The sequence below is a fragment of the Prunus dulcis genome, chromosome 1, assembly GCF_902201215.1.
Source record: "Prunus dulcis chromosome 1, ALMONDv2, whole genome shotgun sequence".
Lineage (NCBI taxonomy): Eukaryota > Viridiplantae > Streptophyta > Magnoliopsida > Rosales > Rosaceae > Prunus > Prunus dulcis.
Window position 1 is genome coordinate 4,230,982 of NC_047650.1, and position 131,140 is coordinate 4,362,121.

Sequence of the window (131,140 nt, forward strand, 5' to 3'; positions counted from 1 at the left end):
TTTTACTTTAGGTCTTACTCATGATGCCGTGTGTGGTTAGAAATTCCGCCGACTTTTATTTAGGATCTTCTGATCCAAGAATTGTAATGGTCGTTAATTTCATTTTTAATAAAATTATGTTCGTTTAAAAAAAGAAATTTGACTAAATTATGTATTCCCGACCGACTGCTGTCTATGTTTATAAAAATAGGTTGATTATAGTTATTGCACTTGAAATTGGACTTCTCTAAAGTCCAACCCAAGTGTATACGGGCCTTTGCCTTTCTATTTATCTATTTCTTCTGGTTGAGGCCAGTGGGACATTTCTAGATTTCTTCATTTCTTTGGGCTTAAGGGAGACAATTGACCTTGATACCATACTCCTTTAACTAATAGGATTGGGTTAGCTTAATCCAATCCCATTATTGTTGCTAAACAATGAATAGGAATATCATAAAAGGTAATCCTAGGTACTTTTTAATGTGCATTTTTGTATTATAACTTTTTATTTTTTATTTTTTAAATTTAGTATAATTGATAGTCTAAACTACAAGAGAATGGGGTTTCTCACACACACTCTCACACAACTAAGATGCCATGGGGGCTTGAACCTGTGACATCTTATTTGCAAATCCAGGCCATTTTCCACTTCGCTAGACCACGTTGGCTTTAGTATCATAACTTAATCCTAGATTTGAATGTGCATTTTTTAAGGATAACTTATACCATATATAGTTAAGGGGGATACATAATCCCACTAACCTAACCGTTAACCTTAGATCCAGACCTAGGAACTGAGACACCAGTGCTAATGAAGGATACTTATTGGCAATGTTTGGTAACTAAGATTTGATTGAATTAGGAAATAGGATTCGATCACCTTTTGGATTGGAAATTATAAGTATCCGTCATTCGCACTAGTGTCATATGTCATGATTCCTGCTCTTGGGTCTTGGGTTCGAGACTAGGGGGTTGGAGTAGTAGGATTAAATATCCCACCTTTTTTATAGGATAAGTTATCATATAAAAATGCACATAATACTTTTTTTATTTTATTCTAGGCAATTGAAAAAACAGAATTGTTGTTCAATTATGGGAATATGGTGGGATTATCTTGTGTCCTATCCATATTCATTTTTTAGCACCAAACATGGCATTGGATTTAGCAAATCCAATCCTACTACTTATCGTACTCACCAAACAATGTCATCATTGTGAATCCAATATAAATCTAACACAATCCAACCCTCCTCACCAAATATGAAGAGCACAAAAATGGCTAATAACATTTCGATTTTGTCCCATAAAAAGTGGTCATCTTCAATCTTGAACGCAGGTTTCCTCCCTATATAGCAAGGACAGTTTGAGTACTAAAGAATTTGTCTCCAAGTTTGGAAAGGCTTACACGATATCATTTCTTGTTTGTGCATCCATATATTTTTTTTGGGATTAAATTGCTGGCGGCCAAAAATTAAAGACTAAAACTGTAATAGGAATAGACACAAACTCTTATTAATCCAAATATTAGGTTCTCAATGATTGGAATCTAATTATCAGTCCTGATCTTTTGAACTACAGGGGTCTAAGAGATTTGTAGTCACTCACTGTTGGTTGTAAATTCAACGGTTCACTCACTCTTGCACTCATTTTAAAAAACTTTTTTGAACCATTGGATTAATATCCAACAGTGGGTGACCACAATATCTTGGACTCCTGTAGTCCAAGAGATCAAGACTGATCTAATTATACCTTTAATTTTATATAAGAAAACGGATAGCCTTTAGATTTCCAGGAGAATTAGGAAATGGCTTATTGATTCCTGCATGGATAAGCCTTATCTAATATACACACACATAGTAAATTGTGTGTTGGGAAACATGACAAAAAAACAAAGAGCCAATAAATAATATATGGCACTCTAAGGATATGACTTTTCCCAGCCTTGTGTAAATAAAATGGGCAAAAATTAACACTCTATCTTCCACTAAGAAAAATAATAGGAATACAATAATAAGGTCACCAAACACCGGTGGCTAAACTCTCTCTTGGTTTTTCTCTCAAGAGGATTTTTCTCTCACACAAGTGAGGCTTTCTTATCTCTCAAAACTGTCTAAGTTTTGGTTTTCTAAGGGATGCATTGAACTAAAAGAAAGGCAACTGCTTTTATAGCCAACATTCCTAACTAATTGGTGGCCTAGCATGAGGGAAAGTTTTTCTCATTTTCTCTTCCATTCGTTTTCTTCAAATTTTACTGTCCTTTCTTTCATTTTATTTTAATATTTATTTTCCTTCTTTTTCTCTCCTCCACTAACAAGGGAAACCCATCATTTTGTACTATAAAATGAACCACAAGGTCCTCTTGAACTTTGTCCTGCTTCAATCAAAAGAATTCCAAAAGAAAAAAAGAACCGTTTTCCTGCAGGAAACAAAAATGAGCCCTCCTATCAGACATGTTGTTATGGCACTGCTAGTTGTGCTTTTAATTACAAGTACCGAGGCCGACGTTCAACTTCCTAGGACCAAAAGAGTCAGAATCACCAACTCGTTGGCAAGTAAAGTTGACATGAAGGTCCACTGTAAATCCGGTGCGCATGACCTAGGGGAGCAGATAGTTCGTCCAACAGAGAGCTATGAGTTCCGTTTCAAAACAAATGTTATGGGAACCACATTGTTCTTCTGCAGCTTTCAGTGGGGGAATGAGTTTCATCATTTCGATGTTTTCAAGAACGGGGACGATTGCAGCAAATGCTTTTGGACTATTGTTGAAAAAGGGCCTTGCTTGTATGGCGTTCAGGGTGTCTGCCATCAGTGGAGCAAAAATTAGGGTCTTAGGAGTATCATGAGAGGACTCATTATTAATTACAGATTTTTAAAAATTGAAGGGTGAATTACAATTTGTGCCGTATGAAATTTGGTCGAATGTTAATAATGTGCCCCGTACTTGTAATGGCATAACTCATCGGCTTGCACGTTTTGCTTTAGGTCTTCCTCATGATGCCATATGTGGTTGGAAATTCCGCCAACTTTAATTTAGGATCTTTTGATCCAAGAATTGTAATGGTAGTTAATTTCATTTTCAATAAAATTCTGTTTGTTTAAAAAAAGAAATTTGAGTAAATTATGTATTCCCTACCGACTGCTGTCTATGTTTATAAAAATAGGTTGATTATAGTTTTTCCCCACCCAGTAGACATTTTGTGTCAATTTAACAGTTCATACTTCAAAAGTTTCAATGCTAGACCCGAACTATCTCATGCTTTCACTGACGTTGATGCCAAATTTGTGCAACGTGGAAAAGAGGAAAAATGAGTTTAATTGTTTATAGATAATTTTAAAAATTAAGAAAACTTATTCCAAAATAAAAGTTAATTAAACAAATTCCCAAGTCCCTGCCCGCGCCCTCCACTCCAAGCACCCCATCTCTTCCCCATGCCTATAATGCCTGCAATGTAGTAATGTAAGATTTACCTTAAGTGAGCTTTGATTGCATCCAGCCATTAGAATGTTGATCTCAGTCATAGTAGTCATCTTGGTACTGACATGCACTAGCCTAAATTTTTTGAATTTGATTGATTACATTACGTATGAGATTACATGTTTGTCAAAGAAACCTAAAAATATTAGCTATACAAAATCAAAAAAATAAAATAATTGCTTATAGCGATAATGATTTTGTATAATTCATTATTTGTTTCTTTTTTAGTTTTTTTTTCATTCAATTAAGGGCATATTTACATATCAGTTATGGGTAGTATGGGAGGAAATGGAATGATTTCCATTCATGACTTCCCCTGCGTTTACTTGCAATCAGGAATGAAAAAATAAGTGGGCTTCACCTCAAAATCTGTAATCACATCCCCTCAAAACTAGGTATAAGATCAATTAGGGGGGGAGTCGTCGATACAATTCCCATTCCTGTTTTCTCTTAATAACTTCCAAAAATACCCTTACCACTTTACCATAATTCCAAAACACCCCAAACCCTTAAAAAAAAATAAAAATTCACGCTTAGAAGTTCCAAGACGCTCCAACTTCTTTTTCACGTTAGCGTTGCAGACACAAACTCCCAGAAGCAGCAGCAACACATTGTGCTATGAAAGTCATTCTATCTATCTATTTATCTTTTTCTATTTCATGTCTTCACATTCATCACAAAACAAAGTACGGTCATGGATAAAGACTTTTGTGGAGATTATATATCTCTTTTTTGGTAGTATGAAGATTATGTATTTAATCGTATGAAGATTGTGTATTTAATCGTATGAAGATTATGCATGTTATTATTATTTGATTGTTTACTAGTTACGTAGGTGAAAGGTATGGAATTTATTTTTTCGTTTGAAATTGGCTCTGGACAAAGGTGTTATTAACATTATCATTGAACTAAGCTCTTGTTGTTCATCTTGTTCAGCATATTAATTCCTCATGTTTACACTGCTTTAATGGTTCATTGCAGGATTAATTTGGTCTCCTTAGCCAATTTGAGATTATATGTGTTGTGGTGAAAATGTGCAAGACATTTTAGTAATCAAATTAAATTAGATTCTGATTCATGCAAATTAGTAAACAATAATAATGAGGATCAACCTCATTCATTTGCTAATTCCATATGTTTAGTAAACAGCTTAATGTGAATGATTTTTCCCATACCGATTTAGTAGTTCCCCGATTTCTAAATACTTTCTCCATTACTAATACGTAAACATTCCCTAAGTGGAATGCTAGATACATTCCCTCTTACCTTCTCCATTCATTTTGTGCCACATGTATTCCACTCACAAATAAATGTATGTTTTTTTCCTTGTAAAGTGAATAATTTTTTTTAATCACATTAAATACATAGATTTTTGTGTTAATGGAATACATGTGGCACAAAATGAATGGAAATGGAAGAAGAGGAAGGTTGCCAGAATTATTCTTCAAGGAATTGCGTCATTATCTAATTAATAGCATTCTATTATTGCTTCTAATTAACAAGACGGTGGAAGCGTATCATATGTGGGTTAGTCCAGTTGGTTAAGGTAGTGAGCTTGCAACCTTGTACCCAAGTTTGAATTCCCCTTCCCAGTAGATTAGATTAATTTTGCTTAGATTATCACTTGTGGAAATAGCATCACTTGTAGATTAGATAAATAAGAGCACTGCTATTTCCACCCCCTTTCCTATTTCCCCACCCACCTTATCTTCAAAATTTTAAAAACAAATTTACCCTTTTGTAAAATTTACCTCAACTTATTACATAACCCACCTATTCTATCATTTGACAAAAAGAAAAAAAGAACAAGAAAGCGTACGACTCCTCAGTTGCTCACTACGCCTTAATACTCAGAACTCAATTCTGAAACTTTTTTCTTCTCTCTTCATTCAATCAAATTGTTTCTAGAGAAGAGAACAACAATTAATTAGTTTTTAAAAGCTACAAGGCATATAATAAAAAACTAAAAGGTGGATAAAATCAAAATATTAGACTAATACAACTTCTCCAATCTCAACTACTAATGGTTAACAAAGAGAATTAGCTTGAATTAATAACTAAAGTATAGGGTGGTGGAAACAGTAGCACTCATTAATAATTAAAGGGTTTTTTAGGAATTATGGTGGGTGGAAAGATAAGATTGTGTTTTTACAAATTTACATGGTGGATGAGAAGATAAGGCGGGCTGGAAATGGGGGCATATGACAAGAGGGATGGAAATAACACCACTATAACTATATATGTACCAAGATGTTAACGTATTGTTTGGATTTTTAGGAAATGAGTAAAATGAGGTTATTCTGGCACTTTTATTGCATGGAAGAATTAGGAGATGACTTATATTCTTTCCAGCTCTGATTACCTGGGAGGGGAAGGGGGGAGGGGGATATGACAGGAGGGGTGGAAATATCAGCACTATAACTATACATGTAACAAGATGTTAACGTATTGTTTGGCTTTTTAGGAAATGAGTGAAACTAGATTATTCTGGCACCTTTATTTCATGGAAGAATAAGGAAATGACTTATATTCTTTCCAGCTCCGATGACCTAATATTTAATTCACACACCAAATTGTGCACTATAAAACAGACATAACTTTGTCTAGTTTCAATAGAAAGAAAAAGAACAAGAAAAAATTGCCCTGCTTGAAAAAATGAGTCCTTCTCAGAGAAATGTTGTTATGCCTTTGCTAGTAATTCTTTTACTAACAACAAGTTCTGTGGGTGGTGCTTTCAACTTTCCTAAGCATACAGCCGTCAGAATCACCAACTTGTTAGAAAGCAACGTGGACTTGACGGTGCACTGTAAATCAAATGACAACGACCTCGGGGAGCACACAATTCGTCCAAGGGAAGAGTATGAGTTTGATTTTAAAACGAATATTTTTGGAACAACACTCTTCTTCTGCGGGTTTAAATGGTCGAATGAATTTCATTGGTTCGATGTTTTCAGAACTAACAGGGATGATTGCAGCAGTTGCTTTTGGTCTATAATTGAAGCTGGCCCTTGCTTGTATGGTGTTGATGGTATCTGCTATCAGTGGAACAAGCATTAGCTTAAATTCCAATGTCAACGTTACAATAAAGAATTCTACTCAATTTTAGCCATGATCCACATCCATTATCTTATGGGAGAGGTTTGTCAGAAGAAAAAGAAAAAAAATTATGTAATCCTCGTTCGTAATGAATAATCTGATTATTGTAATCCTCGTTCGTAATGAACAATGCTTATTGCAAACTGCAATTCTTTCTCTGCACACATACTTTCTTTCTTCTTCTTTTTTGTGAGATTTGCTACCCACCCATAGGAAGTGGGGTATATATATATATATATATACATATATTTTTGTTTACAATTTCATTCTATTGAGGGATCCCACAAAATTACTTGAGGGACACCTTGTATGGTCTGAAACAAATTTTATTTCAACAATTTGAACCATCCATTTTTCAAGTCTTCTTGCATAGATCACCTTTGCATCGGAAACTATTAACACATATAGTTGTCATCCATAAAATAGATGATCTTGATCGATGGTTCTAGAAAATACTAAAACTACAACCATCGATTGAATAATAAAATATTTTTGGATTCAATTCATTTTTGCTGGGAAAATCTTTGAACGAATACCTCAAAAGAGACAGTTTGTATTATGAAAAAACAATATTTATGAGCCCACAAGGTATCCCTAAAATAAGCTTATTTATTGAAGTTCTCTATACTTGCTCATATTCTTTGTTTTTTTTAATGAAAATACCTCATATTTTTTATATTTATCTTCCTTATCTTGTTTTAAGAAGAAAGGAGAAGAGTAATAACCTAATACCAGACGAAAAACATATCTTTTAGATTTTTCAATTTGTACTCCGCTACTCATAAAGGAAAGGCAATAACAAATCATAGGAGAATGAAACGCTCTCAAACCCAAATCCTAGCCTCACTTTAGTGCTGCAACAAGGGGGAAGGTGGTCTCTGCCAATCCTCCCTTCTCCCCTCTCCCCCTCATCTCTTCTCCTCTTCCCCCTTTTCTTTTCTCCACTGCCCTCTTCCCTTTCAACCTCTCTTTCTCTCTCTCCGAATTTATGGGATTTATTTTTGTTTGTTGTTTTTGGTTCTTAGGTTGCAGCAATTTTGGCGGTGTTTACTTTGTCCCCATTATGGCGGCAACGATTGTGGTAGTGGCAGAGGTGGCAGTGGCGGGCGAAACTGCTTTTTTGCTGTTGTTCAGGTTTGCCTTCTTCCTAGCCTTAGTTGTTGTCTCGGGTTGGCTTTGTTTTTGACAGGACCCGATCCCAATTCCACTTTGGAATTCGAGCCGAATCCTGTGCGTGACCGACACCTGGCGAATGTCGGGCACAAATGACCTTTTTACCCTTCCTGTTTAAAATACGTTTAAAACTTCCCTTAGACTCGTTCCGAAAATTCGGCAGAGTCTCCCCTGTAATTTGTCCAAACCCAAAAATTTCCACCTGCTAAACAAGCAAAATAAACTTCACACCAACTGCCAGAATAAATCAAATAAACATTTCTCAACTCTGGTTCTCAGTTTCAACCAGATATCAGAGCAATTACTACAAATTTACAGAACTTTAAGTACTTTACAACAAAATCCTACGTTTTGTGGGTGGCGCGGGAGCTAGGAGTGGGCCGGTGGTGAATTCCTTTGCACTTCTACGGCCTGGGGGCGAAAAGCAATTTGAAAGTGTGAGTGGACAAAAATAACGTTCTCAAAACAATTTATAACATAGTAACCCCCGTCGTAAAAATAAATAGGTATGTAAATCTGAAAGTCGACTGTACTCAAATACAAAGCATTCATGTAAACATAAATATGTATACGTAATGATGCAGATATAAAACATGCACGGATATCAAGAAAACTGGTATATAAAATGATTGAAAGCAATAATTACATAAAAGTACTCAAATTCCTTTAAAACTACCACCTAGGTGTACCCCTGTAAAATCCGTCAACTCCTCTGGCAGGTCTCGGCGACACACAGTCTATCCGAGCGCGCAAACTAGCAGGATTCAGGGGACTATAGTCTGCCTGATCCGCTGGCAGGTCTCGATGACACACAGTCAACTCGAGCTGCTCTGGCAGGATTCAGGGGACCGTAGTCAGCCTGATCCACAATCCTGGCAGGTCTCGGGGACACAAAGTCAGCCGAGCCACAAATTCTGGCAGGTCTCAGGACACTAAGTCAGCCGAGCCGCAAATCCTGGCACTCACGGTCTGAGCGTCCCCGAAACTCATGAGGCAATGTCAAGTGCACTGACAGAACTGTAAATAGACTGGATGTCCGTAGACATCGGTCCAACTGAGGGTAATCACCGAAATCGGGTACATGGTGGTTTAAAATAAACTATTTAGAGAAGTCTGAAAAATAACTGTACTCTAAAACTATGCTGCTATTTTATCTGATGCAAATCCCAACTCTCTTTTCTATCACCTTTTTGCATATGCAACTAAGCAGCATAGAATACAGAAATGTTACTGCACAATTCATGCTCGGAAACATTCAATAAAACTTATTCAAGATCAAAAATATGAAATTCATTCATATAAACTTATTTATAAAAACTCATTTGATAAACTCATTTATATAAAATCATTTATGAAAGAACGTCCATTCACTTCTGGTCCGAGCTAGCTGGACCTCTTGAAGATCCCTCCTGTGGCTCAGTCTAGCCTCTGGTGCCTGATTAATCATGAATATTAAATTAATAAAACTGCTCAATAAAATAATTAAATTAAACACCCTGACCCCCGGCTCCTAGAAATGCGTGCACTCATTTTCAAGTCAATCCTATGCCCACTTCAGCTTTTCAGACAAGTAGAACGGCCTTAAAAGACCTGAAGCTTTACTAAGCGATAAACTGCCAGACCGGCCGATCCGGAACCCCTTGGGGTCCACGATCTCCGATGGCCGATCCGGGATTCTCTAGAGGTTCCTCACAGAGAAAGACCCATATCTTGCGAGTTTGGTCCGACTTGGACGGTCGGATTAGCCAAAATCTCGTTATCGCTTAAGATCCAAACCCTAGCCCCAGGGTTAGCGATTTCAGAGTATCCGGGACTCCGATTCGCAATCCTTTCAATATTTCACGATCCTGAAATCATGTAGAACGGCATATCTGAATTTGGGTGCAATCCAACGGCTCGACGATACAGCACCTAGGACTCGCGCAATATGGAAAATTCGTTCGGGGCTCAAACGGACTCCAAATTGAGATCCGCGAAATCCTACGCTCTCGTGACAGCACGAGGATCGCAAAAATACATAGAGTCACCACTGTACCCTCACCCACGCGCCGCCACACGCGCCGGCAGTTTGGGTGTCCAAAGCGATAACGGTTCGCCAGAAAAACTTCAAACCAAGACTCCAAACTCCTATCCTAGGTAAAACACCCCATTTGGAGTCACTTTTGTTCTTGGACATACCCCAAAAAGTGGCCGAAAATGGACAATCACGGAGGCCCAAGTTCGGCCAATTTTCAATTCAAAAATCGAGTGATCTAAAGCTAAAATCGATCAAAACCTATCCAACCATCAGCTAGAGCACGAAAAATAGGTGAGAATCCATACCTTACTCGAACGATTTGGTTGAGAAACGAAGGAGAACAAGAGACTTGAAAATCGGGTGAAAACCGCCGATTCTCCTCCAGTTTTCGGCGAGCTCCGGTCGTCTCGTGGGCGAAGACTGGTCGTGGCGTGATGGCGGCGGCTAGACGAAGCTGACGGTACCGGTGCCGTCGATCGGGACCAGCTGTAGCGGCGGCTGGCTTGATCGGAAGGGAGGGAGACGCGGCTGCGTCGTGCGGGAGGAAAGAGAGAGAGGAGAGAGAAAGCTGAGGGGAAGAGAGAGAGAGAAGGGATAAAATCTGACTTTTTCTCCAAATTACCATTTTGCCCTTCAGGTATTTTGACCGTATTTTCTTCGTTACAACTCCGATTCGAGTCTACTCCGTGTCTACGGACTTGTTTCGTCGTGCTCTACGCAACGGTGCAAGTGGAATTGCCAAATTCCTTCTCGGTCAAAAAGTCAACTTTTTTCCAATTAAATAATGTGAGGGCAAAATCGTCTTTCTCCTAGAATAAATTAATACTAATTTTAAGATATTTTATTTTGGGTTATTACAGTTTTGGTGTCAGTTTGATGCTTGTTTGTTGTCTTTATGCCATAGAGTCTGCGTTTGGCTCTTCCAGACAGGCTTTTATAACAGACTGTCTTAGGCTTTATGTGGCTTTAAGTGAAGGTAAACTATATGAGTTTGATGTTGCCGATGGATCTCTCAGTTTTTTTTGTAACCCCATTGTGGGATGTGGTTATTCTATTTGTATTAGAGGTATCAAACAGGACGGGCTAGCCCAGCATGACACTAGCCCATGCCGTTTAAATGCGGCATGGCACGACATGAGCACAAATATTAGTGGGCCGTACTTAGCATGGCATGAAAGCTTGGGAGGGGTCGAGATCAAAAAATGAGGTCCCGAGTACGGTCCATATGTCAAATTAAAACTAGAACTATATTCGATCATATGTCAAATTTTGAAAATGTTGGGCTGGTTCTTCGGCCCGAGTACGGCCCAAATACGAGCATGCTCTTTTCAATGTGAACTTGGACTTTGGGTCTGATTGGGATAAATGGTTTTACTAAATGGGCCAGCATGGCACGGCTAGATAAATTAAATGGGTCGGCTTGGCCCGGCACGAAGACGTCAAAGCACGAGTTTAAATGGGCCGGCAAGGCCCGTTTGACACCTCTAATTTGTATTGCCTTCATGGCATAACTTATGAATGCAATCGTTTGACCCCAAAAAAAAAAAAAAAAAAGTCATAAGAGAAAAACAAGGATTTATGGTTGATAGAGGTGATTAAGGCATGATATAAATGAAACGCGAAAGTAAATATAAATAGCTATAAATTTCGGATATTGTCAATAAATGAAATGCGAAAGTAAATATATCAATTTGGGAGAACTATACATACTCCCACCAAGTTTTTGAAATTAGAATAGTAAGCAAATAAGAGCATCTACAATCATGCTCCCTATTTATTAGTTGAAATTTAGTTCAAAACATCCAAAAATATTTTAGGAGCTCTTTATAAAATTTGAACTCCAATCATAGTCCCTAGTTTAAGAGTCTTAAATATTATGATTATTTTTTAATTCAATATAATTGGTCAATATAAAAAAATTAAATTTAAAAAAAAGTTAACATTAATTAAAAGTTTAAAATATGGATAAACACAAAAAAAACAATAAATTATAGGGAGCTACTAGGAATCATTTCCCTCTTCTCAGATTTAGGAGCTCTTAAAGGTCTCCCTATTTTATGAGGTGGATAGGATGCATGGTTGTATTTTTCCATTTCCCCCCCTAACATTTGTCTAAGGAGGTGGTTTAGGGAGCTCATTGCGAATGCTCTAAGAGACAATATAAATGTACCAACAACATTGAAATAAATTTATAGCAATATAAATGGTGAGCTAATTTTCCCACTACCCCTTTTATTTTATAATACTTTTTTTTTCTTTCTCTTTCCTATTATACACTTACCCTAAATTAAGGTTTTGATAATTGAAATTAAGAAAAGTTAACAGAAAATGAACAATAAAAAATAATGAAGTCCCAACAACAGAAAATAATCTCTGTACAAAATTCCAACAAACTAAACCATTTTTAATTTGTGTGTCAATACAGTAGTATTTGCGACAAGTGAAGAAACGGTCAATTCTCTTGTCTTCCTTTTTGCTCCTTCCTCCCTCATTGCCCCTGCTTTCCTCTTGTTCCGTTTGGTTTTTTTTTTTCCTTATTTTTTTGCAGACTTATGTGGGAGCGATTTTCGTCCCACAAGAATATTCACCTAAGATTCCGTAGTCTTCTTCACTTCTCTTTCTCCCTGCAAAACAAATCGGAATATGAGGGCTACAACATGGGGGTGTTGGCCAAAGGCCTTCTGATGCTTTAGTTAGGTCGAGTGTTTGTAGGAAAACAATAGCTAACAATAGGATTGAGATTTCACTATGGGGTGAAAATCAGGCGGCCGGAGCCTTGTGTGAGAGAGAGAAAGAGTATGGCGGCTAGGGTTTGTGAGAGATAATTTATGTAGAGTTTCAGATATGACTTTAGACGTACCTCAACCCTTGTGCATATCCATTTATTTATAGGTGCCTTGGAGGCTAGGGTTTCAAAATAATAATTGCACAAATGGAAATGAATTATTCTTCCCTAATTTAGTGAGATTGGTGTAAGGGCAAGAATCAAATAAATCCCATTTAAATCAAATACCCTCCCAATTAAATTGGGTAACTCCCAATTAGGTCAAATAATTCCCAAATTGATTGGCTTAATTATTTGACCTAGTACCTTAGATAATTTGTTTCCACAACTTAGTTATGGCTGGCTTTGATCCCATCGATTTTCACAGCAATGCCTGTGCTAGAGGGTGGAGGAGAGTTAGAACGAGGAGCTTCATATCTAGGGGTTTATTCCCCATCGGATTTTCGTTATTCTCCCTTTCCTTGGTAGACCATAATGCTCTTATCTCTTCTTGGCACATCTGGTTGTCTCTGTTATGAATCTGGATGGCTTTGGATGTGAATCATTTATAGACTAAAGTGTTGTTGCTCCTTTAGTCGATGTGTGTTTTTAAAGTCCATAAACTTTATGCCAATTAGAGACCAAGTTTTGTCCTTGATGTAAATGACTCGATCTAGGACAACTTAAGACACTAGATAGGGGTTTTTTTAGACAAGTTCTTTGCGATTTACTCTCTCCATATCATTTCATCTCTAGAGCTGACTCTAGTCACTGGTGAAGCTTTAGCCATGTCCGTGGTATTGCTAATCGGGATGGCTCTCTATGTAATTTTTAATTGGTCTAATAAAATACTGTCGCTTGTTTGGCCAAAAAATTGTGTTTCAATTGCTCTCAAATGATTTCCAATCCTCAAGTAAGCTTCGAAACTGGAGAAATTCTAGAATCTCCACAACTGCCCTTAAAATTTACCTTAGATTGTTGGGTTTGATCTCACGATCCTGTAGGTGAAAACGGTTCATGAATTTGACAACTAGAGAGAAAGTTATGATATATTGAAAAATTTTCACCCAATCTGTTTTTAGAAGTTGCAGACTCACACGTAGAGGAAGAATAAAGAAATTAATGCATGGTAAGAGTAGAATAGGAAAGAGAAAGAATAAAAAAGAAGAAAATTAATTAAAAAGTATAAAGCAACAAAAAGGAGTGTTAAGGGGACAAAAGGGGAGTGAAAAGATCAGCTCACTTGAAATATTTTTTTTTTATGATAAGCGATAGAATATTATTGATGTAAAAAAGGTAATACAAGAAGTTTGAACTTTTATCAAGGGCAAAATAAATTCCTTGGTCACGAATTACAATCTTCGTGCAATATATCAGAAATAAAATCAGGAAGTTCCTCGAACCAGTATAAAGAACCCCCAATATGCAAGGCAAAACGAGCTAAACGATGAGCCACACCATTAGCAGTACGACGGATATGGGTAAAACCTTCCCCAGTGATCTGTGTCAGCAAGCTCTCGGTATCCTCCACCACATATCCTATGACAGACCTATCTATGGAGTGATTTCGAAGTGCTGTAACGATCTGGAGAACATCACTTTCAAAGACAACATTTTGATAACCCATTACCATCGCCAATATTATACCTGTTCTTGCAGCCAAGGCCTCTACTTGTGGCGCAGAGAAAACATTAGTCAATTTAATTGCACAACCCGCCACAAATTTGCCTGTGGAGTCTCTCACAACCACACCAACTCCACCCTCTGTGGTCCCTGGCTTCCAAGCACCATTCACATTTATTTTAAGACTGTTCTCATGTGGTGGTTGCCACATTTGTTTTATTTGACCTTGCCTACTTTGAGACCCCAAGCAATTATTAAATACATATTCCTAATAAGTAAATATGCCATAAAAGTATAATTGAAAAAGGGCACAAATGTCTTAATCGAAAAATTAGGCTAAGTAATGATTCAAATTTGATTATGCCTCAATTATAGAGTGCTGCTATTTCTATCCCCTGTCATATTTCTCCACTCATCTTATCTTCAAAATTTTAAAGACAAATTTACACCTTTGTCAAATTTTAAAGACAAATTTGGAATGGGTGTTTGTGAAACAGCCTATGAATATCGCCACAAATTGTCACTCGGCATTATTGATTTTCATGTTTGGTATGAAATGGGGTTTAATAGATAGGGACTGTGTTTCTTATTAGGTTGGATTGGCTAATTTTTATTTTTGTAATAATAAGATGGCTTTTTTAAGAGTGCTACTATTCCCACCCACCTGTCCTATTTTACTTATAAAAATTCAAAGTGACAACAAAAACTCAAATTAGTTTGTAAACAAACCAAACACTAGTTAATGTTCGATAAACTAACACTCTTGCTTCTTTGATCCAATCATTATCATGAATTCAGTTATGTGGAATCATGATTTTAGACCTCTAAAATAAAAGGATTTTTCATAAGGAGTTTGTATCTTTTTTTGGTACATTTTTTAGATTTTTATTTAATTTGTTATGAATTTTTTTTAAGATAAACAACAAAAAAAGTAAGAAAAAGGATAGATGGCATTGTGGTAAGAGGACACGCGTCACCAATACATAAAATGCACCTGAAAGATGCTGCCACTTGTTGATAAATTCAGTTTAATATGAATTTTGTATGATTTCACTCCTAAAAGTCATAATAAATACAATAAAAATCGAAAAAATCCTTTAAAAATTCTATGAAGTCCAAGTGACATTCTCTTTGTCCTAAAGCTTCGAATTTTTTTTTTTATATTTTACTTATAAAAATTCAAAGTGACAACAAAAACTCAACTTAGTTTGTAAACAAACCAAACACTAGTTATTGTTTGATAACCTAACACTCTTGCTTCTTTGATCCAATCATTACCATGAACTCAATTATGTGGAATCATGATTTTTAGACCTCTAAAATCGAAGGATTTATCTTCAGGAGTGCGTAGATTTTTTCGGTGTATTTTACTTATTTTTATTTAATTTTTTATGAATTTTTTATGATAATCATTTCCAACGGTCCCTAATTCTTCTCATAAACAGAAAATTTATTACTGGCGGCCATATGTTGCCTTCGGAAATAGGTTGTGATTTCCGACAAAAGTGAATATGCCCCAGGAAAAAAGCACAACTATTACCGTCGAGTATGAATTTGGTTGTAAATATAACGGCATTACTGAGATGACATAATTCTCCTAGGAAATAGTCAAACAATTCCGACAAAATGAGTAACCCCTCGGAAATAATCATCATATTTCTGAAAAACATATTTTTTGTCATTAAAAAGGTTGGCGCTAAGTTTTCCCGCCAAATAAATTATATTTCTGACGACCACAAAGACTTTTTCCAAGGGTAATTTTTTTGTCAGAAACAAATTTTAGCCCCATGACGTATTTTCAATGGACAACATTTTTTAGTCAGAAAAAACACTTTTACCAAGGGAATTTTAGAGCCCTCGGAAAATGTTGGTCGGTAATGACCCTTTTTTTTTTTTTTAAGTGTCCCCCTCCCAATAGACTAGATTAATTTAGATAATCACTTGTGGAAAATAGCATTACTTGTAGATTAGATTAAAAAGAGCGCTGCTATTTCCACCAATATCTTATTTCCCAACCCGCCTTATCTTCAAAATTTTAAAGACAAATTTACGTCTTTGTAAAATGATTTCTAAGGACTTAGGGAAAAACCTCAACTCACGTAACCCGCCTATACAACCGTTTGACAAAAGAAAAAAAGAGAAGAAAAGCATACGACTCCTCAGTACTCAGAAGCTATAAGGCAGAGAATAAAAAACTAAAAGATCCATAAAATCAAAATATTAGACTAACACATTTATCATTTTCGTCAAACACAACTTCATCATCTCCATATCTCAACTACTAATGATTAGCAAAGAGAATTTGCTTGAATTAATAATTAAAGGGTATTTTAGGAATAATGGCGGATGGAAAGATATGAATGTGTTTTTTCAAATTTACATGGCATGTGTGAAGTTAAGGTGAGTGGGGAAATTATATGACAAGGTGGTGGAAATAGCAGCATTGACCACTAATAATTGAAGGAAAATTTAGGAATAATGGTGGGTGAAAAGATAAGGATTGTATCCTACTGTTTGGCCTTTTAGGAAATGAGTAAAACTAGATTATTTGGGTGCTTTTATTTCATGAAAGAATTAGGAAAGGACTTATATTCTTTCCAGCTCCGATTACCTAATATTTAATGCACACAGCAAATTGTGCAGTATAAAACAGACATAACTTTGTCCAGTTTCAATAGAAAGAAAAAGAAGAAGAAAAATTGTCCTGCTTGAAAAAATGAGTTCTTTGAGAAATGTTGTTATGCCTTTGCTGGTAATTCTTTTCATAACAACTTCTGTGGATGGTGCTCTCCTTGATGCTCCTAAGGACGTAGTCGTCAGAATCACCAACGCGTTACAAAACAACATAAACTTGACGGTGCACTGCAAATCCGGCGACGACGACCTTGGGCTGCAGACACTTCGTATAAATGAAAACTTTGAGTTTAATTTCCAAACAAATATTTTTGGATCTACACTCTTCTTCTGCGGGTTTAAATGGTCGAATGAATTTCGTTGGTTCGATATTTTCACAGATAAGAGGGATGATTGCAGCAGTTGCTATTGGACTATAATTGAACTTGGGCCTTGCTTGTATGGTATTGACGGTCTCTGCTACCAGTGGAACAAGCATTAGCTTAAATTCCAATGTCAACCTTACAATAAAGAATTCTTCTCAATTTTAGCCGCGATCCATTATCTTATGCGAGAGGTTTGTCAGAAGAAAAATATAAAAAATTGTGTAATCCTCGTTCGTAATGAATAATCTGATTATTGTCAATTGCTATTCTTTTCTGCCCATGTACTTTCTTTCTTCTTCTTTTTTTGTTTTGTGGGATACACTAGGTCTCTCATTTATATTTCACCACATGTCTATTTTAGAAAAGAAATTAATTGTTTTATTTGGAAAGACAAGGTAAACGTTTATAGTACTGTAATAAAATAATTAAGTTCTTTTCTAAATTGGGCAAGGGACGAAATTTGAATGAGAGTTTATCATAAGCTAATGTGGTATATCTATACTATTCTAACAACCGTAAGGAGGAAATCAAGGATATGTTGGAGGTGATTAAGGCATGATATATAGGTATATAAAAAGCTGATGGCGGTGATCAAGCTGATGAAGAAAATTGAGGCAATAGTTTATAAGCTTCTCGACTTTAAATTGTTGGCGGTGAAGGCATGCACAAGCTGAAAACCATTCTTTTGCTATAAAATGCAATGTCTCAAAGTGAAAAAATAAAATAAAATAAAATCTGTTTACGCGAATGTTGGAAATGGGAAGAGATCAAAATTCACATGGGAGTTTTGTGCCATGCCTTGTTCACCACCAAATTTGTAGTCCCGCATTGGTTGTGTCTCGAACAGATATACATGTTCCAACATATATCAGTATATCTATTTAAACACCATTAATCCTCATTGCATAAATAATATCGAATTCGCAGGACATAGCACTAAAATATTTGTGTGCATTTTCTGAGAGGTAAACACACATATTTCACCAGAAAAAAAATTTCTGATATGGGCGACATTCTTTTTCAAGGACATTGCAATCCAGCAAGCCTCTCCCTGCACAAAGAGTGAGTGTTTCATTACCGTTTGTTATTTAATTTCATGTTTTTATTTCATTCCTATTGCTAGATTATTTATTTAATTAGTAGAATAAATAATCATTATAAAACTAATTGTTGTTCCGTCAACAATATTATCAGAAAACTATCCACACAATATCAGAAAACTATCCACACGAGATCAAAAGATTTTTCCTTTTTTAACTAATAGATATATAATATATATATATATATATATATATATATTACAAATCGACATTTTAATGTACCGGAATGAGGATCATATACAGGTGCTAAGGGGTTTCGTTTAAAATATTAAATTTGACAAACCCCGATATGGTTCACTATAGTCACCCTAAGAAATGGAGATAATGGATGACGGTGGCTGATGGAAGTGATTAAGGTATGATATAAGAAGGCTGATGAAGTGATTGAATCGTGATTAGAAGGTAATTAACAATACTTAAGCTTATTAAATTTTAAATGTACCCTATCAAATTTCTCAAAAATCATCAGGACTGATGTAGGTGATTAAGGCATGTTGGAAGCTGACGGAGAAAATTGAGGCATAATTGAAAGCCACTCTTTTGATATAAAAGCACACAATTGAACGTTCCGAGCAGTAGACTCTTAATAGAACAAAAAAAGATAAAAATAAATCCGAGTGCTAGAAAAATGAGGGGATCAACAGTTCTGCTGTTGCTTGTCTTAGGGTTTATAGGTCAAAAAAGCAGCTGCATTGATATCTTCCCTGGAAAAAAGCACTTTGTGCGAATCGTGAACCAGCTGGAGAAGGAACAACTCGACTACCATTGTCGATCGGCAGACGATGATCTTGGCCTTCGCAGCCTTCTCCCCAATGGGGAGTGGGAGTTTGGATTTCGCAATGACTTCCTCAAGACACACTGGGACTGTGATTTTTGGTACGCAAATTACAGTGCTCATTTTCGAGCGTTTGACTTGGATGATGATTTTTTGGAAAAATGTGGTGGGGCGCACTGCATATGGGCGGCCAGAGAGGACGGAATATCCTTGTTTAGCATCACAGAGAACGAATGGTATATAGAGTTGGGCTGGACAGAAAACAAACCACACTTTTAAGAAGATATATGATGAGATGTGCCAAACCATATGGTTTTGCTAGTTTTCTGTTTCTTTTCTTTAGTTTTTGTTTTTAAATTCTCCATTACAATTGCTAGTTTTTTTTTTTTTTTTCATCATACGATAAGGAAAAGGTCGGCCATTGGGATCTTATTTTATGTAGTAAGAGGAAATGTTTTTGTTTTCGTTGTTATTTCTTTTTTGCTCGGTCTTCTTTCTCATTCAAGTTTTTACTTTTTTTCTTGGATCATAACTTAATCATGAGCAGAAAATGGGGTATATCGGTAGATATAACGAAATAATAGTTATGATGTTTCTTTTTCTAATTAAACGAGGAGTTCAAATCCTCTGCTGAACTGTAGTCCTTTATGTGTTGAATTAAGTAATTATATATGTCCAAACTACGTTATTTTAAGCGACTATTAAAATGTAATAGAATTATTGCTAATTTTTTAGTACAAAACTTTAAATGCTTGGGGTTTGTGGGTCGTGAATTAAGATATGTAGGGCATGTTTACGTATCAGTAATGGAGAAAGTAAGGAATCAGAGAATTTAAGAATCTGGGAATTACTGAATCGGTATGGGAAGAATCATTCACATTAAACTGTTTACTAAAAATATGGAATTAGCAAAGGAATGAGATTGATTCCCATTGTTATTGTTTACTAATTTGCATGAATCAGAATCCAAATTAATTTTAGAATTATGCGGTAAAGTGGTAAGGGTATCTTTGGAAGTTATTAAGAGAAAACAGGAATGGGAATCTTATCAACTACTCCCCCCTAGTTGATTTGATACCTAGTTTTGAGGTAATGTGATTACGGATTTAAGTGGGGCCCACTTATTTTTTTCATTCCTGGTTGCAAGTAAACGTAGGGGAAGTCAGGAATGGAAATCATCCCCTTCCCTCCCATATCCATTATTGATACGTAAACATGCCCGTAATATGAGATTATTTCTGGGTTTAGGATTCCTCCCAGAATTATTGAGTAATGTGAGGTTGAGGTGAACTTAGAGTCGTGAGGGGCAAGATAGCGGAGTGTGGGGTGTGAGGTTGTTGAGTTATTTATTTATTTTTATTTTTTTCTGCTAGGTGTGTATTTAAGGGTAGTTTGGAAAGATAGTGGAGTTTTTTAAAAAAAAATTGTGAAAATTTGAATTAGAAGTTGGGGTGACGAAGAGAAGTTTGTGGTTAAATAGAAAAACTATGTATTATCCTTCATGAAATAACATGTATATGATTAATTGCTCATTATTTAGTTCAACATGAAATTAGTAATTGTACGCAGTCTAAGCTTGAAACCCAATATATTTTGGAATTCGAAATTTTTTGAATTCGAGATACATTCTAATTCCAATCCAACTTTTTTCATAATTTTCGTATCGAAATTGGATTTTCAATCCAACTTGCAAGTTGCACCTCTAGGCCTATTGGACGTATGTATATAAAATGTATTGGACGTCACACCACATTATTAACTATAATCGGCTGTTGTGAATTATAATGTTTACTTTCTGTCGAAACAATTTTTTCTAGATATTGCATACAACGTGGATAACATCTATATTTCTTTTGTAAGAAAAATATATTATAGATTTCCATTTGTAAAAAAAAAAAAAAAAAAAAAAAAAAAAAGTAGCGACCTGAAGAGCAGGTTTTCTCCTCCATTAGGTAAGCAAAGCAGGAATCTCAGATATCTGATTCGGGAAGGTTACATACCAAAAAAACATTTGCGTCCATATTACATTAAAACATTTCTTTTAAAATGCTTAATTTATATTCCATTGTTACTTAAGATGTTTAAGCTGCATTCCGCTATACTATATATGAAAAGAAAGACAATGGTTTTGTGTGTGAGACTTGGGGAGAGAGTGAAAAATCTTTTTCAAGTACAAGCGAATGAGGGAGGGGAGTTTTACAAAAATATATTTATAAAGGAAAAAAATAAAGAAAAAAATAAAATGGAAAAAGGTTGGCTCGTTGAAACTGGGGAAGAGCTCCTCCTTGCAACCAATGTGGTTTTGACACTAGTCAAATTTTTTTTGTTCTGTTTTGTTGAAACTTTGTCAATGTTGCTTGAATCTGACAAGTGTCAAAACTCCATTTCCTCAATTTTAAAGAGCCAAGCGAAGAGAAAATCAAAGTTCATGGGGGTGATTAAGGGATGAGGGTGGTTGATGAATCTGATGGGCAGAAATAAATAAGGCACATGATTGGATAGCTGATTACGCTTACTATAATTTGAATTATCCAATCAAATTCCTCAGAAATCAAGGGTGATTGAGCATGATTGAATAGCTAATTAAGCTTATTATGATCTTTCGAGTATCCAATCAAATTCCTCAGAAATCATGGCTGATTGAGGTGATTAAAGGAGGTATGATATGTCTGCTGCTTAAATCCAATTCCTCAGAAATCATGGCTGATTGAGGTGATTAATTAAGCTGATTTAGAGAACAGAGGCATAACTGGAAAATAATTAACAGTAGTTTAGCTGTTCATTTTTAGATTATACCCTATAAAAATTCCTCAATAACGACTATTGATGGCAATGATCAAGGCATGACTCTTGAGGCTGATGGAGGTTGATGGAAGTAAAATTCAAGCTAATGGAGAAAACTGAAGCATGATTGAAAAGCATATCCTTCGCTATAAAAAGCACACAGCAAGAGCGCAATGCACAGAGTGGACCAAATTATATGTCAACTACCATTAGAAAAATGATGGGATCAACCCCAAGATGGCAGCTGCACTTTTTTTTGGTCTTGCTTGCCCTAGCCTTTGTTGGTCAAATTAGCTGTTTTAATCCAGATCCAATCCCCGGGAGAAAGCACTTCGTCCGTCTTGTTAACAATCTCCGAAATGGGCAACTTTTGGTTAAGTGTGGATCCGAAACTCCAGATGATCTTCTTGGTGAGCATCTTCTTGGCACCAATGAGGAGTATGAATTTGGATTTCGCATGAACCTCTACCGCACTAAATTTTACCGCTGTGATATGTCCTACTCCAATTACCATAATCGTTTCGAAGCATTTACCGCCACTAAACATTTTCTGGAAAAATGTGGCGGAGTTCATTGCATATGGAGGGCGCAAGAGGATGGGATATCCTTGTACAACATCAAGCATGATCAGTGGTCTCTGATCTACGGTTGGGAAATACAGAGAATTTAATAGATGAAAAAGATGATGAGACCCCAAGCTTAGCGTTCTTTCTGTGTTAATGTACCTAAACAAATAATTTGATATTAATGGTTTTGTTTCCCCCTGTTATCTTGTTAACTACGGATCCAGATCTTTTGCTCTGATTTTCTCTGCCATGATCTGCTTTATTTTTGTTCTCCATGTTTCTCCTCATTAAAATTTAATTTAGGGGATTTAAAAGTTGACACATCATCCTGAAACAAAAACCCAATTTACTCCTAATTAAAAAGGAAAAAAAAAAAAAAAAAAACCCTAACACCCAACTAACGGAATAGTTGACGTCTAAAGATATTTTATTTCTTTTCTCTTGCTTCACACTATGTCCTCTTCTCTTTTTTGCCTTCTTCCTTACATTCTGGTTTTTTTCCCTTTTTCATGTCTCTGCCCCAAAATCTTACCTCTCAGTAAGCTTTCTTTTTCCCAAACCTATGTAATCATAATCCCTTCTCTTTTCGCTATCACAAAAGAAGAAGAAAAAAAACTTATCTTCCCATATCCAAAGGATTTCTTTCTTGTTAATCAACTCAACACTTGGCTGAAATAACTTCCAATTGATGTTGGACAGAATTACAATGGGGTTGAATTTGGCAATGTGTGAGTCTCACATGAGCATTTTAAATGACATGGCAGTACACGTGTTACTCAACAGATGACTAGTCATCTGTTTGGGCTTGGTTGAAATTTGATCAGGTTAGGTCTGAGATGCGACAATTAAACTAATAGTGAGCCCAAGCTATATTTCGGTGGACCTAATCAATAAGGTCGGATAGAAGCCCAAAATCATAAATGTAGCAGAATATCTACATGTGGTGGAATACACCAATTTGGCCGAACACATCAATATGGCCGAGAGCATAAAAGTGGTCGACAGACAAAAAATGGCCGAAAGACTAAAAGCGGCCGAATACGTTAAATTAGCCAAAGCTTAAATACGGAGAGAGATCATCCGTAGGAAGATTTTCTCATATGTAACAATTCAAATATGAAAGGAATTATGCTAGCTTGATAGTCAACTAAAGTTATTGTGGGAGAGCTCAAGATGGAAGGAAAATAAAATAAAATATTATTATTCACATTAAATCACACGCATGAGACAAATGATTGAAGATATTCTGGAGCAATTATGATTGATTTGAAGGCCAATTGATGACCGACCAAATTGAGACGCACCAAAGCCCCTATAAATACCAAGCTTATGGAAGAGAGAATGGACCCCTGACACAACACACAACTTGTCATTTTACATTCTCTTCAATTTCTATCCTAGGAGTAGCATAATGTAGCCATAGCCTAGTTTTATTTTTTCTGCTCTAGTTTCCGTAGATTTCAATTACGCCTTTATATTCTTGTTCTTGTTTTTCAATTCTATTTTAATTACAATAATTTCAATTCACGTTATCTTTACTATTCTTTGTAATCTAGTTTACTTTCAGCCCTTTATTTTACGCACTCGCATTTCAATTCTTTAATTTACGCAATTTACATTACGCACTTGTCTTTACATTCTTTATTTTATGAACTTTAAATTATGCACTCGTCTTTAAATTATTTATTTTACGCACTTTACTTTCTGCACTTGTCTTTCAATTATATTTAAATTCAAGCACCTTTTACTTTACGCACATGTTCTTCATTTCATTACATTCCACTTTCAATCTTCATCTGCACCCACTCCACATCATTTGGTTGCTCACATAAAGCCCTGACTCCGAGGTAGTGAAAGAACCTAGGCAGTGAGGAGGTTCCTTGCTTGGCTGTACAATCGTTTGATTAAAGTCAGATTTCAAACGCATCATCTACTTACATTCCATTCAAGCCTAATTCGTGCCTTGGTGGTGGCACGCCCCGCACTCAACTAGAGAAGGACCAAAAACTCTTTCAATCGGCCTACCTGACCAAAAAGAGGGAAACAATATCCTAATACATTCTAATGTGTGCAATGCATGATTTACCTTTGAGCTGATTTGCATTTAGTCACACTTTGTCTCTGTCATAGTAGGCCTCCAAACTCGTCTAACCTAGACTAATTAAACTTGTGCTTCATGATTTAGAGTAGCAAATACAATGTTTTCCAAAAAAGCCAAAAAAACAAAATAGCTAAAGCTAACCTAATAGAAAGGAAATAATAAATCATAGGATAAGATCAAGGATGCTGGAGGTGATTGAGGCATGATATGTCTCTGTCATAGTAGGCCTCTCCAAACTAGTCTAACCCAGACTATTTAAACTTGAGCTTGATGATTTAAAGTAGCAAATACAATGTTTTCCAAAGAAGCCAAAAACAAAAACAGCTAAAACTAACCTAATAGAAGGGCAATAATAAATCATAGGATAAAATCAAGGATGATGAAGGTGATTAAGTCACGTGAATAGTGACTGCCCTAACAATTGTTTTGATGCATTCCCACTCATTGTCATGGCAACCCAATGACAACCACTATTTACATGAGATATAAGGAGAGGAATTTGTATGGATTTTGGTGTGGGAAGTGAAGAATATGACTAGGTATTATAGAAAAAAATCTGAATTTTTTGGTATTTAAATTGGCTGCTTACGTCACACTGAACTCAGCATGATATCAGCTTGCCCAAGTAGCAACCCAGGCAAGTCTTGCCTTTAGGCTTGCCCAGTTTCATGGACCCACTTCTTTCTATGGCAACTCTCCCTTGGTGACGCTTTCTTGGAGCCTAGGGCCCCCTTTTGCTTGGGTGAAAGTGCGCTAAGGCATAATATATGAAGGGAATAGTTCAGCTTATTATCAAATCTCTCAAAAATCATGACTGATGGAGAAAATTAAGGCATAATTGATTAGGAAATGGTTGACTCTTCTCCACATGCTTGGTATAAATATATGCCCCATATGAATTTGGTGTCCTGCTAAAAGCTTCAAAAAATGGTGAGTGGAAAGAGATGATTTTGTTTTTTTAAATTTACATGGTTAGTGTGAAGATAAGGTGGGTGGAGAAATAGGATAGCTGGTGGAAATAGCAGCACTCTTTAGAGAAAGATATAATAAATCCAAACAAAAAAAGAAAATTATAATTCTCCCTTAAAATGGAAATGAATTAACTAACCAACCAAATAGATATTTGCCTTATAAAAAAAAAAAAACCAAATAAATATTTACGTACATTTGTTCTCTTGCTCTAAGAACAGATGTATATAAATAGCTAGAGTGTACATTGTGGGATCAAATCATATCGAGGATAAGCAAAATGAAAGGAAAAACTATACGGGTGTTGTACTATTTTCTGCTCTTGGCTTCATTAGTCTTCAAGCTGAGTTCCTGCTCCAGTACTATGTCAATTGGGAAAAAGTACTTTGTGCGTATCGTCAACGATCTGGACAACAAACCACTTGACTTCAGTTGTAAATCTGGTGATGATCAAATCAATCGCAGTCTTCCTACTGCTGGATCACAGTTTGAATTTGGATTTCGACTCGGGTTTACGACTCAGTTCAATTGTGACCTGCGGTACTCAACTTACCATGCTATGATTATTGCGTTTAGAGATGAGGAGGCTCTTCTTAATGATTGTGGTGGAGTGCATTGCATATGGAGTGCGAGAGAGGATGGAATATACTTATATAGGATCAAGCATGATGATTATAAAAAGTGGTATGACTGGGAAAACCAAATTCAAACATGAAATTTGTCGGGCCTTGAGTTCTGATATATTTGTACTCAAAATAAATATAATAAAGGGATTTGTTTTAATTTAGATTCCTCTTACTTTTTTATTCAATTTCTATATCTTGGTTTTGTTTTGGAGTCCTAATCTCTCTATCTCTCCTATGCACTTGTAATTCTACTTGTCAGTATGATTATCAATTTCAAGTTTCGTTTTATTGATACTGGATATCAATTTCAAGTTTTATTCTATCATTGCAACTTTCAAGTGTTGGTTTATCTGATTTGGTATGTTTCAAGAGCAATTTTCATGGGGCTTTTTTCTTTTGGGAGTTTCATTATTATGCTTAATATAGGGGCCCAAATTATTATATAAAAAAACTACATGAAATGAACTTTAGAAACACTCCCAAAGCCCATTTACAATATAACAAATTGGCTTTGAACTTCCTATAATTTACAACACTGCCATTGGTTTTCTCAAAACAAGCCCAACCTCAAAAGCTCACAAATAAAGCCAAAACAAAAGGATAAAACCGAAAATTAGTATATTAAGTAAACTAAAAATAGGACAGCTGGCAATAGTAGGGTTTTTGTAGAATTCAGTATTATTATTTGATTTTGAAAGAGTTATTTGGTATTAAAGTTGAGAGAGAGAGCACACCGAAGACGAGAGCCAACCAACTAACACCTTATTGGTATGAAAAAATTATCTTAACAACAAGGAAAAATGTCTGGTTGGCGTGCGTGTGGTATTGAACTAATTAAAAAGATAAAAATAAAAATATATATATGCGAACCTCACCAAATAGAAAATTTACCATATATATCCATATCTAGCCTATTTATGTGACTTGCCAAAAGAATCTGAGAACTATGCATGCATGCTGGGCTGGATGATCAAACTCGAAACAGCTATAGGTTTTAAATTAGGAACAATTTTTTCTTATTCATGTATATGACAATTGTTTCCTACCATCATATTGTTGCAATATATATTCGAGACCAGCATATAATTATATATTTACGAAAATGGTATGTTGTCATAACGTTAGAATGAAAATGTATTTGGTTTTCATGGCAAGGAAAGCATTCGTGAAATCTGATTGGAGCATTTAAGTTTCCTTTGAAATAATTAGGAAATGATTGCCTCATTCTAACTTAGATGAGCATGTCCTTGTGGTAGTAATCTTGGGTTTTTGAACTATAAAGTAGAGGGAGAGAGACGGTCTTCCTCTTTAACTTAATTTGTACTCTCTTTTTTTTGGGGGGGTTAAAAATTTGTTCTCCTACTTGAAAAGAAAACAAAAAACAGAGAGAGAGAGAGAGAGAGAGAAAAAAAAGAGTCCCATTCAGAGAAATGCTCTTCCCTTATGCTGCTGCTAGTTATTCTTAAAAACCACAGTATTGGTGCTGACATTGGCCTTCCCAAGGATGTCACCGTCCGTCTCAACGCATGAGGAGATATCGTAATCATGGCTGGCTAGAGAGAGTGGGGAGGAATAGATTGGGCAGGGGGCTGGGCAACAGTACAGAGGTGGGTGCTTGGGAAAGTAGGGGGGAGGGGGGCATGCGTGTTGAGACCATCTCTAACCTTTGGACTCAAACCCAAAATATCCCCCCAAGCCTCTCTCAACCCAAGAAAATGAAGGACCCAAAATTATAATAAATAACTTCTTTTTCTGGTTTAAAAATTAACAAATAATCCAATTCATACATTTAGAAATTTTTTGAAGTTGAACTTGGAAAAATAGTGATTATAAAATTTAAAATATGGCATTAGATTTTAAAATTTTGTAAAAAAAAAAATGACAGGTAGGGTTCGGTCCCGTCCGGTGCGGTGCCGTGTAAAACTAGAACCGGAATCAGTTTGAACCGGTTTGGTCCGGTTTGTTGACTTTTTTGGTCAACCAGTTTTTTTTCCAGTTTTTTTTCTCCAGTTCGGTTCGGTTTTCGGGTCCCAATGCCCACCCCTACTACCAACCAAACCAGCTGATGATGATGATCAAATTTTTTTTTTAATAATAAAAAGTATAGCTGCCCAGCTATACTCTTTAAATATAATATAATTAAATAGTATAGCCGCTCAACTAGTACAAGATGTTTGGCACTTAAGCTCCTTCTGCGATTCCATCAAGTTTGCACATGTGTTTCGTGAAGCCAACTTCGTGGCAGATTCTCTTGCCAACCTTGGCCATAAGCTTTCCCCTTTGTTCCTTTGGGAAGTTGGGTTGCCGTTACTTGCTGCTTCTGCTTTGCTTTGTAATTTTCCTTTAGACATAAAAAAAAATAAAGAAAAAAGAAAAATGTTTCCTAGCATCATATTGTTGCAATATATATTCAAGACCAGCATTTAATTATGGATGTAAAATGGTAAAATTGTATAAAAGGTTAGAATGAAAATAGTAAAAAGGTGGAACAAATTGTATTTGTGAGCTCCATCTCAATTAAAGAGGGAGTATATAAAATGTGGTAAAAGTATTGATTTGGCAAGAGTACTCTTATTTCACGGAGAGTTAGGTATAACATGGTGACGTGAACATGGACACAATCAGATGAAAAAGCGATATCGATAAGGTGCAAAGTGTATGTTTTAGTCAAATGCAACTATGTTGTGGTGGATTGACTAAAACTCAATGGTTAATATTGTTTTAAATGCATATAAAAGCACGGGTAGATGTCCATATGTAGAATGATATTCCTAAAAATAAAATGTAAATGATCAAAACGTAAGGCATTCTTTTACTATAAAAGCATGCATAGCAAGAAGCCTAGAACGCACTACATACTGAGAGCATGAAACAAATGGAGGGAAAAGCAATGCAGCATTTCTGCTATTCTGTGCTCTTCTTGGCTTTGGCATTTGGCCCAAGTATGATCTGCTCTGGTCTTCCCATCATGACAAAGCGCTTTGTGCGCATTGTTAACTTGCTCGACAACAAGCAACTTGTCTACCATTGCCGTTCACAAGATGATGATCTTGGTGAACGAACTCTCGGTCCAAAGCAGGAGTGGGAATTTGAATTCCATCTGGACTTCGAGAGCTATTTCAATTGTGAGTTTTGGCACTCCAATGACCACCATCAGAAGTTCGATGTGTTTGTTCCCAGTGATAAGTTTGTTCACAGGTGTGGGGGGGCTCATTGCATTTGGCATGTAGAAGAGACCGGATTCTTCTTATATCACATCAAGACTGGATGGTGGGAAAAATCTTATGACTGGCAAATAGGAGGATGAAAAAAGCCATATTTTCTCCACATCCATTGGATTGAGCTCCAATTGTAGTCAAATGAAATATAATAAAGGGAGCTGTTCTGGGTTTAATTTCCTCGTACTTCTTGTTTGATTGTATTTTCATTTCATCAGAATCTTGAGTTTGTTTTGGTTCGTGCTTAGAAGAAAAGAAACACTTATTGCTGATCTTTTCGGAACTAAAAATAGAGTTAATTGCACAATGACCCCAAGAAATTGTATAATAACTTCAGTTTTTTTTTTGAAACGGCAACTTCTATTGATGAACAAAACTAGTTCAGAGTACAAGAATCCTCAAGAAGCAGGTCCTGTAAGGCTTCAACGAGCTAACCGATGAGTCCCAACATTTTGGCTCTCTAAACACACCTGAAGGTTTCAGAATTATTTAACATAATGCCACTACAAGGAAAAATTCATTAACAGAGCTAAATAGATAAAAATGCTAAAACACCCTTGTAGAGTTGTAGTATTGCTTTTGTTCTATTCAATTTTTCTAAAATTTTAAACACTATTTTTTTAATACAAGTGATAGTTTAAACTACAAGGGGATGATAGTTTAAAAATAGAGTTCATTGCACACATTGGCAGCCAGAATTTACATAATACCTTCCGTCTTAAAATTAAACAAACACAGCTTAAGGTTCCAGGGTTATTGGACATCATCCACTACAAGGAAAAAATCATTAGCAGAGTAGATGTATATTGTTTTCTATTCAATTATTCTAAAATGTTAAAACACTATTGCCAAAGATATAGATGAGTAGAAAAGGATCTTGACTTGCATATCAGTTGTCTCATATTCGAATTGCTATGGCACCTTGGTATTGTGTGTGTGAGAAACTCCGCTTCCCCTTAAAGTTTAGATTATTGCTTATTTTTAAAAACAAAAACAAAAACAAAATGTTAAAACACTATTAGGTTGAATACATTTTAGAAATTTTTTTTTTTTTAACAATAAAAATTTGACCACATTAATTGACCATTTAATGTGGAATAACGGGACAATCAAGTGTGTTCAATTAGTGTTATTTTTTGGAAGCATTTTTTCTCACCACTTTAACCTAAGGTGTACCTTCATCATTATTCTCAACACTTGACACATGTCCATAGGCATAGCTATGGTTCCATAAATATAAAGCAAAAGTTAACTATGGTTATGCCTATGAACACGTGTCAAGTGTTGAGAATGGTAGTGAGGATAAACCTTAGGTAAAAGTTGTAAATGTATGGATTTTGTAATTTTCTTTTGGCTTCCCTTGACAAGTTTGTAATAGGACAATCATTGTATTTTCTCAAGCTCAAATTTAGATTAAGAATTTCATCTCTAGGTGTTCTTATCTGGCTACATTATGATGGGCAACATTGTGTTTGACAAGGGTATGTTTTGCATTGCATTAACCTATTCTTAAAGATTATGACTAGTCATCCTTTCTCCGTATGACTAGTCATCCTCCATATGACTAGTCATCCTTCCTCCATATGACTAGTCAACCTTCCTCCATATGGCTAGTCAACCTTTGCATTAGTCCTACCCACTTTTTTGTCCTATTCTGCGAAATCCTCTACTGCCTTGTGCGATTTCAACCTAGGAATTTTTGTGTAAAAACACATGCATTCCTCATTTGGGAGCCGTCACTTTTGTAGGCAAGTTTTGGAATGTTTCTCTGTAAACTTTATCTTCTTCCTCAAGTGTAACCTTCATATTTTTCATCTTTGAGTTTTCCAAAATATTTCTTTTTGAAAACTGCATTTGAAATATGAGAACCTCATCTTGCTAGATCAAACACTCTCTCATATATATCTGGGTCAGATTCAAGATTGATTTCTTCAAGAGTATGGTTTCTTGAAGAAATTGGTCATTCTCCTTTGAATCCAAATTTTGGTTTCTGTCTGAGTTAGAGCTTGCAAGCTAGGAATGAGCTGGAGAAGGAGCTGCCATTGCCATAAGGAACTGAGCTTCAAGCTTTGCTAAGTTGGAGAAGAAGATTGCACAAAGGAGGTATAGCTCATCTTTCTAAATAGATCTAGGTTTTTCTTTAGCTTGCTTGTGTTCCTTTGTAAGAATCTTTTTCTACTTAGTGGATTGCCTGATCGGTTGATGACCCCCAGTTTTTCCCAATAGTGGGTTTCTAGGTGAACAATTTCTGATTTGCATCTCTGTAGTTTTTCTGGGTTTGTGTTCTTGGTGGTTGACTAGTCATCATATGAATTCTGAATTTGTATCCTTGTAGTTGACTAGTCATCATTATCTGATGTTTGGTGTTTGCTTGATTATGTTGTCTTCACACACTTTTACCATAGTTGTTGCTAGCACAGGGAATGCCTAGATTGACGGGTCCTTCTGAGTGCCTAGGTTGTCACTAGTAATTCTCTAGGGTTGCAGGTACATCTTGATATGCTCTGTGTATGTTATTATTTGGTATAATTCATATCTGACAGTTGACTAGTCATAAGAGTATTTGATCAAGGTCTAGAGTGTGTGAAGTTTGTTGCGTTCTTGGTTGAATATCTTTTAAGTTTACCCCTCGTCACCTAAGTACCAATTTCAAAAGTGGTGAGCAAAAAAAAAAATTTATTTATTTATTTATTTATTTTTTTGGATTGACTACAAAAGATCCCCCAAACTATGGGGTTATTTTCAAGTTCAAAATCATTTTGTAAAAGATTTACAACTGTATACACAAACTCGCGGAAAATCTACATTTTACCCACTCGTTAGACAAACTACTAGTATATCTGTTAAATGCTGATGTGGCAAATATAAGCCCTTTTTTTCATGATGTGGACTCCAAGTGGACAAAACAATAAATAAACAATTCTTTATTTTTTCAAATTTTAAAAAAAAAGTTACATAATTTTATTAAATAAATACATTAAAAGTGAAAATTAAAAAATAATAATAATAATTGTATTCATAAATTAGACACAAGGGTCATCAACCACAAGGCGAGAACAAGTACAAATACTCACAAAAGGTTAATACAGATATGTAAGCATAGTAACCACATATGGTTAATCCAAATATATGCAACATAAAACCAAAACGATTTCAACATAAAAGCCGCACACCTGAACAAATCTTCCAATGCAACTACAATCTATAAACTCTCACAAGTGCAAAATACAAGTAGAGAGTAGATTACAATCAAAGACCCAACTCACAAAGAGTTGATGCAATTATTACAAGTCAAGAAAACTGCACACACATAAAAACAGGGCTATTTTCTGTTCCATGTAAAAGTACTAGAAGATGGAACCATGCTCTAGGACTGAAATTGAAAAATGCATGAGATCCCGAGCATTATACCTTAGTCCCTAAACCCGTCGTCGTCTTTGGTGTCGCCTTTTTTGCCGGCACGGATCCCAACAACCCTACCGTTGGAGTTTCTTCTTTCTTTCCTACACCACCGTTGGAAAAACATTTTGGTTTTTCCAGTACTTTTACACAATTGGGTTTGCAACCTAAAAACGTAAAATACAATTTAGTTTATACTTCGCCATTATTCCTAGCATGTGTGGGATTATCTTTCGCCATACATGGGATATTTGTAATTCTTCTTCAAGCAGTAGGTATGGGTACCCTTGTGGAGTGATAGATATGTATTTTGCGATGATGTAGTTAATTTGCGATGTTGTACTTAATTTCATCGCAATTTAGGTGCTTTAAATTGTTCTGGGAAGAAATGAAACGAAGCATACCCTGTGGCTTTTAGGCCAAACAGATAAAAGATGCATATAGCAATAAACGTGAAAAATGAATAACATGAACTTGAAAAGATGAAAGATGTAATACCATCTTGAACAACAAAGTAGATGTTGAATTGAAGCAGGTAGTTTGTTGCCCTCTTGAGTATAGTACTTTAGATGTCATGTTGATGTCTTTGATTGTAATGTTAAATTCTAATAAAGTTTCTCATTGATTAAAAAAAAATATAGAAAGCAAGAAATTGCCCCAAAAAAATGTGTTTTAAGTTTACCAAGCCAAGTGAGGACAGCTCAAATTAATATTTTAGAACAAACATACACGTGGTTAGCGAGTTTTCTCGCTGTCGCTTTGTAAGATAATGGTAAATATTGTATAACGTTAGGTTGGAAATGTATTTGGCTTTCATGGCCATTTCTTCTTCCATGAACTAAACAGGGCCTTAAAGCATTCGTGAATCTGATCTGAGCATTTAAGTTCCCTTCCAACTAATTGATTATGCTAGTAATGTTGGGTTTTGCACTATAAAGTAGAGAGAGAGAGAGAGAGAGAGAGAGAGAGAGAGAGATGTTCACCCTCTTCATGTGTATGACAATTGTTTGCTACCATCATATATATATGTCCGTTGCAAAAAATATCCGACCAGACCAGCATAGTTATTTACGAAAATGGTAATATTGTAGAAATGTTGTGAAAATGTATTTGGCAAGCTTTCACGGCCAAGAAAGCATTCGTGGATTCTGAGCATTTAAGTTCCCTTCGAAATAATTGCCTCATTCCGCCTTGGATGAGCATATCCTTATGCTAGTCATGTTGGCTTTTGCACTATAAATTAGAGAGAGAGAGAGAGAGAGAGACGCTCTCCCTCTTCAACTTAATTCATAGTCCTACTTGAGGAAAAAAAAGTCCCTTTCAGAGAAATGCCCTTCCCCTTATGCTATTGCTACTTGTACTGTTACAAAAGGCATACGCTTAAACTCATTAACCAAAAGTAATGCTTCCTCTCTAGTTTTGGTCTTCCTTTCTATTTTGTGATTGCATATGTTCATACATATGCCTGTGTGCGTTTGTGTGAGAGAGAGAGAGAGTACTTTTTATTCTTATATTTAGTAAAAGATTTAGTCACTTTCAGTTTTTTGTAATTGGGAGAGACACTGACTTGTGTGTTTAACTTGACAGCTTGAATTGGCAGCATTAACAGTGTAAAGACCCTCGTCCAAATCCAGTCATTAAGACTCTTTTCGTTGATCATGTTTGTGAACCACCGGAAAATGTTCCTTTGCCTCAACCAATTGAAAACAATTTGGAAGTAAGACATGTAATGGTGACATAAATTTATTTTTCCTAAGTATTTGTCCTCATTAACCAATGTCCTGCTCGGTGTCTACACTTACTGATTTTTGTCCAAATCCAGTTATTAAAACGCTTTTTATTGATCGTGTTTGTGAATGGCAGGACTGTTTTTCTTTGTCTCTATCGACTGGGAACCGTTTGCAAGTAAGATATGTTCTGGTAAACTGAAATTCTTTTCGTATTGGTCCTCATTAACCAATGTTTCCTGCTCATCAGCCATACAAGCTGATTTTCTTTTTCTATTTTTAAACAAGATTTTGTTTAGTCTTTCTGGTTTCTTCTAAGATTGCTCTAACCTTCTGCATTTAGCCTTCACAAGCAACATCAAATCCACTTCCAACTTCTTCTGCTGAGCCAAAAATTTATCTGTAACACAAGATGCGCTCTCCGGGTGCAGTATCTCTCAATGCTGCAAAGAGCGCAGGTATTTTATTTTAGTTCTTCAAGTGACGTTGTTGGGTACTGGTACCCTCTAATTTATGTTTGAAATGTGTCGTCATTTTACACATTGCATAGTTGTTATTATTAACTTTTGATTAAATTTTTGTGGCTACAGCTATAGAGGTTATTGACTATCCATGCTTGTCCAAAAAAATGTTCTTTCTGATTTTGGATGAGGTAATCTGAATCAATTTTATGTTAAGAATTACATAATTATAGAACTCATGTATCTTGACCTTGGTTTTCTTTCATTTGTTTAGGTAATATCAACTGTCACTGATCCAGGCCAAAGTCACCTGTCCGCGGTTGCCATACCCAATGTTTTGCCCACTACTTTTGCCCTGACGCTAAATGAGGGCTCATCTCCAATGAGCATGGATTTTCATCCCACTTGGCAGACTCTTCTTCTATGTTAAGTAATGAGAAACTATGTTCTTTTTTTCTTCTTTTTTTCTCCCATCGTTTATAAATTTCCTGTCTTTTTAGGATGATCGTGTGCGGTAACCAATTTTGATAGTTCACTCATGAATCCTGCTGATGTGTTTCTTCAGTTGGAACCTGGGGGTGTTGGAGACATAGGACTATGTGATGTTAGTTCAGGAAAAAAGTTGCTTTCAAGAAATTTTAGAGTCTGGAATCTTGATGCAGGCCCGATGGCCTTAAAGGTGCATCTGCTTCTGGATTATGTACTACTCTCTCAACCTGACTGATATGATCTGAAATTTGAACCAATGTCAATTATTTCAGGAAGCTTTGGTCAAGGATTCATATGTATCTGTTAATTGTATCTGACAGAGTCCTGATGGTTCTATATTTGGTGAGACTGTTCTCATACTATGGTATGGAGTTGCTGATTTTCATTTCTTGTAGTTCATATTCACTGCCGTCGTGTTCTTCATTGAACAGGGGTTGCATATGCAAAGCGCATTGTGCAATTATATTCTTATACTGGAGGCAACAACAATTGGAAGTAAGTTATGAAAAAAAACATAGATTCTCAAGGAAACTGCAACTTTTGAGTATGTGACTATAAACCCAACCCATCATTTTTCTTACGTAGATTGATGCTCACTTAGGAAGTGTAAATGATTTTGGCATTCTTTTCCCCTCACGACCAACTTTTGGTCATAACTTGTGCTGATGACAAGACCGTCAAGGTTGGTTTCATTAATGTATGTTGTTAATGTATGCATTTTGGGTTTTTCTTTTGGCTTCCCTTGACAACTTTGTAATAGGATTTCTATGGTTATTTATCAATCTCAAGTTTAGATTGAGAATAGCTTCTCTAGATGTTCTTAACTAACAACTATCATATGGAGGTTCATGCAAATTGACAAAGGTAAATTGTGCATTGCATAACATTGCATTATACTGTTTTCATAAAATGATGACTAGTCATCTGTTTCTTGGATGACTAGTCATCCTTGATTTCCAGCTAGATAACCAACTTTTTTGTCCTATTCTCCTTTCTCTCTCTGCTGCCATGTGTCATTTTGACCTAGGAAACTTTTGTGTGTAAATACCAAAGAATTCTTCTTTAGGCGTCCGTCACTTTTGGGGGACAAGTTTTTGGAAAGTTTCATAGCAAACTTTCGCTTCTTCTTCCTCCTTCATATTTTTCATCTTTGAGTTTTTCAAATTGTTTCTTTTTGAAAACTGCATTTGAAATATGAAAACTTCATCTTGCTAGATCAAACACTCTATCATATACATCTAGGTCAGATTCAAGATTGATTTCTTCAAGAGTATGGTTTCTTGAAGAAATTGGTCATTTTCTCCATGAATCCAAATTTCATTTCTGTCTGAGTTAGAGCTTGCAAGCTAGTGCCATGGGATGAAAGAGCTGGAGAAGGAGCTGTCATTGCCATGAAGAACTGAGCTTCAAGCTTTGCTAAGTTGGAGAAGAAGATTGCACAAAGGAGGTATAGCTCATCTTCCTAAATAGACCTAGGAATTTCTTGAGCTTGCTAGTGTTCTTTGTAATAATCTTTTTTGCTTAGTGGCTTGTCTGGTCGGTTGATGACCCCCAGTTTTTCCCAATGGTGGGTTTCTAGGTAAACAATTTATGGTTTCCATCTCTGTAAATTTTCTGGGTTTGTGTTCTTGATAGTTGACTAGTCATCTGAATTTGTGCGGTTGACTAGTCATCTTTTTCTGCTGTTTGGTGTTTGCTTGATTATGTTGTCTTCACACACTTTCACCATAGTTGTTGCTAGCACAGGGGATGCCTAGATTGATGGGTCCTTCTGAGTGCCTAGGTTGTCACTAGTAATTCTCTAGGCCTGCAGGTACATCTTGGTATGCTCGGTGTATGTTATTGTTTGGTATAATTCATATCTAACAGTTGACTAGTCATAAGAGTATTTGGTCAAGGTCTAGAGTGTGTGAAGGTTGTTGCGTTCTTGATTGAATATCTTTTAAATTTACCCCTCGTCACCTAAGTACCAATTTCATATGTTTAAGGTTTGGGATATATTTTGTAGCCAAAGACTGTTTACTTTTGAAGGTCATGAAGCTCCTGTCTATTCAGTCTGTCCTCATACCAAAGAAAATGTCCATGTAAGGGCCACTTTGGGTATTGATGTTGTGGTTCTGGTGATGTTTTTGTTTTGAATCATCTGATTCACTTTCCGGTTCCTGCAATATATTATCCAACACTTTTTTTCATGCTTCATGTGCAACCCGAAATTGAAAAAGTTTACCTGCAAATTTGAGCTTGAGATTGAGATTCGGAAGCCGAAGCAAGCACAAGTCATGGGAACCCTAAATACAAAATTTGCTGACTTGGTGCCTGTCTTCGGTGGAAGGAAATGATGAAGCTATCCTAACATGGAGTTTCTATGGTCTTGCGAATAACAAGGTTCGGTTTTTAGGCCCCAATCTCAAATTCTGACTATTTATTTCTGGTTTGGTTAAGCAATAGATTGATTGGTTTGGTTCTTCTTGCTTGAAACTTGGTTGTCTTTTCGACATCAGTGGATGGCAAGATCAAAATATGGTTATATGATAGCTTTGAAGGCAGTGCAGTACCAAACTGGCACATAGTGCTGATGTCCAAAGGTTCAACTTATATGGTCTGCGATTCCCATCTTTTTATTTCCTGATTGATATCTTTGGGTGAATATAGTAATTTGATTGAGGTCATGTAGGCTTTTTTTCATGTGGGATCAGCCAAGGAGGGAAACAATCAGAGCCAGGAGCGACCAAGTGTAAAAAGATGTATTTGTTTTTTTGTTTTTGATATTAAGAGAGATTACATGAGCCTCAACTAAACCAACATCTTCCATTGCAAAAATGCGATGAAGTGAACATTGAACTCCTCTCAAAGACTTTTTTTATATTTATTTTGTTCGAACTACACAAATATAAGAAATCCAGGCCTAGATTTCTTCTTTATGTCTTCTTTATGAATTACCATTATTTGACTTGGCCGCTGTTGTTTGTGCAACCAAAAACTTTTCAAACAACAATAAACTTGGAGAAGGTGGTTTCGGATCAGTCTTTAAGGTCGAATACAGTTCTCCCTACGGTTAGCTTGACAGTTTCCACATGTCATTTGGGTCAGGACTAAGGTGGTGTAATTTTTTTTTATTTATTTTTTATTTATTTTTTATTTTCTGTTCCTCGTGGGTTGGTTTTGTGTTCCTATGCAAGAGGAGGAGGAGACAAATCTTTCATTTTTTTTTTTTTTTCCCCTATCAGCAAACAAGAGGGCATGATCAAATGTCAAAATCTATAACAAAAATGCAATATCCAAAGAATGAAAAGCAGTCCAACCAAGAAGAACCATCAATGGATGAATATTGAATGCATAAAGATTTATCAAGTTTCAAGCAAGAAGAACCAAACCAATCAATCTATTGCTTAACCAAACCAGAAATAAATAGTCAGAATTTGAGATTGGGGCCTAAAAACCGAACCTTGTTATTCGCAAGACCATAGAAACTCCATGTTAGGATAGCTTCATCATTTCCTTCCACCGAAGACAGGCACCAAGTCAGCAAATTTTGTATTTAGGGTTCCCATGACTTGTGCTTGCTTCGGCTTCCGAATCTCAATCTCAAGCTCACATTTGCAGGTAAACTTTTTCAATTTCGGGTTGCAGACTTTCAGTCAATCGCAGTGTTCAAAAAATGGGGCTAGGTGGGCGCTAGGTGGCTGGGCGGGCCTCCTAGGCGGGTTGGGTCATTTTCCGGTGCCGAACAAGGAGGACGAAGCAGCCGAAACTTGACTGCGTCTGCAAGCTCCGTCCTATGCGAGTGCAAGCTTTTGTGTTTGTTTCAAATGTATTCAAAGTGTATAGCCCGTTCAGCCATACCCTTAAAATATTCGAATATATTAATATTTAAAGAGTGAAGAGTCATTTTCTTTTATTTTTTATTTAATAAATAGTATCACCGTGCAGCTATACTTCTATTATATTAATGTTTCTCTAATAAAATATACTTAAATAGCACAGTTATAAATTTGACAAAGTATAGCCTCGCGGCTATACTATTTTGGACACATGACAAAGCGGGCGCTAGGCGCCAACGGTGGTCATTTTTTTAATTATAAATAGTATCGCCATGCAGCTATACTCAGCGTTTTTTTAAAAATAAAAAGAGTGCCGCTAATATAGCCGTGCGGCTATAATCGGATTTTTTTAATAATGAAAATATTATAGCCGCACGGCTATACTCTTTACATAAAGCAACCCAATTTGCTGTGGGGCTCTCCAATGGCGAGCTCCATGTACTTGAGCCTCTGGAAGATGAAGATAAATGGGGTATGTTTGCCGTTGGTTTGACTTGACAGCAAGTTGGAGAGCTGCGAGCCTGTGGAATCTGAGGGCATCGTCCTTGGCATGTGATTTCTAGATTATATATATATATATATATATATATATATATATATATACCTAGACATTATAATAACTCATCTCTAGATAATGTATGCTATGTAGTTTAGGCATTTGCGGTAACAAATTTTATAAATGTAAAATCTAAAATCTAAATCCTCAACAAAATAAATTCAGAAGTTTCTTTGAAAATTTGCAGCCATTATTTCTTTTAAGTTTCAACTATTTTTTCTTGTGCACTTGGTTTCTCTCTATGGTGATCTTGACCACATTTCAACAGTCATTTTTGAGCCAAAACTCACCAATCTCTCTTTCATAATTTCATTCTGGCCAAGTCAAAAATTATAGAAGACATAAGAAAAGAGTGGAGACGATTGATCGGGATCACTAGTTATAAGTTTAGGCTCGAGTGAGATTGAATCTCTAAGAGAAATTAAAGATAACACAATACATGATCTGATCTGCAACTAATAAAAAATCAAAGGGCATCCATTATTAATGTCAATCTACAAGCAAGGGAACCCTATGAGGGTTCATGAAATGCATATTTATGTCTTGTTGTTTTGCTGGCGGTTTTTGCGCCTTTTAATGAAGTATTTTAAAACCCCAAAAAAAAAAACAAAACAAAACAAAACATTACAGTCAATTTGATGAGAATTAAATTGCTGGATGTCTCAAAGGAGAATACATCTTCAAGCATCTACCTTTGCTACCGCAAATGCATAACTTACGCTGATGTCCCTCATGGTTTTGCACTGACTCGCCCGCTCATATTGGAGAAAATTGGTCTTTATGCTCGTTGAACAGTCCTTCAGCATCTGAATGCATTGAAATATGATTGAAAGGGATGAAATAATGATCAAAACCAATATTCTAGACGCAGTTAACTGAAGAACTGTGTCGAAGTTATGAGCAATGAAAAAAAAAAAAAAAAACAATTTTGCAGTCTAGGTCAACTAAGTTTAATTCTTCAAAAAATTTCTTCTCCCTCTCATTTTTCCTGTCAACCTGATTTGATGTCTTCAATATGTCAATATGAAATAGAAAAAACAAGGATAGGTTCCTTTCATTATATTTTCTGCTCATTTTGATAACTGCATCCCCCGCATGTTTGTAAGCAAATGCCTGAAATTTGTCTTCACAATCCAGACACAGTAGTGTAATGCTTTTCAGGCCTTTACCCTGTTTCATCCTAGGGTGTCATATTCTCACATTATCACTTCAAAAGCCTCAAGACATGGATTCATACCATTAGCATCTTACCAGCTCTTAATTCATTGATATAGAGAACTGGAAAGTAATCAATTAAAAATTGATACGTAAGTATTTACAAATGCAGTTGCCTCCCCCTTGCTGTTTCCATAGCCTCTGGATCTACAAAATTTAATCAAACCAGTAAACACTACCCAAAGTTTATTCCAAAGCAAGCTTGATCATTTTCACAAGGAAACTCACACTAAATTGCAAACAAGACTGCAAAATAGAGTTATAAATTGACAAACTGGAAAGCACCATCTAAACCTGTTTAGGACCTAAGAAGCTGCCACCGATACCAACAGCAATGACATCCTTCAGGGCTTTTCCTGTGGCACCAACCTACCGGAATTGCCAATTACTTCACAATTCAGGCAATATGGACCCAAAATGGATGCTAAAATAAACTGTGGTGATTACCCAAAATCCACTTCGAAAACTCTCAAAAATGGATCTTGTCCAGAACTTCCCAAACTTCTAGGACCACATTTTTCCCATCACTCTGTATAACTGCATCCCTTGGAGTATGAAGAGCTACATGAAGCACTGATCTATTTTCTGTGCTGTTTATCTGAAGGCACCACCCAGAAAAAGAAAAACAGAATGCAAAAGAATCACATGACAATGGCTTCAGAAATAAGCTGGTCTCATCTTTGCCATAAATCCTATAAAGCTATCAAATATAAGTTTTTGTGATTTCAGACAGTTAAAAGGTCAGAAATTTGGGCATCCTAATTTTAAATAGGAGACACCAACTAGCTATTGTTATACTGGTAGTTCTATCCACATAATACTCGACCAAAGGAAGATGAACTTGAAACGTACGTGCTCTCCACCAAACATTCGGTTAATCTTTTCTTTGAGGGATGCAGCCTGCATTGTGGCATAGACAACATTAATTAGAAAACACTATATTCACCCGATCCCTTCCCCACACAAGACACTAGTTACGAATAGGCCAACCCCACCTTTGCCAATTTCCAAGGTTTCAGGCTTGGCACATTGCCGTGAGTAGTCCAACAGTATCCCGTCAAACTCACTATCAAGTGTTATGTTTGTTTTAGGTGAACCTGGAGATGCTACTAAGGTTGAATTAATCCCGTACTTAAACTCATACATATCCGACTATGGAGATCTAACAAAACATGTTACCATTGAAATTGAATGAAAATATGGAAAAATGGGTACAGCTAGTCAACTAAGGTTGAATTAATCTCCACTCAAACGAGGTAGTTTGTTTGTTCTTGTAAAAAAAAAAAAACAAATCATCCTAGATGTTGTGATGAAGCAAACCCCAAAAGTTTGTCATTGCCTTGATTTATATATTTTGCAGGTTACAAGGAAGCTTGAGGGTCACGCAAAAGAGTCACTAGCCTTGCCTTCTCGAACACTCTGAATGTACTAGTTTCTTCTGGTGCTGATGCATATTGGAAACTACAATTACTTTCAGACATGGCTTCTACTCTAATGTGACTTCTGTTATTTAACGAAGTCATTTTGGCCCTGCAGATTTGTGTGTGGGGTGCTGCCGGGTGGGAAAAACAGAGAAACAAATTGAAAGGGATGAAATAATGATCAAAACCAATATTCTAGATGCAGTTAACTGAAGAGCTGGAGTCAAACTTATGAGCAATGAAAAGGAACCATTTTGCAGTCTAGGTAAACTAAGTTTAATTCTTCAAAAAAATGACCCTCACATTTTTCCTCTCAACCTCATTTGATGTCTCCAATATGTCAATATGAAATAGAAATAACAATCGCTATGTGACGAAGATCTTTTTCCAGATCAGAAAGCAAAATTTCCTTGAGGCCATTGACAAGTGAGAACATTTTTTTGAAGCTTCTTATAATCTATACATAAACAATGTTAAAAAATACCATGTTCTGCATGTTTTTGTTTCATTATTGACAGCAATTGTTGGTACTAAGCAATGAATCCCATCATTTATTTACAATTAAGAATCATACAAGACATCAACTATACATTCAAAACCATATAGAAAAGATGAAATTTTTGACGATCATTCGTGTGCAGCTCAACACATGACCTCTATCAAATACAAGGGCATTATCAATTCTCACAAAAACAAGGACATTCTTCATGCTGTTCTCTGAGTTGTAAGTGACATGTTGCAGGATATTCATTGGAGAAGTGCTGCAGAGAAGGATTCGATCAACTGATATGTCATATGGCACATTCGAATCATGATCCACTGGGGAAACAACAGGCGACTGCTGGAAATGATTACTGTTTAGATGATCATTTCCTTCATTCTCATTGCCTGGAAAGGGCTGTGGTTGTATTTCAGTGCTCTGTCATTTGTGTTGACAGGGAAGCTTGTATTGCAGCCAGCACCAAGCAGGGTGTCTTGCTTCTGTGAAATGTTGCATTGTGCTGTGATATAATCAATCAACTTTTGGTCTTCAAACGCACAAGGGGCCTAAGCCTCTCAGTCAGATTTTGCATAATGATGGCATATCTACAGAAAATTTATTCAATAATGGATATTTCTTTAAAGAACAATCTATCGAATCACATAATATGCAGAAATAATCTTCCAAAAGCCACAAGAGACCTCAATTTCTGAAATTCTTTTTACAATAATTCCTCAAAAGCTCCTTCACCCAGCCAAGTTTCGACCCCGCATTCATAACATTGTAGCAAATTCATAATCAGACCATTCAAACCAACAGGAAGTGAAACTAAAAAGAAAATCATTCCAATTATGGTAGCAAAACTTACAAGACAGAAAATAATCCCCAAGTTACTGATCCTCTACAAATGAATGGTGTTATCAAACTCCGACAGATACTGATTGAACGCATCTGAATTTCCAGTTTCTATTAAATCCATTCCCATCCTGTCCAAAGCCTCAATAGATTTGTGTACAGAAAAGAGAGAGTGAATTGTTAGGAAGAGCTAACCTTTACGTTGTTGATAAACGTGAGTCGCTAAAACCCCAGCTTGATGTATTTGCAGGCACGCCAGACCCGCCAGGAAACAAGAAATCTAAATTTAAAAAACGCCATTCAAGTTTTCCAAAAATGGGCCGCCAAGGCGGGCTAGGCGGGTCCCTTTTTATTTTATTTTTTTTTACGTACAGCCGGGCGGCTATACCTTTTTGACACGTGGCGAAACAGGCGCAAGTCACCGAGAGGTGGTCTTTTTAAAAATTATAAAAAGTATAGCCGAGTGGCTATACTCGGTGTTAGTGCAAAATAAAAATAGTATAGCCGTTCGGCTATACTTGGATTTTTTGACACGTGGCGAAGCAGGCACTAGAAGCCAGGCGGTGGTCTTTTTAAAATTATAAAGTATAGCCGCCCGGCTATACCCAGCGTTCTTTTAAAATAAAAATAGTATATATACTTTTATTTTTTGACACGTGGCAAAGCAGGCGCAAGAAGCCAGCGGTGGTCTTTTTAAAATTATAAATAGTATAGCCGCGCGGCTATACTCGAATTTCCCGAATTTTTTATTATAAAAATAGTATAGCCCCCCGGCTACCTTTATATAAAACTTGATTTTGGGCTGAAATTTATTATACAGCGATCTCTCTCTCCCACTCCCAGTCGTGCCTGCGGAAACGCTATCAGTCCTTCTAGGGTTTTTTCTTTTGACAGAAAGAGCTTGGAACCTGAGAGCTGTAATGGTGCGGTGAGTTCCGTAAAGAGCACCATAACAACGATAAATGTAAAACTCAGACTCTGACGAGCCAGAGAAGAAGAGGCCTCATTTAAACTCACTTTCGCCCACCATGGCTCGTAGCTCCACCACTTCTCCACCCAATAACCATATATATATTTACAGTCTGCTTGGTTACTGATGGAAAAATGCTTTGGATCAAATTTTTTGGTTTAAGAAAAAAAAAGGTGTTTTATTATTTTATTTTTTTAAATTACTGTGATTGATGGGTGATTGGAGTTTGGGCAATTACTGCTTTGGATGTGCTTTTGAGAATGTGAAAAATTGTACTATGCTCTGTTTGGTTGTTGAGGAAGTGTAAGAAAAGGGATATAAGTTACAGAATTGGAATTTTTGGAGTATAGGGTGTAGGTTAGGGGGTTTCTGTTTATTAATTGTGTAATTGGGGCAGTAAAGCATCATTAATCTCTAAGTTGATGAAGTCACTTCTGAAGTTAGTATGCTTAGTATGCTTTTTCATAAAAAAGCATGCATTTAGATGAGTGCACATTGATAGTTCAATGCATTTCAAGTACACTTCAATTTTGATTTGAGATAGGAAGTAGATTGAAATGTATTGGTATTTTGTGTACGTACTATACGTGCCCAGGTCGATGCAGCAGTTCTCCAGTACCAGAACCAGAGACTTCTTCAGCGGCAGTTCTCCAGGAGGAGATGTTTCTTTGTAGACTCCTACAAAGAGATTCTATAGAAGCTAATGGCAACTATGAAATTGCTAAATATGTTGAAGAAGCTCTCACTTTGCGTCATACGTCTACTAGGGAGTTGTTAAAACTCTTGGAACATACCATTTATTCTCATAGGGCAAAAACAGAGAGAATAGTCCACACTTTGGATGGAAAGATATCTTCTGAAGGTCAGAGGTTCAATTGTAAATTCATTGTTGTACAAACTAATTTCGTAAAATAACTTTTTCATTTTTTAACACTTATTTTTTAAGGTGTAAGTGCGTGAGGAATTATGTACTGATTATAGGTTCTTTGTTTTTCTTGTGATTCTTAGATGATATCATCCAGTTACCTAAGATTGATGACTGAGAGGGAGGTTAAAAATCTACGGGAAGCGATTGATATTCTTCACGTGAAGCAGAAAGAGTATGCTGATATAATTCGGACTTGCCTTAGCAGCCAGTCAACAGATCAGTCTGAAATTAGCCGCATTACGGGTTTCTGAGATGGTCATAGTCACAAGCCTTGGTTTTTTATTTGCATATTTAGTAGGAATGTTTAATCCTACACTTGAGTACTGACGGCGCATATGTAATTTTTGTTTTTGTTTTTCATATTTTCGCATTACAAGAAAATTTGAACCTAGGATCTATACTTCAGCCCATCCAACCCATGTCACTTGAGCTAAGGCTCGTAGCAGTACATGTAAAGATTCAGCATCATAATTATAGCCTTTTTCCTATTGCACTTGACAACATTGCTCTTCTACTACGAGATATATTAGTCCGCGCGGCTATACTTTTTAGAAATTCAAATGTGTTTAAAGGGTATAGCCGTGCGGCTATACTGTTAAAATATTGGATAATTTTGCTTTTAGCAATTCTGAATGTACCTTGGAAACATCATTCACAGTATGAGAGCATACAATTGCCAGGTTTGCCATTCGGATGCTCTGTCAGAGCATTTTCAAGAGAGTCTCCAAATTTTACCCAAATTCTAGTTAAAATAGCTAACCACTTAAAAGGTGGTTCCTCCAGCAATGCTCTCTATTCTAGCTAACCTCAAATTTTTATTATTTTAAATTCACTAAAAAATTTAAAAGAAAGAACTCAAAATGAAAAGTAGCCCACTACCGAACCTTTCTTTTTCTTTTCTCTCTCTCTTTCCCCCCCTCTTGCGTAGCTTCCAGCTTTCTCTTCTCTCTCTCTCTCTCCTTCCCTCTCCCTCTCGTGCATAGCTTTCAGATTTGGTGAGCCTTGAATTTCTCTCTCCTTCTTGCTAGATGTAGTGAGCCAAGATGGCGAGATAAGTAGCGAAGCATGGAGAGTTGTTTTTCCTTATTTTTCACTACAATACCAAAATTTCCTCGAGGCCATTGACAAGTGAGAACATGATTTTTTTTTATATGCTTCTTATAATCTATACATAAACAATCTTATAAAAAAAAGAACTAAGTTCTGCATGTTTTTGGTGCATTCTAGACAGCAATTGTCGCTCCAAGGCCTTAGATACCCTCATGAAGGATCTCAAAGTTTTTGCCGAAGCTAATGAGAAGCTGTTCAAAGAAATGCATCAAATGTGTATGGGTTCAATCCAACAGGGATCATAAGGCACTCTCTATGTGTGGAGATATAATGTCTATGATGAAGACTATGATGAAGGAAAATGCTAGATCATTATTCATAATCATATAAATAAGGTACAAAAAGCACCATATATGTATCTCTTCAATATGATTGATATATTTGCTAATGATTCTCGTACAACAACTTGTATAAGAATTGAAGAAATATTATTGCATAACATTCTATAGTACTATTAGCTACTATATTTTCACATCAGAAAAATACTAAGATACAAATTCAAAAAATCATTGGTCTTATCATCGACCAAGAGGGTCTTGCCATCTGTTGGTATAGAAAAGATGAAATTTTTTACGGTCATTCATGTTCAGCTCAACACATGACCTCTATCAAATACAAGGGCATTATCAATTCTCACAAGAACAAGGACATTCTTCATGCTGTTCTCTGAGTTGTAAGTGAACATGTTGCAGGACATTCATTGGAGACGCGCTGCAGAGAAGGATTCGATCAACTGATATGTTGTATGGCACATTCGAATCATGATCCACTGGGGAAACAACAGGCGGCTGCTGGAAATGATTACTGTTTAGATGATCATTTCCTTCATTCTCATTGCCTGGAAAGGGCTGTGGTTGTATTTCAGTGCTCATGTCATTTATGTTGACAGGGAAGCTTGTATTGCAGCCAGCACCAAGCAGGGTGTCTTGCTTCAGTGAAATGTTGCATTGTTGGTCTTCAAACCCAGAAGGGGCCTAAGCCTCTCAGTCAGATTTTGCATAATGATGGCATATCTACAGAGAATTTATTCAATAATGGATATTTCTTTAAAGAACAATCTATCGAATCTCATAATATGCAGAGATAATAATCTTCCAAAAGCCACAAGAGACCTCAATTTCTGAAATTCTTGTTACAATAATTCCTCAAAAGCTCCTTCACCCAGCCAGTCATGGCCAAAACGAAAAGTTCCAGCCATCTGTAGAAACAGAAACCAAAAGGCATAAAAGTAAGACAATTTGTAACAGTCATAAGTGAAAACAATAACCGATTACAGCTAGCCAACGTGCTAATCTAATGATTCCAGAGTAAAAAGTAGAATCCGACCACTTAATTAAACTACCCACATGCAAAACAAGAAGAAAAACAGATTCGGATCAAACACTTTCCTCAAATTACACCAACCAGTAGTGACACAAAAAAACAACAGATTATAATGCAACTGCAAGCCCATTCCCAGAGCTTTAATATTGACTGATATGAAATCCACAATAACTGAGTCAAAATGGTACTCCTTAACGATATGGCATGAAAATTAGAAAATACTATCAAGTAAATGAGCCAAGTTTCGACCCCGCATTCATAACATTGTAGCAAATTCACAATCAGACCATTCAAACCAACAGGAAGAGAAACTAAACAGAAAATAATTCCAATTATGGTAGCAAAACTCACAAGACAGAAAATAATCCCCAAGTCAGCAAATTTTGTATTTAGGGTTCTCATGACTTATGCTTGCTTTGGCTTCCAAATCTCAATCTCAAGCTCAAATTTGCAGGTAAACTTTTTCAATTTCGGGTTTTAGACTTTCACTCAATCGCAGTGTTAAAAAAAATGGGGCTAGGCGGGCGCTAGGCTGCTAGGCAGGCGCTAGGCGGCTGGGCAGGCCTCCTAGGTGGGTTGGGTCATTTTTCGGTGCCGAACAAGGAGGACGAAGCAGCCAAAACTTGACTGGTCTGCAAGCTCCGTCCTATGCGAGTGCAAGTTTCGTGTTTGTTTCAAATGTATTGAAAGAGTATAGCCGAGCGGCTACCCAGCCAAGTTTCGACCCCGCATTCATAACATTGCAGCAAATTCACAATCAGACCATTCAAACCTGTTAACAGTATAAGGAAGAAGATTGAGGCTGAAGGAAGAAGAATTGAGGCTGTAAGGAAGAAGATGAATATTGAAGAAGAACTCAAGAAATAAGCAAGCACAGAGCCATCAAGATATCTAAAGAGGTCGTAGCCCTGTAACACCGACTCAAGCTGATAGCTCCACTTCAGATAGTTGTCATCACTCAAGCGTATGGTTCTGGGATATGCTCAAAAGTATAAGTTAAGAAACCTAGCAACAGCATCAAAAGTTAAGAAACCTAGTAAGGGTTTATAAGGAGTTGGGTTACTCCCTCCATTGCCAATTATTTTGGGATGAACCTCAATTTTCTTCATGGTATCAAAGCGGGTTAGCCTATGTGTGAAAGCCCAATGGTCACACGTGCTCCATGTCACCCAATATGTGTTGTCTACGTGTTAGGCTTGAAAATTCATCACACATGCGGGGGCGTGTGAGAATGTGAAGATAAAGAGTCCCACATTGGAAAGTTAAGAAACCTAGCAAGGGCTTATAAGGAGTTGGGTTACTCCCCCCATTGCCAATTGACACCCCCAGTATAAGTACTGGCATTATTCCAACTGAGGTGACCGTCCGGATCCAGGAATTTTTCAGGGGATGTGCAATATTTTAAAAAGGCTAAAATTTATAAATGACTCAAGCAAGGCATTGGGTTCAAGTCTTAACATCTGTGTAGTGTGTTAAAAAAATAATGCTAAAAATTCAAAAAAAAATTTACACAACCAAATGCCCTTAGAATTTAACCAAAATGTCACTCATAATTAAAACAAATAAGAGTTTTACGTCTACAACTAATTGATTATAGTCTATATGAATATCAATTAATCTAACAAAAGTCAATACCAATTAATCTAACCACAAGCACATGTAAATTGGAGGTCATGAAAATAAAGGTACACATGATTAAAATTTTGGGGTAATTTTCGGTGAATTTTTTGGCACACATGAGTTTTTAATGAATTTTTTAATTCAGGCCAATTACATGTGTCGGCTTGCTATTGGACCATTTAAAAAAGAATCAAAATCGGAAGCGCTGATGCGGAGTCTTCTTCTTCCTTGAACCGTGCCTCTGCAACTTAACTTCGAATCTTCTAGAAAAACTTCGAAAATTCATAACTTTGGTTGTGACAGGGATAACTGTACCAAATGTGTTTTTGGTCTGTACTTCAGGATGGCCCTTGTTTGTATGGTCCTAACCTAGTGTTATAAGTGGAACGAAAAGCTTGGTGCATGAAAGAGGCTGTATTACTACACATTGTTATGTTTATGTAGCCCTTGTTCACACTGAATAAAATTAATCCGTTCATCTAATGTTCTGATTCTTGCTTTACTCATATGTGTGATCCATTCACTCTGATCCAGCTTTGAAGCATCTCCATTTTTCTCCTAACAAGCATTTAGAAATTTGACGTCGGCAGATTGATCATATGAAGCATTGATTTGCAAAGTACTCTTATTTTGTGTCTACTTTTTCCTTTATCTTTCATGATTCACTGAAATCTTTGATTTTATCTTGAAATCAAATCTTCACGCAAAACGAAAAAAAAATAGCATTTATATTTAAAAATGTATATTTTAAAAAAAAATGTTCCATAGTGGGTATTAAATTTAAAAGCTCATTTGATAGGTTTTAAGTAAGCCCATGTGGCCCATATTTTATTGGTGGATTAAGGTTTCCAAGTTAGCTAACCATATAGATACACCATCTTCTCACTATAGTCTGAAATATCGATAATATCGAGGAAATATCGAGGATATTTCGGTGTTTTCGAATCACGGATATTTCGGAACATATCCATGTATATATCGTATAAATATCGACAATATCGACGATAATATCGAAAAATATCGATGTCGATAATTTCGCTCACATTTCAGCAATATTTTGTCAAAATATCGGTGTAATATCGCTAAAATATCGAAAATATCGGAAATATCGATGTGAAGGAAAAAAAAAGTTTTTTTAAAAAAAAAGGGAAAAGGGGGAGAAAAAAGCACAAAGGGGATATGAACCCCTCCCATTTTACTTCTCCAACACCTTAAACACCATATCACTTATGTTTTTGTGATAATATGCTAAAATATTTATATTTATATGGGTGGTATGTTAACAATTACATGCAAAACTATTTTGGGGATTTATCATTTGATGACTACTCTTCACAATACACTTATTCTACACATAGAGATTAGGGATGGCAAAAATCCCCGCGGGGGCGGGTCCCCGTCGGGTCCCCTACCCTAATGGGGGGAGATTTCGGGGCCAAATGGTTATCGGGTATGGGGATCCCCGAACTTAAAAAATCCCCGTCGGGTATGGGGAGGGGATGGTATTGGCGTCCCCATCCCCGAATCCGACCCGAAAATATATATGTTTATATTTAAATAAATAAATATATAATTATAATATTTATGTTTAACCCTAAGTTAACCTCTCTCTCCTAATTCTTCCTAATCTTTTCTAGAATTTCATATTTATGTGATTTTGAATAGTTGAGTTGAACTTTATAGTTAATTTGGATGTGTTGAATGATAATTTAATATGAAACTTAATGTTAAAATATATGATAAATATTTTTTGTGCAAAAAAAATCGGGGATTCGAGGCGGGTATGGGGGATAGTCCCCCAACGGGAACGGGGACGGGGATTCCCCGAAACCTATTAAACGGGGATTGGTTCGGGGATGGAGAGCGGGGACGGGGATGGTATTGTCATACCCGGCCCCTACCCGGCCCGTTGCCATCCCTAATAGAGATGATGAAGATAGTGAAAAATTTGAACCTCGTAGGAACTCTATGCGGTACTAAGTCACTCATGTATCTTACCATGCAATGTATAAAGTGTAAAATATTATAGTAAATCATTATATATAAATGATTACGGTGTATTTAATCTTTTTCATTAATTATTACATATTTTTTACACTCATAGTGTTTGCCCGCTTGCTGTATAATCAACTTAAAATTAGTTAAATCCATCATGCAATGCATTTCCTTCTAATTTTTTGTGATAAACTCATAGATAATTGACTAAATAAACATTCTCCAAAGTTTCAATGAAAATTTCCAAGTTTTTCTTACAATTTCCGTGGTTTTTATTCAATTTTTATCGATATCGATAATATCCCGATATTTCCATCGAAATTTCCATATTTTTGGACTACCGATATTTCCGATATCATCGATATTTTAGACCTTGCTTCTCACTAACTTTCTATAGTGTGCTTCCATATTTGGTAAGAGAGAACTCTCTCTTTTGTTTGGGTAGAGGTCCCTATCTGAGACCATTTGAGAGAGCCATAAATATGTACGGTGAAGGAATTGTGACTCACATCATTTTGTATGTAAATAAATCTTCTCTTTTTGTTATGGATGTGAGTTTGTTTGTTGTAGCATTTGGGAGATAATATATCCTCAGCATTTAACTACTTCAAATTTGATATTCTTCTCTCTTCTATGCCATGTTTGGTTTGCGGAAAAGATTTGATGGGAAATAATTTCTCATGTACCCAAGGGAGGGAGGAGGGTTACATTTCCCTCCCTATTTTCCCATGTACCATGCAACAATTTCCCATGCATGTGGAATTCCGGTCTATGATGTTAAATTTCATAGAGATGGGACAGTGTCCCACTATGAGTAACACCGATATTGTCTCAAACTTAACCACGTACAAAGCCCAGTTGGTGTAGGGTTTTATCACAAAAGTACTCGATGCTATTAGGAGTGGAACCACTTATTATAAGTTGTAATTTATTTAGTCAAGTTTCCAGTGTGGAACTTTATATTCTTCAACATATGAGAGTTAGACACTCTTCTATGATCTCTTTTTGTTATCAGTGAAATTTCCTCACTATCCTTGACCTGAACGCAGAAGTTTATGTAATTTCCTGAAAATTTGGAGTCATGCCAAGTATACTGAACATAGAAGTTTATGTAGCTTTCCTGAAAATTTGGAGTCATGCCTAAGTTGCTGGTCATGTGACTTAGATGAGACCAATCACTCATGATGGATCCAAACTCTTTTTTTTTTTTTTTTTTTAAATTACTTTCCATTTCTTTTGTTAGCATGTATTTGACAACTTTATTTTTTGTGTATTTACATCAGCATACATTATGAGGGAAGGTTAATTTAGGTTGTACGTACCCTATAAAATTCCTCCAAGTACATAGAAAACAATCATATATGAAAACAAAATTAGCGTTCGTTTGCTATAAAAGCATAAAGCTAGAAGCCTAGAATGTTCATACTGAGAGCATGAAACAAATGGAGGTAAAAGCAACGCGGCAGTGGTACTATTTTCTTGTGCTCTTCTTGGCTTTGGCATTTGGCCGAAATATCTGCTCTGGTCTTCCCGTCATGACAAAGCGCTTTGTGCGCATTGTTAACTTGCTCGACAACAAGCAACTTGTCTACCATTACCATTCAAAAGATGATGATCTTGGTCAACGTACTCTTGCTCCCCAGCAGGAGTGGGAATTTAAATTTCATCTCGACTTCTAGACCATTTTTACCTGTGATTTTTGGCACTCAAATAGCCACCATGCTCATTTCGATGTATTTTATCCCAGTAACAAGTTTGTTCACAGGTGTGGCGGGGCCCATTGCATATGGAGAGCAGAAGAGATTGGACTCTCCTTATATCACATCAAGACTGGTATCTGGGAAAAATCTTATGATTGGGAAATATAGAGAAAAACATTATGAGTAAAATCCTAGATTGTACGACCATAGTAAATTATAATAAAAGGGATATACATGTTCTTGTTTTTTTGGTCATCTTCATTTCACATTCCAACATGTCGAAATTTCAAGTCTAATAACTTTTTTTTAAAAAGGGAATTTATTCATAGAATCAAATATGTATAAAGAGCGATATGATACAGTGGCCTCGTTAAAACATTCATAGGACAACCTCATAGGACAAACCTCATGGGAGGAAAGAGTACCGCGCATGTCATGGACTAACAAGAGAGTCTAACACTTGAACAACACACATATTGGATGATGTGTAGAACTTGTAACTTTGATACTATGAAAGAAGTTGAGGCTCCACCTCAAAAACCAATTGACAATCGGAGTTGTAGGTCAATTCTTCCTTGCAAGTTTTCTCAATTTTTCAATGCGGGACATCTTCACATCCTTACAGTTATTCCCATTTAGTGAATAGATTAATCATATAATTAATACTTTGTTAAGTAACCCCTAAGTACTAAGGTACAAAACTAAAAGAAAAGAAAATGGGTTATTTTAGGAATGGAAGGGGTAGAAAAGATGAGAGAGAGATCCAGATCCGGGAGGTTTACATAAGAGTGTCTAACTATGTCAATCTATTCTTTCCTTGACAGATCTATTGTATTTGCCACAAATCTGAATTGGCTTTGGTTGCGACTCATCTTGAGGTTAGTAGTTGAGAGGGAGAAAATCCACTGTTCCCAAACCCCTCTCCCCTCTGTGTCCCTTGCATAATTGAATGACATATGTTCGTTTACTTAACCAACTACATATTAACATTGTTAACTCTGCGAAAACATAATTAAAAGGAAAAGGAAAAATAACACTCCAAGCCCATTTGCACCACCTCCTTGCACCATCGCTCCTTCAGCACACACAAATTATATCCTCCAGGTTATAACATTGTTACCTCCATCACAATCATCTCTTAAATAGCTCTCAACTCACCTAGACTATTAAGAAAGTATTTCCCATAAAGAACTAACACAAACATTCCTAATTCATTTGGGGCTTTTTCGATACGAGATTCTCACCACGAGTAGTGTAGAGGCCATGATTGGATCAATCATAAAAACAAAACAAAAGCCAAAAAAACAAAACCCCGCAATGTGAAGCTAGTGAATTTGACATGAGTTCAACGATATTGAAGACTATAATGAAATTCTCTAAACAAATTTGGGGTAATTATATGTCTCATGTGGTGTTACTTGAATTGAATCGGGGCAATCAAAAAAATTTGCAGCACATATTACCAATTGAGCAAGCTTGAGTCGCACTATATTCCAATGGCATATCAATCATCTCGTTTTAATTCCAAAACCAATTGATTTTCAAAATTTAAGAAGAATGTATTTTCTTTAAAATAATAATATAAAATGTTTCAAAATAGGTTTTTTTTCAATGTTTCAACATAGTTAACGTTGTTAATACTTGGCTAAGTGGAAGTATAGATTTCAACAACAAAAAAATGTGGAAGTACAAATGTCACTCAGTTAAGCACTGAGAGGGAAGACATTTGGGGACAGTGCATCCGCTCCCCTCTTTTAGGTGCTGCGGATGTGTCTCATATTAATGATGACGAGAATGGTATGAGAGAATTATTATTATTTTCTTATATATATTTTGTGGCCGGTGAGGAAATAAATATGAGGCGGAAGTAGTAGCACTTTTTTTTAGTTTTTTTAAGAGCATTTATAATGATGCTCTCTATTTCTTAGCTAAAATTTAGTTAAAAATATAAGAAAGCTATTTTAGGAGCTCTCTAAAAAAAATTCAATTCCAACCATACTCCTAATTTGGAGAGTCATAAATACTATAACTCTTTTTTGATTGGTCCATCTCTATTATAAAATAAAATAAAAAATAGTTAGCATTAAATAAAGGTTTGAAATACTCATTAAATAAAGCATTAAATAATGGGGGAATGCTAGCAACCTTCTCTTTTGGTCCTTCTCCGTTTAACTCATGACATGTGTCACTTTCTTTATACTTAAAACAATGTCATTAATGTATCACATAAACTAATTTTTATTTTTCAAATTTATCCTTATTAAATATATTGAATTTTTTTCCCAACAAATTAGTCTTTTTAAAACTTTATTTCTTATCACCTTTTTTACTTTAAACGTCAGTTTTTGTTTACTGTCCCTTTTTTTCTTCTAGAAAATAGATGTTGCTAATAAACTAGTTTTTTTACTGATATGTTTATTGATATTAATATTTATGTTTTACTGTTATGTTTTTTTCTTCTTATAACTACCTGAAAATAATATCTTTAAAACATCTTTTTCGTCAAATGACTATCTTTAAAATTCATGAAAGTGATATTTTTTTTGTTGTGGAAAAAAAAACGTTCTCATTGAAAAAAAAAAAAAAAAAAGAAGAAGAAGAAGAAGAAGACACTTTTTAAAATAAATAAATATTTTTTTTTCTTATTTATATATATTTTAATAAGGTGGTAATAAAGTTGTGAAAAAACCAATACATTAAATAAGGATAAATTTGGAAAACAAAAATTAGCTTGTATGATGCATTAATTATATTGTTTTAAGTATAAGGTAATGACACATGTCATGAGGAAAATGGAGAAGGTCTAAAGGAGAAGGTTAGAGAGAAGGTTGCTAACATTCCCCAAAAGACAAATATCCATTCAAATTAAGAATAATTAGCACTAATATTGTTTCTAAACGTGCCAAATTGTTAATTGGAAGCATGAATTTCACGATGGTCGACTTTTTTGTGTAGTCAGATTGCCATTAGTTGTCATTCTGAATCAATCCTTTATGCATTTTTCCATAAAAACATGTATAATTTTGCTATAAAAGCATATGCAGGCAGCAGATTGCAAATGCAAGAAGCAAATGAAGGGAAAAGCAATGAAGCAGTTGTTCTATTTTGTGCTCTTCCTTTCTTTGGCATTAGGCCCAAGAAGCTGCTTTGGCTTCTGGCCTGGGAAAAAGCACTTTGTGAGAATTAAGAACGAGCTGAGCACCCAACAACTAAACTACCATTGTGAATCCGATATGGACGATCTTGGCGATCGCATTCTTGCTCCCCATCAGGAGTGGGAATTTAAATTTCGAGCTAGCTTTGACACATATTTTCAATGCTCAATGTGGTACGCGAATTTCATCGTTACGTTTGATGTATTTTATCCAAGTGATGCGTTTATGGACAGGTGTGGGGGAGTTCATTGCATATGGAGAACGCAAGAGAGTGGAATCTACTTATTTCACATCAAGACTGGAGAGTGGGAGAAAATGTATGACTGGGGAACAAGAACATGAAGATGAAGAAGATGATGATGATGATGGGAAAATATTCTTTACTCAGTAGGGTTGTTGTCTGCTGAAACCCCTAGACAATATGCTTTCATTCTGTTCTACCTCAAAAAATTATAATAAAGAGGAAATGTGTTTTCCTTTTTCTCATCATGTTTACTTTTTTTTCCTTGATCTTATTTTCCAATTAGGTTTTTCTTGAACGCAAATCTTCATGGAAGCCAAACAATAAATTTGATATAGATACATAAAAACGGATGCATTCATTAGGAATAATCCAGGCATTTTTTAGGGTCAATTTAGGCCAATTAACGGGATAGTTTTACTTTTTTTAATGCCCATTTACCCTGCCAAGAGAAACGGGAAGCAACAAAAAGTAAGAGGTAATATAAAAAAATAAAAAATAAAAACTTTAATTCCAGTTATTTATTTACCTTATCTATATGAGTGATTTATGTTTCTTCTTTTTTTTGACTTCCAATATTGCAGATTTTTTTTATAAAAAAAATTAGATATAGATTTGGTTTTTGAAGATTTTTAACCTATATTTTGGGATTAGACATATTAAATTGGACAACAATACAACATATTGTGTCTTATACGTCTAATCTAGAGGGGGTGTGACTCGACTCATAAGGACTCACTTGAACTCAACTCCAATCCAATTCAAATCGAACCACCAAATGAGGCCTTAAGGAATAAAGAATATGTAATATAGAACCGTTTGGCCAAAAGTATTGCTAAATCTCAAGACACCCAAATCATCAATATCATGTAACAAAATGGGTAAAACAGAGTGAGCGCCACATACTGCTTTAAGCAGGCATACATATTGAAAGAAAACTAGCTAACTACATTATTTCTAGGGAAAACTTTATTTGCATGCATGTGGTCCTAAACAAAACCGAACAAGTCCACAGTGCAATTTGCCGTGCTGATTTTCAGTGAGGCCATGTAAACTGCAACTCCAACCTCTTATGCGCCTCGATGAAGAGATACAAGCCATCCTGCTTCACACGCCAAGCGCAGAAATTTCTGGAACACCTAGTTGAATCTCTTTTAGCATCAAAGATGTCGAAATGCCCATTTACATTTCCCCAACCCCAACTCATGTCACAAGACAACACAGTGCTAGGGTTGACGTTCCAGGTAAAGTCATGTAAAAATAGAATCGAATGCTGGCTTGGATCCACGCCCGCGGCTTGGCACTGAACATTCAGATTGGTGTTTTTGGCCAAGTCGTTAAAAAGGGTCACTCGAAAATCAGCCATTGAGCTGCATATGGACAGGGACAGTAGAAGGAGAAGCAGAAAACTTAGTGTGTTCATTTTTGTCCTGTTTCAGAACCTTAGAGAAGATGCTTGATCAGATGGTTATTGAAGGGCCCGTATGATAACCATTTCAATTTTAGTTTTTATTTTTTATTTTTTTTTGCTATGTAATAGAGGAAAAAGAGAGTGATAATGGGAGCGAGGATGAGATTGAGAGAGAGGATGAGAAGGAAGGACGGGAGGGAGGAGTAACAAAAGTAAAAACAATTTCAAATAGATTTCATGTTTTAATTTTTGTTTTCACTTTTGTTACTCCTTCCCATCCTTCTTATCTTCTCTATAAATCTCATCTTCACTCTCATTCTCACTTCTCCCTCTTTTTACTCTATACTCTAGCACAAAAAAATAAAAACTAAAAACTAAAATTGAACTAGTTATCAAATGGCCTGAAATGTTATGCTTCTTTAGCTTCAAGCTTCCTTTAAATAGAAGAGCAGTTGTGAAATTTGAAACCAGCAACTTAAGTTTATTGACCAAAAAATACACTAATATGGTAACTGATAATTTAGTGGCTACCCCTATATACCTTTACTATTTCATTGGTGTGACAATAGCCTGAATTAAATTCATTTTATATATATACTTTGGGGGGTAATTCGATAGTTAACCCTTTTTTAAAAGATAAGCTTCGTGAAATTTGAAATCAAAATGATAAAGAAAAAAAAGGCAACCAATATGGTAGAGGTTGCAATGGAAACCTAATTTGAAGGCCAGGGATCAAATTGATATTTATATTTCTAATAACAATATATACAAAAAGCATTTTTCAGAACATGTAAACCAGCTCAGTACCTCACCTGTTAAGCATTGGAACACAACTTTCCAGGACTGAACAGAAATTTGCAGCCTAATCAGTACCAGCCAGGCCAATTAGTTGAGTAACTTCATCTTCCAGGCGAGAAAAGTTAGACAAGAACTTTTCATGAAGTTCATCCGAGCGAGATTGAATTTGCTGCCACTGAGAAATACCATCAACAATGAACTTCATACCACTCTCTACCAATTCCATTCCCTTCCTAATTCCATCCGGAAGTTTCCTTTTCTTATTGGTTTGCTTTTCACCATTAATCTCCCCCGTTTGCTTTTTGCAGTCGATTTCCATGTTTTCACATTCCGTAGTCTCTGGAATGACATTTGATTTCTTTTGAAACATTTTTTTCAGAGTTAGGCCCTCCCTCACAAGCAGACCAAGCTGGTCAGAGCTAGGCGTCATTGCAAGAAGCGCTGTTTCCTTCTCAAGAAATATCTTAAACTGAGACATGAATCTCTCCACGCTTGCCTCATTTGCAGATACTAAATCGTATGAAAGCGCTGCATCTTGCGGAACAAATCTCCAAAGTTCATTGCAACATGTCCGAGCAGAAAAATATCCAAATGCTGCAATGGCCAAATGAATAAATGCCCAATGCCGTTCTCTCAACAACATGTGATACAACTCCCACAGAGCAGAGGTCTTGGCACTTTGATTAGTTTCATTGATTTCCATATGAGCAAGGCCTGCCATGAAAAGAGCCAGATTTGGTTTGCATTCATACAATTGGGTATCAGAAGCTGCAGGTCCTGAGATAAACAGGTTTTCGAGCTCAAAGATTACTTTCTCCATTTCGTCAGAAGCATATAAATGGTTCATTTTTGAGATGATCCCCAATGTTTCACTCAAAAGTTTGGAGTAGTGCTCCTTCATTAGTTTATCTGAGGAAACTCTGTAGTTATGAATGATAGCAACTAAAAACTTCAGGGTCTTCACATCGATATCAGATATGCTGATCGGGCTTCAAGAGAGAAAAACACACTTCATTAAATATAGTGGTTAATAGATTCCATGATGAAAGGTGGAGAAGAAAGTACAAGAAAAAGATTTAACAGTGGTTTTGGAAATGGATGAAGAGGAATTTATGGCATCATGAAAAGAATACAGAAGAAAGTAATTATGAATAGAGTACTGTTAAACTGAAATTCTTCAAGAAACAATGGATAGGCTAAAGAATATTATATCACAATGAAATAATATTGGTTGTGCAGCATATTGTTTGTGAAGTTTGTTTAACCTTAGTAAGTCACAGTTCTCAAAAAAAAATATTAAATAAATAAACTTGTATGGTTGAATAATCATTTAGACTATAACAGTTTACTACCAAGTAACATGCATAAAGGTTTCTAGTCACTTACAGAGACTGCAAAGAAGCAGATAAAGCAAAGACTGGGACCCCAAAAGTACCAGAATGGAAAGATCTCATCGACTTGTCATCAAAATTTTCTACGAAGACATAGTAATCAGTAATGATTCTATGAGTTGCTGTACTTTTCATCTTCTCTGAGAGTAAATTTAATGGAAAGCCTTCCATGAACAAGGCCAAACGCATAACTGACGATAATTGAGCTCCATCATCACTAACAATGGACATGTAAACCTGGTCTACCATAGCTTGTGCACCAAAAGTAAGAAGCATGCTGATCGATCTTGCCAATTTTCTCAGAGCAGAACCAGGTACAAGAACTGATTCAGCAGATGCCACAAACTTTAATAATAAGCAGAGTTTACCAATAATGCCACTCGCCATCCCTGGCTCAGCATAACGCAGCATAAAGCACCAAAGTTCCATCACAATTTCCCAGCAAAGAAAGTGAGGATGAAATATATTCTCAAGAAGGAAAGACTCCAACTCACTCCAAGCAGGACTAGGAGAGACCACAAGCATGAAGATTTCCAATGCATTCAAAAGAAAAGAAAACATAGGCTGCCAGACAACTTCCACAGTTTCTCCAAACCCGTATAACCCAGGAACTTGCAAAAGCAAAATGGAAGCATATACACCTTCATCAATTAATATATCCAAGAACCAACCAAGCTTTCTGGTAATACCAAGTTTTACATCTTCTTCAAGATCAACAGAAAATTTCAAAAAACCAAGAAACAATGAAACACGACCAAGCAACAAGGCTTTTTCTCCAGGAAATGCTTCCCCACATAAAGAAAAGATTTCATCCAATGAACTTATCTTGTTAAATTTACTCAGATCTTCAGAAACAGTATCTCTGTAGCTTCCTTTACTGAACAGAGAGTCTAGAATCTCACCCTTGAACTCCTGCTTCATTTGAGATGAATTAAGTAACGAAATGAGTAAATCCAAGGATGCTTTCTCCAAGAGTTCGGTGAAGACATCAGCGGCAGTTTTTAAGAGCTTTTCATTGCTCAATAAAATTTTAAAGGTTGAGATCATTAGGATGCAATTTGTTATCTCCCCTTGTACCAGATATGCTTGACATGGATACAGGGAAGATATTTTTATTGCATTAATCAGATAAAACTTGACTGGAAGAAATGTCTTTCTAGCTTCTATCACAGAAATGGTTTCCTTCAGAGATGATGACCAAGCCTCAGCTGCACATCTTAACAATTCATTGACCAATGAGATCAAATTTGAAATTATATCTGCTACATTCACCTTTGTTGCAAGTACCCCCTCACCAAGCTGAAGCAAAGTAACTACACCTTTCCACGAAAAATTAAGAACCTTTACCAGACTGCCCCCATTATTAGCAGCAACAATGCCTATCTCACACAATTTTTCTATTGTATACTTCGTTACATTAATAACATGATTCATATTACTGAAACCTTCAACACCCATTCCAGTTTTGTCCCCTGCAAGTTTTTCATCCCAGGACTCCCAATTTACAGCTCGTGCGTATGCTCCACATAGTCTTATTACAGCATCAATGACCTCCAGTGCGACCTTTACTACTGATTCAAAGCACGGAATTCTCTGCATTTAGGTTGTGCAATGTCTCATGTGAGATGTGATCGGTATTCTAAATATATAATAATTAGTGTTCACAAATGGCAAATTGACCAATTGATCAACAAGTGTTCATTTAAATAAAACGGAATATTTTAAAGTTCAATAAAAACATAAATATATACTGGACCATCATGTAACACATATCTCAAAAGTGGCCTACGTATATTTATTTATGCAATCCATCACAGATTCACAGGTATATTTTAGCCTAACTCATAGGAAATAAGATTGGCTCATTCAAATAAACAAGAGTCTCAATACCCAATCAAAATCCCCTGGCATTTCATTGGAACCTTAATGTTAATGTAAGTTTTTTCCTTTGTTAAACAACAGAAATTCATAAGCCCTGACTCACCAAGTATTTAGCAGTACTAGATTTAGCAAAGCATTTCTTAAACTATTACTAAAATGCATTTCGAAAAGAAAATATTTGATAAGTAATATCTATTTCAAAAATATAGAAAAGAAAAAAGTGAAGACATTCTTTTCATTAACAGTTCTGTGGCGTCCCAAAGTTTGTGACCTCTTTCAATATGAATTACTACATAACATATAAGATCCAGAAGCTAAACAAAGTACATTTATTAGAATAAATGATCCATAAATAATATCACAGGAAACACAATGCAATAAGTACCTTAATCTCTGATATTGAATCTTTGATCAAGTTTAACTGTTCCACGAAGAATTTTTCAACAATATCCAATGACAGCTTGTCAACAGAAACAGGGAATCTTGCCAAAAATGAAAAACTAGCACCAGAAAAGCTCAGCAGATTCAGAAGCAGCTGCAAAATGAAGTACATAGTGTCAATGAAAACTGTATTCTACAAGACAGCTAGTTCACGATGCAGCAGACAGATGATGGAAGCAGCTCATGCATATGCTACTTTTTTTATTGAGTATGTATTAACATCTGGCATGGAATGTTATCCAAAATACCAGCAACTAAAGGACTGAAACGTTACAAATGTCCTACATGTCAACGAACTTCAGAAGAAAATCCCTCAAAGAAATAAACAGCATGCAGACCCTCCAATAAAAGGTATAACTTGGTTCAAGAACAAAATACAAGCTGACGGGAACAACATTTAATAGATCTACTTGCACACTTTCCAAGAAAAAAAAATTCAATCATTTTAAACTGCAGAATCTCCAAGTTAAGAAATCTGTCGTGTTAGTATTCAGGTTAAGACAAAGGATGCTTTATATAAAAAGCAACATTTCTTTCTGTAAGCAAATAAGAAGACTGACAGTGTGCAACATCTACCTCAAAGAACAGGTTGGCATGCTCTTCTTCTTGAGACTCCTCAGTCGACATAAGAGTCATTTTTAGGTGTTTACCACACCATATGCTGGCCTGACGGGTAAATCATGCTCAAGATATTAGACACCACAGGTTCCAATGAAGAATAAAAACTTAGTATACTTGCTCTTAATCCAAGCACACTGCCAGAAAAGACATATTACCTTGGTCCCAAGGGCAAGGAAATGTGCTAGACAGTTGGATATATCAGATTCTAGGTATTTTGCTGCCACCTGTAATATAGCCCCATTTAACATGCACTGGCTTATATCCAAGCAAGTATAGTCCTCCCAAAATGTCTAGTTTGTTGTTAAGAACAAAACCATGAACAGATGTTTGCTTAGCAAACAGTTCATGAGAGGATTGCATACCGAATTATGACCATTTGCAAAAGAATATAATGGTGGGCTGGTTAGCCATGAAAGCTTTCCTATGCATGTAAATTTGAAAACACATATTTCTAAGAAACTGTATGGCCTACAACATTGCATCAAAAGAAACACAAAGGTCATCATAAGAGCACTGAGAAAACAAAAAGTAATTGATCCAGTGGCAAACCTTTTCTCATCAACACTTAACAAGAAGCCAAAAAATGGGGTTATCTTCCATTTTATTACTGCGCACAATGTTTATGTACGAAAAATTGAACAAATATTATAATAGAACGTTGAAATGACATTATTGAAATAATCCTTAATTTCTCACTGAAATTGGGGAAACACATGACTATGCAGTGTTCCTGAAAGCTAAAAAGTAAGGGATGTATAAAACAAAAATAAGTGCATTTCAAATTTTCATAATTTGCTAAACACTGAAAAGATTAGAAATCATAAGTTTAATGGAATAAATTATTAAGAAAAAACTCAATAGCATTGAATTGGATACTGTGAGAGATTCCGCAAGGGAAGCCAATTCAGATTTCTCTGTTATTTTCAAATCCCCAAGCTTCGTAAGTAGTTCAATTCGATTCTCCACGACCTGCATAACACAGAAGTCCAGGCCATGGTTAAATAAAAATCAATAAACGTGAATTAAAATGAAAAATGAAAAATCGAAGAAAATGCCACTTCCATCAAATTTGCGATGAAGTTCAAGTTTTGATTAAAATAAAATTCAAATTTTGTACAAGCTACACGAAACCTAGCTGAGAAATGCAGAGCTAAAAGCTGAGAGTGAGAGAAACTAGAGCGAAATAGAAAGATAAGAATGAAAGGACTGAAAACCCTAAGATTCAAATTGAAATTTTTGCAAAATTGGAAATGGAAAACTGAAATTACATACATCTGAGCATCTAATGGCGTCTTGTATACTCTGCAATTCGCTGCTTGAGCTCCCTCCCTCCATTTCTTTCTCTTTCTCTCAACACAGCTTCTCTCTCTCTCTCTCTCTCTCTCTCTGTGTGGTGGATTTGGTTTCCCGCCTTTTCAAAAAGAAGAGACAAATTTATAATTAAACTTCGTTGAACAGAAAACCATATTTATAGTTTCGCCCCTATAAGAGGTTTAAATTCTCAACTTGGCCCTTTTTGTTTTCACCATTTGTGAACTTGGACGTTTTGGTGAATGGACCAAAGCTAAAGAATTGGGCTTGGTTATGGACTTTATTCAAAAAAATATATAATAATAATAATAATAAGTCAAAATTGGGAAGTTTGGACAGAATACAGGAGCTGAGTGTGAAGATAATATTGTTGGGTGTGGATAGTAAACTCTTAACCTCGAGTGTGACGATAATGATTGTTGGGTGTTCATGTTGTTGCGACCAGTATAATGGTATATGTCAATGCCCAATACATGGATTATATAGCATTGTAATATAATCAGTGATATAACTTGTCTGCTTGTTATAATATATATGAATGACATAGTTGATTTTTCACTCTTAAATAATAGTAGCAATAAATATCCACTTATATTATAACACGTTGACAAGTTATATCACATGATCGTATTACAATACCACACTATAATTACTCATACCTAAGACATGGTGTGAGTTAGAATGATTTTAATCATCAATTGATAGTTGTGGGGATTTGTGAACAATTTTCAACATTACCAATTAAGTTGGTACCTATTTCAATAAAGTGAAAACTGAGTGTCATTAGATCAAATAATTGTTAACATACAAACACAAGACTAGGTTAACATACTTCACTTAGAAAAGTGAGAGAGTGATTACTAGTTTATTCACTCTGTTGTAGGAGAAGCCTAGCAGCTAGAAAGAGCAACACAACACAAGACTTTCAAGTAGAATTGTAGGAGCAAACACACGCAGCTTATGTATATTAATTGCTCTAAATTAATGGTAGCCTGGGGAACTCTTCCCATCTAATTTCCCAGGCATGCCTACACCTCCAGAGCCATCAAATCCTCCAGTACCGCCAACACCACCACCTCCAAAGCCAGTTCCACCTCCGAAGCCAGAACCACTACCACCACCGCTGCCACCTCCACCACCTCCCCCTCCGCCTCCTCCACCGCCACCACTTCCACGGCCATACCCACTCCCTGAACCAAACCCTGACCCTGCACTACCCGGACCGGCACTGCTGCCACCGCCACCACCCTCGCCTCCTCCTCCGCCCCCAATTCTACTGCTGATGGACGGAGATGGTGTGGGAGCCAGTGTCTTAGAAAACGGTGGAGGGCTTACAGGGTGGACTAAGGTTATGAAAAGGAAAAAGGCTGCGTAAATCAATAATATCCGAGCCATGTCTAATTAAACACTTTATGATACTTGCACATTTATGCATGGTTTGCAGAGTATGATCTGTTTATATAGGGCAAGTCGAGGATCCAACTCACGAGATAGGTAAAGTACTATCGAACCCAAGTCTACCAAGATGACGCATATTTCAATATGGGAGCTCCAAGTTTTGTTTCCTTCGAACTTTTAGATTTAACAAATGAAACCGGGCATGTAGCAACGTGACACCTATGTTTTGAATTTCGGAGGTGGCATGCGTTACAATCAAAGGCTGCCAATAGCCATGATTTGCTTTCATGGCTAATGCCATGCCATATTGCAGGAAATCTGCGCATAGGACGTTACAACTTACAAGAGCATTGTCTTCTTTCCTGCAAAAAGAACATTCAAGGGGAGTATAGGTACTTGGATATTGATCAAAGAAGAAACAGGGGGTTTTGATTTTCTTAACCGAAAGATTTTAAAAAGATACCATCTTTCTTTGATTTCTCCATATTTTCTGCAATCAGTACGCAAGTTTGGGGTTAAAGCTAGATAACTGATACTTACTTGGGTAAGAAAAATGCTCCCTAATAACAAGCCAATCGTCACTGTAGCATATGGCATGTAAAGTACGCCATGCTACATATGTATGTGGTGTTGAGAATGCCGCACATTGGAAGATGGAAGGATCTTGAGTTTCTCTACCTATTGCCAATATTATTTTGGATTGGATGCTCACATGTTAATATATGGTCTGAGAGCAAGCTCATCGGCAACAAGTTATACATGAGTAGCTCTGCTCTTTAACTTTTGAATATAGATGTGTTTCATATTCTCGTCCTCAACTTTACAATTCTAGTTTCTTCCTGGATAATTCCAATATTTGGCACTTTTCGTGGGTACAACATCAACAAAATTCTCAATGCTAGCAGTTTAAGTTTACCGTTTCAAGGACAAAGAGACAAGTTTTTCTTTGTATGTTTGCTAAGAAAAAGGAAAATTGGGGTATATTCAATTAGGATTCTAGAGCATTTTTAAAAGATTTTTTTGAAGTGCCAAATTTCATAGAACTTTTAGATTTCGAATAGACTTCAAAAGAGTCCTATATAATTTTATTATAAACTTCCTTAAAATTTGTATCGCTTTTATTCCAGACTTCCATAATTTCTTTAACATATTTCTTTAAAAACGAATGCTAACTTTGACATCCTTACCCAGACAATCAAAAAACCAATCAGGCCCAACGCGCAATCCCATGCATGATCTCCTCCTATTCTTCAGACATATGTGATGCATGGGCTGCATGGTTGCATTCATCAAAAGGTCTAATCGCACTTTCAAAATTCTCTAGTATTCCTAAGCATGAATTATTGGTTACCCAAACACATCTTTTCCTTGAACAACATAAAACAACATTTAAAAAAAGTTATGTTTGACGAAAAGCAAAATTCAAAAGAAATTCTCAAGAAATATAGTGACAATATGTATAACAAATTTGAAAGAAAAGTTTAAGGAAAATATTCAACATTCATTCATTATTCTTGATTCTCAATGTTGTTATTGTGCCCGACATCTCTCCACATATTCAAAGCTATACCAACTCTCCTATCATTAACATTATGCCGTTGTTGTTCTTGTGTTTTGAAAACTAGTGCAGGATCCCCTTCAGTAACCCGTAACAATGAATATGAAGAAGATTCGTTCTCCAATTCATCAGGAAATTCGTCGGATCTACACTCTTTTTGAAGAAAGTCGTGTAGTCCTACACAAGCTAACACTAACTCTGTTTGTGTCGTATATGCAAATGGAGGTACAAACTTGAAAATTGTGAATCGTGATTTAAATATATCAAATATCCTCTCAATGACATTCCTCAAGGACACATGACGAAGATTGAAAACTCAACTTCATTTGTAGGTTCACGACCTTGATCACCAAACTCTTGGAGATGATATCGAACACCTCAAAATGGAGCCAAAAATTAGCGTCGGTTTGGAAATCCACAAGCCACTAAGAAAAATTTACCTGATAATAGATCACACATATTTTGGTATCCAATGTATGCCCAAATGTAAACTATAAATAAAAAAATAAAAAAATACCTTGTGGCACCTACATTTTTCATTAATCTTGGGAGTATTTCGGTTTCTACAGTTGCCTTGCTTAGCATACCATTAGCATCACGCCATCTGCGAGATGTAGCATCAACCATGAGTTGCAAAAACATTATGCTCTTTTCCACACTCCAAGCATTATAATCTTGATTGCCCTTCCCTTTTCCAGTTACTTGTTGTGCATTTCCACACTCCATTTGAGTGATGCAACTATAAATTTTATCATATCAATCACAAATAAAGCATAAAAAAATATTTAAAACCCCACAAAATACTACAGACATTGAAAGATAATTATCAAAACAATGCTACAAGGTTGGATGTTCTTATCAAGATAATTATCAAAACAATGTTCCCTATAGAATTAAAAGGGTAGCTACAGCTTCCAACTAAACATGGATGCTGCCATTCATAAGAATTATTCTCTCTGCTCATTTGATTCAAAGTTAATTTGTCTAAGTGGTCATATTAAGCATACGATATAACTTTAATTATTTATTATTTGTACAAATTCATTTTTCAAGTTGTTCATCGAGTGTTTGGTCATTCAACAAATCAGAGTTTGAACTAAACTGCATAATAAAGTTGAAACACGCAATCAAGAGAAGTGGAATTTGAAACATGCATCGATTCAGCAACACTTCTTTCATATATTTTTATTGTTATTATATAAAGTTGTATATAGATAATTGAGAAGAAAAACACGGATAAACCTTAACCCCAAGCTAAACCCTAATAATACCTCAAACTATATCCTAATAAGAAGAAAAACATGATGAAGAAAAATTATGGAAAAAAGAAAACCCAACAAGGTATTGATCAAATAAAAAATAGGGAGCGTAAATTCACAGATGGAGGAAGGTTGTTTGTCTTCTGTGAAGAGAAAAGATAGGGTGTATGCAGAGAGAAAAACTAGCACATTATGAAATCTTTTGGGGGGATGTTGGATTTATTATGGTCTTTGTTATTTATACCTTAAAACCTACCAAAATTTACCACTCAATGAATCATTCCAAATATATGACTTTTTGAATACACCTATGTTTTATTCTACTTTTTTATAATCCTAATTGAATACACCCATATTTATATGGACTCTTTAAAATTTCATACAAGTTTAAATTGAATACATCCAGACTTGTATAAACTCTTTTAAAATTCGTATAAGTCCAAATTAAATACACCTAAATTTTTAAATCTTTTTAAATACTCAAGAATCCTAATCGAATACAGTCATCAAAGTTTACTAGCTATGTGCTTGGTTGTTATTATCTATAACATATTTTGTTTAAAAACCTGAATATATTGAAATTCTAGGAGAGTAAGCATAGTAAAGAGTTTGTATGAAAGGTCCAAATTAATAATAATCAATGCCTAGTAAAGAGTCTGTTTCCTCTCCATGTAGTTCAATAGAAATCCAAAACTTTTTTCGTCTTGATAAAATTCAAAAGTACATTATAAGGTACCAGTAGAATTCTAATGGACCAACTTTTGTAGGGCTATTCCACATTGGAACAGTAAATTTTCTGGTCTGATTTCCATCAGATTCACGGACGGGAGGACCCTGTCCATGCATAAATTAATGTCTGTCTACAATTATGATGAAGTCAGTGCTGAGACTGCTCACGAGAGAGTTACAGATTCACATGGGGCTATGCATGCAACACATTTGCTTGTATTTCATTGAAATACAACTGCTCCAAGTCTGTCTTCTAGCAAAAGTGCTCTATAAAAATGGATTAGGTTTCCAAAGTAAAACAAATATATGTAAGTTTAGCTTTCTAAGAGCATCAAACATGAAGGAATTATTTTTCATGTTTCATGTGCTCCTCCTTGTGTCGTCTATATTATCGTATAAAAGTAGTGGCCTCATGCCCAAGATTAGAGATAATATGTTGAATGAGAGTAAGTATAACGCTGATGGTACTGAAAATGATTGCTGTGGCTGTGGAGATGGGAATGGTGGGGGAGGCTTGGGAGGTGATGGTAGTAGTAATTTTGGCGGTGGACGTGGTGGTGGACGTACGTGGTGTAACCGTGTAGGGGGCGGAGGAGGTGGCAGCGGCGGTGGAGGGGATGCAGGGGGATCTGGCGGAGGTTTTGGCTTTGGGAACAATAATGAAAATAATGGAGGCGGTGGCGGAGGGGGTGGAGGGGGTGGGGTTGGCTAAAGGAAGAGCGTCATGGATTTCCACAAAAGCTTGTAATTCAGTTCAGAATTGTGGCATGTTTCTAGGATGCATCAGCCCAAAATAAAGCTTTTGAATTTTCAGATGTGTTTTGTGAATTGATTTGCTAGACATGGTGACTCTTATGTTTATTATTTCATATCTGACATTGTGATAAATAAATAAAAAATTATTATTCATAATAAGATTAGAAAATTTGATAGAGGTCTAAAAATCCAATTAATAATTGGGTCTAGTCCTCGAAATTATTGTTTATTGATACAAGTCCCTTGACTAGTTTGCCACGTAGATTATATTCCATCTTCGACTTGATTCAAACTTTTGTATTTAACTGATTTGTATTTAAATTTTTTTGTTCCTATTATATCCCTATTGTCTAAAATGAGTAAGATGAGAATTTATATGCCATTATTTTTATTTTTGTTCACCCTATGGTAGAGGTATAGTATATATTCTTGTAGATAAATTATCCTATGGTGTAGGTATATTGTCATATTGCCTATTGCATAGGTATATATTTGTTTTTTCCTATTTTAGACAATGAATAATAGTATTTTATGTACATTTTTTTATAGGTAACATACAATTTTATTTGTCTATTTTTGTATCTGACTTATAGGTAGTCTTCTAATTGATGTTCTTAACTTATAGGTAGTATTCTAATTTATGTTCATGACTTATAGGTAACATGATTTATCACTAAAAAAATTTTGTTGCTAATAAGAACACTATTTACCTGTATGTTAGGTACATAATTTAATGTAGGTGCTTGCCTAATTAATTAGTATAATATGTGGGCCTTTACTTCAATTGATTAATTTGTATTTTACCCATATATTAGGTAAATATTATCAATGAAAGAATTCCAAATTAAAAACCTGAAATTTAATTACAAGTAAATAATTCATTAAATTTAGATTTTTAATGGTTTCCTTATGTACCTCAAAGGGTAAAATCGACACAATAAAAAGAATAATAAAAATCAAAGGACCTACATCTAAAACTAAAAACGCCTGAACTAAACCCAATAACAATTAATTGTTTTGAACCTAGATCTAAGAACCCTAATAAGATCAGCCAATTTATTATATGTCAGATATGAACTGGCCTGACATTAATTTAAGAACAAACATACACTGTCGCGGGCAAGAACAAGCCGTACAGATGTTCACCATGCAAAACGGAAGTTTAGTATCGATCACATAACTATGGACTTTTATATATTTCAAATTTCATTCTTTCTTTTACGATAGTTAATTGGCTTTTTTTCTTCCAAATTAGAAAGGGATGGATGGAAACTCACGCACGAGTACCATGAAAGGAAGCTTGAACCTATGAATTATGGAAAGAAGCTTGAATCTTAAACCACTTTGTAGCACGCTAAAGACCTAAATTATAATCCGACTAACACCCCATTGGTGATAATCAAATGCCATTTAACTCGCAGTAAGAAAATCATAAAGTTTATCGTTTTTGAAGTTTAACGAAACATTGTTTTTGTGTTGATAATATTATGCTTGGTAACAATCAAAATTATATTGTTTCAAGAGATATAGAGCGCTGCATGTAAGGGATTAACGTAATAAATCAATTCATCATGACTAGTAATTTCAAAGACAATGAAGGCTAACTCCATTCAATACAAACGTAATTAGAAAACAATGGAAAATGATACAAATCATTGGATGCATGCCTCAAAGAGACAACCCAACAATTACAACTAGAGACCGATAATAATAAAGTCGAAAAAACAAGGACAAACCCCTAATAGGCCTAATTAACAAAAGACCATTCTACTAATCAGACAGCTAGCCATGCATGCAAAGCAATGAAATATTTAGAAAAAAAGTGATCAAGGACATGGAAGAATGCCACCAGTTCCACCACCAACTCCACCGCCAGCAGCACCACCTACACCACCTAAACCGCCAGCTCCACCAGCACCACCTAACCCGCCAATACCGCCAACTCCACCGGTACCGCCACCTAACCCCCCAAGACCGCCGTGACCAGCACCACCACCTAACCCCCCAAGACCGCCGAGACCGCCAGCACCACCACCAACACCTCCAATACCTCCTACTCCCTCAACACCTCCAATTCCACCAGCTTTGCCAATCCCGCCACCAATTCCACCAAGAATAGGCATCACACCGCCAACTCCAGCCCATCCTCCCATCCCAGCAAACCCACCAACGCCGCCATATATGAAGTTCTTCTTGTCACCAAGGCCAGTAGGTGACTCTGCCGTTGGTGCACTTGCATGCACAACCACGGTTTGCTCATTATGGCTAACATGGTCATCTCCAGGAACCTTACGTGCACTGCTTGCATGCAATAGTGCTGATGACAAAGCAAGCACCAAAACGACACGCCACATCTCCATTTTTGATCACTCTCGCTCTCTCTCTCTCTCTCTAAACTCTCTAACTCACACTTGGTGTTGCTCTCTTTGAACGACACCTGAGGGGTTTGTGCATGGTTTATATAGGGGAGGGATGAAGAGGTGCGAAGGTCGGGGACAGTTGAGGGTAATTAATAAAGAGTTGTAGTAATTAATGGAGAGGAGCATGCGACTTGGTGCTGTTTCAATGGTCTCGAGAAGGGAAATGAAAATGAATGAGAGCTTTGAATTTGGGATCAGATCGATTGAGAAGTTAGGTGGAATCAAAAGAAGAGAAAATTGAAGGAAGTGAATTAATGTCATGTCATTCTTGCGCATTGCCAAATTTGGTGGTGTTGTGACTTGTGTGCGTCTCTTGCAATGTCACTAGGTTTACTACATCGGAAGATAAAAATGGTAGTTTGTTATGACTTATTTAAATGGTTGGGAATTTTTATTTAAAGAAAATTTATTTAATTCACTATACTTTAATTTTTTTATTTGAAATTCTTAATTCAGAAAATGATTAAAAAGTCCATTATAAAAAACAAAATGTTAAAATGGTCCAGTGCCTTCAAAATTGGATAAACCAGTCCAGTTATTGTTCGACAGTAACATGAAATAACTCCTACGTCACTGTCAGACAGTGACACGAGAGTTGTTCAGTGTCACTCTCAGTGAGTGACATAAGAGTTATTTCACGCTACTGTCAGATAGTGACTGGATCAATTTGTCAAATTTTGGAGGCGCTGGACCATTTTGTCTTTGTGCCCTCCTATTTGTCGTTATATGGTAAAATTCCTTCTTAATTCAAACCCCTGTGTGCAAATATAATTGCCAAACAAATAGATTTAGTTATAAAATTAAGGAAGAAAATGTTGAGAGAAGTGATATTCTAAAGATAAAGTTTCACAATGTATATTCACATTTCATCTTTGGTAGAGCCACCTATTTATAGGCTTAAACACATTACAAGTTAGGAGATTTTTTTATTTTTATTTTTATTTTTATTTTGAGAAATTCTATGGTTGCATTCATAATTCAGCCAAAAAAGTCACTAGCCACAAAAGGCCAATACAAATTAGCCACAAAATGGCCATTACATTAACGGAGCAGTCTAATATCAAAATTAAGAAAATCAGGTATGTCTCCACTAACGATCAGGCAAGATCGAAGAAACTCTAGCATAGGCATCCCAACTAAGATTGCAAACTTAGAATAATAAAAAATAAAATAAAGCTTGAAAAAACCAAGCCATAACAATACAAATAAAACTCTCACAAAGGAGAAATGAAAAGCTCTCACAAAGGAGAAATGAAAAGCTCTCACAAAGGAGAGGTGAAAACTACACAGAGAACTCAAAGAGTCTCTGCAACTTATTCCAAACATAAAGAAATTGCAAAAAAGATGGTGGTGGAGATCCGACACCGAAATGCAGGTGAAGATCCGATGCTGAGCCGCAGCCGCCTATAATGGTTGGATGAAAATTATAACAAAACTAAGACAAATAGGGAAAACCCTTTGTCTATGAAAATGGGGGAAGAGGTGAAAGGAGGAAGAGGGGAGAGGGGAGAGGGGGGAAGAACAATGGCTTCCTACCCCCTCAAAGTGGAAAAGGCTCTAAGAGTGTTTTTGGGAGAAAGGATGTAATAACCCAAAACAAAAATTCTGAGTTAATTATTAATTTATTTTGGAAAAAGACGATTTTGCCCTCAACATATTTTATTGGGAAAAAGTTGACTTTTTGACCGAAAAGGAATTTGACAATTCCACTAACACCGTTGCGTAGAGCACGACGAAACGAGTCCGTAGACACGGAGTTGACTCGAATCGGAGTTGCAACGAAGAAAATACGGTCAAAATACCGTGAAGGGCAAAACGGTAATTTGAACAAAATCAGATTTTTATCCCTTCTCTCTCTCTTCTCCCTCAGTTTCTCTCTCCTCTCTCTCTCTCTCTCTCCCCTCCCTCCCGCGCGAGCTGCCGCCTGCAACTCAACCCAGCCGCCGCCACAAGCCACCCCGAGCCACGGCGCCGGAGCCAACCTGACCATCTCGCCCTCGCCGTCACGTCCCAACCCTTCCCCGCCGCTCGCCGTTCGCCATTCGCCGGAATCGGACGAAAAATCGTCCGATTTTGTCTAAACTTCCAACCCTTCGTTCTCCTTCAATTCTCCTCCAAATTTGTCGAGTAACGTATGGATTCCTACCTATTTTTCACGCTCTAGCTGATGGTTAGATAGGTTTGCATCAATTTTAACCGTAGATCGCCCAGTTTTCGATTTGAAATTCGGCCGAGTTTCGGCCTCCGTGATCGGCCGTTTCCGGCCAGATTTTGGGGTAGGTCCAAGATCAAAAGTGGCTCCAAATGTGGTGTTATACCTAGAAAATGAGTTTGGAGCTGTGGTTTTGAGTTTTTCCAGCAAGGTGTTATCGCTTTGGACACCCACAGCTGCCGGCGTGTTTGGCGGCGCGTGGGTAAGGGTAGTGCAGTGACCCTGTGTATTGTTGCGATCCTCGTGTCGTCACGAGCGCATAGGATTTCGCGGATCTCAATTTGGATACCGTTTGAGCCCCGAACGAATTTTCCATATTGTGCGATTTCCGGGTTCAGTACTGTTGAGCCGTTGGATCGCACTCAATTTCAGATATGTTATTCTACATAATTTTAGAACCGTGTAGGATTCAACGGATTTTGAATCGGAGTCCCAGATACTCCGAAATCGCGAACCCTGGGGCTAGGGTTTGGAAATTTTGCGATTACACGATTGTAGTCAATCCGACCGTCCAATTTGGGCCAGACTAGCAGGATATGGGTATTTCTCTGTGAGGAACCTTTAGGAAATCCCAGATTGGCAATTGGAGGTCGTGGACCCTACAGAGTTCCATATCGACCGGTATTGCGGTTTATCGCTTAGTGAAGCTTCTGGTCTTTTAAGACCGTTTTAAATGTCTAAGGGCTCGTTTGGTACACAGGACTGTCTTGGCATGGACTATGCTTAGGGACTGGCTTGGCTTGGTCTAAGTTGGATAACACTTATTTTGCGTTTGGTGTATGCTTGGACTAGGACTAGAATTTTTTTTATTTTTTCAAAAATATCTGTATATATATATGTATATATGTATTTTTATAATATATATAATATATATATATGTATATATACATACATATAATATATATATATGTATATACATGTATATAAGTATATTATAATAATATTATATATTTTAAATAATACAAACGTACATACATATATATGTATATATATATAAGTGTATATAGGTGTATATATGTATATTATAATATACATGGGTATAATACATATACATATATTTATATATATGTATGTATATTATAATATATAATATATATGAGTATGTTATAATAATAATAATATACATGTATATATGTATGTATATATACATATACATTATATATATTATAAAATACATATGTATATATAATATATGTATATATATTATATATTATAATATACATATATATATATATATGTATATATATGTATATAATATATGTGTATATAGGTGTATCTATATATTATAATATATACATGGGTATAATACATATACATATATATATATGTATATTATAATAGATAATATATATGGGTATGTTATAATAATAATATACATGTATATATGTATATTATAATATATATATATATACATACATATAGTATAAATATATAATGTATATGTGTATATACGTGTGTATATGTATATTATAATACATACATGGGTATAATATATATACACATATATGTACATATATATATATATATACATGTATGCTATTATTATAATATTAATATGTATGTGTATATGAGTATATTATAATAACAATATACATGTATATATCTATATGTATTTATATATTATATATGTATATATGTGTTTATATATATATATATGTGTGTATATACGTGTATATATGTACATTAATATATAATATAATATATATTACATATATACATATGTATACATGTATGCTATTATTATAATATTAATATGTATGTGTATATGAGTATATTATAATAATAATAATATATGTGTATATATCTATATGTATTTATATATATATATATTATATGTATATATGTGTTTATATATATATATACATGTATATGTGTATATACATGTATATATGTACATTATAGTATATGTGTATGTAATAATAATAATAATAATAATAATAATAATAATAATAATAATAGTAATATATGTTATTAGTATTACAATATAATATATGCATCTTATACATTGGTGAACATGGGATTAGCTAATCCTCCCTTTCTACATGGGCTTAGTAGTCCCCTCTTAATGAGGTGTTTTTGGTGAGCCCGGTATTAGCAATCTCATCTAAGACTAGAATTAAATGAAACAAACATGGTACTAAATTTAGTCCAAGCCAGTCCAAGCCAAGCCTGTGTACCAAACGAGCCCTGAAATGCTAAAGTGGGCATAGGAATGACTTAAAGTTAGTGCACATATTTTTAGAAGCCAGGAGTCAGGGTTTTAATTTAATATTTTTATTGAGCAGTTTTATTAATTAAATAATCATGGTTTAATCAGGCACCCGGGGCCAGACAGGCCCGCTGGAGGGACCTTCAAGAGGTCCAGCTAGCTCGGACCAGAAGTGAGTGGACTTTTCTTTTATAAATGAATTTCATTATTTGATCTTGAATAAGTTTTATTGAATGTGTTTTTCCTACCATGATTTGTGCAGTGAAATATCTTCATTTTTGTGCTGCTTAGTTGAATATGCTAAAGAGTTATAGAAAGCAGAATTTGAGATTTATATCAGATAAAATAGCAGCATAGTTTCAGATTTAATAAAATTCAGTTATTTATCAGACTTTTCAAAAATATTTTATTTTAAACCACCATGAATACCCAGCTACAGTTATTGCCTTCAGATAGGCCGATGTCTACAGACATCCAGTTTACTTTCAGTTTTGTCAGTGCACTTGACATTTGCCTCACGAGTTTCGGGGACGCCCGGACCGTGAGTGCCAGGATTGCTGCTCGGTTTGACTTGGTGTCACCGAGATCTGCCAGGATTGAAGCTCGGGTTGACTTGGTGTCACCGAGACCTGCCAGGATTGCGGATCAGGCTGACTACGGTCCCCTGAATCCTACCAGTTACAGCTCGGGTTGACTTTGTGTCACCGAGACCTGCCAGCGGATCAAGCTGACTACGGTCCCCTGAATCCTGCCAGTTTGCGGCTCGGATAGGCTGTGTGTCGCCGAGACCTGCCAGGGGAATTGACGGAATTATAGGGGTACACCTAGGTGGTAGTTTTAAAGTGATTTACAGTATTTTCATGCAAGTTTTATTGATCTTGAATGCGATTATATATATATGTATATAAATCTGTGAGTGCTTTGAATTCAAATACAGTTGAATATTCAGATTTCCATATCTATTTTTTTCAGTGGGGGTTATTATGTTTATAAATTGTTTTCTAGAACTCTATTTTTGTCCACTCACACTTTTAAATGTTTTGCCCCCCCAGGCAGTAGACGTGCACAGGAATCCACCACCGGGCCTTCTCCTAGCTCCCGCGCCCCTATGTAATGTAGGATTTCGTTGTAAAACGCTTAATTTCTTTGTATATTTTAGTAACTGCTCTGATATCTGGCCATAATTGGAAACCAGAACTGTTGGATACCTTGTTTACTTATTCTGGCAGTTGGATGTAAATATTTGCTCGTTTGACAGGTAAAAATTTTGGGTTTTAAACAAATTACAGGGGAGACTCTGCCGAATTTTCGGTAGGAGTCCAGGCAAATTTTAAACCTTAGTTTGTAACAGGAAGGGTAAAAAGGTCTTTTGTGCCCGACATTCGCCAAGTGTCGGACACGCACAGGGTCCGGCTCAAATTCCAAAGTGGAATTTGGATCGGGTCCTGTCAAAGGAGGCTAGGGTTTCCCAAGAAATGCGTGTTTAGGAGATTAAACACCATCATTTATAATATACATACAGGTTACAAGCACTAATTACAAATACTTATTGCATACGTTACATAGAATTCAAGGGTGGAATACTAAGAGGTATGGTGGTCATCCATCAACTCATGGATTTACAACACTCCCCTTTGGATGTCCACAATCAATGACATAGTTGCCTCCTTAAAACATTGCTTGAAAACCCCAGTGGGACAAAACCAAAGTGAAAGGGAAAAAAGTGCAAATTCTTTTGGATCATTGATATATGGTGTTGGACGCGATTATTATGCATCGTTAAAACCTTGTTAGGAAAAACCACATGGGATTAAAATGTGGTCTAATAGCACATTGCGCATATGTCCGATGTAGTAGAACTTCGATGGTCCCCATGATTGATATCTCCCCCTGGTCTTTAATAACTTCTTGCATATAGACTTCGAAAGAGTAGCTTTAGTAAAAAAGTTCTCCAGATTATCTTGTGAAGGAATTTGTTTGACTCCAATCTCTTGGATTTTTGAAGCTATGGCACCCTTGATGAACACTTCTTTGATTTAAGCAATACAAGCAACATTATCTTCATACATTATTCAAGTAGCAAATAAGGCTATTCAAATTGCCACGTAGGTCAACAAATTTCAATTTGAAGAGTTTTATTTGCTACAATTGGAGATGCTCTTACAAGTTAGGAAATTGAACATCATCATTTACAATATACTTATAGGTTATAATCACTAATTACAAATACTTAGTGCATAGATTACATAAATACAAGGGTGTAATACTAAGAGGTATGGTGGTCATCCACCATCTCATGCATTTACTACAAATTTCAAATTTAGGAGATTTGAAATGAAGAGATTTAAAATATATAGATTTGGAAATTCAATTCAAAATTCAATCTTGCATCCAAATATGGCTAATTTAATCTAATTTATGGAATTGGGAATTTGAATTTTGGTGTAAGAGCATCTCCAACAGTAGTAGTAAATAAAACTCTTTAAATTGAAGTTTGTTAACCTACGTGACAATTTGAAAAGCCTTATTTTCTACTTGAATCATTTTTGCTCCAATAGATAATTCAATTCAATTAAGGCAATATCATGAAAAAGAATGAAAAATATGAAAACATGTGAAAAATGCCTATGTATTTATTTTATTTATTTTTTTGAGAGAAAAATGTCTATATATTTATTATATAAAAAGAAAAAATGCATGTTTTTAACGTTTTCAAGGTAGGTTTTGTTTTCTCAAAGTAAAATCAAGTTAGGTTTCACATGCCCCGTTTGGTTCATGGGAAATGAAGCTTAGGGATGGGAAATCAATTGCTTTCCCATGTTTGGTAAGTTAGGCATGGGAAATCGTTGCTTGGCACATGGGAAAGTAGGGGGAAAGTGAAGTCATCCTCCCTCCTTGGGTTTTACTTTTCCTTCTCATGGGAAAGTAATGCCAGCATTAAATGCACCTTTTTTCTGACTAATTTGTCCTTACTAATAATTTATAATTACAGTTTTATCCAACAGCTATTAGTATTCCTTTTTGTTTTTTGTTTTTTGTTTTTAATTCATAACATATTTTTCATATTTTTAATAGGGTACAATTGGGAAACTAAACAAAATTTGCTTTCCATTCCTACTCAAGACAAACATGGGAAATTAAATAAAGTGATATTTCCGGGTTACTTTCCAGCCATTACCAAACATGGGAAATGAATCACTATTTCCCATCTTTTGAGAAATGACATGGGAAATGATTTCCCATCAAATCCATTCCGTGAACCAAACGGGGCCTAAGGGACATGGATATCCACTTATTAGGGCAACTATATTACTATACCTTTAGAATAATGGAAAAAAGGATAAATTACTCAAATAGTCCTCAAACTTGTACACGATTTACATTTTGGTCCCTAAATTAAATTATTAGTCCAAATGATACATAAACTCTATTTTAATCGCTCATTTGATCCAACCGTTACATTTTCTGTTAAATGTAACCAAATTTTAGGGGTAAATACGACTTTTCATAATTAACAAATAAAATAGGGTTAAAATAAATACAAAATAATTGAAGAAAAAGAGAGGAAAAAATCATGAGACCCAAACCTCCTCCCTTCGATTTCTTCTCCCCTATTCCAATTACTGAGTTTTTATTTTATTTTATATTATTTTTTTATTTTAAAGTACGAAATGACCAATTTGCCCTCATATTTAACAGCAATATTGACAGAATGTAACGGTTGGATCAAATGGGCTATTAAAATAGAATTTATGTACCATTTGGACTAATAATTTAATTTAGGGACCAAAATGTAAATCGCGTACAAATTTGAGGACCATTTGAGTAATTTACCCATAGAAAAAAAATCTAGACAACAATAACCCAATAATAATGTACATAGAAGATATAGCAAGTGGTTGACAGTGAGATATGATTCCTTAAAAGCTTAGGAGAATTGAAGGATGAAAAAATATTGGGCATAATTGCATGAGTCAGCCTAGGATTATGTTTCCTTAATTAGATCTTCTCCTAATCATATAAATAACATCACCATTCACTGTTGGCTCGTCATTGCAAGGAGTTGAAGTCAAAAGCAAAGAGAAATGGCCGGTGGGTATTTTTGCATCATTGCCAAGAAGTTAATCATTTTGCTGGTTGTCATCGCCATGGTCTTCTCTTCACTTGGTATGTTGAAATTTGGAAATCATATACAATGTTCGAACATTACTTTTCTTGCTACAATTTAAATTCGTTTTAAATTGCTAATTAACGATATGTTTTAATTTTTGGATTGTTTCAGGAATGGCCGACTTGCAATGTCGAGCAAAATGTGAAGACCAGCCTGATTGCAATGCGTTTTGCCAGAGAATTGGTTTCAAGGGAGGCGACTGCCAGCCACCACTTTATCAGTTTTGTTGTTGTGAAACATAATGTCTCACTTCAGAATTGCCAGTCTATATGAGGACTGGCTTACAGGGATATAGAGAGGGCATCCCATACAGAATCTCATCCTAGCATTACTCTTTTGAATAAATTATTATGACAATTATGCTTAATCGGTCTACAAATTAATGAATAAGATTCTTTACTCAATCATTTGCTTCTTCTTTTTTTGTGATGCAAGTGATATTCTAAATTACTTTAATCTATTGATTTTTCTTTTCTTGTGATAGAAGTGATATTCTAAATTACTCTAATCTACGAGGAACGGTTGAATTTGAGTGCAATGGGACGAGCTCAATACCTTGGCCAATTGACTTAACTCACATATATGCATTTACTCTTTTTCTCTTAAAACAAAAATTAAAAGATTGATGCAAATGACCTACTAGTGTAGTGGTTTGGAGTATTTATTCTCTCAGGCAAGGTCCTAGGTTCGAGTCTTAGCATCCGTGTTATATGTGAGTTTAGTATACTATCACCCCTCTCAATAAGAAAGGTACTCAAAACAAAAAAACAAAAACAAAAAAAAACAAAAAAACAAAATTTGATGTTCCTCCGTGATTTGCTTCTTAATTTGTTTGAGCCCAATAAATAGTGATTTCGTTGCCATCTCCAATGCAACACCAAAATTCTCACACTCAAGTTCTTCTCTGTGGGTCTAAAAGTGATTGGACCTAATATTACAATTTGTTTTTGCCCACATCTCAACTCAAACTCTTGAAATTTTAGAGATCTAATGGTTCAAAAGTTGTATCATAACTTCTAAAAAATATATATATAATGCCACCAATCCGCTCCATATATATATGAAAGATTGACACCATGAAACAGAAGCACCTAACATTACTCCTGGAAAGTCTACCAGAGTGCCCAGAATAGAGGGCTCCATTTTGACATTAACAGCCATTCGACCACAAAATAGAGAAATATGCTCAATTTGTGACACAACATGTTAAGGAATTGAAATGTGGCAACATATTTAATTCCTCTTCCCCCAAGCGTTATATAAGTAATCCGAGATCAAGACCAACCAAAGATTTAACTACTTTCTGCAAGTGAACCCCTAACCATAAAAACAAACAATATGCAAAAGATGTCATCCTTGAAGCTCATGGCAAAGCTCTCTGCAGCCCTCCCAACCAAAACAATAACTGAGAGAGGCGCTCTTACCAGCCTAAGCACTAGAGTTTTTGTCACTGCTGCCACAAGACCTTTGCAAGTGAGTTCTAATTCATGTTTCGAATTCGTAGCCAAATTTTGGGATGCGATATCAATCAACAATACCCAGTACATTGTCGATAACTGATTAAATATTTTATGACATTATCGGTAGCAGACTAGCAGTTATTGTAGATTGGTCAATAACCTTGTAAAAATTATGGTAAGAACATCAAAATAATGCCCCTCTTTGTGTCACTGGCTGGACACTTGCTATTTGTTATAATAAGATTGGCCATTTAAATGATGCTACCAGATAAATTTTTGTATGTGGCGATAACCTTGCCACGGGGTGATTTCAGCCTACCCAAAATTATAACACGCAATACTAACATGTTTAAACTTTAAATTATAGTATTAATAAATATACACTTGTTATAATATGAGTAACATTGAAAATTTAATGGCTTTTATTGTATAAAGGTGTGGATTATGTTAGAGCATCTCCAATCGATATTTCAAAAGTGCCATATAGACATTTAACGGCTATAAATAACATCTCACATCACTTCAACCGATATGTCAAAGCTGATGTGGAATGAAGGCTAGAGGTTGAGATGTTATTTTTGACATCCCAACAGCAAGATGTCAAATGAATATTTTATTATTATTTCTTTAGCCATCAAATTTAAATTTGATGTTTGGAGATGCTCTTATATATATATATATATATATATATATATATATATGTTATGCTGCTTAACAAAGTTTTGGTGAACCACAGTCCAAGAAGGAGGACGACGAGGCAGATGCATGTGAAAAGACGAAAGAAGCAGCAGATGCAGTCAAAGATGGAGCCAAAGAAGTGAGACATACCTGTGAATTCATGAGAGACACTGTCGAAAAGACTACCAAAACAGTAAGGCTCAATACCCAATCACACAAACTAATCATGCTTGAATGAGTAGGAGCACTACGATTCCAGAGACAAATGAATGGATCGGTTTTAAATCTAAAATTTGCTTGTGGGACTTGAATTTCTCTCTAACCTAAGGAAAAAAAACTGAGTTTTTACGCTAACTAATTGACTATTTAGTTCACATCTTATAAGGATCACGAATGTGATTTCATAATCTAAAAATCATGCCCTCTATGATAAAGCCATTTACAATTGAGTTTTAAGTTTTAACCTCCTAATCTAAAAATCCTAGTTCTGCTAGTGCCGGCAATGCACAAAAATAACAAAAGATATACATGTTAACTTAAAACAATGCATGCATTCAGCACTTATCAATATGAATTGAACTATGAAACCATTTGTTCTTAAAGTTCTGAACGTTTTGGGAGATCAGATGACCAAAATGGCCAAAGATACGACAGAGAAGGTATCTGAAACAGCAGATAACATCACAGACAAAACAAAGGGCACAGTCTCAGGCGCATGGGGAGTGGCCAAGAACGCTACTGAGATTATCAAGGACAAAGTAGTGGGCAAGTGAAAAACAGAGCATGAAGACCATCAACAACTAATAAGTTAATTTAATCCACATTTTCTTCATGTATGTATGTATGTATGTATGTTCCATCATTTGATGTGAGTTTCTTTATATACTAGCATTCTGAAATTACAAACCTGACTTATTTCGAAGAAATGAATTTTATTTTTCTTGTTTTATTTTTTATCTTCCACATCTTTCCTTAGCACCATGGCTCTCAACTCTGTAACAAAAGGCAAAAGCTAGTACTTACATCTCATGTCGCGTAATTTCCTTCTACAGTGTGCATAGATTCAATAGGAAACTTATGTGTTTATATGTGTAAGTCAAGCGGCCAATATTAAAGCTTTGGGGAGCTTTTCTTGATCCTTGGTCCTTGCTTCACCCTGAAGAAGAGTATCAAACACACCCACTGGATTTCAGTATATCTCATCACTTTCTAATAATATATATAAAAAAATTGGTCATTCTGTTAGAGGTTGTGTTTTGCTGGAATTGTACAATGCGTTGGTTTTCAGTCTTCATTCTCTATGGGGTGTTTTATTTTCAGCTATTAAATTTGAAAGATCATTTCTCATCAGCTGAACTGCAATTGAGAGTTCATAAAGTTGTTCATGGGCTACATTGATTCTGTATATTTTCCCACAGTTTTTGCATCTTAAGCGGGACAGATTTTTCGTTCAAGTAAAATGTTCACCCTCCAGACCATCTGGCCCTAAACACTGTTCCTGCTAGTAATTGCTTGATTCAGTGCATTATGGTGTCCCTGTTGTCAATCTCTTTATGCTTTAAAAGACCCCTCACATAGGAATGGTGCTCCAACTGTCAATCTTTGTTTGTCTTTTAAAAACCCTTCGCATGTACAAATAAGCTCTCTCTCTCTCTCTCTGTCTCTCTCTCTCTCTCTCTCTCTGAGAGTCAGATTGGCAAGAATGGTACAAAAAAAGAATTGTCCTAGCAGTCAGTACAGTAAAGGCATTAAAATATTTAAATCTTTCACTGGCTCTGGGGAACTAAACAATAAAAGATTGCTTAGCACTTAGAAATCATTTGAATTTAGATGCCCATAAGAATGAAAAATCAATTAATAGTGCAAAGTCTTTTACAAGACACACAGTGTCCTTTATCAGTGAAATTGCAGACGTCCTTTTGTGCAGAAAGCCCTGGCTGTATAAAAGCAGCACATCAGTCTAAGATCTTTGGAAAGGTACACTGAGTGCATAATTGGGAATCAATTCTTTCATACTTGTTACCAACTAGGGAGTGAGGAAAAGTGAAACATAAAGTCCAGGGCCCATTATTCTACCACACATGCAAGGAATCAGAGAGCCAGCTCATTTTGGGACCTACCCATCAGAATTTTAATTGGTCAAATCATGAATGATCTTTCAGTCTCCTCTCCTTGAATGTTAACTAAGATTCTATCCTTCCTAGAGAAATCTCTTATATGAATTGATTTGATTATCTATGTCCAAAATATGAATGATTTGAGTACTAACAACTAATGGCTTTATTTTGCTTCTCTGCATTTGATTATAACAAATATCAACCTTTTCTTCTTTACATCAATAACACAAAGAGTTCTGAAACTGAAGAAACTAAAAACATCACAATCTTCTGCTCTGTATAACTTATTACTTGAAACCCATTTTTGCACTAGAGGAAGATGAGTAAAGTAGTGTGGATGCTGAAAAACTTGAGTTGTTGCTTTTGCCAAACAAGCTTTTCATTGCTGCTGCTGATGATGATGCTAAAACTCCAGTAGAGTTCTTATTTTCTCGAGCATCATTCGCCGGAGATCCTTTGAGAAGCACATCAACCTTGGCATATTCCTCCCTTTCATGTTTAATTTCCTTTAGCATTGCTGCCACATCTTTCATAGTTGGTCTTTCATCAGGGGTTGAGTTTACACATAACAAGGCTATGCCTAATGCTTGCATCATTTCCTCTATCTCTGATTCTGGTCTAGATAGTAGGCTTGGGTCAAGGACTTCAATGCTTCCCCTCTTCTGTCTTACCCAATCCACTACATGTAGCCCATCTGGTATTGTTGGATCTATTGGTTGCTTCCCTGTCAAGACTTCCAGCACCACAACACCATAGCTATAAACATCACTCTTCTCTGTGATCTTCATCATGTATCCATATTCTGAAAAGGAGCTGTGAAGTTAGCTCGAGTAGCTAATTGGCTTAAATCATGCATTTATAAGTGATCATTAACATGAAAATCATATGATTGTTTGTGAATTTTAAACAAAATGGCATAACAAAGTAATCAAGTTAAGAGAAACATGAAACTATGGAGTTTAACATGAAACTAACTGTATGTGATTAGAGAAGAACACTTACCAGGAGCAATGTACCCATAAGAACCAGCAACTGTGTTGGAGGACCGAGCAAAATCCCCATCGTCAACGAGTTTGGCTAGGCCAAAATCAGCAATATAAGGCTCAAACTCAAGGCCAATGAGGATGTTATTGGCCTTGATATCCCTGTGAACAATCGGAGGAACACAATCATGGTGCAAATAGGCAATGCCTTGGGCAGCACCCAACAATATTTGGTACCTAACTTCCCATTCAAAGGCATGTCCTGTCCTCTCATGGAGAATACTTCCCAAGCTTCCATTTGGCATGTAATCATACATGAGCAATCTTGTGTGCTTGTTCCAGCAACAACCAAGGAATCTAACAATGTTCTTGTGACGGATTGAGCCAAGTGTTTTGACTTCCGCTGAGAATGAATCGCGAACTCCACATTTTTCATCATTACAACATCCATTGTCTGCAGCAACTGTTGTTGGCCAGAGCTTCTTCACTGCAATGACTTCACCATTGTCCATATCAGCGCGATAAACAACCCCAGAACACCCTTTTCCTATTACATTGGCATCCACTAAGCATCTAAGCACTTGCTCAACTGAGAAATTGAGCTTCTGGAATGGAGTAAATTGCCAAGCCCATGAGTTCCCCAATTCGGAATCATCGTCGTCTCTAATATCTCTTCGAGCTCTAATCACTGCAATGATCCCCATAACCACCATTGCAACTGTCAGGGTGATCAGCAATGCAATTGCGAGCTTAAGCCTCCGTGACCGCCTTATGTCATTTTGATTTCTTGTTAGTCCTGTGCTGCTAACATCACTCAAGAAACACGAGTCCCGGTTGGAAGAACAAAGGCCTTCATTTCCAGCCAAGTCCATTGGTGATAACTGTCTGAAAAGTTTGTTGTCTGGAAGATAGCCGGTAAGCTTATTGTAAGACACATTAAGAGAGACAAGATTTTCAAGCCCAGCAAGTGGACTCAAATCTCCATCAAGCTGGTTATGTGAAAGGTCTAGTATGGAAAGCTTGTTGAGTGCTGATATTTGAGGTGGGATGGGCCCAGAGAGTCCATTGCAGCTCAAATTTAAAGCAATTTCAAGGGCTTCAATCCTACCAAGTTCCACTGGAATGGTGCCGGTGAGCTTGTTGCTGCTAAGGTCAAGCAATTGCAGACTCGAACACAGGCCAAGCGATGAAGGTATTGATCCAGAGAACGAATTCCTGCTTAGAATGAGCTTGTTCAATGAAGCAAGACGAGCCAAGCTTGCTGGTATCTGGCCAGAAAATTGATTAACTGATACATCCAAGACTTGAAGTCCTGATAGTGAGGACAATGTATTAGGCAATGGACCGTCTAAAGTATTGTTGGTGATGTCTATCATTTGTAGCTCTGTGCAACTCCCAATCTCATCAGGCACTGACCCGGAAAGGCGATTCCCAGATAGATCAAGAAAGTTCAAGCTCCTAAGGTCTCCAATAGCTCTAGGAATCCCTCCAGCGATCCTGTTGTCTCCAAGCCTTAGCCGAACAAGAGAGCTGCAGTTACCAATACTTGGTGGTATCAAACCCGAAATGTCATTGGAAATCAAGAGAACCTTAGTGAGGTTTTTCAGCTGAAACAAGCCAGCAGGTATGCTACCAGTGAGTGAATTGTGGGACAAATCTAGTGCTTGGAGATTACTACAACTAGCCAAACTTGCAGGAATGCTTCCTTCAAGCTGGTTTGCCCAAGCAAAGAACACAGTCATCTTTGACAACATCCCAATCTCTGATGGAATCAAACCGGAGATCTGATTAGTATCAAGCTGCAACTGCATCAAGTTTGTAAGATTGGAAAGATTCGAAGGAATCGAACCGGTGACATTGTTGTCACTAATCATAAACTCCTCAAGCTTTGAAAGCCCTCCTAAAGATAATGGTATGGTACCAGATAGAGAATTTAGAGAAAGATCAATCATCCTCAAGCTACTACAATTCCCAATCTCTTCAGGGATTACCCCAACAAGACTATTCTGCCACAACATTAATTGATCCAGCTTCTGCAGCTTACCAAGCTCTGGCGGAATTGAACCAGACAAACTATTTTCATAAAGAAACAAGTTGACAAGCTCAGAACAGTTACCTATTTCAGGAGGAATTTCACCAGAGATCATAGTGGTATATATGGACAGTGTCTGAAGCTTGCTAAGCCTACCGAATGAGGCAGGCAAAGAGCCTGAAACTTGGGTATCAGCCAACCCCAAAACAGTCAAATTGCTGCAGCCTCCAAGCTCCTCTGGGATTCTCCCACTAATGTATTTGTTCCCTCCTGCTCTGAGCACTTCAAGACTTGTAAGCTTCCCAAGTTCTGATGGAATAGACCCAGTTAGTTGATTATCGAAAAGCACAAGGTTTTTCAGGCCAACACAGGTGCTTAGCTCAACTGGGATTTTCCCAGTGAGCTGATTGGAGTTCAAAATCAAGTCTTGGAGATTTTGAAGCTTCCCAATGCTTGCAGGGATGGAACCCACTAGAGAATTTGAGCTGAGGTCAATGACTTGTAGCTCAGTGTAGTAACCAATGTCAGTGGGGATGGTTCCAGTGAGATTGACACCAGAAATGACAAGTTTGTGAAGGGAGACAAAGGAAGAGAGATTGGATGGAAATGGAAGTTCCAGAGGGACAGATTGGATTGTGATTTCTGTGACAAGGCCTTTTGGAGAGCATGTTATGGAGGACCAGTTGCACGGATTAGAATCAAGGATATTCCAGTTAGAAAAGAAAGAAGGTGGTGGTGAAGTAGAAGAGTGGAGCCAAGAGAAGAGAAGAGAAGCTTCATTGTTTGTGGCAAAGACAAAGGGAGGTGTGTAGATAAAAAATAGTGTGAGACAGAGAAAAACAGAGAATGAAGAAGAAGAAGAAGAGTAGGAGTTGCAGAAGAAGGAGAAGGATTGCCTCGAGCTGGGCAGCATTGTAGACATTTGCCTCAATTTCCAAACCTTTCTTCTCGGGTTTGCATCATTTGGGTTTTGCAGCCTCTCTCTCTCCTCTCTCTCCTCTCTCTCTCTCTGTGTTTTTGCTTTCTTGCTTTGAACTCAAACTCAAGGACCAGTACACTAGTTTTCTACAACTATACTATACAAAGCAAAGCACAGAACACAAACAAAAGCACCTTAACCAAATAAACAAATCAAGGAAATGAAAACCATTGCCTTGAGATCAACAAACACTCTGCACCACCACCACCCTCCACCACCACCCCACACCTTATGCCTCTCTCTCTCTCTCTCTCTCTCTCTCTCTCTCTCTCTCTCTCTCTCTCTCAATAGAAAATTGAAGGGGTTACTAAGCTTGGCGGGTTCACGCGAAGGTTAAGGGAGACACTAGATGGCAGAGACCCATGAATTTATATATTGTATGTATTTCTCCTCTGTATGCATGATGAGAGATGAGCTGCTTATTTTAATGTAGTTTTTGACTCCATTAGAGTAAAAGTGAGGAAAGCAGTTAGCTCCAACTCCAAGCCAATGTCGTTTTTTCTCTCAATCTGAAGCCAACCATTATTTAAATGCACAAACAGACAGACACTCTGCTTACTCTCACACTCACACATTTGGTGATTGAAAGCTTTTCTGAGCTTCAGTTACATTTCAATCTTCAACTGGCTTTTTCTCTGAGTCTCTGATCTCTACCATTCATTTATGGGATCCCATTTTCTCTTTTACCATGTTTCCAAAATGAACGTTTTGTTTACCATGTTTTTGCAATATAAATTGTCGTAAAAAATGAAGATAAAGTTGCACTTGCTATTTTATTTCAGGCAGTGATCCATGTACATGATAATCTTATAGGGTACTTTTTTCTTTGCTTTATTTTATTAGGGAACACAATTATGGTTCAATTTTAAAAAATGAACACTAATTGCAAAGAGGTCGAACATCTATAAAAGGGAATAGATTACAAGGGACCTTACCATTTATTTTAGAGCAATGCTATGCATTGGATTAGGACTATATGAAATGCATGTTCTTAAACTTTTTTCAAATTTAAAAAAAATTTTCATTTTCAGTCTTTCCCTTTCGGGTCGAGTTCGATTCGCAAGAGTGAGGAGTGCATAATGGTTTACATTATTTTAGGAAAAATGTACATGCCTGGAAAAGCATTGGACATGGATTAAATTAACCTATATCTTAATTTGAATCCAATTCAAATTCAGATCATAAACATATTATTAGTTTTAAAATATAATCGATGAACCGATAATATAAAATTCGAAAACAAGGCTTAAGTAAAAAATATAGAAACCCTAAATTTCATAATATTCTTAAAATTTAATTGACAAGAGAACTTGAGACATCTTCTAACATTTAGAAATGCTAATTATCTTCTTATTTTTACTTTTTTTTTTCTCCGCTCCTTCAACTTCCCATCCATCAAATTAACAATGTTTTGTTTAGGATTATCTATGTGATAAGTGGGAAAATTGTTGAGTCATCTATACATTATCAAATAAATAGAGATGAACATAATATTTCGATTAAACACTAAAATGATAACAATGATAAATATTTTCACTAAAATATGATGGCATGAGAACAAAGTACAAGATTAGAATGAGAAGAGAAAATAAAAGGAGAAGATAGTAAACATTCCTCAAATAGAAACATTTTTTGTTTATATTTTACATCTCATTTTTTGTTTTTGTTTTTATTTTTTTAACTTGGGAAACTAGGGCCTTTGTTTTCTTTCCTTATGCTATTTAACCAACTTAATTGGGTAATTCTATTTAAAGTTTGATGGGAATGTCCATGAAATAACTAATTTGAAAACCAATGCCATTTAAAGTTTGTTCTACTCAATTCTAAAGAAAGAAAGAAAGAAAGTTGGTTCTACTCATAAATGGGTCAACTGAAATCCAAATGAATCTGCAGGCAGCTTCATAAGTGGGTCAAACCAAATTCACTATAATTTTATGGGCAGGCATGTAGTCAATCCATGAGCCCTTCAGTAAAAACTGTTTTAATATGTTTAGAATTTAATGTAGGGGAAGTCAATCATATGGTTCTTAGACAATACAAGAGAAACAAGATCCCTTGCATAACAATTCTCCATTGGTTTTATACCATAAAAAGGTTTAAATTAGACAAACAGCAGAGGCATGATTATATAAAAATAAAAAAAAATAAAAAACCTCATAAATCCCATGTAGTCCTCTAATTAGAGAAACGCTTGTGTGCAACGGGAATAACACTATTTTGTTATTTCCGGCCATGGCATGCCACATATGATAATTTTTTTCACATGACAATTTATGATTGGTTGAAAATATCAAAATAATAATATCCCGTTATACAAGTTTTTATGCTCTAATCATGCCTATGTTGGGCACATAACAAAGATTGGTCTTCAAGATCTTAGACCAGTCCTGACTAATCACAGCCCTCAGTTTCAATTTCACCACCATACCAACATCAACGTGTAATTCTTCATAAAAAGCATAAGAAAAACAGAATAGTTTAAATCTACTCAAACAACAAGATAATGCAATTTAAGAAGAGTTATTGAGTTTGTGCCAATATTAATACAAGTTTGATGGAAAATTCTGTGACAATATCTGAACACGTATATTTATGCATGTGAATTGTAAGAGTAGAGAGTGGAAACGATGATGGTAGATTGCTAATTCAGCAAGCTTGTGCTACACAAACACAAAGCCATGCGCCTTAAGCGTGACTTAACAATAATAGTATTTGTTGATTTGCTTGAGTAATATACTTTAAACTAAACATTTTACATAGATTATTAGATCTTAATACGTGTTAATTCACGCGCTAATCAAGTCGGAATGGACCGTATGTAGTATTTTTTTTCTTTTTAAAAAAAAATTTAATCTGACAAATGTAAGAGTATCATCCATTGAAAAATGGGATTAGAACAGGTTGCCGTTAGATCCAATGGCATTTTTGGGCTGTGCATCTTCAGCGTTCTGTATTTTTCACAATGAGCACAGAGTTTTTAGTTGTGATTTGTGAATGCTCTCAAGAATTCAAGACTTTCTGAAGCATGCCTATTTTAATATATATATATATATATATATATATAGCTTAGAATAGTATTGCTTAGTTATACCTTCAATATTATATTTTGGAGATATATTTTATGCGGAGAAAAACTTGTGAGTAGCACTTTACAACATCACGTGAGTAGCACACAACTATATATGAGATATGTGGTATACAGCGGATGCATATGCACGTTTTACCTATCTCATAGGAGTCACCAATAACATTCAATCAGTGCGGCCCAACAAAAGTAAACTAAAACAGGCTTTAATATAATGACAATGTAAGCCCTCGTCCAAAAGTGCTAGATGAAGTTAACTTATAAATTCATAAATCTTGAACCTATAGATTCATAAGCCTTGCTTAAGTACCTAAATTATCCCGATGGGTTATCGATGCACCAGAACTCATTTTTTCTCTCAACTCTTTTTCCAACCTATATGACATTTGATATGAACACGATATTATATTGTCGATACAACTATGCACAACTGTGAAATGCCATGATGTGGAGTTAATTTTACTTTCTACCAGACTTTTGTTAATGGGTAAGTTTTGCATATCTTAAATCTTTTTTTGCCCTTACTTTCTTTGAATAAAAAGATCCTAAACCATTATATAAAGTTATCTAAGTACAATATTAGTTTTTAGTTTAGCGATTTTTTTTTTTATGTTGAATATATCTTAAGTTTAGTTCATATCCCATTATAATAAAAGAAGAGCACGTTATGCATAATGCTTAATAATATTTTCTAAATACGATGAATAAAACAATGTAAAGGGATTGAAATATAAGTCACGAGACTTGTTTCCTTCTTAAAATATATTGGATTAAGAAAAGAAAAAAAAACCCAATCGATGAGAGAGATGTTAGTATTGTTGTGATGATAAGCAGAAATGGGAGAGATCGTCTCCCTCCCATGGCCCCTTACATTAGAAGTGAATCAAATCTAACATTCCACAATCATGAAAAGAAGGAAAAGAAAAAGAAAAGATAGGATGGGAAGTGGGTTTGAAAACAAAACCATATGTGATAAAATAATTAGGGTTTTTGAAGGAAATGGGTTTTGAGTGGATTAGTTTTGGTAGCTTTAACTCAACCCTTTAGCACAAGACAACAAGACCAAAGACACATCCCTCATTTTGAGGCCAATCCACGTGAGAATGGGGAATCCAAATATTTCTTCCCCTAATTTCTTTCTGTTTTTCTGACCAAACCAAACCCCCTTTTGAACAAAACATTGTGTTTAATAATTAACTAGTACGGTCACAAATTTTATAGTAATTTATGAAATGTTATATTATACTACAACTATATAGTATAGTGGATTTAATTTATTTTATATGACCATAAAGTGACAGAAAATATAATAAAGGTAAACGGCGCTGCTGCTTGAAGGCCCCTATTTTAAGGGTCGTGACTTTGGGAACTTCCCTAGTGGAATCTATACACGTTGGGTTTCTGTCACCACCTCACAAATCTTTTCAAAGCAAATATGTAAATGAGAAATAAATAGAATATATATATATATATATATATATAATTGTACAGAAGAACACAAAATGGCACCTCATCAGCCATGACGTGTAGCTTCAGGCCTTCTTCAAGTACTTTGCTTGATGGGGTGGTAATTGTTGATACGATACTAGAACACAAGTTCACAACTTCAAACTGAAATGAAGAAGTTAGTAGAATTGTTATTGATTTTCAGCTTTAGATACGAGGATCAATTCTTTCTAGTAATCTTAAGTTTATAATTTATCAGATATGTAAGTCAACTCAAATATGATTACATGTATTAGTCATTGCTGAATACGTTTTTTGACACGACTAAATAAACATATTGGATTAGATTGATTAGTACTTGACATGAACACAAAATGACATGACACAACATAATTCAATTATAACTCTTACATTTTCTGATATCTTCATCTTGATCTGCAAAACTAACCAGACCATGAAAACATATCTCCATTAAAGAAGATGAACACAATTTCACTTGAAGCAAAACTCTAATAACTTTTTTAGCTGCCTAGCTAGTAGCACTAGCCATAAATGGCTATCATGTCAACTAACAAGCTAAAGCCCAGCTGTGTGGAGGGACGAGAGATATGAGAAAAACTCTAATTTAATGGGAATATCAAAATAGTTCTAAGTTAGTCAGGCATAACAAAATAATGTCATCCCGAAACATGTAAGTTTTTTTTTTTCCAGCCACAGGGGATGAGTTGTGTGAGTAATTTGTGACATGACCTTCCACATGAATTTGTATCATTATTGAGTTTCAACAGCATACCTACAAACAAGATCAAAGCACAAGCCACAAAAGCTTTTCTGCTCCTTTCCATGTTGCTTTTCTAAAAGCTTTCTAAAATGGTAACACCAAAACCATAAGCATGCGTCTTCTTGGGCTTGATTTATATTGGACTTGGAAGCCTGTGATGTTTAGGCTCACCAAAAAAAAAAGAAAGTAGTTTCTAGCTTCACCTAATAACTTTAATCAATACACCGATCCAATGCTTTAAGGAGTCGTTTGATACACAGACTTGGCTTGGACTAAATTTAGTACCATGTTTGTTTCATTTAATTCTAGTCTTAGATGAGATTGCTAATACAGGGCCCACCAAAAACACCTCCCTCCTTAGGAGGGAACTACTAAGCCCATGTAGAAAAGGAGAATTAACTAGTCATATGTTCACCAATGTATAAGATGCATATATTATATTGTAATACTAATAACATATATTACTATTATTATTATTATTACATACACATATACTATAATGTACATAAATACACGTATATACACATATATGTGTATATATATTAACACATATATACATATATAATATATATTAATACATATAGATATACACATATATTATTATTATTATAATATACCCATATACACACACATATTAATAGTATAATAATAGCATACATGTATATATGTAATATATATATATACACACATATAATATTATATATTATAATACATATATATACATATATATACATATGTGTATATATATTATACCCATGTATGTATTATAATATACATATACACATATACATTATATATTTATACTATACGTGTATATATATACATATTATAATATACATATATACACGTATATATATGTATATTATTATTATAACATACCCTTATATATTATATATTATAATATACATACATATATATAAATATATGTATATGTATTATACCCATGTATATTATTATATACATATATACACCTATACACCTACACACACACACACACATATATATATATTTGAAAAAATAAAAAAATCTAGTCCTAGTCCAAGCATACACCAAACGCAGGATAGATGTTATTCAACTTAGACCAAGCCAAGCTAAGCTAAGACAGTCCCTAAGTATAGTCCATGCCAAGACAGTCATGTGTAACAAACGAGCCCTAAGGGATCTAGATATGTCTGGAATTTCCATCGAATCCCTTCATTCTTCAACAACATGACCATAATTGGTACTCAGGGATGTCAGGTTGCTGGTTTCCTCTAGGCTCATGTTGTTGAGAATTGACATTCGAGGTTTGTCTAACATCGTGGTTTCGGCTTGAGTATGTGTCATTTTGGAAGAAATTATTTATGCGTTATTAGTTAAGAATTTTTAAGAACTCTGAAAAGGAAAGAAGATAAAATGTTGTAACTGTAAGTATATAATAGGCTGTCAATGAGAGCACCAATTTGTGGGATATAAATTCCCCAAATTATATGAAATGTTTTTCATAAGTTGAAGTCACACAGAGATAACCGAGTGCTCTGAATAATGATGTGATGTAAGCAAAAGAGCATCTAATGCTTCTCTTTATAATAAAATAAAAAACAAAATGCGTCTCCAATGCTTAAGTTAGGCTTAGAAAATTTCAAGAACCAAGCTTCTTGGAGTCAGATCACCTTGCCTTACTTGGTTGAAAAAGGTCTTAGCTATTTATATTGTTTCAAGTGAGCTTGACTATTTCTAACTATAAGTTGACACATGCCATGTGTCAATTGGTTGGCCTAATGCCAATTATGCCACATATTGAGTTGATTAGCTGTTTGACCTGAGTAGTGAGCGAAACAATTATGTGTGCAAGAATTCTATAATGAGGATCTTGTTTAAGAGCCTTAGATGAGGTCCTATCTCTTAACAGCTAGATCAAATTGTTTAGTTTGATCGAACGATTAAAAGATAGAACCTCATCTAAGGATCTTAGATAAGGCCAACACTATAGAATGACTCGTTATGTGTGACTTAATTTCCGATTTCCGTTGCATGCATTTGAATTGAGGATAAGCATGTTGGGTTGGGCCCATCTTTTACTTATCTAATTTGGGCCTTCCAAAGGGGAGATGCCCAACGTGCAGTTGACACCCAAGAAAAAAGCCAGATCCCCAAATTCATGTTTTGGTCACACTTTTTATTCAATTGAAAGAAGGAAAATTGTATGCTCACAATTCACATGTTAAAATGTTATTTGTCAAAACTATGATGTTAATGGTTTCAGTAGTCTTGTCGCATGCAAATTGCAATAGGTCGTGTCCCTCGGTTGATTCCACGAGACATCCTTTTTATATTGCACACAAAAGAGAATTGGGCTCCCTCCCTTGCACCCTTGACTTGAGTCAAAACCCAAAATAGCTAAAGGGCCTCTCAGACCGAAGTGATCAGCTGACGATAAAGAAACAAGGCGGGAAAATGGCGCTGCTGGGAGCAAGAGGAAGTGGGCTGGTGCTGCCAAAGCCGGTGACTTTTGTGACTGGCAACGCTAAGAAACTCGAAGAAGTTCGTGCCATCTTGGGCTCCTCCATCCCCTTTCAATCCCTCAGGCTTGACCGTACGCAGAAATTGCAAACCCTCTCCTCCTCCTCCTTCCCCTTTTTCTCTAATTTTGTAATTTAATAACTTGGGTTTTTGTTTTTGGGTTTTGGCAGTGCCAGAATTGCAAGGCGAACCGGAGGAAATCTCCAAAGAAAAGGCTAAGTTGGCTGCTCTTCAGGTTCATCTTCTATTTCAATCTTTATATATATATATGTACCCATATATGCATATACGTATATATTTTTTATAATGTGAATGATGCTATTGTATGGATTGGTAGGTAAATGGTCCTGTTCTTGTGGAAGACACTTGCCTCTGCTTCAATGCCCTCAAAGGTCTACCTGGTTAGTACTCCCTTCTTAATTTCTCTCTCTCTCTCTCTCTCTCTCTCTCTCTCTCTCTCTCTCTCTGTATTTTGCTTGATTTTTCCCCCCTTCTCTTTTTCTTTCTGTATATTGGGATTATTTATTTCTGATGGGTGCTTTTAAATTCAATGCAGGACCTTACATGTAAATTTTTCATCTTGCTTGCTCTCTCCAGATGTTGTTAAGTTTTACTTTACTTTACTTTTTAGTAAAGGACAGATTTAAATTAAGTTAATTACTAACCGGTTCATGTTATTAGTAGGTTTTATGAGTGAATACTAGTGATTGGTTACTGTTTAACTTATTTTCTAATTTCAAAGAATGAATGACATTCAATGGATGACACTATTAGAGACATTCATAACCTATCCCCTAATGATCTTGCGTGATATTGATAGCTGTAAAAATTTGGGCACAAACCACCTCTTTCAAGTATAACTTTTATTAACGGAGAAATTTGATACATCATATCTTTGGTTCGGTCTATTAGCAGAGGGTAAGAGGTTTTATGGTTGGTTGGTTAGTTTGTCATGACTCATACCCAAAGGCGGGGATGGAATCGATAAAGAGGGTTTAAAGATTGAATCTCTGGAAGCTAAATAGTGGATTTCCCTTGACATATACTCTATATTTCATATTGTTATAGTATGTTCATTTGGTTGTGTGTATTGTTATTTGCTTTGGTCATTTGGTTGTGGTGATTAATTTTTTTCCCCTTGTTTTCCCTATTCATTTTGTTTATTATTAACTGTGTAGGCCTCTCTCTTTCATGGTATGGTGTTTGGAACTTGGAGAATTCTGTTCCTTTTTTTTTATATAAACTTTTCCTTCACTCTCTCCCCAGTCTTATTTTCTCACTTCTTGTGGTATTTGATGCTTCATGTTGTTTTCTGGTGCAAGTTGTTGTTCATTTCTTGCATCTTGAATTTGATGACAGTGCTTATACTACAAAACATTTTATGCTTATCTTTTCTACTGATGTAAAATAACCATTTGGTGGCATTCAAGGACAATTTCTTTCTTACCCCTCTGTTAGTCTGGCTTGATTTTTTTTAATATTGAAAGGCTACAAAGTATTCTACTTAAGTGCTTAATCTATTAAAGGTAGGTTCTTATCTTCTTTTTTCTTCAGGCTTCAACTTCTTGCTAACTTCCCCATTACACATCCCTTTCTTTTCTTCTTCTGTTGCCTAGTTCCATTTACCCTCTAATAGATTGATCAACATGTGTTGAACACTTCTGCAATAGCATACATTGATAACTTTAGAATAATACTCTTTCTCTCTCTCTTTGTTTCAGGGCCACAATTTGTTTACATGTGTTTGTAGAAATTGTAAAGCATGACTTAGACTCTCCATGCTTTCCCTCAAAGTTTATTATTAATTGTTATATCATCATTTAGAACTTTACCTTTTCAATGTGGGATATACTTGGAGAAAAGGTGTTGTTTGTCTAAAGCACTTAGCCATTTCAAAGAATTGTAGCTAATATCAGTAACTCTTGATCATGAAGATATATTGGATTGCTGAAGTATTACTGTATTAGTGCAAGCTGAAAATTCCATGGGGGAGAGAAAGGTGAAAAATGTCTTATGGATGGAATGTTGAGAGAAAATAAAATAGTATTTTTATCTTTACATTTGGCTTCAAAAGTTTTCAGAATGTGAGAATGTAGTATTGTTGTTGCTGCTCCTATTATAGTTGCGAAAATAATTGGAGTCTGAGGGAACAAATCCTTGGTGAGTACATAATGATTATGTTCCAATTTTTATGCCTTTCAATCCTTTATCACATTTAGGAATGCATACCTACTTTTCTCTGGCTTTTGCAGCCTGATGGCTATTTGTTATTGCTGCTTCTCTCTGTTGTTTCATTATATTTGGCAGTCTATTGTAACTTTGCTTGTTGCTGCTCCTTTTCCTTCTGGTTGACCCATGAGACCCAATATATTTGTTCGTTTTTTGTTTACTTTTGAGTATTGATAACACTGTTAGGTAGGATGAAAAGCTGAAGGATAAAGAGGATAAATCAGGAGTGAAGGATGACGAGAAGGAAAGATGTGATTTTCCTTTCCCTTGTTTGGTGGAAGAGGAGGAAGGAAAATATAAGACTATTTACAAATGTACCCTTGATATAGCGGGTTGACTTGGGCATGATAATTTTATTCCATGTTTTGTGTTTAAGTTGTTCAACTTTCCCTTCACCAACTCATCCATGTTTTGAGGGATATGTTGTGGTGGGGCAAAAGGGGGATCCTATCACTCCTACTGAACAATAACGAGACTCACCTTCCTTCCACCTTTTCCTCTTTCCATTCTCCCCCATCTTCCCCTCCCCCCCCCCCCGTCCTACCAAACTTAGCCTAAAGTTAGAGAGAACCTCCTCACGTATTGATACTTCTCTTGATTCTATTTTGCTCCAATGTTTAAACTTGTTTGTGATCCTTCAGTCTATTTTTCATTTCTATCTAGTCTAATACTTATTGTTTTCACAAATAGCTAGACTTCCGGTTATGTGGTGTTTCTTTAACAGTCTTAATATTCTTTACAACTCTGGTTTGAAAAACATAAAGACATTATTAACAAGTAACAAATATGTGATCCTAATATTCTTTACAACAACGCAGCAAGTGGTTCCTGCAGAAGCTTGGACATGAAGGTACTTATCGTGCACTTTCCCGTTTATTTTTGTTCCCAATGCTTCTTTATTACTTTTTATTAAAATGTTTGTGGTTCTATTTTTCTCAAATGTGTCTTTCATTTTCTTTAGGTCTCTACAATTTGTTGATGGCATATGAGGATAAGTCAGCTTATGCATTGTGTTCCTTCTCTTTTTCCACTGGACCTAGCGTTGAGCCTATTACATTCCTGGGTAAAACTCCGGTATGTAGAGAGTTAGTTTCTAATCCGAATTGTGTCTGCTTTTTTCTTTTCTTTTATTCTTTTGCTATATTCCCCTGTAGAAGGTTTGTATACTACCTATGTTTAACATTCCGAACATGGTTTTGAGGCCATCATATGCCACTTGATTGTAACTTCCGCCCAAGAAAAATGTTAATGTTCTTAGGTTATATGACAACATTTGTCTATTCAGTTAGAATGACATCCAAATAAAACATGCAAACTGTTGACTCATCAGGCAAATATTGGAATTTGAAATTTGAAATTTGTGGCCTTTTCAAATGAAAAGGAATATATCGTTGTTGGAAATGGTTATACAGGATGGCTAACACTTGCTAATGTGGCACTAACATGCAATTTGTGGATGAATTCTAGGGGAAAATAGTTCCGGCAAGGGGACCGACTGATTTCGGATGGGATGCAATGTTCCAACCTGATGGTTATGACCAAACGTAAGCTCATCTTTATTACTTCTCAACTTTTACTGTCTTCCTCTGTGGTTCATAGTAATACTTGCAGCTGAATTTTGTTATTTGCCTTGCTGTAGTTATGCCGAGATGCCAAAGGAAGAAAAGAACAGGATTTCTCATCGCTCCAGAGCTCTTGCACTGGTGAAATCTCACTTTGCTGAAGCTGGGTACACTTTCCAGACTAACTCTCTGTAGAGTGAATTTTCCTTATCTTGTTGCAACATAAGACGCTTCCAAAGTATTGCAAGTTTTTTTCTCGTACTAGCAGTGTTTCCAGTTCCCTATAGGAGAAGATAGTGTGGAGGAACAGCTTTCTCACATATGCTGTAAACTTTTATAACATTGATTACACATTTCAGACAAAAGTATTTATGAACTAGATATGGAAAAAGAATAACTCTATTTCGAACCATTGGATTTGTACTAGTTCTGTTCTGCCCCATATAGTGATGCAATCTTTAAGTAATGCGAATTACCTATTTTATACTTACTGCACAAGAAACACTTGAAATAACTTGCTCTAGCTTTATGCTGCCCCAAAACACTTTAAATGACTTTGCCGAGCTTTATTATCGATCAAAAGCATTGCCGATTGATCATCCGAATTACTGTTCATGGTGTTCTCTTACATTGTTCATTGACCATTTTACACAGACAACGTTGCTTTCCATTCTTTATTTCCTTTCTCTGAAGTTCAGCTGCAGCAACCCCAGCACCAAGTCTACATATTGTTGTGGGTTGATGATCTTAATAGGAAAGTAGTGAGAGACTTACTGTTCAAAACAGAAGGCACGTTTCCCAAGTTTTACTTTTCAAAGCCTAAGACAAAGTTTCCCAAATTCTACTAAAACAAGATCTTTAAGAAAGATTTGGAACCTGTTGTTGTCATTTGGTGTCTGCTAGGCAGCATTCAGTATATGTTCCAAATCTAGATTAGGGTTTGGTGTTTGGAGAACCAGTAAACTGCAACTTACAAAGTACTTAACGAGTTAATTTGGACCACAAGTAAGATTGGGTTCACCATTAACCATTTGGATACCTTATTTTTTTTGCCAAGCAATGCTCAAAGCCAATCTTACACAACTCCTACCAAATAGGGCTGCCTCATTCGTCTTAAATTATGCTCACTCACAACCGTAGTATACGCAAGTAAAATATGTCAAATGTAGCGACTTGTTCTCAACGGTTGAAAAACTTCTTGGCAATCGAAGATGCTATATGTGGGTATTACAAATACTTGTGTTGTCAGATTGCACATTCGGACCACACATTTAGACAAAAATAAAAATGATCAACTGGTCCATCTTTATGATTGGCAATATAATATGCTTACGATTATGATTTGCGTATATGAACACTTTGTTCATCCCTCCTAGTCACTTCAACTATTTTGGCTATACCCTTCTCAGATGGACTTTCTTTTGAAGGTCAAGAAAATTGAAAAACAAAACAAAAGCCTTTACTTGTCCTTTTTTTTCTGTCTCGGGAAAACGTGTCGTGATCAATGTGAAGCCTTAACACGATTTCACTGTTTTTTCAATTGTTTTTCTGTAATGAGATTGTCGGTACAAGACGCCAGAATTCTTGGTAGGCTACAGAAGTTTTTGCTTTTATTTTGGGTGAAGTTTTGGAGAAGAGGAAAGTGAAACTCGAGTCAGAATTCAGGGGGCATATCTATAATTAAGGTTTGTTTTTTTTAAACTTTAAGAAAGGACAGTTGTTGCCGTTAGAACCAATTCCTTCCCTATTTCTCCTATTCTTTCCGTCATTATAATCAGAATATTATATTACACCACATAACTTCTTTAAAAATTCTCACTCCTCACTGTTTGAAGATGCCAGACCACTGAACCAAGTTGTGTTACAGGTCAAGATAACACTACACAAACCCATCAAAAAGGAGAGCACTTTCATTTCAATTTTTCAAACCCAAATCAATAAGGCTAAGGTTGATATGTGTATAATAATAATAATGTATGTACATGCACAAGTTGGGCAGCAGTGAAAATGAGAATGAGAGATGGTCCCATCCCTTGTCTATTAATTAGGGCAAATCAAAACCCTCACATGCCGTATGGGGCCCTGCCTCACATGCAAATTGCAAAGGCTATCTATAATCTATCCCCCAATTTCTTCATTCCATCATTTTTTTATAAACGATTGGAAGATTAATACACTCATAATTAGTTATCGAAATAACACATCACAAATATACATCGTCTTTGATATCCATGTTTCGAACTAAGGCTTCCTCTAACCAACAAAAGACAGACAAAAAGGCTAATTGGTATCTTCATTTCATCATCTTAACACATGACATAGGGCTCATCACTGCCTTTTGTTTTTGTTTTGTTTCCAACTTTATCCGCTATCCATGTTTAGTGGTCATGCTCTGAGCCACGGCATGTTAGGGGGGAGGCCATAATCAAACATTTATTTCTTTTCTTGCCCGCACAAATTCATAGTGGGGCGTGGGGCATTTGGGACACCGCATGGAAATTAATTTGGGTCACTGAAACTGATGCACATTCTTGCACAGTGTTCAGAATATATCCGTTAGGGATATTTTGTTGCACTTGACGTTGCTTTCTTTCTCAGCATTGGTTTGTTTCTTTCTCAGCGTTGCCTATGACTTTGCAAGATATATGACTTGCATTTCCTGAATGAGATCATGACCAAGCATTAGGATCCGATTCTATTTAGCCACCGGTTCTTAATTCTTATTCACAACCTGAAAGAAGGGATTCCGAATTGCCCTCTTTTGGTAATAACTCTCTTTTAGTTTTTAATTTCTCATTCGGAGATGTTATGTGGAGTAGATCGTCATGGATGATGGTGGGTTCAATTCTAAACATGCCCTTATTTCATGATTAACTTGATTATTGTTTTCTTCCATTAAACAATTGCGTCTAGTAATTCATCATTTGGTAAAGATGATAGTGGTAAGAAAAAAGTGATTTGATTATGGTGGTTTGGTTGGTAAATGACTTGTTGTCATGTGGTGTGTTTGGGAGAGCACATGGAAGAATAACGAGAAACAAACACTGATAATGAGCATAATGATAGAAAAAGAGAAACCACAATTACACAACCAAAAGTAAAAGATTGCTTCCATTGCCATTTGCCAAAGGAAAAAAGAAAGAAAAAAAGCTTAAAAAGTGAAAAAGGAACAAATCATCACTGCAATTGCTGCTATGCTCTATTGACTAAATCAAAGTCGTCCTTTCATAAACTCAAATTTGACATTCATATCATACTATTGCTTGCTTGCTTGCTTGTAAGACTCTAGACAAAAGAAAAAAGAAGGAAAAACCCACAAAATCATTCATATCCTATAAAACCCAAATGTATGCAGACAAAAACACTGACACTGGGAGGAAGAAGAAGATAGACACACAAACGGTGGTCAGAACTTGGAACATGATGGGATGAAACAGAATGAGACCAAAATGAAAACAAAAAGAGAAAGGGGCAAAAGGAAAAAAAAAAATATGAACAACGCTTCTGCACCTGCTCCTAAAAATGGCATTGTATTTTTCAGTTGAAGCAGACCGAGGTTGACCAATAACAGAAAGACAATGTGGAGGGAGGCAAATGGATTGGACGATATAATGACATGTGTAAATCAATGTACACTTGCCAAATTTTTTTAAAATAGGAAAAGATGAAGGGTAGAATTCAATTGATGGAATATGTGGAAATTGGGTAGAAGCTATATAATTGGTAAAAATGGGAAATGAGATACTAGCAAGGATGGCCTCTGCGGCAGGGGAGTGCACCAGAACCTGAAGTTATGGCTCCAACCATGGTAGAGGACTTGGCTCCCAAGCTCGAGGCCCTGGCATAGCTTGCTGAAGCTCCAGCTCCGGATGGAGTGAAGTAGGCACCATTCAGAAGCAGGTCTCCTTCTGATCTCCAGTTCCAGCTCTTCCATTGGGTTGTCGGTGTCTCGACCCTCTTGGTAACCTTTAAAATGCAAATTTATCATCAACAATCAGTTAGTATGTGAACCTCATCATGATTCATAGCAAACAACCATTAGTTGACAAGGAAATATGATTAGGACTAAATTACCTCCTTTGCAAAGGGGTTGGTTGGAGCAGCATATCTGTTGCCCTGGCTGTTGATGGTGGGCTCTGCACTTCCACCAATGGCATACATTTCCCAGTGAGTGTAGTCGTTGTTCACCACATGGAAATACCCGTGCCTACACCTGCATTGTCCATAGTCCATGTCTTAATCTTATGAGAACCAAAAATGAGTCGCGGTGCAACAAATTGGTATTGCATTTCTGCTGTCAATAAGCCAATCCGATTTCATTATTGAACTGAAGACTTACCTTGGCATTCTTTGGATAAGTCCCTCCCCAAAGTGGTTGTAAGCAATTGTCACTTGCATTGCCTTGTCTCTGGTATAAGAGTCACTGTGGCCCAGCAGCATCACCTGGTTTTCAATAACATAGATATCAATGTCAAGATTAAAACAGAAAAGTAAACACATGGAAGTAAATAGTAATTAGAGATTCAGAAGAATTTACAGACCTCATTGTGGTGGGTAAAGTGGTTGTTGGAAATGGTAATTGCAGTTGAGCCCATGACAGCATCAACAAGACCATCAGCACAGTTGGAGAGAGAATTGTGGTCAACCCATATATGGCTGGACCCGAAGATGGAGACAGCATCACCATCAGCCATTGTCCGCCACCCGAAATGAGATGGAGAGCTCCTCACCAAAGCATTTCCTGTGGGCTTGCAGTCATGGATATGTAGACCATGAATTATGATATTTGTAACAAATTGGATTGTGATGCATGCTCCATTAGCAATGTGAACATTGACTCCGCGGCCATCAATGGTCTTGAAGCTGTTCATGATGAGCTCCTGCTTCAATTGTATCACCATGTCTCGCTTGAACACAATCCAGAGAGGCTCGTTCTGGATGACAGCGTGGCGAAGAGTACCGGGTCTGGGGTTAACAGGATCATCATCACCAGGGTCAGTAACAACATAGAAGCGACCATCACGACCACCAATGGCATTTCTGCCAAAACCAATGCCGCAGTCTGCAAGACGCTTGCGGTTTTTCTGCCAGTTTGAATCACAACGCCAGCAGTCATCAATTGGATTGCCAGTTCCACATGAGAAGAAGCCCAGCTTCCTTCTCTCAGTGCTGTTTCGGATACTCCTGCAATATCAACAGTGTTTCTTTCTACTGTCAACATTATTGTAAAAAACAAAAGCTCTTTCATCATAATTCAAACAAAAGCTCTTCCACAATTAAAAAGAACTATTGCCTAAACATACTCTAAAAAGTTAAAATGTTAAAAGTAATTTCTACTGGGATGTTGGTGGTGGCAATTTCTCCCTAGTTTCTTCATTTGTCATGTAATGTATTTGGCAAAAACCTGAGTAGTGACCTGAGTCACTACATGACAGGGTAGCACATGAAGAGGGGAAAAAGCAAGTATTTTGTCCATTTGTGAGGAAAATTGCTCAGTGTAACGGATAGAAAATTGCTCTCTTGATTTTGGCCCAGAAACAGAAACAGAGTACATGTTATCCTTCTAATCATTGTTTTGGCAGCACACACGGGTGAAACCTATCACATTTGGTTAAAAGTTCCAAAATTCGACCTGAGTCTATAAGATCTGAATATATCAAAATCATTACAGCCAAAGATTTAAAAAATAGATTAATAATAGTAACACCAAGGATCATTAAAAGCAAGGAAAAGAGGGGTGTAAAAATCCCATAGCATCTTTATTGGCTGGCCTAATCTGTGACATAGACATGCATATACAAATCAAATTTCGACCAACACAGCAATTATAATAGGTGATGTGTCCTAGACACTATCAAATTCATTACACAGACCTAAAGCTAAAAGATTGGTACCCTTCAAATGTAGGACATAGTGTATGTTTAGACAAGGAAAGAGGCATGTGGAAAAGAGAAAGTATATGCCAAGTCTAACATGGAACAGGGAAAATACGACCGACAGAAAAGGGAAAGTAGAAAATGCATAATGCAAACAACTTCAAGCATTTACAGTGCATATGACAGAAAAGGCAAAGTGAAAATGGCATAAATAGAAGGCAGGGCCAATTCATGAGAATGTAAACAACTTCAGGCTTTTGCAAAAATAGAAACTGAGTTAATTGAAATTGCCAATCGGGTCAGTTGGGTTAGGTCCAAATTCATAAGAGCTAGCTACCCCACCCACCAAAACCTCTGATCAGTGAATGCAGTCAACTGTTCATCTGCTCAGTTCTCTTTCTTCTTTTGAGATAAAATTTGGTTTATTTTATTATACCCCATGTGCATTTCACAGTCACATGCTCATACCAGAAAATATAGAGAGTGGTGACACATAAAAGTTAAGAGAGAGAGAGAGAGAGAGAGAGAGAGAGAGAGAGAGAGAGAGAATCAGAGAGACCCACATGTCAACCATGGCAACAACCTCCTCTGGGTCATCAACTGCATGCTTATTGAAGCTCTCATCATCCTCAGCCACCCTGAAAAAACCAATTAAGCACCAACAAAAAATTGAGCAAAAACCAAACCCAGTAAAATTACCAAAACCCAATAAACCATAAACCTCCAAAACATTCACTGTCACCAAAAAAAACCGTTGGGTTGGGTCAAACTGATAAAAAAAAAATTGGCGAATCAGAGAGTGACACGTTTCAGTCGCAGGAAGCGAGTAGGAAACGAAAAGTAAAAGACACACGGCTATGGAAAGCACGATTCAGAGTGTGTACGAGTGCAGTGCTCGAGGCCATAGCTGAGTGGCAGACAGTGTCGACTAAAAACCGTTAGGGGGCGTTTTTTGTGCAGAGGGAAGAAAAAACTAGTCGGCGAGAGGGCAGATGTGGAATTAAGTGTATTGGCTGAGGGCAATTATGGAAATGTAGTAAAACGAGAAGCCACAGAGAGAGGGAATCCGAGGGGAACAAACATAACGGAATAAACGGCCCAGATCTTTAGATCCAGATCTTGACGGTTGAGATTGTTATTTGCCGTTGGGATAAGAACAGAACAGAATCATCCAACGGCTTAAACGGGAGGAGGGGACAAGCGAAACGGTTTAGATCCATCCACGTGGACAAGAACAAATAATAAAAAATAAAAGAAAGAATTAACGTTGGGAGGGGTTTTTGGTTGGGTTACGGACCTGGCCGCCATTGATGAGTTGCTTGAGCTCTGCAACTCCTCTGTTCCTCCATTTCTGCAGAGAAAAAATTCCAAAATTAAAAAAAACATAAATAAAAGGTAATGACATGAAATTCAAGCACAGAAAATAACCAAACACCCCCATTTGTACGGACAAGTTCAAGAACTCTCTCTCTCTCTCTCTCTCTCTCTCTCTCTCTCTCTCTCTCTCTCTCTCTTATTCTTATTCTTTAAGGTCCAAGTGAGCTCTTGTTGCTCTGCTACTTTGAGAAGAGAAATTAAGGAAGAAAAGGAAAATGCCATGAAAAATGGGGTCGGCAAAAATTCTAGAAACCTGTAATTTCTACTAAAGTACATCGAATGTAGCTCCATTTTTCCACTAAGAAACCCCATTTCTCTTAAAGTAGCAAAGCACTCTTTTGCCTCACTCACTCAAATTCCACTCAACCAAATAAGCCCATAGAAACAGAGAAGTGGAAAGAGAGAGAAAGAGAAGCAAAAGTAAACCTGTTTCCAGAGATCTCAGCAATTGCAGCAACGAAGCAAAGCACGAGAAGCACAGCCAAGAAAGCACCAGTAACCCATCTCTTACTCTCAAACACCGCCATTGCAATCTCTCTCTGTGTTGCTGTGAGGAGAGAATGTGAAGTGGAGCAGAGAAATTAAAGACACGCCAAGAAATGAATGTGAAATGCAGAGGGAGGGAGAGAGAGAGAGAGAGAGAGAGAGAGAGAGCAGAGAGCAGAGAGAAAAACAAGTGTGAGTCAGAGAATGAGGAAGCTCACACAATCACTCCCATTTATATAGACACCCACATTGTGCACCCACTCCTTTCTTTGACGCCGTTTAGTCGTTTACAGTTATCTAACTAACACCAATATCAGTGTTGATTTTTTTTGACTCCCCGGGATTAGGTTCACTCTAACCCAACAACCAAACAACCCCCACCACCAACATTAACTGCTCTCACCCAAACAAACACAGACCCTCTATACGTAAACCTTTTTACTTTTTACTGCGAGACCCCCAACTAACATTTTACCGCAGGCCTATCCTACCGACGCCTTTTCTTGCCACGTCAGCAGCGGCCGTTATGGAGGAGAGAGAGAGTACGGACGTTCACGGGAACAGATGTCACGGTATTCTGCTGGTTTTGCGCCACGATTAAGAAGTTAACTAAAACGCAAATTCCTTTTTTAAATTTTTTTTTTTTTTTTTTTTTTATAATGGCGTGTTTGGGTCGAAATGCAATTCGAGGCGCTAATCACGGCCATAAGGCATTGTTTGACTACCCCCATTGTTTCGAGTGGGTAGAGGGGCAATGCTTGCTTACAGCCTGTGTACGCAATATTTCTCTATGGGTTTATTTAATTTTGCTGTGGAATTGAAGGCATTGTTTGGTGGCAGTTTTAAAGGGCTTTCCCTGCTTTTCTGTCTTTTATTTTATTTTAGTTTAATTTAATTTTCTCTTTTTTGGTTGTGGCTTGAAATTTGAAGTCTCCTTATGGCTATATGGTGGTTACCAACTCACTCGATATGTCAATTTCCAGCAAATCCCCATGTGAGCTAAAATTTCTATAATTTCAGTCAGATTGCAGTGTGGAAATTGCAAAGACAAACTGAATATTCAAATTTGGCAACAAAGACTTTGAACCATGCATATCCTGGATATCCATGACTTAGCAACATGTGAGTGTGTGCATATGTTAGCTCATGTGAACTCTCAAATTTTGTGACACATTTTGCCATAGATGATCATGCGTGCCAATATATACTCGCCAAAGATATAAATATACAAGAACTAAACCAGTGCTAAGGTCTTGATGATCGCTCTTTTCTTTCCTTTGCAAATCTTACGTCCTTTGCCAAAGATCTCCACCCAACCTACGTACCGAAGATAACAGAACTTCTCAACCCCCCACAAATTGTATCCAGATTTGGACATCAACACAACATGTTAATTTGAAAGCTAAAATTGAATTATAAATTACTTGAGCTTTTCTATATGTGCAAGGCACTAGATTTCAAGAATGATTAAAGCTTTCACATGTTAAAACTCTCAGTTGGGGGTCGTATTTGGTTTGGTAGGAATAGAATTGAAGCCATCAATTTCAGCTATAAATGCTAAACTGCATAGGAATTTAATGCACGATGAATTTTGGCCAAAGCCTTCAGCCCTTTCTTCTAGCCAAAAATATGTCTCCTTTTCGTTATCAAAATTAGTTATCTGTCTCAGCTCAACACATATTTTTATCATTCATTTCACAACGTAACTTAAAGTTCTGAACTAATCGCTTTCGTTTCTTTAAAGCAATTTTTTTATTGTTTAGGATTTGAACTTAAGATCTCTTTCAGAACATAACTAATGCTAAACAAAAATAAAACGTGCGACACAAGGATGATGCATGTATTGGTGATTATCATGTAAAAAAATGCATATATAGACATGTTTCAAACACAAGGATGATGCAATAGAATTTCAGTACATCTTTTTATCTTCAATAGGAACCTCCCATGAAATAAATTATGAGCTACGATTCTTTTATAGTTCATGCTAAATTATTACAAACAGAAGCAGTAAATACGTTTAAGTACTGTCTATACATAAGTATATATATGGACATAGTGGTAGGTATGTGATGATCTAATTAGGGAATTTGTATTTTCTTGGTTGACAAGAAATTCCGTACATGATCTTACGTTCGAAACCCTACTTATCCAAGTTCAATGTGGATGTCTTTAATGGTTCTGGTTGATCCAAATTAGCCTATAGTTCTACTTATTCACCACAAGGAGACATCAACAAGTTAAAAAAGAAAAGGGCAAGTAATATCTAATTAGGGGTTTTGCTGGGTTCACAAGAAATGCCCTAATTATCTTTCCATTTGACCCAAACTAACCCTAATTAATTACTTTAAAGTTTTACTTATTCACCGCAATGAAACACATTAAAAATAATAATAATAATAATTTCGATGCAAAAAAGTAGAAAAAATAAAAAAAAAAACAGAAAGTTAAGTTGGACTTGGAAGTGGGAACACAGACTTGAATGTTGCTAGACCCAAGAAAATGGGGCAAATAAAGGTTAAATGGTAATTAGGCAAATGGAGTTTGAATTTTGGAGGGTTTTCACTAACACCTTTTCGGGGGCAAGATTATGTTGCCATGCAACAACCAAGTGGTTTTTATGATGGCAAACTTGTCACGCCTTTCCATTTGCTTGGGGTCTTGCTCTTATTCTCATCATGCAGTACAAAAAGGTACACATGCACAGGAACACCATCATCATCATCTACTCGAACCAGCGCCATTGATTGTATGGACCAATCTTGCTGCATGGGTTTGGGTTCTGAGAGAGCTTTGACTTTTTGAGTTAACAAGCTTAATTGAATCATTAACTTGTAAAAAAGTAAAAGTAAAACAATGCTATTTCTATACATGCTTTTAAGAAAGAAAGAAAAAAAAAGTGTTTTACTAATTAACTAATGTCACAAGCTGTCTTAATAATATTATGAAACAAATTAAGATTAGAGGAGTCTTTAGTAAATTAAGAATAATTCAATTAATATTGCCGGTCGGGGTATATATAGCTCAGTTGGTTGAGCTCTTCCACCTTTACCAATGTGGGCAGAGGTTCGAAATATCTAAGTACCCAATATATATTAATTTGTGTAAAATCTTTGTTTATGTTAGTTTGTAAAACCGTTTATGATCTCTTCACTCTAAACATATTTGCAAAAATTAAGTATTGCATCTAATCAGATATGGTCCACAACATTGGTTGGAAATTATGTGGGAAAGCAAGTCTCTTGATATGTAGTTAACCATAATGAATCTCTGTCCCTTGAGATTAACAACTTCCAAGTTAATTAATTCTCTCTTTTGCTTTAATAATAATCACTGTTTTTGATTAGTCAATTTGGTACGTTGATGAGTGAGATTATTGATGGAGGCCCCACAAAACCATCAAGAATGAACAATCTTCACACTTGACATACACGCGAGAGAGAGAGAGAGTTGCTTTTGAGACTTCTAATTTTTACTCAATTGCATCTTTTTACATAATGAAAAGTAAAAGACAGATTTCGTAGGGCAATGTTTGCTTTGCTACCAGAAGTGGATTAGCTTTTGTGCTTTTTCCCCCTTTACCCAAAGCAAGTGAATTGCAGCCAGGACTTGCACAGTCTTCACTTGAAACCGAGCCTTGATTTATGCAATGGAATGTTCTCTTTCTCTAATGGATGGACCATTTTGAGCCGCCGAGTATTTCGGCCATTAACCAATCAACCTATTTGTTTTGTTTTTTTGTTTTTTTGTTTTTTTTTTCCTTTTCTTAGATTCTCGTTACATATTCTTATGCCATGGTGCTTATGGTTTATCACAATTTTCAATTTTGATAAATGTGGTTTCCATTTTATTTTTTTACCCATGTTGGTTTATTTCTCTTATTAATTTTGTTAAATTTTTCAACTTCTATCGATTTTGTATGACTTTGGCTTTCACTTGCAACGGCAATTTTTGTTTTCAAAATATCACCTTCATCGATTAAAATAACATTAAGAGGTCGTTTGTGAGTGGTTCTAGATAGACCTATAATCACTTCTATAGAGAATCAATTGTCCATGTAATCACTTAAGTGGTTTTAAGTGATTTTATGGAAAAACACATGCCCATAATCACTTGTAAAGTGATTACATGAAGAAGTGCGTGGGAGGTGCTTCTCTCCATAAGTGATTATGGCCCTCCTAGAATCACTCAAAAAGAGCCCTAATTAACTTCACTCCAAATAAACTTGATAATCTTGGGTTAGAAGACCCCCCGAGTTTTCCCCAAAATCATGTTTTAAAGGCTTGAGCTATCACCCTTCCAACTTATCAAGTGACATTGAACACGAAACACTCTTACGCAAAAACTAGCAGACCGAACAGTTTGTGCATGTTGAGGCTTGGTGGGTTTGTAGGCTGTGTGGGGCTTAGATTATCAGTTAATATCATTATTAGCCACTTGGTAGTATAGATTAAGTTCTTAAGCTTAAAACTACATTTGTTGTAGTAACGAACACTCGAATTTATCATTAGGTATATTCTTTTATGCCTGACCTAAAATAGACATTTCATTAAAAAAAAGGGCGTCTTGAATCAAATCAAAGGTATCCTAAAACTACACCAACAAACCTATAGAAGCTAAAACACTCTTGTATGCATAAACTGAGCCCATATAACATCTATTCACCAAACAAAATAATGGTTTCAAGATATCACATATCAGTTGGAGCAGAAATTTCCATGGACGTCTTTTAGCCCTTTAATTATCTCACCAACCTCGAAGTAGTAGATCTATTTGGTAATTTTGGTGGTTATGTCATTAGGTCGCTTTCGCTTCCAACAGAATGACATGTTGTTGGATTAGGCACGTAGTTATTATATGTACTGCATTGAAGCATGTAGGGTGGCTAACTTCATAGACAAGGATGGGGATAATATTGAAACCCCACCAAACATTTCATATACCTAAACATCGATCCCTACATGCTTTGCCAAAGTACTGAACACAGCAGTGTACGTACAAAATACGAATTTAGTCATTTCGCATACTTGTAATAGCTAGGGAAATACACGCGCATTTAGTGACTCTTAGAAGAAGTTTTCGGAGTGAAATTTACCATAAATAGTGAGTTCCAGGACTGGAGAATGGAGAATTACAACCCTTGTACTAATAAACTTCATTAAAGAGATGCCCGCACCTAAATCAAAGGATTAATCATAGAAGACTATCAATCACTCTTTATTAAAGAGATACCAACGTCAGGGCATACCCACAATCTAGAGCTGGAAAGACTTACGTGTGGTACCCAATTGCCAGTTGCCACATGTATGGATTTATGTAGGAAATTACATATTGCGCATCAACGAGGACTTCTGGTAACGGGACTCTAACACTAATAGGGCAACACATAATGCAAAGACGTTACCAATTGAACCAACCTCGCTGGGTAGATGAGAGTAAGTTCAATAACATATACATCTCCCTTTCTTTTCACTTACCCAGTTGACTTTAGAAAAGGGAAATCTGAAGAAACTCTTTTTCAACACCTGAGAACAACACATTGTTGCCAGCGTCGTCGTCCCAACAAATGCACTCAAATGATTCTTTAAAGAAAAAGAATAAGACAATATATATTTGCTTGACAAAATAATTGTCCATCAATAATTTATATTGAATCAGATTAGGTTTGTGCTTGTATGAATAATGGTTCACATCAGCACATGGCATGATCATGGTGCAGAACCACTCATACATACATATACAATGCGATTTGCTAGCTGCACATGCGATTTATATTGTCTTGAAAATGATGACATTAATTTTGAAAAATAATTTGGATAGGTGTTTGTTTTTCCATGGCCTAATTTAATTTGACTTTGGAATATATCCAATCCCAATTGCAAGCGAAGATGATGGTACGTACATTGGTTGGGAGGTGACAATCGAGCTACGACATTATGCATGTGAGTGCCATGTGCATGGTGGAACCATTTGTACTTACAAATCACCTATGAATCCAGTGTATATTTGAGCAAATTTTAGGAGTTGCAATCATCATATCTAACCAAAATATTAAATACCACATTTATTTTCTTTTTCTTGTTTGGATTGAGAACGATTGATACTGCTGCTCACTCACTACTTGTTATTTTCGGATCCAATTTTCAGCAGCTATTAAGTACTTATAGGTAGATTGATTAAAACAAATGTATATTTATAGGTATAACGTCTAAGTTAGGATGACACTATATATATATATATATGTGTGTGTGTGTGTGTGTCTATGCCGGTAAAAGCTCCTAAGTCATTATTAGTTCACTCATATTATAACACGGGTTTGACGCAGCACAAGCAATAAGGTTTCAAGCGAAACCTTGAGTAACAAGGAAAACTGGATTCCACCAGAAAATTAAGAGAAGCTCTCTTAGATTAATATTATTAAAAACTGAGTTACCAGAAATGTTTAGACAAACCTGTCTAAATACACAATTCTCAACAACCCTCAACCCTTCAACTACCAAGGGAATTATTACATAAAACTGAAACAACAAAATTAACCTGGAGTCTTAATAACGTAACTCCTAAACTGACATAAAACTGAAAAAAACAGAATTGATTTGGAGTCTTAATAACAAAACTCCTAAACTGTTAAAACAGAATTTATTGGAAAATTAACTACCAAACTTTAACTGCAATTTTGGAAGTCCAAATGACCTCAGAATGCCAAAATCCAGCATATATCACAGCAAAGCTGTGAGTTGCACTCGTGGCGTCGTTCCCTTTCCGAAATGGTATTTTGCGCCCTAATCGGAGATTGGACGACAAAACTGCAAATTCCCACTGCGCCCTTTTCTAGCTCAACCGCGATAAAATCTGCCAGCTGTTCTACATCAGGGTTTTTATAAAATTGGTCAATATAGAGAAAGAGAGAGAGAGAGAGAGAGTAATAACTGCTCTAACTATGAAATAGGAATTTTGAACTCAGGTGAAAAGGATTTGACACACTACTTTGATTAGTTGGCCTAACGCACGTCTGCGTAATCTAAACTAAATTAAATTATGTGTGATGCAACGAGATGTTATTAGGTTTCTTAATTTGATGGACCCCACCCTTTCATATATATATATATATTGCACTCCTATATTATTGTAAATTTAACAGTTTCGTGAGGTTGCAACAAAATTAGTATTGCATGAAACTGGAATTGTGTAGTGTAGTCCCACATTATTTACTTTGAGAGAGAGCCCCACGTTATTTATAAATACAATTGGATGCGAAGAGACACCAATTTGTGCAAAGAACTCTGAAGCTAGCACACAAAGTGTCAAATCTTATAAATCATTTTCTCTCTTTTCTCTCACATTCTCAGCAACCAAACATGCAGTGATGAAATAGCACCCATCTCCATCGCCAGCCTCAGCCTCAGCCTCCGGGGGTGAATTAAATGGGCGGTCGAAGCCTGAACCCCCCAACCACAACCACCTGTTTTCTCCAAAACCCAAAAGTTTATCGTGGGTCCCGAATGTTGGTTGGGGTCCGCAGTGGGACCCACAAATGAACTAACCTACTATAGAGTCACATGGCAATGCCTACTCACATGCCCACCCACACCCAGCAGCGCTCATTAAGGAACTTTCCTCATTTTTATTTATTTATATATTTCTTTTTTTAAAATGGAATATCGAAATTATTTTGCTTGCGGGAGTGATTGGCGGGGCTTCCTTTCTGACACGTCAGCAGAGAGTCCACGTGGATTGTACGTACGGTCAAAGCAGGGTGGAGGTTGGTGCAAATGCAAAGCAACCATCTCCCAACTGAAAGAATCTTCTCTTTGAAAAGCTTCTTATCCACAGAGGGAGAGAGAGAGAGAGAAATGGTTTTGATGGTTGAGAGAGAATAAAGCTGATCTGTTGGTTTGTTTCTCTTTTTTTATTTATTAACATATAAAAACAGCATTTTCTATTAAAAAAATGGTTTTGTTTGGATTTTATAATCAGAAAAGTTGGCGTTTGTTTTCTTGGTTATAAAATAAATTAATATTTATTTTAAAATATTTTGTAATTTTAATTGAGGAAAAAGTTATGGGCTAATATATTTTAGATCTTCTTGATGAATAAAATAGTAACTTATAGCCACAAATCACTCCATGACTTAATATAATCACATAATATTTTCAAGATACGTCTCTTTATGACAAGAATAACATTCCAAAATATGAAGGCCTTATTGGGTTTCAACCTATATGGTATTGCGTGCCAATGATCGCTTTCAACCTATGGTATGCATTTACTATTTAAGAGAGAGAGAAAGAGAGAGAGAGAGAGAGAGAGACAAGAAAAAAACAGAAAGAAGAAGAAGACGACTACTGAAGAACGGTACTTCAGTAGTAAATTCTTTGGATAAACCATGTTTTTCAGTTTGTAAATTTCAAAAGCTTTGGCTTTGTAAATGAATGGTTGCTTGTAATGTTGAACGTGGATGTCGAACATTGAAGCTTTTCTCGACTTCAATGTGGATGATGAAAACTTCTTCGAGATGATGGAGAACCTCACAAGAGAAGATTGTGGAGATAGGAATGCTTATATACGCTGGAGAAGCATAGACCCAAAAAGTGAGAGCAACGGCAATCCAATAGTCGCATATGGGGTGACACCACAATGGAAAAGTGGGGCAAACTCTTCCTCTCCCCCATAAGTGCATCCGGGTTCAATTTACGTAGAAGCCAAACTTAAGACAACCCAATTTTATACTCCCCCTCCCCCTTCTTATAGTGAATGATAATAATAAAAAAAAACAAGGCAATCCAATAGTCAAACATGGAGGAAAGATGAAGCAACTTCTTGTAGAGTGATTGTTCCAAAAAAACAACAATACGGGCACAAAATAAATAATATTTTTTTTAATAAAAAAAAACAATAATTGTATTCATAAATTAGGTAAAAAGATCATCAGCCACAAGGGCAAATACAAATGCCCATAAAAGGGGGTAATACAAATATGGTTACTCTATATACATAGGGTTAGTCCATATGTATGCCACAAAATGCCAGAGAAATTATGGCATAAAAGCCGCATGCCTGAACAAACCAGACATGAATCATAGCGCCCAAATCTGCCAATACAACTACAATTTTTAACTCTCACAAGTACAAAATATAAGTATAGACTAGAAAACAATTAAACACACCCAACTGACAAGGAGTTGATGCAATTATTACAAAATAAGAAAACTACCAACAAACAACCAAAAACCAACAAATCCCACTACTTCTGTTGTTGTCGCCGCCGCCACAGATGCCGTCGCCGCCACAGATGTCGTCGTCACCTTGGAGACAGAGAACGCCATCGAGATTGTAGCCAATCACCTTTCACTAAAACACCAACCAACATAACCACAAATCCAAGCAGATCTAGACACAAGTAACCTCCCCACAATTAAAACCCCAAATCTAGTACATGGGAAAATAAGTGGGGAGGTCAGGAAAAGAGAGAGAGAGGGAGAGAGGAGGAGGAGGAGAGGCCTCCTCGCCCCTCCCAGGAACACAACTAAAGAGGTTTGAGAAAGAGAAGGGAGGCTAGGGTTTAGAGATAGGCAAACAAAATATATTTAAAAATGAATGATTATTAACTCTCAATATGAAGTTAATTGTAATCCTCAACCTTATTACAGCAGTAAATATTAACTCAATATTATTTGAAACTTGTTAGTAGGGGTGGGCACGGTCCGGATTGGTTCGGTTTTACTCTCAAACCACAGCTGAACCAATAAGAAAATAACGGTCCGGTTTGGTTCGGATTAGCCTAAAATCATAATGGAAACCGAACCAATCCAAACCACTTGTAATCGGTTTGGTTCGGATTGGTTCGGCCGGTTTGTGCCTAACACAAAACCATGCATTTTTCAACCTGCTCTTACATTATAATGCTAACATTTTGCCATTATATCATTCCATTCCATTCCATCAAAGGCTAATACAACATCATTCCATTTATTCAAAGGTTGTCCATTATGTGAAGCCTAAACCTTAATTATGAAAGTAACAACCATAGTCTTTGTTTTATGGTTGAAAGATTAACATTCTGGTTGTTCAAATGAGAGTCAAGCCATAGTTGCTGATCATCCAGGGAATGCTTGCCTTCCAAGACTGGTCAATGAGATGATATGGTCAAAGCAGATAACATGGTCAAAAGAAAAACCAGCAAGATTGTTTCTAAACCATTTTGAAAGGCCATCTATTAGATCACAATTTAATTCAAAGCCTATTGATTTGCAAAGAAAATTTCTAGGACATAAAATAGACAAGACAAATGTGAACGTTGGTTATTTACTGGTATGAGAACCCAAATCAACTGCAGCTTTGCTTGCACGAGTCAATGCATCTGAAACCCACATAACTCCCTTACATCCATCATCCATGAAATGCAAGTAATACATCAATCTATCTGTTGCTATGCGTACACAGTTATCGTTTAAGGGAAAAAATCATCAGTATATAGTGAAAAATAGTAGTAGGTTGTTTGGTCAACAGACTAGCTTCAATGTGATATAATTCAAACATATATAAGCGGCCGAAGAGCATTTGCATCATTGAAGGATGAATGTGACGGCCAAATATCTTAGAATTAATCGTTCTCTATTTGAGATTTATCTCTCTTTCTCTAGCTAAAGCCACAAGATTTGAAAAACGCATGAAACATAAATGGGTCTGAAAAATAAACAGAACACTGCTTAGAGAAGAACCCAATTGGACTATTGACACATGTAAATTAATATATATAAATATATAAATATAATTAATTAATATTTAAACGGTTCGGTTCGGATTAGCACGGTTTTTTAAAACTTAAAACTGCAGCTGAACCAAATTACTCCGGTTTGGTTCGGATTTAAAAACTGTTGACTTTTTTAAAGTCAAAACCGAACCAAACCGGAAAATACGGTTTGGTTCGGCCGGTTTGGTCGGATCGGCCGGATTGATGCCCACCCCTACTTGTTAGTATAAAATCGCCTTGTGCCCTCCAGCTTGTTAGTTCCTGGCATTCTTGCTTGCCTAACTAGATTATAATTAAATTCATCAAAATGGCTTGGACAAGATGATGCTTTGTGTTAATTAACCCCACATTCACATGGTTTATGGTTTACTAAATCTTTGCTTTTGTGCGAAAATCAAGCTTAAGGTAATGTTGTTGATCTTTGCTCGACCAACCAACCAAGAAACATAAGAGGGAAATAGTGGGCTCCAAAATCTTGGAAAAAATGCAATCAAAATGTTGATTATGATCATTAGAAACCCATTCTTTTACATCTAACCTAATCATCGCCTTGCATATTGCAGCTGGAAGTGAGATTGTGAGAGCAAATAGTAAATCTATATATGCATAATGCATTGCACTTTTTTATGATCCCCCAGGCTTGATGCAAAAGCTTTACTTCCAGGATAAAAAGGTTGAATAAAATAGTCAAAACTTTTTAAAGTGACCTTTAAAGATGCTTTCTCACTGGTCACAAGTCAATATATCATCACTTTGTTCAAGCTAGATATATAAAGCCTAACCTATCGTCTCACCTTCCAATCTATATGATTCGATTCAATTATACGGTGCTCGAGCTTTTTTAGGAAATCTTTGCTTAGATTTTACTTCTTGGTTTTTATGTTTTGGAATATTATAGCAAAGCACCTACTAGTGTAATGGTTTGGAGCAATTGCTCCTTCGAAAAAAGTTATGAGTTCGAGTTTTAGCATCCGTGCAATGTGTGTGATATTATCGTTTCTCTCAATAAGAAAAGTAAAAAAAAAAAATGTTTTGAAAGATTAATGTTCCATGCTTGCTCTCCCAAAAGGGGAAGATGAAACGACTTGTCACAGCCAGGCCCTTTCAGAAGTAATCATCGTTTTTACCCGACTCATGTGCCTCTATCATTTTGCACATAAATATTCCAAAAGAAGATAAAGAAACTATCAAATACTGTCAAAATTCTTATTTGGTGAGTCATGGTTGACAAGATTCAACCAGAGGAAAAACTTCAAATTAGTCATTGATTGCAATTCGCACTGATTTGCAATATATACTTTCTTATATTGATTGAATCGACAACGACAAACTTCAACACAACACAACACGCGTTAATTTGAAATACACTTTTGTTGTATAATATTAGTTAATTAGTTTTTAGTTTTGTGATATTGAGTTAAAGTCGAGCATTTTATAATTCAAGTAGTTAAAAGTATTTATTTAAATTTTAAATTTTATTTTAATTAACTTTTGATTTAGTAGTACTTATCTCTCGTTGATCAATGAAAAAAAAGAAGTTAAAGGATGAATTAGAACTCGATTGGATGTGGTGTTTTTAGGGTGTTGAAGCTTGCATTTCTGTTTTCTCTATAAAAACAAACTAAAGAACAATAAATTCCCTTTTGCGGTGGAAGATGTAGAGCACATAAATGACTAACAGCTGTAGAGTGCTGTATCTCAAAGGGGGATGTGGTGAGTACATTCAAACTAAACCGTATAACTTGGGTCAAGTAAACGTACGGTAGCCATACCAACCATGCATGCACTTTGGCCTCCTTCTGTGTCGGTGTATGAGTTAAATTGTCGCCTTTTTTCTTGTCTTTTTTCTCTGGTGCTGGTGCTGGTGCTGGTGGTGGGTGTGGGTACTGAACTGATTGAATTAATTTAAGACCGAAAATATTGAAAAAAGAAGAAAACACTGTGGATGCAATTCCCACCGTCATGTTCCACATGTATTATTAATGTATACATCAAGTGTGGCTTTTGAAAGCATTCACATATAAGAAAGAGCAGAACAACCGTATAATTGCTTGTCCTGTAAAATGTACGTATTGTACGTACCCTTTGGATTAAAGGTATATTTATGGTTGGTTTCCATCTTGTCAATTCTCACTCCAGCTTATGCTTATAAATAATAAGTACATGCATAATCTCGAGCAGCAATGTCTGCATGTGTTTCTAAGAGCGGAACCAGGAATTTTTCAATGAGTAAGTTAGTTAAAGTTATTAGCTTAAACTTTAATGATTAGTCTTTTTGGTACTTACAATTTCTATAGTCTTTTTAGAAATAAAAGTAAACATTAAATCATATAAACCACACTAGTTCATAGTTTTATAGACTAATTTTCAATAAGTTTTAACATAAACCAAATAAGGATTAACACCATAGTGGATTGAACATCTAAGGCTTTTTATCTGGATTGACCTTAGGTCCCTTCATGTATTCATATCATACATGAAAAATTATTTTATGTAAAAATATTAACTAAGTATAAAAAATGGTTTTTGAATAATCATTTTCTCAAGATAAATTTTGGCAGCTTTTATTTCTCACACATGAAATAAGAAAACTTGATTTTATGGGATTTTAGTATGAAGTATATATTGACTTAATGAGCCATCATTTTTAGCCTAAATCATATTTTACACTAAAATCGATTTTCATATTTTGATTTGGTGGGAATTTGATTTTCTAGTATTTTTATTTGAATCCAAATTGGGGGGAATTCCTTATTTACATTGTGAACTTAAGTAAATAGAGTAATATAAAAATAAATGAAAGTGAAAGGACAAAGACATTTACTTAAATGTTGAAAATGGAAATAAGGTACTTTGTACACCTGGAGTGCACCACCACCAGTTGAGCAAATGGGTAATTTGAAGCATCTACAGTGGTTTTTTGGGTGATGGGAGATGTAACTGCACCTCTTTGCGCCTTAATAAGTTCGCCACTGATTGGGCCAATATTGAAATCAAGTTAAATATATATGGTTGTAGCCCTTAATGTGGTTCCGCCCTTGTGTGTTTCATTGTCTGCAAAAAATTAGGGTTTAGAATGGGCTAAAGAAAGCTCAAGTAGTGAGTAATTTATGATTTCGATTAAGCTCGGTTTGTGACCTCTTGCTCGATTGATTGGGTTGTGCTTGGGGTTTCATGTTTGTAAATTTCTTATTTTAGCCATACCAAAGAAAAAAAAAAAGATTAAGCTCGGTCCGGGGAGAAGACTTTTGTCTCCCAACTTACGTGTAGTTCTATCTATATATTGTTCTAAGGCATTTGTAGCATTGTGGACAATTTTAAAACAAAAATTCAAATTGATCGGTTAACACTTCTTTCAAGTTGGAGTCGTGAGGATTCAGATCGAAGCTGTCGTCTAATATTTTTCAGTGAATTCAACAATCAAGTGGAAAAGAAGATGGAACAAGTATATATCTAAAATCCCTTGTCTCTCTCTCTCTTTGTCTCGTGCATGTTATGCTATCGAGTCTCTCATCCCAAGTATGAGCGCAAGTTTTGCATGTAGGGCGGCGTGCACGCATGTAGGCAAATGGAGCCCACAAAGGGTCCTACTCACATGATTTCACGTGCACTCTGCAAACATTAAAATAAAATTAAAAATAAAAAAGATCACCACAATTCCATCTTCTTTGATTGTTTTGGTTGACACTTACACATGCAATGCAAAAGTATCATCCTAGCTCACGCATTCTCCCACCTCGTCATGACCTAATTGTCAAATATTTCCCAAATCTTCGACACGTCTCTTTCTTTTTTTTCCCTTAAAAAATAAAAGAAAACCTGATTTATTCAAAACATGGTTAATTAATTAGGAGAATTATTTGTAAAAGAAAAAGAAGAAGTATATACTTACCTTTTACACTACTATATAAAATCAAATTGTTAGTGTAATGTTTTATATTTTGAAAATATTATCGATTTATCTAATTAGAAGAACCTTTCATATGATTCCTTCTATCATTGAGTATAATGTTACAAAATAAACTTAAAGGCGTGTAATCACTTTACATTTTGGTGTCAGATCTCTATCACCATTCTTTTTACTGGTTCTTCATGTTTGGAATAAGTCGCAGAAACTCTTTAGGTTTTCTATGTAGTTTTCACCTCTAATTTTGTGAGAATTTTTCATCTATCATTTGTGAGAACTTTCCACTTTTCCTTTGTCAGAGTTTTGTTATGGCTTGGCTTTTTTTAAGTTTTATCTATTTTTGATTGTTCAGAGTTTGCACTTTTAGTTGGGATGCCTATGCCAAAATATTTTTGATCTTGCATGATGATTAGTGGAGGAGCCTATTAATTTTGATGTTAGATTACTCTGTTATTGTAATGGCCCTTTTTGGTTAGTTTGTATTAGCCCTTTATGATTAATGACTTTTTTTACTTGAATTATGAATAAAATTACAAAATTTCTTTATAAAAAAAAAAAAGAAAAAGAAAAAGAAAGGCTTGTAATCAGTTGTAAACCTCATGTACTTTGTAAATTTGACAGCTTTTAGATCAAAAAGTATTTTAAAGATTATAAATACAACAAAACAATGAAGTGTAAGTAATGTGATTTATATAAACTTTTATAGGTAATAACCATTTGGTTTAGTGGCATCCGATCTCTAAACACGTAAAGATTTAAAATTTTATGTGTTATGTGAAAAAGAAAAGGATTAAAAGTTCTAAATTCACATGTCAAGCCCAATACTATTGAATAAAAACTGGACATCTAGCCCAATATGTAAGAAGAAAGGTGAGCCCAGATAGTTGAGTGGTAATTTCTAGGGCCATAGCTGATGAGCAGCGACCTACACTTTCCTCCTCGGCCTGTGGTCTCTTCGCAACCCCACTATCCTCCCTATTTCTACTAAAATCATGTGGCAAAGCTATTATTAAACTCATTAATATGAAAGGAAGAAATGGTCATTTTCGTTGACAAAGATGATTCTCCTCATAATATTATAGGTATTTATTCACGTTATGAATAAAATAGTAAACTTTTATTGGACGGATCAATGACTATTTATATGTAAGGAGCGAATCAAGATTCTAAATTTTTTGACATGAACCAACGAAGGTTCTCAAAAATCGGGGCCAAGCAATGACACCACCTACACTACCCCATAACCATCCCCCTCTATATGTGTATTTACGTGTATTTAGCGAATCAAGGTTCTGAATTATTTAACCGAAGAAGGACTATTTAGCAAGAGGTGACAGCGGAACGGCAAGCAGTGGAGAAATAAAGACAAACAGAAGAAGAAGATTTCGTACACTTCCTTCAATTGCAATTTTGCATGAACCACTAGGGTTGGGCACTCAAACCGGCAAACCGAAAATCTGAGCCGAACCACACCGAACCAAACCGGAAAAAAACCGAGTTGACCAAAAAGTCAAAAACCGGTCAAAAACCGAACCGGACCGGTTTGGACCGGTTTCGGATCCGGTTCCATGTCTTCAAAAGCCGAACTGGGCCGAACCGAACCGGTGAAACTAAAAAAATATGTAATTTCAATATATATTTATATTTAATGCTATATTTTTAATTTCACTAACAAAAACCTAATATTTATCCAAGTTCAATGTCAAAATATCTCTCTTTTCTCACTTTAATATTTATTTTTTATATGAAATTGAATAATTTGTTAATTTTCAAGTAAAAAAAATAATATTTCAGTTGAGAATTGTATTACAAAACAATTTAAAAAAATAATTTTTATAATCCGGTTCAAAACCGAACCGAAACCGGAACCGGACCGAAACTGGTTCAAACCGAACCGGACAGTTTTTGAATTTTTTTTATTAAAATCGAACCGAACCAAACCGCATGAATAGTACCAGATCGGTTCTAATTTGAGGCAAAAATCGGTCCAAATCGAACCGTGCCCACCCCTATGAACCACTCTCTACGGCTACTTTTTCTTTAGATAATCAATAATACCTGTTGATGCTCAAAATGGCCAGGCCAATATTGAGTCCAACTTAGTGCTGAGATGTGCGGGGTCTTTAGCAGGGAAGAAGGCTGAGGCCCTTGGTGAAATACGTTGGTGGGAGACTTGCAGAAGATAAAGTGGGAGAAGCAATCGTTAAGCTTCGGACACCGGTGTGGTGCCGGCGAAGGCTCTCCGATGCCTAAGTCAGTTACAAGTGGTAAACCTGAGAGAGTAACAGTAAAAGTGGGAGAATAGTTACCCTTTTTACTTGGGTACTGTTCCCTATTTATAGGAAGGTGAATGTTGGAGCTTTGCACAAAGTTCCAATGTGGGACTTTGTGCAAGTCGTCGTGGTGGCGACACGTGTCCTGGAGATTAGGTTTGGCAGCTGGGAGCTTCGGCAGGTGTCTGGCACCTCGGAAGTGTGTCTTCCTTCGGCAGAGGAGAAGGCGTGGCTGCCTTGGTGCTAGTGGCTTTGATGCTGGGTTTGCTCGGTTCATTATGGTGTAAACAGTAGTCCCCCAAGTTCCTGGTCGAGAAGTAACTTCTGGGTTGGGAACTTGTGAGTTTTTGTAATTGTAACCGAGCATTCCAGCTTCGTTGGGAGCCGTAGGGCACTCCCTAGTCCCCCAAGTTGGCAAGCTAGGAGTTGCGTCAACACATGTAATGTGTGATACAAGCTGTGTAAGCCTCTAGAACTGTTGGTAGCTGGGTACCTGGGTACTTGGGCATGTTGCAGATAGGATGGGAGTTGGGTCCGTAGGAGGGTTTTTTTTTATTTTTTATTTTTTTGGAGCTAGACCTTCGGCAGGCTGGGCGTGTTGAAAATTTGGGATTCTCCACTTCTTCCATGGCCCTTGCCGTTCGGCAAGGGTCTATTCCTTTTTTTTTTTTATTTTTTTTATAATAATTATTTTTTTTTATTGAGCTTCGGGAGCTAGACCTCCGAGGGGCCGGGTCCGTTGAAAATTTGGGAGACTCGCCACTTCTTCCATGGCCCTTGCCGTTCGGCAAGGGTCTAGCCTTTTATTTATTTTTATTTATTTTTATTGAGCTTTGGGAGCTAGACCTCCGAGGGGCCGGGTCCGTTGAAAATTTGGGAGACTCGCCACTTCTTCCATGGCCCTTGCCGTTCGGCAAGGGTCTAGCCTTTTATTTATTTTTATTTATTTTTATTGAGCTTTGGGAGCTAGACCTCCGAGGGGCCGGGTCCGTTGAAAATTTGGGAGACTCGCCACTTCTTCCATGACCCTTGCCGTTCAGCAAGGGTCTAGCCATTTTTTTTTTGGTAGGAGGGTTTTGGAGTTGGGTCCTTTGGCAATATAGTTCATTGCGATATTGGGCTTGAGCAATGACCTTGTATATTGGGCTTGGGTCTAGGGTTTGGAATTGGGAGGAGTATAAAAATCTGGGAATTGCTACCATGGCGTTCGGCAAGTTGGATTCGGCACTTGGGGTAGGGTTTGGAATTGGGAGTAGAAAAAATCTTGGAAATTCTATCTTGCCGTTCGGCAAGTCTGGGCAAGGCAATTTGTGGGGTTGCACGGCTGGGCAAGTCTTGGCGATCAAGGCGTCGAGTAAAGGGGAGCTGCCGAGTTGGTCTTGCCGTTCGGCAGGTCTTGGCGACGGCTGGGCAGGTCTTGGCGATCAAGGCTTCGAGCAAAGGAGAGCTGCCGAGTTGGTCTTTCCGTTCGGCAAGTCTTGGCGACGGCTGGGCGGGCTGCTTCGGCAAAGCAGGTTGTGCTTGCTGGGTTGTGCTTGCCGATCGGAGCAGCTGGTTCGAAGGCATTTGTTGGGAGGTTGTGTGCTTCGATATAGTGACTCCCTTCGCCCTTATTTTATGCTTGCACAGCCTTTGCCGTTCGGCAAGGGTGTCTTGATCAGATTTTGAAGGTGTTTGCCGTTGTGTTGATCAAAGGTGATAGGGCCGAGAGATATTGGAGCTAGGCTATTGGCGTTTTGGTGGTGCCTAAGTCGTTGGCAAGAGCACGGCAACCCTTGACCGTTAGTCCTTCGGTGTTTTAGTCAAGTGAGATTGGAGTTGGGCCTCTTCGGTCGCCATTTGGTAGTTGGGCAATCCTTTCGGCAAAGGTAAAAATTTTGTGGCCTCCCAAAATAATTTTTTTCATGTTACTTGCCGTTCGGCAAAGCTAGCTTTGCCCATTTCGAAATGGTGGTAACTTTGGATTTTTTGTAGGCTTGAGGAGCTAGGTTTTGGAGCTGGTCATTTAGGCTTTTGGCAAGAGCTGGGCTTTGAAGGTTGATTCGGAAGCCTTGGGCTAGGCTGCGCGGCTGGTTTTGGAGGAGGAGAGTTCACGAAGTAGCTGTCGTGCAACCCTTGCCGATCGGCAAGGGTGTGGAGACTGTTTTGGGCCGAGGCCGTGTGCTGTCCAAGGTGCTGTAGGTACGAGCTGGGGCTTTGAGCTGCCGCTTAGCCTCGAGCTATAGACCGTCCATACGGCAGGTGAGTCCCTTTTTGTTGCTGCCCGGGCCTTGCCGTTCGGCAAGCCCAGCTATAAGATGTTGTGAAATGGGTTTGGGTGCCTTGATCAAATTTGGGCCCTAGCCTTGTACTAGGATTTGGGCTTAGGAAGTAGTCTAGCACACTTGGAATTATGGGGACTCCATTTTTTTTCTCTCCATTTTTTGTTTGTTGTTTTTTTTGTATTTTTGAAAATTGAATTTCAAATTGTGTGTAGGTACAAGGGATTTAAGAGGGAAGATGAAAGGGTGCTAGGGTTTGCTCGTGAATCGAGGCGTGGGTACTCTTGGTTGGCTATAAATAGAAACTTGGAGTGGTGAAGGCACCACACTTGAGTTGAGGAGAGAAATTGTGAGAACTTGAAGATGAGGAGAAGAGATTTTCGGCGAGAGTTTTGTGGTGGTGCTTGTGGCTGAGGTGATTTTCGGCGACTTCTACGTGGTGGTACGAACAAGGTTAGACCTTATTTCGCTTAAACTTTTGAATTGAAATGTCTTGCTTTGCATGAACATGTTGAAGGCTAGGAAGAACACATTGAACATGAGCATGAACATGATGAACACGTTGAACATGTTGAATTCTTGCTTGGTATGAACGAACAAGAAGATTTGGCGAATTTTTCTGTTGTTGTGGTTCGATCCTCCTTGCATGTGCATTAGTTCCTTTTTCTTGTTTTTGCATATTGTAGATGTCTAAAAGTTCTGATAGAGAAAGTCCTGACCCCCCTGCCTTTGGTGGGGATGACACTGAGAGTGAAGAGCCCAGCCAATATGTTTGTTCTGAAGAGGAGAGTTCAGAGACAGAGGGTATGGTAGAAGGCATTATAGAAAGTAGGATGATAGGGCATGGGGGGTGAGAGGGGTGAGCCATCGGTAGACTATGGGTCGGCTGCATATAGGGAGATGCAGAGGAATTATATAGAGTTAGAGGCTATAGCGAACCGGGTTCTAGCCTTGCATCAGACGCAAGAGGTGGGTTCGAGCAACCAGGCATCACCATCGGGGTCCGTGGGTATAGCCGTGGCTTCAATGTCAGAGGGATTAGACATTCGGGTTGGTGTCCCGTTGCCGAGGCGGAATACGCTTACAGAAGCCAAATTGGCCCAGCTGCGGACAGACTTTTGTGTTCCAACCTATGTGGGCTTGAGGTTACCCACTGCGGCTGATGTAGTCAGATATCCTTCGGATGGCTCCGTGATGATTTTTACGGATATGTATCGGCACGGCTTCAGACTACCCTTTCATCCGTGGGTGCAGATGATGTTGGCTAAGTTGGGGTATGCGCCGGGGCAGTATAATCCCAACTTTTGGATTCTTCTTCATGGGATGTACATCGCTTGGTGGTTGGCTGGTTGGGGGAGCCAACATTTGAGCAGTTCATGTACTTGTACTCGGTTTCGAAGCAGTAGGGGAATTTTGGCTGGGTACAGGCTAATTGCCGAAAGGCGAAGGAGAGGGGCTATTTTATTAGGCACAAGCCAACTACGCAAAAGTCCTGGAGGAACAGGTGGTGCATGGCTTATGGGGACTGGGAGAGTCCGCCAGGGAAGAGCGTTGTCCAACACATTCCTACCCACTTCCAGTCTATAGGTCCTTGGCCCCATCCCTTAAGACTGTTTGATGTTTGATTGTGTTTTGCTTTAGCTCTTATTCTTGGTTCTCTATTTTGTCTGTGCCAGTGTAAATGGCTAAGTAGTATCTAACCTTTGGTGCAGGTTCAGTGAAGTGGGGCCCTATCTCCAAGGAGCAGGAAGACGAGGTTGAGTGGGTGAGGGCGCAGCTGTCGGAGACCGAGCGTGAGTGCGGGAACCTAGTCACGCAGAAGAATTTGTTGGAGTCCGAACTCCTTTAAGGAAGTAAGTACCTGGGTTATCTTTATTAGTTGTGTGCTAAGCCTTTTGTGGTTGTGACTAATGTAATTGTTTTATTTGTTTTGACAGTAGCTGGCATTATAAGGGGGAGCACGAAAGTGGCGGTGGACATTGATAAGGCTGAAATGCAAAAGTGGCTCAGGGAGTCTCGGGCCAAGAAGGCAGAGAAGGGTGCTGGAAAACGCCCCAGAGATGATGATGAGGGTCGGGTTGCTGACGTACTGGGGAAAAGGAAAGCCTTGGAGGAGGCTCATCAGCATGTGATGGGGTCGAGGCCGAGACTTCCGCCTTTTAATCTGCAGGTGCCGCCGAAGCTCCCCTTCGGCATGGAGGACGTGTTTGCTGAAGGGGTGGAGAAGGTGGACTTCGGCAGGCTACGCCAGCAGAAGAAGGAGGTGAACCTAGCTATGCACCGGCAGGAGGTGCCCTTGGTGAACGTCTTCCTGGAAGGCGTGAAGAGTGATCCTGAGGCTCTGGCGAGGACCCCAGCCTCTTCCTTCATAGACCGGGCCCAAAAGACGATCCTCACCTCTGCCTATGTAAGTGTTAGGCCTTCTTGTGTGCATTTTTTGTTGGATTATTCTTGTTTGGGTTGACTGACGTTGTTTTGTTTTGCAGGCCTTTGGCGAGACGTATGTCAGCATGGCCAAGGCGGATAAAGAGATCCAGAGGCTGAAGAGGCGTGATGAGCTGGCCAAGAGCAAGATGGCGGAGACGCAGGAGGCCATCTGAGAGAAGAACGCCCTGCTAGTGCAAAAGGCGGCCCTGGCCAAGGAGGTGGAGGAGCTGAAGAGGTCGAAGGCCGAGGAGGTGGCTACTGCCCGAGTTGAGGAGATCGAGTCCTTCCGAACCTCACAGGAGCTGAAGAGCTACATCATGGACCGACTAGTGGACGAGCAGCTTCGCTGGGAAGATAGGTTGGTTAGGTTCAACCTCTCGGTTGAGATTAACTTTGATACGAGTGGCGAGCCTCCTGCACAGAGTCCTCCTGCTGATGCTAGTGTCCCGACACCAGAGGCGGAGCCGGCCACTGAGGATGCCCCTTCTACCAAGTCTTGAAGGCGTTGCCTTCTTTGTATTCTAGCTGATGTACTCTTAGCTGTTGTATTAGAACACTTTGCCTTGCGTGGAGCAAGGTTGTTTATTTTTGTTGTGTATGAACAATTTGCCTTGCGTGGAGCAAGGTT

The 131,140-nt window shown here is 36.5% G+C and overlaps 12 protein-coding genes across 12 annotated transcripts in view; 6 read left to right on the plus strand and 6 right to left on the minus strand.

Annotated features, from left to right (window-relative positions):
• Positions 1–28,922: 28,922 nt before the first annotated feature.
• Positions 28,923–29,354, plus strand: LOC117616164 (S-protein homolog 2-like). Its single transcript, XM_034345394.1, has one exon. It carries the CDS (start codon positions 28,923–28,925, stop codon positions 29,352–29,354), a length of 432 nt encoding a protein of 143 aa, XP_034201285.1.
• Positions 29,355–57,679: 28,325 nt separating this feature from the next.
• On the minus strand, positions 57,680–59,050 carry LOC117614043 (S-protein homolog 6-like). Its single transcript, XM_034342716.1, has 2 exons — positions 58,956–59,050; positions 57,680–58,102 (listed from the first exon to the last, which is right to left on the minus strand). Exons 1-2 carry the CDS (start codon positions 58,964–58,966, stop codon positions 57,769–57,771), a joined length of 345 nt encoding a protein of 114 aa, XP_034198607.1. The 5' UTR covers positions 58,967–59,050; the 3' UTR covers positions 57,680–57,768.
• On the minus strand, positions 58,867–64,663 carry LOC117614042. Its single transcript, XM_034342715.1, has 7 exons — positions 64,548–64,663; positions 64,152–64,244; positions 63,431–63,565; positions 63,231–63,320; positions 62,599–62,748; positions 60,328–61,925; positions 58,867–59,930 (listed from the first exon to the last, which is right to left on the minus strand). The coding sequence occupies exons 1-7, from the start codon at positions 64,608–64,610 to the stop codon at positions 59,006–59,008; spliced, it is 3,054 nt and encodes a 1,017-aa protein (XP_034198606.1). The 5' UTR covers positions 64,611–64,663; the 3' UTR covers positions 58,867–59,005.
• Positions 64,664–65,567: 904 nt separating this feature from the next.
• On the minus strand, positions 65,568–65,981 carry LOC117616173 (putative glycine-rich cell wall structural protein 1). Its single transcript, XM_034345406.1, has one exon. It carries the CDS (start codon positions 65,979–65,981, stop codon positions 65,568–65,570), a length of 414 nt encoding a protein of 137 aa, XP_034201297.1.
• Positions 65,982–69,867: 3,886 nt separating this feature from the next.
• LOC117616186 (putative glycine-rich cell wall structural protein 1) lies at positions 69,868–70,242 on the plus strand. Its single transcript, XM_034345427.1, has one exon. The coding sequence runs from the start codon at positions 69,868–69,870 to the stop codon at positions 70,240–70,242; it is 375 nt and encodes a 124-aa protein (XP_034201318.1).
• A 1,860-nt stretch (positions 70,243–72,102) lies between these two features.
• On the minus strand, positions 72,103–72,663 carry LOC117622249 (glycine-rich protein 23). Its single transcript, XM_034352856.1, has one exon. The coding sequence runs from the start codon at positions 72,644–72,646 to the stop codon at positions 72,113–72,115; it is 534 nt and encodes a 177-aa protein (XP_034208747.1). The 5' UTR covers positions 72,647–72,663; the 3' UTR covers positions 72,103–72,112.
• A 9,914-nt stretch (positions 72,664–82,577) lies between these two features.
• Positions 82,578–84,385, plus strand: LOC117615852. Its single transcript, XM_034345015.1, has 3 exons — positions 82,578–82,771; positions 83,495–83,629; positions 84,063–84,385. Exons 1-3 carry the CDS (start codon positions 82,637–82,639, stop codon positions 84,207–84,209), a joined length of 417 nt encoding a protein of 138 aa, XP_034200906.1. The 5' UTR covers positions 82,578–82,636; the 3' UTR covers positions 84,210–84,385.
• Positions 84,386–85,818: 1,433 nt separating this feature from the next.
• Positions 85,819–90,266, minus strand: LOC117616188 (receptor-like protein kinase 2). Its single transcript, XM_034345429.1, has 3 exons — positions 90,235–90,266; positions 86,556–89,596; positions 85,819–86,355 (listed from the first exon to the last, which is right to left on the minus strand). Exons 1-3 carry the CDS (start codon positions 90,264–90,266, stop codon positions 85,841–85,843), a joined length of 3,588 nt encoding a protein of 1,195 aa, XP_034201320.1. The 3' UTR covers positions 85,819–85,840.
• A 6,753-nt stretch (positions 90,267–97,019) lies between these two features.
• LOC117615008 (inosine triphosphate pyrophosphatase) lies at positions 97,020–101,614 on the plus strand. Its single transcript, XM_034343969.1, has 8 exons — positions 97,020–97,434; positions 97,532–97,596; positions 97,699–97,762; positions 97,918–97,927; positions 100,409–100,440; positions 100,552–100,664; positions 101,058–101,134; positions 101,230–101,614. Exons 1-8 carry the CDS (start codon positions 97,296–97,298, stop codon positions 101,345–101,347), a joined length of 618 nt encoding a protein of 205 aa, XP_034199860.1. The 5' UTR covers positions 97,020–97,295; the 3' UTR covers positions 101,348–101,614.
• Positions 101,615–104,215: 2,601 nt separating this feature from the next.
• Positions 104,216–109,097, minus strand: LOC117615007 (probable pectate lyase 8). Its single transcript, XM_034343968.1, has 7 exons — positions 108,832–109,097; positions 108,326–108,379; positions 107,592–107,666; positions 105,694–106,336; positions 105,492–105,595; positions 105,227–105,365; positions 104,216–105,118 (listed from the first exon to the last, which is right to left on the minus strand). Exons 1-7 carry the CDS (start codon positions 108,930–108,932, stop codon positions 104,897–104,899), a joined length of 1,338 nt encoding a protein of 445 aa, XP_034199859.1. The 5' UTR covers positions 108,933–109,097; the 3' UTR covers positions 104,216–104,896.
• A 21,179-nt stretch (positions 109,098–130,276) lies between these two features.
• LOC117615009 lies at positions 130,277–130,744 on the plus strand. The gene is made up of 2 exons (XM_034343970.1): positions 130,277–130,492; positions 130,572–130,744. The coding sequence occupies exons 1-2, from the start codon at positions 130,280–130,282 to the stop codon at positions 130,683–130,685; spliced, it is 327 nt and encodes a 108-aa protein (XP_034199861.1). The 5' UTR covers positions 130,277–130,279; the 3' UTR covers positions 130,686–130,744.
• An 85-nt stretch (positions 130,745–130,829) lies between these two features.
• The window catches only part of LOC117616212 (inosine triphosphate pyrophosphatase-like), a 2,255-nt gene continuing 1,944 nt past the window's right edge, over positions 130,830–131,140 (plus strand). The window contains exon 1 of the mRNA XM_034345459.1: positions 130,830–131,005. Coding sequence (XP_034201350.1) covers positions 130,830–131,005 — 176 coding nt within the window. The remainder of the gene's footprint in view (positions 131,006–131,140) is intronic.

Coding starts and splice junctions, on each gene's coding strand:
- LOC117615852 (XM_034345015.1), top strand. CDS start 82,637: ATGCAAAAGATGTCATCCTTGAAGCTCATGGCAAAGCTCTCTGCAGCC. Junction 82,772..83,494: donor CTGCCACAAGACCTTTGCAA/GTGAGTTCTAAT, acceptor GGTGAACCACAG/TCCAAGAAGGAGGACGACGA. Junction 83,630..84,062: donor TCGAAAAGACTACCAAAACA/GTAAGGCTCAAT, acceptor TTGGGAGATCAG/ATGACCAAAATGGCCAAAGA.
- LOC117616173 (XM_034345406.1), bottom strand. CDS start 65,981: ATGGCTCGGATATTATTGATTTACGCAGCCTTTTTCCTTTTCATAACC.
- LOC117615009 (XM_034343970.1), top strand. CDS start 130,280: ATGGAGGACGTGTTTGCTGAAGGGGTGGAGAAGGTGGACTTCGGCAGG. Junction 130,493..130,571: donor CGATCCTCACCTCTGCCTAT/GTAAGTGTTAGG, acceptor TTTGTTTTGCAG/GCCTTTGGCGAGACGTATGT.
- LOC117616188 (XM_034345429.1), bottom strand. CDS start 90,266: ATGGTAAACAAAACGTTCATTTTGGAAACATG. Junction 89,597..90,234: donor ACGTTCATTTTGGAAACATG/GTAAAAGAGAAA, acceptor TTGAGTTCAAAG/CAAGAAAGCAAAAACACAGA. Junction 86,356..86,555: donor TTATGGGTACATTGCTCCTG/GTAAGTGTTCTT, acceptor GCTCCTTTTCAG/AATATGGATACATGATGAAG.
- LOC117614042 (XM_034342715.1), bottom strand. CDS start 64,610: ATGGAGGGAGGGAGCTCAAGCAGCGAATTGCAGAGTATACAAGACGCC. Junction 63,566..64,151: donor CCCTTGCGGAATCTCTCACA/GTATCCAATTCA, acceptor ACAACAAACTAG/ACATTTTGGGAGGACTATAC. Junction 62,749..63,230: donor ATGCCAACCTGTTCTTTGAG/GTAGATGTTGCA, acceptor TTCATTTTGCAG/CTGCTTCTGAATCTGCTGAG.
- LOC117616186 (XM_034345427.1), top strand. CDS start 69,868: ATGAAGGAATTATTTTTCATGTTTCATGTGCTCCTCCTTGTGTCGTCT.
- LOC117615008 (XM_034343969.1), top strand. CDS start 97,296: ATGGCGCTGCTGGGAGCAAGAGGAAGTGGGCTGGTGCTGCCAAAGCCG. Junction 97,597..97,698: donor CTAAGTTGGCTGCTCTTCAG/GTTCATCTTCTA, acceptor ATGGATTGGTAG/GTAAATGGTCCTGTTCTTGT. Junction 101,135..101,229: donor CCTGATGGTTATGACCAAAC/GTAAGCTCATCT, acceptor GCCTTGCTGTAG/TTATGCCGAGATGCCAAAGG.
- LOC117615007 (XM_034343968.1), bottom strand. CDS start 108,932: ATGGCGGTGTTTGAGAGTAAGAGATGGGTTACTGGTGCTTTCTTGGCT. Junction 106,337..107,591: donor GTTGTTGCCATGGTTGACAT/GTGGGTCTCTCT, acceptor TTGATATTGCAG/GAGTATCCGAAACAGCACTG. Junction 105,366..105,491: donor CTTATCCAAAGAATGCCAAG/GTAAGTCTTCAG, acceptor TGGACAATGCAG/GTGTAGGCACGGGTATTTCC.
- LOC117622249 (XM_034352856.1), bottom strand. CDS start 72,646: ATGGAGATGTGGCGTGTCGTTTTGGTGCTTGCTTTGTCATCAGCACTA.
- LOC117616164 (XM_034345394.1), top strand. CDS start 28,923: ATGGAGGGAAAAGCAATGCAGCATTTCTGCTATTCTGTGCTCTTCTTG.